This window comes from Scleropages formosus, chromosome 14 (assembly GCF_900964775.1).
Source record: "Scleropages formosus chromosome 14, fSclFor1.1, whole genome shotgun sequence".
In the NCBI taxonomy this organism is placed as follows: Eukaryota; Metazoa; Chordata; class Actinopteri; order Osteoglossiformes; family Osteoglossidae; genus Scleropages; species Scleropages formosus.
Genome location: NC_041819.1, coordinates 17,587,450 through 17,731,628, shown reverse-complemented (window position 1 = coordinate 17,731,628; position 144,179 = coordinate 17,587,450). Strand labels below are relative to the sequence as shown.

The window sequence follows — 144,179 nt, the reverse complement described above, 5'->3', positions numbered from 1 at the left end:
TATTCAGGAGGGATAGGGCAAGTATCACAGTGGGGGTCAGACGAATGGTCAAGTCGATTGGCAAAAGTTGTTGGAGGTAAGCGTTTGGAGACAGTCAAAAGGGATGAAGCAATAGGTTGTTAGCATGGGAGTTGTGGAGCTGGTTAGGGTAGCAAGGAGGAGAGGGTAAAGGAAGTGTTACAGCTGACTAGTGAGCACAGAGGGGATGGTTGTCTATAGCGAAATTCCACAACTGGAAGCTGGTGGTTTGGTGGCTTTCATACATCTCCTTCCACATTAGTATCAGGTATTCTCGTCTGGGGTGTGGTGGTGGGTGTGACAGGATATTGGCAATTGCACCTGTCTTCAAGAAGAAAAGCCAGATCTTTGAGAGACAAAAAGAGCAGAAATCTACTTTGGATGCTGCACTCCAAAACATCCAAAAATCTTTCAGTGATGTCTAGATCTGATGACTGGCGAAGCCATGGAAGGCATTTAACTTCATCCTGGTGTTCGGAATGCCCTCATCATTCTGGAATATGGGAACATCAGGAAGGAAGTGTTCGTATCATAAGGTGCACCTGGTCCTTTAAAATGGCCTCATAATTCGTGGCCATTATAGAACCATGCAGCGCAATCATCAGACCTAATGACTCCTACAGGATGACTGCCTATACCATTATAGATCTCCCCGCTATGTTTAACGGCTGGCAACAGTCATTGTGAATTGAAGGCATCCTATGGCTTTTGCCAAATGCAAACCCATCTGGATGTATGGAATAAGGTGAATGATGGCTCATCAGACCATATTCCGTTTTCTCTGTTTCTCAAGCCTCAAGGTTTTGTGCTCCTTAGACCAGGTTATGCATCTTTGTGCAACACCCTTGGGCACAATGAATGTTTATGAATGGTTGCCCTGCAAAAATTCCAGCTTTGTGAAGCTTTAGGCTATGTTTTTTGTTGAGGATGGGTCACCAAGTTGCTGATTCAATTCTTTGGTCATTTTTAAGGCTGTACTTTTGTGTCATTTAGCAGTTGCCCTGTGAACTAACCATATATCTATGTTGACCCCCTCATATTTAACATATTTTGTCATTAACATATGCTGTCATTATTTCCAAGAATATAATCCTTGACAATTAGACTTATTCGTAATTTTGCTGTTTTGTGACCAAAGCTGGATATCAACTATTTTCCCCCTTTTTGAGTTCAGTTAGTTGCCTCTTGAGGGTGGTGCAGTGGCTCAGTGGGTATGACCAGGTCCTGCTCCCTGGTGGGTCTGGGGTTCAAGTCCTGCTTGGGGTGCCTTGCAATGGATTGGCATCCTGTCCTGAGTGTGTCCCCTCCCCCTCCAGTCCTATGCCATGTGCTGCTGAGCTAGGCTCCAGCTTCCTTCAACCCTGCATGGGGCAAGTGGTTTCTGATTGTGTGTGTGTGTGGTCACCTCGTATTCCTTCGAAAACTTGCATTAATTGTCAGAGCTCTTTTTTTATAGGTTACACACTAATAATTGGAAGTCAGCTTACTATGACTCACCTTTGCATCTGCGTTTGTAATTGTGCTTTAGTTACTTCATAGTTAAATTCAACTTTCATGCTGTGTTTTGTTTTTTTACTTTGTTCGCCCAGTGTATACTTCTCTCCAAGATAATGAAAAGAAACCAAGCGGGCTACTGTTGTGTTGGTGTTTCTATGTCCGACACAAAATGTAAACTGGGAGATTTAAATTTATTATTCTGCATTGTGACACTGAAACACACACACATGAATACTCCAAAGAGGGAATTTGGTTGCAAAACGGTGTAGGTGTGAAACGAGTGACTTGTTTTTATCCATAGGTAATTTCTGCACAGTTCCATCATCTCCCAGTCGTCTATCCAGCAGCAGCCTTCTGGGGCCTTTTGGCAGTCTGAGGTTGGGGTCTGGGAGGTACCGTTTCGTTAAGATACCCACTGCTGAGCAACGTGCTGATTTCTCGCATTCACACACAGACAGACACACACACACACCTTTCTCATCTCACACCATCAGACTGACAATAAGGGATTCAGTTGCACATTATTATTATCATCATTATTATTTGCTGCTGCTGTTATTTCCACAGTAAATACCACTCTGCTTCATATTTCTTATAAAAAAAAAACATTTTTTTTTTAGCTCTAGATCTTTTTTTTCCTTTTGAATTGCTTGCAGTATTCAGTCTTACTTGTTTTAGTCTTTTTCTTGAAAATTAATTATTACCTATAATTTCTTACATTTTTAGTTGAAAAAATACGGAGTTAATTGTTCTCTTTGGGATTCAAATAATACTTGATTTGCCGGCATTTTTATCTTTCAAATTGATCAACATCTGAAGGACAAATTTCCAACATGTGGGTGAGAATTATAGTCCAGCTTCTCTCCTTCTGTTTATGTGCAGAAACTCACTTCAGTCCTGTTTCTGTGTTTCATTACTTTGATGAACCCCTATGGGGTTGTGTTGGCCTCTGTTGGACTTCTAAGAGTGTTTGGCCCGAGAAAATATATTTCATTACATGAGTAAAATAATTTTTAAAAAAGTTTAAACTGCAGGCTATACTTATCTCAGAAAAGTACATCAACAAAACACAGTTTGATGGGCTAGCTTTCATGAACATTTATAGACCAAGATAACACATCTGATGCTTGATTTCTGGAAGTTTCACAATGAAATTAACGCTTCAGTGAAGTTCATCAGATCAAAGATTACAGATTAGGTATGGATTAATTGCAGATTTGTGTGGAAAATGGAAATAAGGAACCTGAGGAGGTTTTTTGTTTTTTTTTAATGGGTGGGAGTGTTTGGCCAGTTTTCAAATCTATCCTCTGAGATGAAACTTAGTAAAAAATTATTTTGTATAAAAGTTGTAAATATGTGTTGCAGGGCACTGCCAAAGATTTCAGGTAATTTTTCTTTATCTTTATGATTATTTTGTTGAAAACTTTCTCAAAGACAACTTAATATGCAAGAAGAATTACAATGATTCACCAATTTGTACAATAGGGTACCAGAGCAATTCATGGTAAGTACTTTAACCAGCTAAAGGACCCAAATCTGAACCTAATGTGAACCTTTAGATGGCAAAGTGGTGACCTTACCTACTACACCACCAATTTTTCAAACTATTCCTGGGAATACTGAGTAGGTCAGTCTCTGAACAAGATGGCAGTCCACTGTAGGGTACTTTATATTTATTTGGCAGAAGTTTTTCTCTAAAGTGACTTCCAACAAACTCTATGTAGTGTCATCAGCCCACACACCTTATTTACCAAGGTGACTTACACTCCTAGATGCACTATTTACACTGGGTCACTTATCCATACGTCAGTGGAACACACTCTCTCTGTCACTCACAAACTATGGATGAACCTGAACAGCCTGCCCTTGGACTGTGGGAGGAAACCAGAACACCCAGATATGGGGAGAAGATGCAAACTCCACACAGACTGAACAAGGATCGAACCCATGTCCTTTCCCACCACACAGGCAATGTGAGACAGTAGCACTACTCATTGCGCCACCATACTTACCCACACACTGTGCAAAGTCAGAAGAAGAAGAAGAATCATCATCATCATCATCATCACCACCACCACCACTTTGAAAAAAAATGTTTGAATGGCAGGGGTTTGAACCAACATTTCTTGAAGGCCATAACTGCCTTTGCTGCTGCAAGGAAACTGCCCATGAAAATTTTTCAGAATAAAATAGTTTGCACCAATATTTTACCCGGAAAATGTGTTTTGAAATTTTTCTGGGTATCAGCGGACGCTCTTCACCATGTATCTTTCCACGTCGTGAAGTATAACGAGGAGTGGGCTGCCACCCCCGGGTGCTTCCAGGCATTTTGATTAAACAGCACTAGGCTCCCATCGCCACTTGTTAAGTGAGGACTAGTGAGGAGGACTCAACACGTAGGCGGTTCACAGGGCCAGCACGACAAACGTCAGGATGAATGTAGCAAAGACAGGCAGGCCCCCTTTCAGTGTTATTACTGTAGTTAAACATCATTATTTTATGATGTTTCATTTTCAATTTTCTGATGTCCTTAGTTAAAATAAGAAGTCATTCACTGTCTCACACACATTGCATCAGCGGAAGTAATTTGAAACATAGCAAATGTGGCCAGCTATCATGATTTTAGGTTTTGAAATATCTTGTCATATTCTGTCTTTTGGCCAACTGCAAATTGGAAAAAAAAGAAAAAAAAGTTTAGGGTTTGTCACATGTGGCAGATTTTCTCTCCTCTGGTACCCAATATATATTTTCTTTCTTTCTGGAAATATTGCACACAGAGTACATGAGCAAAGAAATATGTTAAACAGGCTAAGAAAAGCACACAAGAGCCTCTCATTAAAGATATGTTATGCCTCATTTGCAAAAAGTGAGTTGACTTTAAATTTGAACTGCATTAATTATGTAAAAAACATAAAGGTACTTGACCTGAAAGAGGTACTTGGTTGTAGTTCTGACTGCCTTCAGGCAGATGCTTTTAAAAATTTCAAGTAAAAAGAAAATAAGTTTTTAACTGAGCTCAGAGGTTTAAAATACCATTTTAACTGAAAGATGGGGTGAGGAAAAAGTGAAAGCTACAGCCTAAGTTTACTACCTTTTTGAATACATTTCTATTGGCAACAATTACAGTTATTAAAATATTTCATAGCTGCCAATCAGTGCTGAGCTGTGTGCAGTTTAAAAATACAAATGTGAAATAGGTAATTACACTTGCATACTTCATATGTCAAAGTACAGTAAGTGTGATCGGATTTAACGGTTTTCATGGGTATCATGAAAAGCAGCCCGTACCACTTCAATTAAATGTCAGAATGTAAAGAATATACTCCCTTTTGGGTTCGCTGACAGTATACAGTTTTAGCTACATTTTGTTAATCTAATTTTCTCAGTATGCTGCTGTGGTTCAAGTTAATAACAACTAAAATTAAAAAAAAAAAATAACTGAGGGGGAAACGTGTGATTATAAACCAGTTCATTAGCTGAACTCATTAAAGCACCATTCTTAAAATTTCAAATTTAAATTAAAGATTGATCAATTGATCTTCCTCTGTAACACCTGGCCTTTCTTTATATGGCAGTGAAATTTTCAGAAATGTTTTAACATGTTTTGGGTTTAAAATGTGCTGCTGCACTGAGAGGGGAAGTCAGCAAAAGAGTAGGACATGAATGCTCATGCAGAGATTGCAGGAGCTTTATAAACAGAAACTGCAATGCAAGGATTAAACCCTGAGAGTCAGGGACCACTTCACGATATGTGCTGATGTGCTGTATAACGTTGGGAACGGTTGTTGGGGCAAGCAAAGGTATGCAAAACCTCTGCAAAACATCATGAAAGGATGTATTATTACATCCTCCATCATAACATATACAGCCAGCTCTTGGTACAGTGACCTAGCAAAAGAATTTTATAATCAGATACACATATAAAGTGAAAAAAGTGTTATTATTGCACACTGGTTTAGAAATGCCTTTCTGCATTCGGTGAATTGCTGAGGACCATCCCTGGGAGCTGCATGGTGGCAGTGGAAGACAGAGCTTATTCAGGTTGCCAACCTAATCAAGTGGTTATGTAATAATGATGGCTCCAGGAGAGGGTCTCAACATTCTGCCAAAGCGTTCCATGCGCCCGGCCTCCTTGCCTCTCTCCATTGGCTTCCTGTAGCTGCCTGTATCAAGTTCAAGAGTCTGGTTACAGCCTACAGACCATCAGTGGATCCACTCCCCAATATCAACAAGACCTGGTCGCTCACTACACCCCATCCAGACTGCTATGCTCCTCCACCCATGGCTGCTTGGCGGTACCACTTTTGTTCTTATTCTATCTCTCACTCAGAACTGCTGAATCCCTAACAACATTCAATTTATCATCATTCTCACGTACGCTTGCAAGAACAGTGGTATTGGATTAATAGACTGTACTCCAGGAATTGCGTGTCTGCATCTGTAACCCTCCATCTGTCAATAAAAGCACTTTGTTTACTTTAAGTTCTACATTGCTTTGGAGAAAATGTTATGCCAAATGTTATGATATCTCTTTCCCCTTGACTGATGCACAGGATGCATTCCCACCTCTATGGTCCTCCAACCAATCACGATCATCTTCTCTGGCTCAACGATGACAGATGGATATCCTGTCCATTCCAGTCAGGGGCTGCAATATAGAGCAGCCAACAATGTCAGAATGGGGGGCTTAATTCAGCTCGCTAACCCTTTTAGTAGTTATCAGTCAACAAACAGATCAATAGTTGAGATTTCTGACTAATTTTTTTTAAAAAAGTGAATGTAGAAAATAAAATTTATTCAGTACTTTGCAAAAGTCTTAGGCACTTAGATGTTTCACAAAAATATTTGTTTTAGACGGTTATTCAATGTCTTCTGCATTAGTGTCAATGGAAAAGAGCATATTTTAGATTTTCAAGCATTCCTTTTGCAAAAAGTTACAGTATTTCAGTAAGAGTTTTGTATGTTGTCAAAGAAAGAAAGTACACACACTGTCTGAAATCACTTAGCCTAAACGGGGTCGCGGCAAACCTGAGCCTAACCCAACAACACAGGGCTCAAGGCTGGAGAGGGAGGGGACACACCCAGGACGGGACACCAGTCCGCCACAAGACACCCCCGCAGGACTCAAACCCCAGACCTGCCAGAGAGGGGGACCCGGCCAAACCCACTGTGACCCTGCTCGGGACAAGCTGCTGTTGACAATAGATGGTTACTAAGCTTTGTTGGAAGTTTTTTAATTAGGAGCATTATTTTTGGAAGCATTTTCATTTTACAGCTTTTTTCCCTAAGTGCCTAAAACTTTTGTACAGTATTGTATGTATATATATATATACGTTTTTTTTTTTTTCTAATTTTGGAATTTGTTTGTTTGTTTGTTTTTTTGTTTGTTTTAGACGGAAATATAACATGTCTAGTGTTTTTACGCAGCCTAACCAGTGAATGCATCAAGAAGTGTCCGTATAATTACACTTCAGTTAATTGTGGCAGGAGTAAAAGTAATTTTGCACTTATGAACTAAAAGTATGATAAATAGTGTTTCGGTCGCAGTCATGTTCATCTGCTAATGAGCCACCTATCCTCACCTTGAAATTCAACATTCATAGCTGTAATCTATTTGTCCTCTTCCTCCCCAGAAAATTTGGTATTGTTGTAAAGATTAAACTACTGATGTACAATGTCTGCATATAAAAAGAGAGTGTGACTCATTCAGTCTGTAGAGAGAAAACAATTGGTGTAAGTGGAGATGCAGTGCTTTTTCTCTGTTTTAACACATAATATTTATATCATATTTAACTCTGGGGGTGCGGTGGCGCAGTGGGTTAGACCACGGTCCTGCTTTCCGGTGGGTCTGGGGTTTGAGTCCCGCTGGGGGTGCCTTGCGACGGACTGGCGTCCCGTCCTGGGTGTGTCCCCTCCCCCTCTGGCCTTACGCCCTGAGTTGCCGGGTAGGCTCCGGTTCCCCGCGACCCTGTATGGGACAAGCGGTTCTGAAAAATGTGTGTGTGTATTTAACTCTAGGTTACATTGTGAGTAACTTTTTGCTTACTTAATCCCTTGGCTTTAACTTGTTAATACAGCAATTAATCGGCGTTTTGTCCATTTAAGCATTTTCAGAGTATAATTATCCTTCTAAATGGATGACATTAAAGTGATAAATCTCAACCGAGTTAATGAAGTGGATGGGTGTGATTATCATACACGCTTTGAAGTCACTGACAGGCATTGTTTTGTAGCATACACACTGCAATCTACATTTTGTTCATACACACAGTGTATCTGTGTGTTTGTTATTTATTTGTGTGTGCACTGCTGACATTTTGCATACACTTTACTTTATCTATAGATACATAGTGCATAGAATGTGACTTTTCTAGATGTGCTTTGTAGAAGTTTTCAAGTATAGAAGCAAAATTCAAACTTTGTTCATGGAACAATATTATCATTTTCCTTCATATAAATAGGGTGTTCAGTTTAAAACCTTAAACCATTTGGAAGTAAATGAAATACAGTGTAACAACATTATAGCTGCAAGGTCATGTCATTACGAAAGTAAATACTTTTTGTAGATAATCTTTTTTATTGTATGAGACAAATTTGAACGGAGGGGGCATTGTGTTCTGAAATATCTCCTGAAAGTTTAGTGTCACCTTGTGGTCAAGTAAAAAAGACAGTGAGAAGATAACAGATGATGGAAAAGTTTCAAAAATGGCTGGTGTTCCAACATCTAGAAAAATCTTGAACATCCTCAGAATAATAGCCTTACACTCCAGCAACTTTATTAAGCAGATACTTTAATCAAAAGAGTCCAATCCAAAGTTACACTTAATAACCTGGCTGGGAATTTTCTGAAGCTTTATTTAGTGAAGCACATTGCTCAGTGACACTGGAGTGGTTCACTTTCTAGGAACTGAATTAAATGCCTCTGAATGTATCTTAAACATAATTCTTTTTTTTATGTAGGTGGTGCAGCGGGATTGGCCGGGTCCCACTCTCTGGTGGGTCTGGGGTTCAAGTCCCGCTCGGGGTGCCTTGCGATGGACTGGCGTCCCGTCCTGGCTGTGTTCCCTCCCCCTCCAGCCTTACGCTGTCGGTTGCCAGGTTAGGCCCTGGCTCCCCGCAACCTTGTATGGGACAAGTGGTTCAGACAATGTGTGTGTGTTTGTGTGTGTGTGTGTGTGCATATATATATATATATATATATTAAAATTTGTTGAAGTTGAATACTGCCAAACATATTTAATAGTAAGGACTACTTTTTTTACTGCCTTTTCTCTAATCTTGCAGTTACAGCTGCTTTTCAGTTTTCGCTCAGTAATCTACAAGTTGGAAGCCGAAATCTCGTAGCGCCTCAGGTAACAATATTTCCTCCAAGGGACGGTTAAAGTAACTCTGGCAATGCCCACTGGTGGCGGTACCCGTGCCATCAACTGACCTTTAGGGAGCCTTTTCTCTTGCCTGCAGCAAGCAGTGTGACCCTCCCTCCTTCGACTAGCGCTCGACCTCCCGCATGGCGCCGTGTGACTCAGCGTGTGAGAAAATATTGACTTGGTGGGGGTGTCAGCTGGAGGAGCGCATGCCAGCTACCCTCTCCATGCTGGAAAAAATGAATATGAAGGATATAAAAATACAATGCAGAACTGGAAAATTACCGTGCTGGCATGATACACTGAGTATTGTGGAATCTAAAAGACTTTCGGTAACCCATTGTGACACTATGGAAGCCTTGCTGGGGGCATCAGGTAGCAGTCCGGTTGCCTCACTATTGTGTCGCTATCCAAAGACTCCCAGATAGAATCTTGGTAAAATTATCTGAACTCCTTCTGTAAAATATCCTGCTCTATAAAATGGGTAAACAATTACACTTATCTAATATGATAAGTTTCCATGAAGAAAGGTGTCAGCTCAACAAAGTCAATAATTTTTTAAAAAATTTTTTTGCAATGTCTACAACCACTCATCCCAAGTGGGGTTGCGGCAAACTGGAGTCTACCCGGCAACACTGGGTACATGACCAACGGGGCAGTGGGGGCGACACACACGCACCTTGTACGGGACGCCAGTCCACGACAAGGCACCCCAAGCAGGGCTCAAACCCCAGACCCGCCACACAGCAGGAACAGGCCAAAGCCGTGCTACTGCACACCCCAGGTCAGTAATAATAATAATAATAATAATAATGGACTAGCTGGAAAGGAGCCAAATTGTGAAGACAAACATAAATTTTCTTCACAATATGTGCCTCAAAATGAGGGCAGAAGTATTTGATCAGACATGGAGACTAGATACTTACTGACAGAGTCCATGTGATATTGCCATTTGTATGTGTGATAGGAGACCAGGTGGAGTGTTGGTCCTGTTGCCCTTAGGTTCTCAGTGTGTGTTTTTAGGTCGAAAAACAATCACTGCCTGACCAACAGAAGTTAAAAAAAAAATGAATAAAAAGCTGTGTGTGTAATTAAACTTCTAATAATAAATAATGAATATAGGATACACTATGAAAATGCCTTTAAATCTCATTTGGAACACTGGCAAGGTCTTTAATATTCTGAACAGATTCACTCATGTCACCAGTTTTCTTTTTGTTTTTTTTTTTTTTTTTGTTTTGGTCAAGCTCTTTTAGGCAGTTTTGTTCAAGTGTTCTAAGCTCAGATATTATACGGACTGTGAAGTGAATCAATGCAGAAGAGCAGAAGCTCGCCTCTGTGTCACATCAGCCTGCTTTGTTTCACCTGGAAAAACATGTCAGAAAAGGTGTATCTCTCTATTAATTACGTTTTCCGGGGCGACTGCTCATGCCGAGGCTTTGATCCCCACCATGGAGCCTGAGAGATGCCTACGTTTCCCTCCACTAAAGCACATATGGCACCTCTGTGCAGCCGATGGGACAGCGGCAGGGCTGTCAGGCTCCATTTCGTCCAATCGGGAGACGTCTCTTGGTCCCCGGGAGGCCGCTGGAAGGAGTCAACATCAAAGGGAGACAAAAAGGATTAGAACCTGTCTTGTTTTCCCTGCTGAATGCCAATCTGCTAAGGGGAGCTGGGAAGGATCACTCCTTCATTTGGGTGTGTGGATGTGTTAGGTCAGCTGTATCACACTCCTAAAAAACTCATTTACACTGGATGCTATCCTCAGTCTCTTTCTGCTTCACTATCATCGGTTTGCAGGATCCACTGTAGCACTTAATTGGCATGGATAAACCGCGGCGGTTATATCTTTATCATTATGAATCTAGAAATAAATGAATAAAAACATAAATCCATGAAGAAATAATGTTGAACTATATACATTTCTATTCGTTCATTCATTCATTGTGAGAAACCACTTTTTCAATGAAGGAGCACAGTGATCCAGAGTTTATCCTGGAAGCATAGGGTGTGAGAGAGGGTACACTCTGGGCCAGAAGCCGGTAAACTTCAGGTGCACTGCATTCCTAACTATGTATGCATACAATATATGTGTCACGTCTTGAGGTAACAAGGACACAGACGTGCGTTGCTGCGCATCCAAATGCAAATGATAAGGGTGATGATATACTCTGAAAAGCAGGGTGAATATACTTATGTACACTATGCAAAGAAAGAAAGAAAGAAAGAAAGAAAGAAAGAAAGAAAGAAAAAGAAAAAGTGAGATGAGACACATGAAGTGAAGGTATACACTGAGTGTTCTAGAGAAACTGACTGAATAAACAGAAATGTGACTTAGACCAGGCAGGGACACTGGACCAGGACAAGAGCATGGGAAACAGATGCAAATGGGGCTAGAGCGAAGGACTAGAACACAAATTCACTGTGAACAGGACTTCAGAAGTATTGTATGTGCATGAACACAGATCGAGAATTGCTAAGTAATCGCAAAGAAATGGAAATGCTGTAGAGAGCTGATCAGGAATCCGCAACTAGATGTTTGTCCGTCACTCCTTGATGGTGCTGTGGATTTAGTGTTTATTGGGTTTTGATGCGGCTGAGTGTCTCCGGGGTGACGCCCCCTGTGTTCATCCCGAGTCTGATTGTCAGAGGTTGTGACAATATGTAAGCAAATGTTCTGAAAAAAACACAAAGGGTTACTCAGTTCCATCCATCCATCCATCCATCCAACCATTTTCAATGACCACTTGTCCTGATCAGGGTCATGGTGGGCCAGAGCCTATCCTGAAATGACCAGGGGAGGTACCCCTGGAATGGATAGCAGTGCGATGCACAATTCAATTCTTTTTTTAAGTTCCACTTTTCATTGTCATAATTTTGTAAGTTTAATTTCACAGAGTCCCTAGCTCTAATCTTCTTTAAAATATCTAATAGATAATATAATAGTAACATGGCACAGTGCTTCAGTTCTTGGCCAGCTCCTTAACAATGTCACAAAGTTGCAGAGGGTTACTGCTTTGTTAATATCCCAGAAAAGTCAATGTGTGCTGCTGCTCTTCTGGCATCCAGCACATACTGATGGCACAAAAGGAGCTTTTATTAGCGCACAGCTTGGCTCCGCCCACCAGTGAGAATACAGCTCAGCTGTGCCCAGCATTCCAGTAGGCCTGAGGCCCCGCCCATTTCCCCCCAGCATCCAATAGGATTCTGACTTGCTCTCCTGATTAAAGAGGTAAGTCATTAGTTGTCTATATGCATTTCATATATTGATCCCATACATTTGACCTGAGTGGTGTACGTATGAGGGAAAAAAATCTATACAACACTGAAAACATGTTGGGAGGGTTTTCTGCAAAGTGTTCTAACTTCAGCTTGGAAATCTTTGACCTGCATCCACCTCAAGGGCAGGATAAAATTAAATCCTTGTTGCGACCAAAAAAAGCAAAGAAACGCGTGTTATTCCATAGTTCATGGTTCATGAGCATCAATGTTAACTGTTCATCAGGGCATGTCAACATTTTACAATTTAAGGAGCTCAAGGAAAATTATACAACGGAACTAAAATGAAAGCCAAGGAAAGCATTCTTGTGAAACGGATGTATAATGAGTAATTTATAAAAGGTCTTGGACTCCAGTATTTGTAAAGTGGAACGAGCCAACATTTAAAAAGCAACCACTAACACAACATTAGCGATGTGAATTATTAGAAATTAAACGTATCGCTCTTTTCCTATGGGTGAGCTCACGGTCGCTCAGCGTACAGCAAGGAGGCCTTGCTTCTCCCTGCAGGAGCCCAGATGGCATTAAGCTATCTTCTCTGCGTCAAAGATTATGACCATTTGTCACAAATCTGGCCCCTGCTTTCCTCTGTTCACGCCGCCACCCTTCTGCGCGCCTGACAACCTGTTAGTGTTCCTTTCCGGCAGTGCTTCACTTCTTCGCCAGTTTCTTGAAAATGTCATAAAATCTCCACAGGAATTCCAAGTCACTGATAGCAGAGCTGTGTGTACTGTCCAATGTGGATTTGAATTAAATCTGATTCCAAAAATGTCCAGACAAGTCATTGATAGGTAATGAGTTCTTATATATATATATATTTATATATATATATATATATATATATATATATATATATATATATATTGTAACGACCCACGTTAGTGATTTAATGTAAATAGTTGCATTGTGGGAAATCTGTAAATAATGTCTGTAACCGCTGGGGACACTTTGGGGGGAAATGGTGGGTTGACTGTGTTGGCAGAGAACCTGGGGGTGCTAGGCAGGCTGGCTATAAGCGCAGGTCCTGGAGAAAAGGGGGTCCTCGGACTGAGAGCATTGTTTCCCTTGTGCCGGTGTTTGAATAAATTGTTCGTTATGAATGCTGCCTCTGCGTCCCTCTTTGCCCCATCCAAACCCACGGCGCTGCGTGCCACTATATATATATATATATATATATATATATATATATACACAATAATATCTTTGGCTTTGCATACATAACTCATATAGACAGTATCACACTACTTATTCAAAACAACCTGAACTTCTCAGATTAAAAATGATTTTGTTTCAATTTTTTCAAGCTTTATTTTTGACAGGCTATGTATATATATATATACATATAATGATTTTCATGCAGTGATAGTGCTGGAGAAAAAATCAAAAGAACTCTCAAGATTATACTCATTGCAAACTGCCAGTAAATAAATAAATAAATAAAAAAATGTATAGAGGTTTAGCTCATCTGGATCCTTACATTTTCCACAGTCTCAGATGAGCAGCAATAATTGCATTAAGTTGAAACAGATTAATGATTTATGGGATATCAAAAACCTGACATGGGCTCCCTCATCCAGATGGCAAGGCGAGGTATATCAGTAGAGCACTAATTGTTCACAGTGCGCCTTCTCTTTTTACTACATAGGCATATTCGCTGCAACAACGAAACACGCTTCTGTCCAGATGGCAAAGCAAATATGTCAGCTATTGTGGAATTCTTAGACATATATCCATGTCAGGACTGTCAGGCAACTTGATATCTGCACCATTTCTAATGAAGACACAAAAAGGTAGAGTTTCAGTTAGTGAATACCAAATCCTGCTGACAGATGGTGGATCCAGTGAAGAATGTTAAAAAATAAAAGACAAAAAAGCAGCACACATTTTTTAACTCTGACATATTATTATTATTATTATTATTATTATTATTATTATTATTATTGTTACTGTCATTGGTGCTCTTGCTCTTGTCCACTAATGTTTAACAATTATTATACTAATTATTTAATTTAATTACTGTAAAGTTAATTTTTTATTTCGATAGTAAGCTACTTACAAATAACTACCCATTTATACAGCATGGGTGCATAAGTAATTTTCACAGTATCTATTCAGGGTCAGTTATATTGTTCATGGGTATTACAGTGGGACACAGAATTCAGACTGAATTTTTCCAAGTGTAAGTTGATGGCTCTAACCACTGTGCAACCAACTGTTGACCTTTGTAATTAACATTAATATTGGGAATTAGTTTTTAAGAATGTATACATTCTTGCATATTTAAGCGTAGAGGCTAACAGCACTTCATGAAAGCCAAGGTCCAGAACTAGTCAACACCAATAGCTGCAGATACAAAACACATAATTGAAGAAATGAACACTTGTGTATAATTCTTAATAATCATGACCGACTTTCATCACTGTTTAGTCTATGGAACAGTCAAAATAAATGAATATATAGAATTTTACACAAGTTCAGTTGCATGAGAAAAATTAATGATTGATTTGTTCTGGATGCTATGATATAAAACTATTTGGGAAGTGGCAAACTTGTGTAATTATTGCTTGGGAGGAACAGTTGTTTGACTTTCAAAAGGAACACATTGTCTGGGACTAAATCACAGGCTCTAGCTTCTGCTGCACTGCCTGCTGAGTGACATATCACACCATCCAGAGTTCATTAAGAGCACAGTAGCCCTGTTTGGTCCAGCACAGCCTCTCTGGCACCGAACCACCGTATGCTTTGGTCCTCATTCAAATCTGCAACTCGGATATTATACATGATGCAGACTGTGCATATTTTTGCGATATGAGGTTTTAATATTTCAGTAGTGTGTAGGTTTTAATATTTCACTGACATGGAAATGTATTGAATTTGATCCTGTGGGTCAGGAGAGCAATTTAAACATCCAAAGCTAAAAGAGGAAATGAAGGTATTCAGAAGTTACACTCTTTACTTGAAACTTTGAAGTAAACTATGGCAATATAAACCAAGACTTTGTCTGAACTAAGTCTACACACCACTTCTGGAAAAATGAAACGTTTCCAAATGCCAGATCAAGGCCTAGTTCTATTGTAAATACTGACACCTAGTGAAAAATATGTGAAACACACAATAATTCTGTCTTGGAGAAGGAAAGAAGGAATATACAGTACATATAACCAGTACAGACTAACAGCAATACACAAGTTCTGTTATGTCTCCATATCTCTTTGTCTCTTTCTCTCTCCATCTTTCTGTCCATAATATATATATATATATAGATTTTAGTCACAGGATCAAAGTGGGATACACCCCCAAGGGAGGTCGAGAATGACCAAGCTAAGATCCTCTGGGACTTCCAGATCCAGACTGACAAACTGGTAATGGCTAACCAACCAGACACGGTAGTGGTGGACAAACAGAGGAAGAAAGCCGTAGTGACAGATGTCGTCATCCCAAGCGATGGCAACATCAGAAAGAAAGAACGTGAGAAGCTGGAGAAATAGCAAGGACTGAGAGAGTAGCTAGAAAAGATGTGGAATGTGAAGGCAACAGTGGTCCCCGTGGTAATCGGAACACTTGGGGCCGTGACCCCTAAGCTGGGAGAGTGGCTCCAGCAGATCCCGGGAACAACATGGGAGATCTCTGTCCAGAAGAGCGCGGTCCTAGGAACAGCTAAGATACTGCGCAGAACACTCAAGCTCACAGGCCTCTGGTAGAGGACCCGAGCTTGAAGGAGTAAGACCGCCCGCAAAAAGGGGCGAGTGGGGAAATTTTTAATTTATATATATATATATATATATATATATATACACACACACACACACACACACACACACATTTTCAGAACCGCTTGTCCCTTACGGGGTCACGGGGAACCGGAGCCTACCCGGCAACACAGGGCACAAGGCTGGAGGGGGAGGGGACACACCCAGGATAGGACGCCAGTCCGTCGACAAAGGCAGTCATTTATTTTATTTTATTTTATTTTGCCTTTCTTTGCTTTTCTTTGCTTACTTTTTTGCATTTTTTTTTTTTTTAGCAATGTGTCCTACCATGTGGCACTTTGGGCATTCAGTACTACAGGAGAAAGCATCAAATGCACAATGCAAACAGTATATTTTGAGAATTCATCAATTAGCTCAATTAATTACAAAAGAAACAAAGAAAAAAACTTCCATAGCAAAAGAGTGCCTATGCTTCCAACTGCCCATGTAGTGTTTATACATAACAAAATATGTAGTTTTCTCTTGTTCGTGAAAATATTTTAGATATGCAGGAAATGTATGAATCATAGTTAAGATCAAGTAATTCTCAAAGAAGAATTCTGCACACATAATTAAAAGAACCCAGAGACCTTGGCAGGCAAAGCATGTTGGCAGGGGAACAGAATTCCATTGTATCAAACTGAGTGAATCTTGAATGTACCCCATTGAAAGGCTTCCATCAATTGATTTACATTTAAGACTTGCCATTAGAGTGGGAGGTTGGTGGAGGGGGAGAGAGAAGGTGCAAGAAGCATCAATAATAAACTTTTATTTTTTAATCAAGCTGTTCTCCTTTCGAGGTTTTGCTCATGAAGTTTAATTAAAAATATGGAATGAACCATGACTGCATTGTGCTTGAGTTTTAAAAGCGCATTTCCATTTTAATAATCACAAAACCCAGAAACCATAGAGAGAGAATAAGCCTGTCTTGCCTTTGAGTTAATATTAATGTTGTTGACTCTTATTTGTTGTGCATATGAAACTATTAGAAAAAAAAAAAAAAGAAAAAAAAAAGATTTCTGCTTGGAGAACTTAGTTGGTCATTCGCTTGTTACCAGTAGCTATCTTAAATCATCTTCAGCCAAAATAAAATAAAACAAAATGTATTTAATATTCGTGCACTGACACAATAGTTTTTATCAGCAGTTTTCAGTTAACTATTCAAAGTTTTTGATTGTCGTGTTGTGAGATACTGCCAGTGCACTTTGAGAATATTCAGCCATGGTAAATATTTTGAAAATAATATATTTGTCATTTCCTATTAATAAATTTTCAATTTCATTTTCTATGAATTTTAAATGTTTTTAATCCATCATTATCATCAAAATGAAACATCATATTCTGCTCTGCTGTAGATGGCACTCTTGTACCTCCTAACTCTGAGAAGTACTTGCAGTAAAATCTGTAATGAAAAGAAGAAGAAAAGAGTAAGTGGCCATAATAGTGCAACGTGTTAATAAACAGTAATATCTGCATTTTGTTTTTTTGGTAGTATTAAAATAAAATATATGTAATGCCACATAAAATGTTATGATACCGCAGTATTTTTGTGTCTTAGCAAGTAAATGGTTTCATTAAAGGAAGCTTTATGTTGCTTAATTAGATATTTTAAAAGACCTACAAAACATGAGATAATGGGAGAGAATGACAGCCTGTGCTGTTCCTTCGCTTTTCAACATCATTGATACTGAGCGCTCACATTTAAATCACTGCTCAGGGGCGCTTCCACCATAATTAATAACAGAGGAGGAGATTAATGGTAGCACTTCCAGTTAGATAACAGTGTCACAATCTTTTTAACGCCCCAGAGGTCTTGCAAACTCTTTGTACGGTAAGCCTTGACTAACTGGTCAAAGGTGAGGAAACCCTAACCCTGACCCCTAACTCCTAAACCTAAATCTAAGCCTAAACCTAAAGCCTACGCCTCAGCCTAAACTTAAACCTAAACCCGAAGCCTAAAACTAATCCTAAAGCCTAAACCTAAATTTAAACCTAAAGCTGATCCAGATTAAAGATAATGGAATTTACACTTGGAGTCAGGCTTTGGGTTTCTTAGCCCAACAAATCTACACTATGCTACCATTTGATCTTACAACGCACAATATGTGGTCTTTGTGTAGATGCAAAGCAGAAGATTAGTGTACATAGGTGACTTGTTGATGGCTTCTTAGATGCTGGGAAATTTTATGACAATACACTCGATGGGGAAGAAGCTGGAGCTGTTTTTGGACTAAATCTTACCTCGATGCACACTTTTGTGGAGGAACAAAGGTCTTGGTCTTACTGCTGTAGAGCTGCCCCACATGAGAAGTTCATAACAGGTCTGGAAGTATTCACTCACTTGACTGCTAAACAGGTTCCAAACAACTGGAGATTTTTGCTCGATGTATCTGCAAGCTGCACTGAAGAAAACTGACAGTTTGTGTGCTTATGCTCCAAACTGTTGTGCAGAGTGTCGATTTGTTCTGAAGAAGAGCCATGTGAGATGCTGCTGCCTACTTTAGTAATTTAGTTTTCCTTCTGAACAGCAAGTGGTGCATTTTTGTGCATTATATTTTGCGTTGGAGGTGCGTTGCTGCTGTTCATGGCGTTTCTGGTAAGTGCAGTTGTTTTGCTACCGCTTTTCCCCCCGGCGCGCATTCGTGTCGTGTAGCTGTGCAGGTTGATAGATACAATCGTTTGTGTGTTTGCGTAGCGTTGCGTGGCACTTTATTTTGTTTGTTAAGTAGTATTTAGTGGTTTGTTAAGACGGCTGTTCTCCAGATCATTTCTGTGTCCTGTAGCAGCAGTGGGCGTGACTCCGTGAGTTCGATTAATCACGTCTGGTTGGTTGTTTGTTTTGGTCGTCATTGTTGGTGTAGTTTTGGTTTCGATTAGGAAGTCATCTGGGTATCTGTAGCAGTAGCCCAGTTTAAATAGCAGCTGGTGACCCATAGTGCCAGCGGTTGCAGCAGCCTCTTGGTGCTAAGACTCGGGGTGCAAAGACAAGGGAGTCTACCTGTGGGAATCCACCGAGGAAGGCCACCGTTACAGTTGCCCTCAAGGGAATGTGCGTCCAACATGTCGACCATTAAAGTCTTCTACAGTAAGCGAGCCGTGCAATTTCGCCACCGCCGGAGGCCTGGGCGCTCTCGCTGCTACAGCAATCTGGTTTATCCTCACATGTCGAACCTTCCATCTTGCTTTACTTTCTCTATGGGTCTCTGGAAGTGCCAGTCTGCTGTGAGAAAAGTTGACTTCATACCAGTCTATGCCTTCCTTCTCTCACTGGACCTCCTGGCTCTAACTGAATCCTGGATCACCCCAGACAACTCAGCCACACCAGCAGCACTCTCTACTAACTACTCCTTCTCTCACACCTCTCGTTCCTCTGGCAGAGGTGGAGGCACAGGCCTGCTCATCTCTCCCCGGTGGGAATATTCTGTTCTCTCTCTTCACCTGCATGATCTGTCTTCCTTTGAATGGCATGCTGTCTCTATCACTGCCCCAATCACTCTTATTCTCGTTGTCCTTTATCGCTCTCCTGGCCCTCTTGGCCGCTTCTTGGATGACCTTGACATCTTGTTGAGCTCTCTGCCAAAGGACAACTCTCCGCTGATTCTCCTGGGTGACTTCAACCTGCATGTCGATGACATTCATGCAAGCGACCTTCTGCTGCTCCTACAGTCCTTTGATCTCTCTCTGTCCCAATCCCCTGCTACTCACAATACAGGCAACTGTCTTGATCTTGTACTTTCCCGCAACTGTGGCTGTCCCGTTCTCTCTGTCACACCGCTGCATGTCTCTGACCACTTTTTCATTTCCTTTCAACCCTCCCTCGCCACTAACTCTTTGTCTCTTCCTGCACCCGTTGTCACCTTTCACCGCAACTTAAAATCTCTCTCACCTTCACGCTTTGCCTCTGCTACTCTGGCCGCTCTCCCTTCTGCTCCACAATTCTCAGCTCTATCTACAGATGATGCTACTAACACTTTCCTCTCTGCCCTATCTTCCACCCTTGACTCTCTCTGCCCTCTGTCTTCAAAACCATCACACCCCATTGCTACCCCATGGCTGTCTGATACATTACGTGCTAACAGGTCCAAACTGCGGGCGGCAGAGCGAAGATGGCGTAAATCCAAAACTCCATCGGACCTGGATACTTATCAGTCACTCTTAGCTGCTTTTCAGTCCGCTGTCTCTTCAGCTAAAACCTCCTTCTTCCACAACAAAATACAGTCTGCGTCCAAAAAAACCGCACAGTCTCTTTGCCACCTTCTCATCCCTTCTGTGTCCCCTGCCACCTCCTCCTCCCTCTTCTCTTACAGCTGAAGACTTTGCTTTGTTTTTCAGAGGCAAAGTCAAAGCGATCACTGATAAATTCTCACCATCAACCTGCCCGGTTCACGCTGGACCTCCCTGCAAAGCTATCCTCTCTAACTTCAAGCCGCCCTCTGCCTCTGAAGTTGCCGACCTCCTGATATTGCGCAGAGCCACCACCTGCTCACTTGATCCAATCCCGTCATCACTCCTTCAGAACATTTCCCCGCAACTCTCCTCCTTCATCTCTTCTATCATCAGCTCCTCACTCTCCTCTGGCTGTTTCCCAGCTGCCTTCAAAACTGTTCTAATTTCACCTCTGTTAAAAAAAATCCTCCCTGGACCCCAATCTGGTTGAAAATTACAGACCGGTCTCTCTCCTCTCCTTCCTGTCCAAAACCCTTGAGCGGGCAGCCTGTGATCAACTGTCCAATTTCCTCACCTGGAACCATCTCCTTGATGGTTATCAGTCTGGTTTCAAACTTGGTCACTCCACTGAGACCGCCCTTCTGGCAGTATCTGACGCTCTCCAAGCTACTAGTGCTGCCTCCCTCTCCTCGGTCCTCATCCTCCTCAATCTGTCTGCAGCATTCGACACTGTCAATCTCTGGATTCTACTCTCCTCTCTTAACCAGGTTGGGATCAAAGGTGCGGCACTCAGACGGTTTGAGTCCTACCTCTCTGACAGATCTTATCAAGTGGTCTGGCGGAGCTCTCGTTCTTCTCCTCTGCCTCTCTCATCCGATGTCCTGCAGGGCTCAGTACTGGGTCCTCTTCTTTTCTCAATCTACACCTCCTCCCTCAGTCCGGTCATAGCCTCCCATGGATTCAAATACCACTGCTATGCTGATGATACCCAGTTCTTCCTTTCCTTTTCACCTGGAGTATCAGACATTTCCGCACACATTGCTGCCTGCCTGTCGGACATTTCTTCATGGATGTCTGATCACCACCTCCAACTCAATCTCTCCAAAACAGATTCTTTACCTCCCAGCTGGCCTGTCCTCCTGTCACGACTTTTCGATCAAACCGGACAACTCACTCATTTCACCTAGCTCCTTTGCTAAAAGTCTGGGAGTTACGATTGATGCAAGTCTGTCATTCTTTTAACATATTGTAGCCACAACCCGGTCATGCAGATACATCCTGCATAATATTCATATGACTTGTCCCTACCTCACTACTGACTCCACCCAACTACTTGTCCAGGCCATGGTGACTTCCCATCTGGACTACTGCAACTCTCTTCTGTGTGGCCTTCCTGCTAATGCCATCAAACCTCTGCAGCTTCTACAGAATGCTGCGCACGAGTCGTGTTTGATTTGCCAAAGCGCTCCCATGTACCTCCTCTACTCATCTCTTTGCACTGGCTTCCTATAGCTGCCCATATCAAATTCAAAACCCTGGTTACTGTGTACAAATACCTCAGTAGAACTGCCACTGGCTATTTACAGGACTTGATCAACCGGTACACCCCAGCCAGGCCCCTTCGCTCATCTACTTCTGCTCACTTGGTGGTCCCATGCACAAAAGGCAAAGCTCGGAGGTTCTCGGTTCTGGGTCCGTTGTGGTGGAATGACCTTCCCCTGTTACTCAGAACTGCAGAAACTCTGTGTGTTTTCAAGAAGGGTCTGAAAACCCACCTTTTCCAGATCCACTTTGCCCAAGATCTCTTCAGATCATCTATGGTGTAACTGCTCATGCATTCATAACTCCAGAAGCATCCCCAGATACAACCTTTATTCAGCCATTACTCTGCTATTGTACTGCTCATTTGTGCATCTAATAATACACACACATACACATTTTCAGAACCGCTTGTCCCATACGGGGTCGCGGGGAACCGGAGCCTAACCCGGCAACTCAGGGCATAAGGCTGGAGGGGGAGAGGACACACCCAGGACAGGACGCCAGTCCGTCGCAAGGCACCCCAAGCGGGACTCAAACCCCAGACCCACCGGAGAGCAGGACTGTGGTCCAACCCACTGCGCCACCACACCCCCTGCTATCTAATAATATTTAATTTAAAAAAAAATTGGTGGGAGGGTATCAGGATTTGCACCTGCTTCAACAATGAACCTCGGTGCAGCAAGTGGTAGGGAACAAACTAGCTTTGCTTGAGACTTTCATGTCTGCAGCTATGTCTCCGTCTCTTAATGTAATGCAGTTGTACTTTTGCTGAGATGTACGTCGCTTTGGACAAAAGCATCTGCTAAATGAATAAATGTAAACGTAAATGTAAATGTGGTGCAGTGCTGAAATCCGTCACGCTGCAATCCAAGGACTCACTACTGTGAGAGAATTCATGTCATTAAAATTGTTTCTATGATTGTGGAACACATCCACATAGACACTGTACCACAGAAATGATTATTTCATGAATTTAGTTGTTGTTGTTGTTATTGTTGCTGTTTCCAGCCTTTAAATGGCACAACTTTGAGAACCATAGAAAGGACATCCCTGTCAGAAAGAATCATCTTCTCAGACTTTTCCCATGTCAAGTCCCTCACTGTTATCTTTCACCATTCACTGTATCTGTAAACAATACAAACAAAACACAAGTTTCAAACACACCTTGACTTTGTCCTCCTCCCATAAGGAAAATGTGGTGTCTCAGAAAGATTTAAATTACTCAGTATTTCTATGTTTGTAGCTTATTCCTATAAGGACTTAAAAGACCCTGGTGTGAATCCTTCTCCTGCTGTAGTACCCCTGATCAAGTTACTTACCCTAAACTACTCTAGTAAATTTTATTCAGCTGTATAAACAGGTAAACAGCTGTCAGCACCTTAGTGTACAAAGTTAGCATTGCAAGTTGCTTTGAGAAATACAATAGCTGAACAAATTAATAAATAAAAATAGTGTCTGCTTGGCTAAAATCTGAAAAAAAAAAAAAATAAAGAAAATTACTGCACTGGCCACACCCAACACAAATAAGTATATTCAGTATTTGTCCAAACTGAGCTGAAGACCGATTAATTATAACTGACTTTGCTATTTTATCATCCAGCCTGAAGCCATATGTTTGAGACTCTTGGGTAAAGAGATGTACAGAGCATTCAACTGATGGTCGGGAGGTGTTGAGTTGGATCAGGATGCTGGGGAAATGTTAAGACAGACTGGGTAAGACCCAGATGAGTGGTCAAGGTGTCCTGGGAGTCCTGGGAAGAGGGCCCAGTGCATGATAAATGGACTTCCCTTCTCCAGAATAGCTTCTCCTGCTTCCAGGGTGAAGTTGAGCAGAAGTAGTCGGAACAGAGGCAGTTCAAGACCTCATTTGTGGAGGAGGCCAAAAGGAAGAACTGTGGTCAGACACCCCTAGGAGACCTTAGAATGATTGCATCCCCCTACCGGTCTGAGAGTGCTAGCAGATCCTACAGATGGAGCTGGGGACTGCTGCCACAGAACGGGAATTCTGGTCTGTCCTGCTCAGCCTTTTGTTTCCGCACCTCCATTGACTGTAAATGGTTTGGAAAATGGACAGATGGGCCTAAAGTGTACCAAGAGGGACATACAATCACTATCTATCTATCTATCTATCTATCTATCTATCTATCTATCTATGTATCTATCCATCCATCCATCCATCCATCCATCCATCCATCCATCCATCCACCTGGTATCCCTTCAGGAAATAACTGCCACTTTGATTGGGCATCAGGAAAGCTGGAGATGTCAGGGTGAAGCAGAGGGGCCACTTGATCAGTGTATGAGTGTATGATGGTGGTGATTATATACTGATGATTCATCAGAACAAGTACATAATAATAATAAAAAAAAACATCCCCCCACAGAGTTACTAGAAATGAGCTCAGGAATCCACAGAAAAACAACAGGCTCTTTATTAACTACCTACATGTTTTTTTGACAGCACTACTCTGCTTTACACATGTCTTTTGACAGCAGTTTAAACAAAGTTGCTTCAGACAGTACAAATAATCCCTAAGCATTACAGAGTCCCCTTAAGCCACTCCCAGCCCTCGTACTGCACCCAATGGTTAAGGGAGCTCCTCCTAGAACTCCCAGAATTCCCCTCGTGATGACTTGTGCATGAACAACGAAACAACCAATCAAAATGGAACACCAAACTACGTACAGAAATAGATATTAATCACAACTATTTACATGAGTTATTTAAGTTCCCCTCAGTGCCTTCACAGTAATAATAATAACACCGATTCATAGAATGGCTTCTTTTGACTTAAATTAACAAATTTGTTTCAAGAACAAATAAAATATATTGCAATCATGATTACTTAGTAAGCTCTTAAAATATGTCTGCTCTCCGCTGCCACCAAGCCACAGTACAAAACCTTATTAGAGATGAGTTATGGTGCAGTTTTCTATGGCATCCAGCAGGGAGCACTGTTCCACTTTACCCTAAAATAGTGTCTGCTGGTTGGTCAAACTCAGGTTGGCACCCAGGTGAGACCAAAGAGGAGCTGCCCTGTTCTGCCTATAGTTTAGCCAGACCAGTTGGAACATTATATATAAAGGCTGGATTGATTTTCACAAACATCACAAACTCTGTGTTTTTCTCGCACTCAAAAACTCATATTTGCAATAAAACGTTTGAGCTTTTAAAAGAGAAAAATGGCTAAGGTTTTCCTGCCAATCCTTCCTCTCTCCAATGACAACTGAGCAGGACGGCTAAACCAAATGCAATAAGCGGAAACCACAGCTGCAATTAGCTGGGCAGCATATTCTATAATTTCTCACTGCACCACCCCTGACTCTTCTGTTGGAAATGTGAAGAGTGTGTTACAGCGCACTCACCTCACATGCACAGTAAAGGGCACCTGGCTTCTCTTTGATTATTCAAAGTCAGTCTCACTGACGGCAAAGCACTGAATGAATCATCTAGCAGTCACACTGAACCCCAGGCAGTCCTTGCCGAACAGACAGAGACAGAGACAGACAGACAGACAGAGACAATGAGTTGTTCTCGCAGTGGTTTTGGTTCGAAGGGCCGCTTATGTAAAGAGCAAAGGCACATAACTTGTACGGACAGAGTGGAACATTTATGGTATAGAGATTGCGATTTAGGACTTGGAAACACTGCACCCTGAAAGTCAGGGTGTAGCAGGAGTGTGTGTGTGTGTGCGGAGCAGCAGTTTCCATGTATGCAGTTATTATGTAGAGAAGGAGTCAGAGTGTCCTGCAGGGTCTCCTGTGTGAGATTCCATTCAAGATCTGATTTGCAACCAAAGAGAAAATCAACAGCAACTGACAAGCAGCAGGTTGTGCAGGGGTTCGAGTCACTGCCTTTGAATTCGCTGGTCCCAGGTTCGAATCCCTGTTGCTCTTCTACGAGGTACTGACCCTGAGCTGATAAAGTTAAAAAAATGTATATAGATGGGTAAAAAATTGTAAGTAGCTTAATATAGAGGTTTAACATTCTTTGGTAATACAAAGAAAAATGTCAGATATGTGAATTTATAGTAATTCTACATCTAAAATAATTTGTCATCATGTAGTGCAGTGCTTAGAGCAGTTGCCTTATCATTCAAAGAGTTGCGTTCAAATCCTAACTTCTTGCTGCAGTACCCTTGATCAAAGTACTTACCCTGAAATGATGGAGTAAAAACTACCCAGCTGCATTAATGGGTAAGTCTTAGTAAGTAGCTAAGTGTCCAAACCTCACATTGTAAGTCACTTTGGTGGAAAGTATTAGTTAAATGACCAAATATCAATAACAATAAATAACCGAGTATTTAAAAGCCCCAGATTTCAGACATGTAAGGAATGAAAAGATTATCCCTTCAATAAGACACTGCACTACAATGCATAATATAGCCATCCAACTAATGACATCAAAAATAAAACAGTTAAAATGTTTTTTATTTGAAAATATCATTTCATATTTTTTGCTTTTATAAGGGGGAAGGGAGCAATTTTCTTTGTACTGTTCCAAAGAAGGGATTGAATATTTAGCTAGCAAGGAAGAAAGAAATGGGAAGAGTGTGCAGTTGAGGGGTCAGATAGACGCTGTGGGAGCTGCACTGGGGTAGCAGGCAGAAATGAACCATCTGAAGTCCTGAAGGAGCCATGAATATGAACGCTTAGCATTTCACATCCAGCTTTTTGAGAAATGGATGCAAGTTGGAATTGGTAGCAAGCGGTCGGTATCGAGGGAGAAGATCTGTTGAACTCCGGCGTTCTGGGTTCGAAGAGGTCAGCCAGGAGGGAAATGGAGCTGCGCAGAAGAACACTAGGGACTCGCTCCGCTCTCCGGTTTCTGTGAGGTTATTTGGAACTGGCCCAAGGGTCAGCATTGTGCTTTAAGATCCAAGTTGCATGACTTGAGTCTATATGAGATTCAAGTGGCCTGGATGAGGCATTAGAATCTAAATGAAAGTCAGCGAGAGGAGGGAAAGAAGCATAGAAGTCTTTTATGCTTTCTTTGTATTAGTTATACTAGTTATACAAAATACTTGTGACCAGCATATGTCCTTGTTAGACCTGCTTGTATAGAATTACGTAGCTTATAGTTTCATTAAATGGTCTAGGAAAGAGTGAAAAGGATTATATGTTCACTTGGTGGTAATATTTAAAGTGAATTTTTTAAAGACATACCTTGAAAAATTTTACTTAATTGCTTTTCATATAATACAGTATATAGTATATAGTATGTAGTATATATATATATATATACACACACACACACACACACACACACACACACACACACAGAGCTAATGATTCCTGTATGGCAAAAACAACAATTATTCAATTTCCTTCAATTGGAGTAGCAGGAATTTCTTTTCCTGTTCTGCTATTCAAAGACTTCTTCCTACACATGATCATTATTTCTGCAGAGCTATTTTCTGATTATGTCCAAAGTAAACATCACAAAAATACAAAGCTAAAAGCTGATATTCTGATGTGACACTCCAAGAGCCATGATTGTTTGTTGTCTGTGCAGAAAAAAAATATTAAAGTATTAAATCTGACACAGCAATGTCGGGGGCTTAGGTTTCCAGCACTGATTGCCATAACCTTCAATTAAAGTAGTGTGGGCTGGATGTGACTGCAATTTTTTTTCATTTATCTGTGTATTAATACATTTGTTACTTAAGCACATAGCCAGCAACTCCATGCAACATTATTATTATTATCTATACTCTAGGCAACTCTGACCCTGCATTGTACAAATGGTTGATGATAGCATATGGCGTTATTGATTTATTTGAGAGTTTTTTTATTTATCTACATTTACTCATTTAGCTGTCACTTTCTCCAAAGCAAAGAGGTCCAAAGGCACTAGCTATAACCTCTACGCTACCAGCTGTAGTCCAGTGTGTTCCTTTTATTACAGTACTTGTTGATTCACTTCGTACCTTTGGTTAAGGTAACAACTTAACTGCATTTTTTTCTCGAACACCTACCATATATAAATAAAAAGTACATAGTATGCAGTTAAAAAAGACAATAGACTGAAGCCCAGGTATCTTTGTTGGCAGTGCAGGATGTTGCCGAATATTCTCAGTTTAAGCAGCAGTCACACATAGTCTACATTTAGTGCGACACAGTGCAAACGGTTTATGCTTTTTCCAAAGGGCCAGGGTGGGCTTTCTCCAGCATCTAGGTCCGTGTTTTAGTTAGCAAGAAAACTGAAAAGTGCAGCACAGGAAGTGCAGTGCGGGAAGTGCAGAGCAGGAAGTGTGGTGCGGAATGTGCAGCACAGGAAGTGCGGTGCAGAATATGCAGCATAGAATGTGCAGTGCAGGAAGTGCAGTTCTGGATGTGCAACACAGGATGAGCAGTGTGGGAAGTGCAGCACAGGATGTGGAGCGCAGGAAGTGCAGAGCAGGAAGTGCAGCACAGGATGTGGAGCGCAGGAAGTGCAGAGCAGGAAGTGCAGCACACGATGTGCAGCGCAGGAAGTGCTGTGTCCGATTCGTCTCAAAGAACCTCTTGCTTTCGAAAGCCGCACGCTTGTGAGGCGTAAGGAGATTTTCAGGCCGCAACTTTGTGGCACTAGACAGCAGGCAGCGCATAAGGAGCGGCACCCGAGAGAAAACGGCACGGCATCCTCCCGGCGCGTCCGCTGTCCCGGGGACGACTGCGCTGTGAGATGATTAGGCAGGCCCGACGAAGGGGGCTAATTAACATCTGTCACTCAGCAGGCCGCGTTGCTGAGCTGCAGATGATGCCGCCGTGCCCCGCTGCTGAAGTTGCTGGCAATTATCAGCAGGCGCAGTGGAGGAGCCATTTAAAGGAAGCCCATTATTGTTGACACGGGGCTAACATTCACCCTCTTCTGTGCAGCAAGCCTTTATATATTTATATTTCCGTTGCTTAGGAGACATTTTCATCCTCGGCAACCACCAACCTGCAGCTTCTCATATTCCATAGTGGTATAAAACCCCCACATTTACACCAAAGTAGAGTTTGTATTAAATAATTCTGTATGTGTCATAAAGTGTTCACATTATTTGCTGCTTTAGAAATGTGCAGTGGCTTCGCTTTGAAGGGCCACTTATGTAAAGAGCAAAGGATGAGCATAACTTGCAAGGACAGAGCGGAACATTCGTGGAATACAAATTGTGATTCGGGACTCAGATAAACAAAATGTGGAGAGTCAATGTGTTCTATCAAGGTTCAGTAACAATTTACTGCTATATGTACTAGACGGTTATATATTCACTGTGTTCTGTTATTTCGGATTTTTACGGTTTTTCTATGACCTGTTAAAAATCGGTTTGATTTAATTAATTCTAGCACATTTATTCATTTAGCTGATGCTTTTCTCTAAAGTTACTTACAACCATTTACACAGCTCAGTATTGTTACTGGAGCAACTTTTTGGTGCTTTGCTCTAGAGCGCTACAGCTGGAGGTGAGAATCAAACATGCCACTTTTGGGTCCAAAGACAGCAGCTCGAACCACTATGCTACCAGCTGTCCAGACAGAACTACAACCTGTAACAGTTAATGCATGAAACATATTCGCGTTCAGTGGCATCTTACAATACCTCGTGTCATAAATTTGTATGAAATTTAACATATAAAAGATTTACATTCATTCATTTAGCAGAATTATTATTAATAATGAGAAATACTCATATTTATTTATAGTGATATAATGAGCTAAGCCAAAGTACTGTTTTTAGCTGGTTTATTGAATGAAAATATCAGGCACAGGATTTGTATCCAATTGTCGCTCACTTTGTCAGTTTCGACAGCCCTGGACTGTACCGTCTGGCCCTGAAAGCCATGAGAACGATGCTCCATCAAGTAAACCCAGTACAGTGGTCCCCAATTAAACTCTATGATTTTTTTGCGAGATACAATTAACTTTAAAATTACACTGGTTTGATAAGGTGGAAATTCCCTGTAGCACCTATCAGCAGAGCTCATAATGACTCCTTTATTCATTTCCCTGCGATTAAATAAGGGCTATGAGGCAATCCTGTAACTTCTGCCTGTCTTATTAACTCTGTCAGATAAAATGTTTCATTGCCCACCTGTTACGGCGTGTGAGAAATTGTGTTGCTAGAGGCAATTCCGACAAATAGAGTTCTCTGTGAGGTCCATTTATTGGCACACTGCAGATTCTTTGCACAGAGCCACAAAGGGGTTATGACAGTATACGTGTTTGCAAAACAAAGGAACTTTCATGTAACTTTAAGGAATTATGAGGTACAGCCAACAGATTGTTGCATGTAAATGTAATATGCATGTAAACTCATTTCTAAACTGAGCAACAGGTAGTTAGGATAACTTAACTTCACCTGAAGGCTGACACAGGTAAATACCTTTTTTACACCACTGACTATGTTATGAGGATAAAAGGATACATGAAAATAATATAAGCATATGTTTAATTGTGAAATATATAGACATATGGAACATTTTTCTTCCTATCCATTCCAGAAATGCATAAAAATATACCTGTGAAACAGTGCCAAAGATCACACCATATTATACATGTAAGAATGTTAATAAATTATACACTAGCATATAATATTCATTTCAGCATCTCCCAGTGGTTCACAATCTGTCTTTGAACATTGTCAGGTCAGACCTCAGGATGGAAAACTGAACTGCTTTAGTGTATCTTTCTGCCTTATAAAAAATTGGGTCAAAAACAATTTAAAAATACAGGTCTTGAAAGTTCTTTACAGTTAACAGTGTGTATTAAGACCGTGCATGACCAGGTATGCACTTATGTGCACAAAAATTAAAATCAAAAACTGTGAACTGAACCAACCCCTCTCTCGCCCATCCCTGGCACTGTAATATACAGTATATACAGTATAAAATCAGATGTGAAAATCATAATGATTCATTTTATTAGTTTCTTTTAAAATTTTGTACCATTCACACCTTTCAAGCAGCATTGTGTGTGTATGTGTGTGTCTATATATATGTATATATATATAAAAAAGCATACACACACAGAGATGAATTTTAGGTCATGGCTCAGAAGGGAATATATAGCGTTTGTTTTGTTGATCCTACAATCAGCAGCTTGAGGCATCAGTGAAACTGTACTTTATAACAAGCACAACACTGCCTTCATTGTATAGGCACGTGGGCTCCAACATGATTGCAGGGGCATGAAGAAAACAGCATTCCAGAAGCTCTGGAAATACAAATTTTTGTCTGGCTCATTTGATTTCTGAGCCGTGAACAGAGTGCATTTGTTTCATGTTTTAACACACAAAACAGATTCCCAAAAAAAGGGGCTGTTGTTTAAGGTGTACTGTTACGAGAGAACACTTATTATATATTTCTATAAAGTTATGTGGAAACATATTAAAATGTATGCAAATGGCATAAGCACATCAAGTACCTTTCATTAGAATAACATCTCAACATATGTAATTGAGGCCCTCAGCACAGAAGGTGTCTGGATTTTCACTTAGAAATCTTGAATAACGGAAACATCTGCCCCTTCTTCACCCTTGAAGATTCCTACTGTGATGGAGAAGACGGAATGTAATCTCAGCTATCATTTTAGCAAGCTGCTGGTCTGGCAAGGTCTGGCGAGTTTGGAACGAAGACTTGCTCAGTTACTGTCCCATTAGTTGCTTAAGAATCTGGACATATGATGCAATTAAGAGTACTGAGTATTTTTGCTCCCTACTGTTGGTGAAAGGTACACAGGGGCGCATGTCCTTGTGGATAATAACTCATCCATCCATCCATCCATCCATCCATCCATCACTACATACACTGTAGAGTCACTAGCCTGAGAGTCAAACCCACATATAAACTCACAGCTTCAAAGCTGTGGGGCACCAGTGGTACTTGCTATGCCACCATGGCACCCATGGCTAAAAACACATTTATTTTATATATCCTGTATCCAAAGAGCCCTTTAACTCCCAGCGGATCTCATCGCATCCTAACCCACGGTGGCTGGCAAGCAACAAAGTGTTGACGGTGTTACGGATTGCCCTGAGCTCAGGGAACACTGCCCAGACACTGCTATGTGTAATTACACCTTGGGCCAATACATTGATTCCCTGAAGCCTCCCAATTCTGTCAGGGCAAAACTCAGAGGGGTTGTACACTGCAGCATCAGCTTTGTCTGTAAGGAGAAGTTTTTTTTTTTTTTTTTTTTTTTTGTCAAGAACACCGTTTTCAAAGGATATTATTGCTGTGACCTCAAGATACTGAGAAAACAGCTGCTGAACACAATGGACCCTGGTTTATGTATACCAAGAAATATTTCTCAGCAGCTCTGCTCAAAATAGACCCAAAAAAGCCGGATACGTCTAAACAGAGGAAATAATAGTGCTTTGAAATGCATGACATCTTTGGGATATTCATAAAACATAATAATGCGTTATTTGAAATCTCTGCATAGCTCTTCATACTGCAAGTCATGAAAGCCTCAAAAATGTTTTCTTAATTCTCTTTACATGCTGTTATTTGATAGACTATATATATATATATATATATACACACACACACACACACACACACACACATATATATATATATATGCACATTTTTGTGTTTTAAAAAATTTCAGCCCATGTAATGGATGTTTAATGTAATAATAATAATAATAATAATAATAATAATAATAATAATGTGGCAGCAGGTGGCATAACGGTTATAGTCATTGCAGTCCCGCTGTTGTTCCCTTGACCACGGTACTGGCAATGAATGCTCCAAGAATACCTTTCTGTGTAAATGGTATTCTTGGGTAACTATTATACGTACCTCAGTAGCCAGAACAAAGTCTTCAGCTAAATAAAAAACATACGTAGTTGAATAGAGGTTCCGTATATAACATTGTTCAGATTTTATAATGAAATACTAAACTGATACCACTGATATTACTGAGAATCATCATACTTGTCCTCAGTACCAGGACCATTACCGCCACCACTACGACCATCATCATCATCATCATCATCATCATCATCATACAGTAAGTAACTTGCTCCAGAATTTACTACGTTTCAGTTGGCACAAGTGGCATCGCACAGTTCTAACTTGTAAAGTATCTTTATTCCTGATCATCAGTAAATGGGGAGTGTGTTTGGCAACAAGAAGACAGTGAGTGAAACCTTTACCTTTCTTCAAGCAATTAAAGCACACATCAAGGTCCTCCAAAGAAACCATCTTTATCTGAGATCACATCACACTGAACTGAACACAAAGGGGCAGAAGTCGTGGCTTGGACAACGGAGATTCATTCATTCATTCATTCATTCCGCAGTTTTTGCTCGTTGTCTTGGGGCGTAAAGGTATGCTTTAAACGCCTTGCCCCCCACGGGTCGGCCCTCGTGCTGCTGATCGCGTGCGTCTCTGAAGCTCCGCCTTCGGATGCTGGAGCGAGCGAGCGAGCGAGCGAGCGAGTGCGCGCGGTGAGGGAGGCGGGAGGCGGGAGGCGGGAGGCAGCGCAGCGGACACCGTGGAGCAGACAGCGGCAGCCCGGCGCAGCGCAGCGCAGCGGCTCCTCTCGCAGCCCCACCGCTGGAACCAGTAAAAAGCCACACAACATGGACTTATTCGAGTTTGACTTCTTCAGGGACTGGGAGCTCGATCAGCAGTGGTACGTTCACGTGCATATTTCGTGTTTATGTGCGCATATGAGCGCAGACCTCTTATAATCGGGAGTGCGCGCGTGCGGAGCTGGCCGCGCATCCAGGCAGCCCGGCGCGTCCGGCTCTCGCGTGCGGCTCGTGTTTCTGCGTGCTGGCGCGTGACAAGCCGGGACCGGGCGCGCGAGGCAGGTGGTGGTTCGGGGGCGGGGTTGGGGGGTGCGCTTTACCTTTTTCTTAGGGAATCCCGCGTGCGCGCGCTTCCTCGGTGGTGGGTTTCGGGGCCGCGGGGCAGCGGCTTTTGTTGCCTGTAAGAAGTTGGACTGGTGAGGTTTACTGTGGTACCGCATTAGATCATAGATGCGCTTTCCCGTTACCGCGTGTCATCATGATCGCCGGAACAGACCTGCACCAACTAGTTTACTGTGTTTACTGTGTTTAAAACACATTCTCTCATGGAATTTAGTGTGCTGCAACAATGTAACACATGTGCAGGTATGTACTTTTTCAAAGTGGAAAAGTGAGAAAGTAAGAAAAGCTCCATATGTAACTCAAGATGCACGGTAAGTATATACAGATATTATGTATATATAGTATCATAGTATGTGTATATAACCAATGATAGTTTAATTTTACAATAATCTTATCAGCAATGTGTTGCTCTGGGACATATGTATTACTTATTATTTACAATAAATTATTTTATTTTCCAACCAAAACAGCTCAATTGCCTATTGTTTTTTTTTTTTTTAATTTTTTTTTTTTTTGTGACTACATTGAACCAACAGGTACAAACTCCCTCATTAAATACAGCTTGAGACTGTTTGATGTAATACATCTTGATTTTTTTTTTTTTTTTTTGTTTTATAGGAGTAAAGAGCAGTTTGCAGGCCAGAAGGGGGTGTAGCAGTTAGGGATGTCACCTTCAAGTCTGGTGTTTCCCAGTTTAAATACGTTGTACATCGTTAGTGTAAGAATGTCCTGCCATGTCAATGGGTAAATCATTGTAAATTTCATTATCCATTAACTGTAAATTACCTCGGACAAAAGTATCAGGCAAATAAAAGGTTAAAGAATGATAAAGCACACATTTTGGCTTTTTTATGTGAAGGAAATTCAAAGATGGGTAACATGCTTATGTGTATTGTGCCTTCAGAGCAAAGCGTATTTCTTTCCTATCTTACATTTTAGTAACAGAGCTGTAATAGAAGCTGTCGGGTCAGGAACACAGTATGAAAGTTTGCTTTAGTGACTTTCCAGGTCTTTTGTCTTTGGAAATGAGGACTAATAGTCTGGGTCATCTGTACAGCAGCTCACCTGCTTATTACTCCTTTCTGTCTCTGTGTAATACCCTGCCTCCACACACACACACACACACACACACACACACACACACACACACACACACACACACACACACACACACACACACACACACACACACACACACACACACTCTTACTCCTCCCATTCTCTAAGATCAGTCATACTCGGTTGCTTTCTCTCTCCGTCTCTGTTACTCCCTGCTGTACCTTTCCATCTGACACTCCTCTGTTGTCTTAAACTCCTTACAGCCACCCCCCACCCCCCACCCCACCCCAGGTTTCACTGCTTTCGTCTGTCCCTTGTTCTTGGAGAAGGGTTGACTTTTGTTGTGATTTTGGAGTAGTGTTTTCAATCCATACTGCTGTTTTGATATAGAGGTTGTTCAGGTGACGCCTGCTAAAATTCCTGCTTGGCTTTACAAACATCTGTCTAACAACGTTAAATGTACTGCCAATAAGATGTAAAGAGTTATAAAATAATAATAAAAATGATAACATTCTGTTTTCGTCAGAAAATACTGTATTGCATATCAAGGTATGAATTCAGCATACACACACACACACACACACACACACATATATATATATATATATATATATATATATATATATACACAACTTAAATACATACACTCAGTACATATTTAAATACTCACTACATATATTCTTTATATGTTTTTTGGCCATGTGCCCATGTGTGGTGAGGCCAGCAGTACAGTACAACAACATTCTGACAAAAGGCATCAGAAATAAACAGTCATAAGTCTAGGGTAACGTCCAGAACAGAGAGTAAATTAAACACAGTAAACAGATCAAGAAAAAGGGAATGGAACCAACAGAATGTACAAACAAAGCACTCTGACCACACAGGATGAAGTCTTCCCCAGTGCCACAGCTGGTCCTTCCATCCGCTAGGGAAACAGAAGGCAGATGTGGCTAATTGTGGTAACAAGGGTCTCCAGACAGCAGGTCTGGGATGTGCAAGGCTGGCTGTGGGACGACATGCACCATCCCGTTCCACTGGCACATTCGCGTTAGTTTGATTGCAGTCTGCAGGAAATTTCCTTGCCTCCTCAAATTTCAAGGGAAAATTTGTGCTGAGCTCCTACAGTTAATTGTCTCCTGTCAACATTGTGTGCATTCTGTTCCGGTATCTATACAGTAAGAATGCGGACCAGCAAAATTACTTGGCACCATGCTACACCCATAACATACATTTTTAGGAAATTATGCATCTTATGTGCATAATTTCCTAAAAATGTATGGCAGTCGGTTATTATCAGTAGCCTGTAGTTACCTGTAGTTATTTAGTTAATTACCAGTAGTTATTACTTCAATAAATGTAAATGTAAATGTAAATATTATCTTAAATTAGACCTACACGGTCGAAGGTCTAAATACTGAAAGCACAAACGTTTTCGGTTCTGGTGTCAAAGTGATGGAATGAGCTCTCTCTATTACTCAGAACTGCTGAATCCCTCCCATCATTCAAGAAGGGTCTCACAACCCACCTGTTTAAGACTCACTTGTCCCCTGAAGTCCTATGTTCCTGATAAACATGTACTATGTTCATGTTTCTTTAAAGAATAAATTTAAAAAAAGAACTTTAAAAAAACTGAAAAAAAACCAAACTAATCTCTTTAACCAAACTAATTTTTCATTATACCTTGATTTGTAAAATATTGCAAAGCATATATTGTCATGCTTATTTTCAGTTTAATCTTTTATGCCTTAGTTTAACACCTGTAGTAGCAGAAAGAAAAATCTTTAGCTTGATATCTTAGCTTATATTAACATTTCATGTACCAGTGGGAGAAAATATAAAAAATACAGCAATACTTTACAGAATGGAGTTAATTAGTTTAGTAAAATCACCCCCTCAGCTGAATTCCAGTTGTTGTATGAGGAGGAGATGACAATTATTTCCTAAAGAGAAAAAAAAAAAAAAAAAACTGGTTCCTGCAGTAAAATTTGTTACAAATAACTGATAACATTGCAAAAAAAACCAGGTAATATTTGTAAAATGTTTATTATTTCAGTTTCTTTTTTAAGTATTATATTTTCATTCATACATTTATTTTAAATTACTTTTTGCCCAATCCAGAGATACGGAGGTGTACAAACTAATATTTCATCCCCATTGCTGCTATATAACCCATGAGAAATGTACCTGAATTGGTAAATAATTATAAGTAGCTTAACATATAAGTTGCTTTGGAGAAAAGTCTCAGCCAAATAAATAAACCACAATACCAGGAGCAAAAACAACAACAGTAATAACAGTAATAACAATAATAATAATAATAATAATAATAGTAAGGTAATTTAATCTGCTGTGTCAGTCAGTCAAGGGTTATGAGAGGCTGAATTTTTCATCTAGGAATATAAGTATGCCCTTCATACCCTCCACACAACGTCCTGCTTGTGCATTGTTTTGTTCTCTGGAGATCAGAACGTACAGCTTGGTGCCCTCTTGGCGCTCACTTCACAATTTACAGAAGACCAGGAGAGACTCATGGAATCTCAGTCTCATTTGTCGCTGCCATGACAAGACTACAATGACAGGCCCCAGGTCCGCACGTCGTCGCTTTCCATTCCCTCAAGGCCCCATCGCTGCGACACCAGGAGAGGCTCTGACCGTTCTGGGATGTTTTTGCCGGCACACGCCAGCCAAGGGTACCAACCTTCATGCTGTCGGCAACCGTGGTTTAAAAATTCGATCGCAGCAAGGGGGTTCACCTACTTTCTGCCTTCTGGACCAGCAATTAGCACGTTCACATGGAGCAGCGGAGTCCTTCACACTGTGCAGTCGTGACCTCTTTAGCGCTCACTCTTTCCTCCAGCAGCTGTCCAGTGCTGCAGCGCTCCTTTGTGAGGCCTCGCATGCTGGGCCTGTCTAAATGTGGCGTTTCCTTTGTACGCTCAGTGCGTGCTGGTTTTGTAGGGCAGGATGACATCGACTCATCCCTCTGGAGTCCAGCTGACAGAGGGCACGGTACAGGAGGACAAGCCTGCTGTTTGAAGAACCACCTGAGGGCCCAGCTCAGTGAAGCTATTACAGTAAAAGGAGCTTTGGAACTCTGCTCTGTAGACAGATTGGTGTCTTGGCTAAATTCAGCCATCAGGTTTGATAAATCCACATAGTTATTGCTCCATCCATCCATCCAAACATTGATCCATCCATCGATCCATTTCCAATAGCCACATGTGTAGCTCGGAGTCATTGTGGACCAGTGCCTGTCCCGCAAAGCATATGTTCTAAGGCAGGATATGTTTCCCAAACTCATCAAAGAAGACTTGCTGGTTGGTACAGGAAGTTCTGCACACTGTGTGAGAACTGCAAAGAACCATGGTAAATAGTGAAAAGTCTTTAAGTTAAGACTCAGGACCCATATATTTCAGTTGGCTTTGCAGCTTAAAACCTGGAGGCAATCTGGCTTCCCGGGAAGTGTACTCCCCGAGAGGGGGGAGATAGGACAGGGCTCAGGTCGGGCTCCTTGATTCTTCATCTAAACCTCTCTTTGGCACCCCTGCTGCTACAGGTAATAACCGACTGGCAATTACAGGAAAACTAATAATGCACACAGTAATTATTTGTCGTACATGGTGAAGAAAGCCTGTAAGAGGCCATGCTGGAGAGGTTTAAACTGGACTTGGCAAGTAGTGATCCTTGTCTCTTGTGCCCCTTCCATTTTTTATATGTGGCAATTATTGTGAGGACATGTTTGAAGGTTTTTTAATCTAGCTTAAATTTTACTTGCACGTGTTACTCAAAATGTGTCAAGATTTAATTTTTCCTATGTTTAATATTCCATCGACATATACTTTTTGTGAATTCTGTTAGTGGCGCCTTTTATTAATATTTTGTCAGTAATTCATACTGTGTTAGTTATTAGCTGGCACATTTTTGACATTTTGAGATTCCGCCACTTAGTTCAACAAAATGCGAAACCATGAATAAGGAGAAACGATGAAATCATTATAAGTGTAGGTTGAACTGATCTGTTATCTGGGAACAATATTGACTTTGTGCAGTGCGCCACTGATGGAGCCCGGATCATCATAGTAAAACAGTACTTTTAGGTTCTCTGGGCAGGGGAAATGGGCTCAATTATGGAAATAAATTGCTATAGCATGCAGAAGACTATATAACTGTTGATGTTTACATGGTTTCTACATATTTTGCAAAGAAACGGGGAATAAATACAGCACAGTCAACAGATATGTTTATTTAACACTTCCCTCCAAAGTGACTTAAAGTGTTAAGTTACTTACAATGAATTACCCATTTTTACAGTTGGTAATTTTTACTGAAGCAATTTAAGATAAGTACCTTCCTCAAGGGTGCTACACCTGGTTGGTGAAATTTGAACCTGTGACCTCTGGGTCTGACAGCAGCAGCTATAAACACTGCTTCCAGTTGCCCCCACATAGATAGATAGATAGATAGATAGATAGATAGATAGATAGATAGATAGATAGATCTGAATTGTATCTTTTACATTGAATTATAAAGTGTGAAGGGTGCCGTTCAAGCCCTGGTAATACACTCCATTTTTTGTCTCCAGCAGTTGGGCAAAAATAATGAATAATGCATTTTGGGAAGTCTTCTCACTATTAAGGAATGATGTTTACCTGCCAAAGAAAAGGAGTAACCCTGACATCACCTAGATAGTGTTACTGAAATTGAGACTTTTGGCAGAAACTGCAGGGTAACAATTATAAGACTGACACATTGTTTGTTATTTCTAGTAAAGTTTCAGAATGACACCATGGTGCATTTGGCAGGGATGGTCAATAAAGCTGTGGGGAAAAATGAAAAAAAAAACAACATTTCTCCGAGAAACATTGCCCAGTCATGGGGTGTGACTCCAGGTCTGCAGTGGAGAACGGAGGTCAAGGGTGTCATTAGACACTCAGGCAGACGTAAACAAGGCACCTCATCAACTTTCTACACCAGTAACTCTGTGTAAGATAATACGTACAATGGTTCTATTCAATGGCTCAATCAACTGTAACACATTAATAATATTAATTGACTTCTTCTAATAGCTGTACTGAATGGATCCACAAACTGCCCACCAATATATCTGTGATTGTCCTTAGAGAAATGTTCAAGAGCTCAAGCTGTCTGTTCCAAATATTGGAAATAAATAAATAAATAAAAAAATAAATAATAAAAACCTTGGAATGTGTGTACCTAATGCAGACTGACATTTTGCTTTATGTGAAAATGGCAAGTGTTTTTTCAGCCAGCCTTCTGTTATTTTCTGTTAGGAAATTGTATATTTTTCTGTAACACTTATAATTGCATTTTTATACCGTTCAACTTCAATTTTGCCTAAGGGGACATTTTCCCTGGGCTTAATCTTAGCTGAAGGCATATGTTAAAGTAGTACAGTGAAAGTTAAGGGTGATAACATTAAGTCTTCTCATTGTTAAACTTCTGGTTTTATTTTAATAATTTTTTGCCTTCCAGATGCTATATTTTAATATCATATTCATGTTTACCATGTTCTTTTTTTTTTTTTCCTTTCGTTTGTGTTCGAGCTCCCGAAAGCATTGTATCATATTGACTGCCTGGTAGAGTCTCAGCTCTCTCCTCCCTTCTAACAAAGTCTTTCTATAAGTATGAAAGTCCCATAGGGATTTTATTAAATAGCCTTCACATATGAGATGTAGCAGCATTTTGAATGACCCAAAATTGCAAAATGACCCCATGATACCATTTTGTCTTACTTTTTAATTTTTTTTTAGCTTGCCTGCAGTGCTATGGTGCAATTTCACAGGGTGTGAAAAGCACGCCTCTAGTAGCTCAACACTTGTGTTCCTGTTCTGCTGGCAGTGCTGCCAAAATGTGTAGTGTATTCCCTTTTTGGATTAGTGCTCTATTGATTTCCAGTTTCCGTTTATCCCTATTGTAATGTGACCAAGATTGATGTGACGGAGATACACATGAAGCTTTCCTCTATTGCCCGCCTGAGAGTGTGATGTTAATGAAGCCATTAGCACAATCCTAGCGAGTGAATAGTGAAATTACCATTTTTCCTCAGTGATTAGGTTGTAATCTGCCACCATCTGCCCATTCTTACTTCTCTCTCAGTTTCACGCTCTTTCCTTGCTGAGCTACTGCAGCTTTTCCTTTAAAAGCTTCATTAATTCATTAATAATCAAAAGCAGCTTAGCTTGAAAAAAGAGGAAATGTTCCTAATAATCTGTCTTCTGATTAATGCTCTTACATGGCTCAAAATGCATCTTTGAGTAGAGGATCGAACCGTGAGCCATTGCTGTGAAATGCTGCCTTTGACTTTTCTAAGGAGTCAAAGTCAATTTGGAGACAACAGGAACAGAAAGCAGCAGAAAGCGCATCTTCTGATCACACCGCTAACCTCAAATCGGCCTCTGCGTTTTGGAGCATTGCATTTGTTTCCCTTTTATTGTCCGCGAGTAATGTTTTTCATGGCTTAGTGGGACTGTATTTAAAAGATTACAAACAGAAAACAGCCCGCAGCGCTTGCAGTGTTTGCCGTTTGATGACTATGACTAATTTGGAACCATCTGAGTTAAAGAGATGAGCAATGCAGTGTCTTCTTAAATCCAGACCTGTTTTTTTTTTTTTTTTTTTTAAACTTTTTAATTTTTCTGCTGATGTGTATTTACTTGATTGACTTACACATGATTTGGAATACCTTTTGTGCACCAGGTCATGAATGTAGGAATAATCCATACATCCAGTCAGCTGTTGTATCATTCTGGTCTGTATGTATTATCCATAGGAGACAGGGACTTAATGTTTCAATCCATATCCATATTGGTCACATAAAAGACTTGGACTGTTAATTGAATGTGGATTGAGTACCTCTTATGTAATCTGCCTTTCATACTGTGCTATACCTTAAATGTCTTAACATGTTTTACATTGACCTGTGTCAGTTATAACGTGACTGTTAAGCAAATAGTCCAGGTCATGGTGGCAGGTTGTATACAGCCTGGTAAAGTGAAGGTTGCTGATGCCCTTGAGCAAGGTACTTAAACGTAATTACTTAAGTGTTCTGGGGAAGTACTCCACAGAATAATTATAAGTCACTTTGTATGAAAGTGTCATCTAATCAACGAAACCATAATAATGGATGTTTATGCAGCCAAGATGATGGTAATAGACATGCACTTAAAATCGTACTGAAATCCTGCTTGGAGTTGGAGGGCTTTACCAGTGGGCCTGATGCTGTAACCTCAGGCGCCACTCGTTAATGGAGCGTGCCCATTAAGACTTGCGCTCCTGCAGCTTGCGTGCAGGAAGGACAATGGATAACTGTGTACCTCCAGCGGCGTAACCGATGAGAATCGCATCCCCAAGCGGTTTCTCGGCTTCAGAAAATAATGCTTTGGATGGTTACCGATAGGAGGATAAGATGTGAAAAGATCTGTGCAGTTCTGATGAAATGTGTTCAGGCCACAGATGATGCTGAATAATAATAATAATAACAATAATAATAACAAATTAATTAATTTAAAAATCATGGCTTAAAGCCATCCAAGTCATGTAGTACTTCAGCAGTTACATAGAAAACTTTAAATCTAGGTTCAATTGAACTATCCACCAACATTAGCAGGAAAACGAGTGGCTCATTTAATTGCTTTAGGTTTTGCGGGTTTGATTGCTTTTTGTTTGTTTGTTTGTTTGTTTTTTCTTTGTATTCATTTTTGGTTGATTTGGTTACAGTTTTCCATTTCTGGATTTTGCAAACATGGATCTAAATAATGAAATTCCAGCAAATACATCCCCATACCTGGTCATCTATTGAACCCGACACGCCCCAGCATCCACCAGTATTTACGCAGCCAGATTACGCTACAAAACAGCTACACAAAGGAAAATGTATAAAGCTCTGCAGGGGGGCTACTGTAGAATGTACTCAACCTTTTTAAAATAGTTCACTTTCATCATTTTAATAATTTCAGGTTGACATTAAGCATGACATGCTCTAATGGCAAAGAGGGCAATTAAAAGTAATAGCCAATTAAATGGATTCCATGTTTGTTCTTCATAGCTTTACAAACTGAGTTTTAAGTAGAACACACTTTCTTCAAACTATATAATATCTAACAACAAAGTCTGCTTTTAACTGTTTTGGGTGCAAAAAGCTGCTGCTGATGCTTTAATTGATATTAAAGAAAATATTATTCTCACACTGGCTGATATCATATTTACTTTAGCTGTGGTTTTACTCTTTGTTGGGTTGTGTCCAAGACTATAGAAAAATATACGCTGTAATAAGATTATTTAGACCTCTTGAACATATTACTGTTTGGTTAACAGAACTTAGCAGCATTAAAATACATTATGCTGCCGTGCTCAATAAGGTCCTTTACAGATCCCAGCAGAGCCAGCTGTGAACAGAGTCACTTCAGATGTCAATGTGTGGAACTAAAGGACCAAATTATGTTGCAACTGGTGTATAAAGGATCGGCAGTGCCTCTCCACACAGACTCGTGAAAATATACGCAAAGTTAACCATGGGCTTCAAATATCAGAAAGGAAAGGTCGCCAGTGCTGACAGAAATGAGACACCAATGCTGGAATATGATGTGTCAGAATATGGTGTGTCCAGTTCTGGTGACAAGTATCTATGCAGATCTGATGGGGACTTTCAATGGGCAGTCAATGAATTCACTGCGATGTACGGCGACTGATCACAATTTTACTCTGGCTGATATCCTGCAGTGTACAGTCACATGTATGTATGTCTCTGAAAAACACAAAGGGAGGTGGTGTAAAATCCACTTTTATTGACTAGAACCGCAGCCAATCATGCACGATTTCTGCCACGGGAGGTCTGTTTGGGAACAGACTGTCCCAGACTAGAGGAGTTCATCTGGCTGGGAAAATTAGGCCCTGCAATTTGGGGATAACAGTGCAGTTCAGCAGCATAACTGAGTTGGCGAAGCAGAAAGGCTTTCACACAATGCGTTTTATATTCTCATATGGCCTGGAATGCACCGGAGCCTGAGTCAAACCAAGGAGTTGCCAGCAGTGTATCCCCTATCACTGCGGGCCCTCCTGCTGGTCCTGGTGCGGCAGATTAGGAAAAATTAAGAGAGCGTTCACGGTTCCTTGCAGCTCTGTCTGAAGCACTAGTACTGAAGCAAGGGATTCTCATTAATGTGCTTACCTCTGGGCTTGTGGCATGCAGCCCACTGGCTATAATCCCCATACTCCAACACCAACTCCCCACCTCTGCATAAATATATAATATATATATAGCTTGAGCATACATAGAGTGCGTTTTTGGGTGTGTGTGTGTGTACACTATATACATACTACAAAATGTATCTGACGACTTAGTCCAAGGCAATTTACATAGTTAGGTTTGTACACTAAGATACGTAAGATTATATACCGCTGGGTAGTTTCCACTGGAAATCCAAGGTATACACCTTGATCAAGAGTACAGTATAGCAGAAGCAGGGATTAAAAGCCAGCTCATCTGCATTCATTCATTTAGCAGGTGCTTTCCTCCAAAACAACATATACATTCAATTTTCAAGACTGTGGCCCAGAGCACTAGGGTACCTGCTGCTCCAGCAGTTCAAGAATTATACTGAATATTAATAATGCAACAAATTTTGTTGTATTCTTGGCTTTTTCTGTTCAAGATGCCAACAGTCTCCAAGTCTGGGATTGACTTGATGTATTGAGTATTGAGGAGATGAAGCAAAACAAAAAAAAATTGCAATGAGATTTTTATGGCCCACATGTGATGGATCAGATGCAGAGTTGTGGTCTATGTTCAGTGTTCATTGTTTATTGTGCATCTGTTAAAAAACAACATCACAAGTTAATGACCCTATGTCTTTTTATTATAGTTCTAAATATGGTTGTCTTGCTTCCATAAAGTTAGCATGTAAAAAGGAGGTTTGTTTGTGGATGTTGATCCTTCACAGTTTAAGTTAGCATTCCTCAGTCCGAGAAACATCAGAAGAAGAAGAAAAGGAAAATGGTGTTAAACTGATGTTTTTCAAACATTTCCTTTTATATGTGATCATTTCTCTGTAATGTTTCTTGCTGGAGCTTCTCTGATGTATCTGTTCTCTGGACATTTTGATAAAACAAAAGCATCATGATTTGTGATGGTGTACGATACCCTCGGTGGGATAATCAACAGGCTGTCTCCCTTCTTCAGACTAAACAGTCGTCCCCCGTTTCTGCCTCTGTGAGTCCATGCCAAGAGACGGCACCATTAGCCACTCACCACGGCAAGAATATCAGTAGCCGGACCAATTTTATTTGGATGTCACAAACGGCGCTGGACTTCCTGTCGACTCTTCTCGGTTAATCACACCATGCCAGTTGGAGTTCAATGGCCCCAAACATCACCATACCGTTGTTACATATGTGGAAAATCTGGCTGCCTGCCCCCTTCCAACACCCCCCCCCGATGGCCTGCAACACGTCACGCTTCCTCCTCCGACCCACTTAAGGCTGCTGAACTCTTCAACCCCTGTCCATTCTCCAAGAGGCTTCAAGAGGCTTTTAGTTGAAAGGGTGCCTCTCGACCTCGGTCAGACACGACACTCACCTGACGCCTTGCTATTGACCGCCATCAAAAATTGACAGAGAGTCTGTGCTCCTTTAGAACTTCACTGAATCATAAGCGTGTTCTTTTTTTTGGATAATGTGTGCAAAAAAAGGGATACATTTCATGTTTTGATGAATAGGGGGATGCAGTGCTGTAGTGGGTTGGACCGAGGCCTGCTCTCCAGTGGGTCTAGGGTTTGATTCCCGCTTGGGGTGCCTTGTGACGGACTGGTGTCCCATCCTGGGTGTGTCCACTCCCCCTCCAACCTTGCGCCCTGTGTTGCCGGGTTAGGCTCCGGCTCCCGGCGACCCCGTATGGGAAATGTGGTTCAGACGGTGTGTGTGTGTGTGTGTGTGTTTTGATGAATGAGGTAAAGGAATTGTTGGACTGTGTAAACAGATACCAGAAACAAATATCTTCAATTTTGAATATTCATCTTAGTCTGGACAGTCTAGCTGAATATTTTATATATTCTCAAACGCAGCAAAACTGGATTGTATTTCATAAATTAAAAATCTAATGGTGCAAAGATGCCACTCTTGAGTCATGCAGATTGAAGCATTTTCTGCTGTGTATTGATACCGCTGTGATTTTAGGTTATTCGTTATCAGATCTGCCACTGTTTTTACAGATTTTTTATATTTTTTCATTTTATATCACTTTAATAAATTAGATGTGCTGCTGACTAAATAGTTGCTATTACTTGCCATTGCATTTCTACAGATTCACATGACATCAAAAGAAAAAGGAATTATTAATATGTCATGCGGTTATCAATGAGCCAGCTAGTGGCCGTTTGTGATGCTGAAAAGGAAGGACTATGACCTTCTTTAAGTGTTCATTGCACTCCTTTATCTTCGACATTCAACTTGCAGGCAGGACAAAAGAAGCACAGAGACAGTGTTTTGGCAGCCTTTCTCCTGCAGCCACTAGACATTTGAATGTTTTGTTTCTCCTTATCCCTGCCTTTTGTTTATTATGATCAGTCTCTCCGGCCTGTCCTTTCTGGAGGGCAGCACTGTTTGGTAAGTCCTCATCTGGAGGCGGGAGGCATTCGATGAGTTTAACCTTTGGAATGTTGGCAGCGGTGTAATTGACGGCGGCTTTGTGCAGCGTCGGAACTCCGGCACGGTGCCTCTGTCCTCGGAGACCTCTCCTCCTCGACGCAAGGTCTGGGCCGTGAACGGGTTGCCATGGCAACCAGGGAAGAGCGAATGCGGCAGGAGACCGAAAATTGCTTCTTTTTTTTGATGGAGAGGCAAGCAGAGCAGTTAGAATTCTTACTAGTGCCCGTATGCTAATTGAAACAACCAGGGGCCATAGGCAACTCAGTGGTTTCTGTGCTGGAAAAGGCTGCTTCTTTGACCTGCTTCCTTTTGGAGTTCAAATACAGCTATCGTAAATCACTTTAGTACTGATATTTTTCCCCTTTTTCAAAGCTTATATATATATGTAAGCTTTACATCTTATTTATATCTAACTGAAGATGCACTACAACTTTCTATCTATCTATCTATCTATCTATCTATCTATCTATCTATCACAATTTAACATCCACCTTCTAATCATGCTCCCTTCCAGGAGGGAATTGGCTGAACAGTCATGAAAAATAATGGAATATCCAGAAGGGGTATTCAACTGAACCTAAGCTGAGTCACAGAAGTATCAAAAACATCACTGAATAACAAAAACTAGCAAACACAGCAATCTATAATAGGCTAAAAACTTATTAGAATTGGTATCACAGTGAAGACACATACAGATGAAAGCAATATTGGCAAACCAGTCAGCTAAATAGAAAAACAAAAGAGCATGCAGTATCAGTCATCTAGTTTGGAAATGTGCCCAAACCATTCAGACAGGAATGATTTGTCTTTTCTGCCTCTCTATTTCAGATTTATGCATTTCTACCCACAGCTGATGAAAACGCCTTTCTATCTTTTTTCCCAGCCTGGTGTCACTTTCTTTGCCTTTTTCAGCTGTTGTCCATTAGATCCTATTGAGAATCACTGAAGCTTTAACTCAAAGTGATATTCATCCCATAGACTTTAAAGGATCAGAGAGTTCAATGTGCGTTACCAGTGAAAACACCGATTAAACATGCTAGAAACTTGTTTTACTTCCAAGTCAGTAGTTTTAGTTCTGAGGTTTGGTTTAGGTTATCTTGCTGAAAAATGAAAGATGGTCAAACTGGATATATCCCCAAAGGAATGACATGCCACTGAAGTATGGTGGTTGAGATTTCCAGAGACTTAGAAAAGATCAGTAACTCTGTAGCCTGCAACGCAGCCCCACATCATAACACTGCCACCTCCACCTTCTTATTGCTGGACAATAAGAACTACACAGGCACAACTCATGCACTGACCCTCTTTGTGTCTTACGAATAGTCAACACTGGAGCTGAGATATTTCACATTTGTGCTTATAAGTCCATAATACTAACTTCTAATCCTCAAACTTTCAATTTCTGTAATTCTAGGTCCATGCAAATCTGGTTTCAAGAAGGTGTACACAAACTATTGAGTAGTAGTGTACACTGTGAGGACAGCGGTGCATAGATATCCTGCATATGTCTGCCCCAGTCTTTTGCACACATACTTCATGTTATATGACACCAATACCGTGCAAAGAACTGGACTGTTTTCTATTTACCTCTGTTTGTAACTAAATATTTCATTAGAGTGCTTACTACATGTCTCAGTCTCTGAACTGGCAGTGCTCCAGGGCCAATGTGTGCAACTGTTTTATTATAAATGTTGTTTTGCTTACAGGTTTTCAAGGTAGAATCTAAAATAGTTTGTCTTCTGTCAAAGACAGAAAAGACTTCTACACCTGTATTTGGTCCGTGTCACCCGTATGTCTATCCTAGTAGGAAGCTTAAAACCGAATTATCCAATTTGTTGAAGGACATAATTTACCTAAATAGCAACTGGTTATTTTTTAACTTAATGTAGCAGACATGGCACGTCAAAAGACATCTTTTTAAAGTTTCTTCTAGATTTTGATGTGTGGCGTCGACTGAGATGAAAGGCATCACTACATTGCTCTCCTCAACCCCTCACTGATGGCTCACTTTGGTGATTATCCCTTTACAGTCATTTACAGCTGCTGTGTCCTTCCTCACTAATCAGGCACTCTCATTCTATTTCCCCGGCTTGGATCAGAAGTCATTTCCCCACCTCTACTCATGTGGGCCTGTGGACTTGACTCCAGTTTATTTCAAAGCTTTCCAAAATGATGGTGTGTGGCTCTGTTTATGTTATAATGTGTGCCTAGTTTTGTTTAATGAGACTAGTTTTACCGAAGAACACTCAAAAGTTTCCTGTTCTGTTTAGCATACACTCACATTTAACTACTTTTTTTGTTGTTTTTAATCACACCTGCTTTAGAAAAGGTAATAAAGAATAGCAATCGCAACTTAAATACCCCATAATCAAAATTAAAATACAATGCTAATTTTTGACTGTTTGACTGAAAACTGAGGCATTTTGTCAATGTGTTTTATTATGAGTTGGGTATTAATATGTATTGCATCTGTAAATAGCCAACCCCTAACCCTAAGAAACATCTAACCCCAGCATTTATTTGTTTTATTGATTTTGCCAACTCCTTTCAAGCAACTTAAAATAATACATTATGCACAACTTGCCCATTGATACAGCTGGATAGTTTTTCTGGAGGAATTACAGCAAATAAGGCCTTTCCAAAGGTATTTTCCAAAGACGGCCACTATAATACCCCTCACCTCTGATCGTCCATTAGATAGATAGATAGATAGATAGATAGATAGATAGATAGATAGAATGGTTGCCTTTAATAATGAAAAAAATAATAACTCAACAGTAAAGGTCAGATCTTTTGGAAAATTGCCTTTTGTCTTATACATGATCCCCACTATGAGTTGGTTACCAATCAGGAGAATCGGCACATGCAGTGGCAATCTGAAGCAGATAATCAAATAAGGCTAATCTTGCACTTTTGCTCTGCCAATCTCCCAGCTGATACAATGATCATCATCTGCGGGGGTCCAAAATTCTGGCTTCAACCATTGATGATTACGATGAATTTTCAACCCACAAGAACACGACTTCAGCTAATTCACTGACTGATGTTCACCGCTTGTCCCCTTACCTATGTTGTTTCTTTCCTACAGAGCTCAATTTCACTTTTGCTTCTTTTCACCATACAGAGACTCACCCTGTTGTCATTTCATTTCTGTTTTTGTATTGTTTAATTGAAACCATCTGTGAGTGTTACAGTCCTCCTAAACTAGGACATTCTGCCTAAGTCTCAGTTTAAGTATCTGGCTGAACATCGGAGCACTTTGCCAGGCGGTTATCAGGGATGCAGCAGGAATCATATGCAGTATTTTGGTCAGCAATCTGCACTGTCTTGATCCTCTGATGATATGTCCAAAAATGTTTGCAAATGTCAGCACTAGGACAGGATACGGTAATGCAGCTAAGACTGGGAGCAGGTGCGGGGAACATGGTCGGAACGCAAACCAGCCTAAAAAATGGACAGTTTTTCATCCCTTATGAGCCTTTAAACGTAGGGTTGAGGAAGTCCATCCCTTTTATTATCATGAGCAAACACGCCTCAGTATATTACTACATGCCAAGGAACTGTACAGTTTAATCACAGTGGATTGTTGTTGTTGCACTGAAAAACCTTTCTAAGCACACAGCATGAGAAATGGCAGCAAGTCGTGGGCCTGGTTATTTATTCAGATGCAAGACTTCAGAAATGCGTGTCCCTGCTGGCGTAGCCATATTTTCCCTCAGTCCCTCACACTGGGAAAATAAATAATCAGCACCAGCAGTTGTGAAGATGGCCAGCAACTTGTTTCGCCTATTGGCTTTCCACAGACGTCGACGTTGTCTGTGTTCTGATGCTACAAATGTCTCCTGCCGCCGTGGACAGCCAGTGGAGACTGAAAAACTGGCTTTTTGTATTTAGGGGCAGAAAAACAAGGATATTGTGAAAGGATTGTTCATAGAGGTGATGCCTGGTGATCTGAAGAGTTCCTTGAAGCTATTATTTTATCATTTTGTTTATGTATTGTATACATACACAGTGGAGGGCGTGGTGGTGCAGTGGTGCAGTGGGTTGGACCGGGTCCTGCTTTCCCGTGGGTCTGGGGTTCGAGTCCCACTTGGGATGCCCTGCGATGGACTGGCGTCCCCTCCCCCTCCAGCCTTATTCCCTGAGTTGCCAGGTCAGGCTCTGGTTCCCCATGATCCCGTATGGGATGAGCAGTTCAGAAAGTGTGTGTATAGTATGTATATTCATTTAAAATTAAGTCCTCAGCATTGTCATCCATTCATTTTTATCAATTTAAGATTTGTACCTTATACTGAATTTTAAGAAACAGCACATGATGATAAGTACAAGGAGGCATACATTCTGCTGTCTGTCTTCTAGATTTATTCATTTAGCTGACACTTTTGAAAGTAAGGTATGAGCTTTACAGTCAGTCTATTTGCAACAATTTTTTCTGTTGAAAAATCTGTGTAATTTTTACCAGAGCAAATTAGGATGAATATGGTACTCAGGAGTAGGCAGGATTTGAACCCACACCCTTTGAATCCAGTAACTGCTATTCCAACCACTATACTACCAGCCCGCCCTTTTCTGTATTATACTCCTGTTGTTGTACCCTTGATCAGCTGTTACTCTGAATTGATACAGGACTACCCTGCAGTAGGGGTGTGGTGGCGCAGTGGGTTGGACCACAGTCCTGCTCTCTAGTGGGTCTGGGGTTCGAGTCCCACTTGGGGTGCCTTGCGACGGACTGGCGTCCTGTCCCGGGTGTGTCCCCTCCCCCTCCGGCCTTATGTCCTGTGTTACCGGGTAGGCTCCATGACCCCGTATGGGACAAGCGGTTCTGTAAATGTGTAAAACACAGAGCTGGAAATCTAACACTAGAAGCTGTTTTTTACAAAGGTGTCAGCTAAATAAAAAATAATAACAGAAATAGCATTGTAAGGTACCTCATATGAAATTTATAATCAACCAGGCAATAGCGGAGTAATAATATAATATGGGAAGAACACATGGCTTTATAGACCTGATTAAACGTTGTGATTTCCGGCAGAGAAAGCATTTTTGTTTGCACTGGACAAAAACCTGTGCACTGATATAACCTACTTCCTTAGTAGGGCCATCCAGTGCCCTCAGCCGTTGTCATGTTGTGTCTGACTTTGCTTTGATAACTGGTGTTCTCCACGGCAGCTGAAAAATACATTGACATTTAGATCTAAACGTACAGAGTAGACTCATACATAAACATAGCACATCGCAGGATGTCCTCTTGGAAATAAATAAAATAAGTGTGCTTGTCACTGATTTATGTGCTGCGATGTTTTGAAATGGTAATGATGATGTGTAACTGCCGTTTCATTAATGTTACATGGAGTAGCTGTTTTGCTGTTTCATCCATGCTGTATTCATTTACAAAGCCATCCAGATAAGGTTAAGTAAAATATTATGTAAATATATAGGCCAGCAAGTCCTGAACAGAAAGGTTCCCGCATATTTTCATCTTTGTCACACCTGATATTTCCATTTGCAACGCAGTGCTGGCTGCTTGATACACTCAAAGTTCTGAGTCACCTTCAGCAATATCCCATCTCAACTGGAATATTCAGCAAAATTTATTTTTGTGCCCAAGGATTAATTTGCATCACCAGCTAAGCAGTCATACCTTTACTGTTACAATCCGCCAGAAATATGTGTCAGGTAAAGCTTTTCTCTTGGGGGAAGGGGACTGGTTTGCTGATGAATTATTTTTACACAGCTTCCAATTATTTCCATTTATACAGCTGGATATTTTACTGGAGCAGTTCAAGGTTACTACAGCTCAGTCTCTTCTGGGACTTAAAGTACTAACCCTCAGGTTAATGCACGCCCTTTGGAGAAAAGCATCTTCCAGATGCATAACTGTTCACGTAATTGTGCATATCAATGATTACAGGTGTGTGTGGTTGCCTTCCAACAGAGCGGTGTCTTGTCCAGTGTGTAACCTGATTCACACTCTGTGCTCGCAGGATAGGCTCTGGACCACTGCAAAGGAAAAGAAATTACTGATAACGAAACAATGACTTTTGAGTCTAGTGCTAGCAAATTCACATGGAATTTTTCGGAAGTTTTCAGATTCAAGCTCCACATACACAAAAAACACAATTTTCAAAGCTGTTTTCTTTTCACACCCACAAGAACATAAAGCCTGTTAGACTCTGACAATTCATATGTCTTCCCAACATGAATGAAACAATGCAGAAAAAAGAGCTTAATAGAATGAATTTAACCTAAGATGACCTTTTCTGGAAGACAACCAAATATTTTATGTATTTATTTTTGTATCCTCGTAGCAGCATAGCATGCCCGTCTGTTCAGCAGCTCATTTAGTGGAAAATAATGAAGCGAGTTGCATGGTTATTAGAAAAAGCCACAACAGTAGCTGATTTCTCATTTAAATAGCAATTATCAGTTTTAAGCATCAGCTAATTAAAACTAAAGCTAAGCATTCAGCTCCTTGTAACAATTATTTCAGTAATTTAACATTTAAACGGCCTTCTTATCTCTTCTATGAAGGAAAGGGGTTTTTTTTTTCTTTCTGTTTAGTGTGCCGTACTGTAAGAATACAAGTAATAATTGAGAATAAGTGAAACTGCCATTTATACTTACATACAGTATATAGCTACATATACTTTATCTCCCACTTTAACAAACTTTCAGTGTAGTACTGTGTTCCGCTATGCAAAGTGGCTAAAGCCATAGACTTGGCATTCATGGGGTATTTGAGGTGTGACGCACCAATGCACCCTACTGTACCACTGGGCCACGTCTAGATTCTGAAGTACTATTGTAAAAGCAAAATGTACAAAAAAAAAAGAAAATAAATAAATAAATAAACAGAATACAGTGGATGTCCCTGTCTAAAAAGTCACCCCATGCTTTCCTTATGATAAATGGTTTTGTTTTAGCCTAAAGCCACCTCTATTATTTATGGATTTATTTATTTATTTTCTACTCTGGTCTGCCCCTTTTCATAGACCACCTACTTTGAACTCATTCTGTGTTGCCAGTTCACAGAGGCAGATGATACCCTTCAATTTGCCTGGACTGTTATTTCAGTGCCCCTTGCACAGCAGGTTGCAATAACTGATATCTTTCCATCAATGCTGTGAAGACCCCTATCTCACCCCACTTATCTTTTTCCATCTATGTTTCTTGTTCTTATTCCCTTTTTATTAAAGAAATGGCCTGTTTGTAGGAATGGCTCCTAAACCTGGCATCGATCCCTCCATCCAAATTTTTCTTATTAGTAAGATTCTGTTGATTAAATGCTTCATAAGAACTAAAATACTGGGATGTGAAGTACATAAGGTACATATGACAAACAAGCTCTTCATCTGCATTTTTTTCTGAAATCCGTTGTAAGCAATAGTTGATATTTCTGTACGAAGACAAAAAACGTTAAATTTTAACCTACGGAGTGAAAAATGTAAATATATCATTATCAAATAATTAATAAGGAAATGTAACCCGGTGCTATCTATCTATCTATCTATCTATCTATCTATCTATCTATCTATCTATCTATCTATCTTCAACAGAACAGCACTGTGTCACAACAAAGATACCGTTTCAGTATATTTAGATATTGCATTTTACAGGTTACAGTATTTGACAGGTGAGATTGTGTAATGCTGTGTAATACATTCCAGAAGGATATCCAAACATTTAAGAATTCTTTTTAATTCTCATGCAGATTGAATGTTAATTTTTCTACTGGAAGAAAATTAAACATTTCTATTATCCATATATTTACAGAGTGAACTTCGGGTGCTGACCATATCACTTAAATGCATTTCTTTCCTGAGTACAGAAGAGTATTTAGTCAGCATGAAAAAAAAGAATTTGGCTTGTGCTTTAACTAGAAAACCAAAGGGAGTAATCAAACTTTTTGCTAAGAGCTTTTGGAGTGGTTGTGCATGTTCTTCAGCTGTGTTTTTTTGATGCTGCTCTTTAATGGAAATATGATTTTCTTTGTGTGGTCCAAGATTTCCAAAAAAGTGTGAAATATGATAATATGGGAATTTCATAAAGGGACCACTAGAACCAGAAAACACACATGGTCACCCAATATAGCTTTGGAAACTTTTAACGTTACCATGCAATCATTTGACCCCTGAATACCATCAAGACTGGTGTCCATATATTTACAGATCCATGTTTAACCACTGACATTGATGTGGACTGAGGGCATCCATTGGCTTTTCAGCACTAAAAACCTGTCTAGTTATAGGAACCAGAGTAATAGAGAATCCTTCTGTCCTTGTTCTGTAACATTTTACTGCTGCTTAGAGCCCAAAGGTCTTGTTACTCAGGGTTATGCATTTTTGCACATTGACCTTAGACACGAGTTATTTCCAAACAGTAGCACTGCAACAAATATCGGATTTGTAAATGTCAAAACATTTAGTCTTGTTGATACTGGGTCTGAGAGGTATCTTTTCATTGGAATTTCTAGTAATTCACTGGGCTTTTGCAGTTACCCCTCTAAGAGTCCACCTTGGGTTAGAAGTAGAGATGGGGTTTGGGTTAGGGTTAGAGTTAGGAATAATGTTCAAGTTAAATTAGGGTGATGGTTAGGATAAGGATTATGGTTAGGGTTCACTTTGCCTGATGAAGTAATTCCGGGACTGCCCATTTGTCCATTTTAAAATTGACTCTGTTAGTTATTGCATGTTGTTTTAGAAGTTTACATATTCAAGGCCCCCATTATGAGCTGACATATTAGTCGTTCTTATGTTGCATACTATGGCTTAACTATGCGGAGCTACACTCCGGGTAGGTATGACTAAGTTCAAATATCGTGTCTATCGTTTTGCCGTCCATTTGTGCTATGGTTACTACTTTGCTGTTGAATACTGATCTAAGGTTGTGATTAAAGGCTTGTGTGGTGACACTTTGTTAAACAGCAATGACACAATTTTTCCAAGCCTGGAAATAAAAATGGCAGGCTTGTGACCTGAAGTTTGGTGGCACTCTGACACAGAGTGATTACTTACAGCACTACACTGCATGGAGTAAAATGTTTTTACTAGTACAGGATGTATCACTTAAATGATACACAGTATTATTTTTCAAAAATGAAAAGTATTATCCAGCGATATTTTATCTTCTGCCTCAGTTGAACATGTTGTTTTTTACATTAATTCTCATTTATTTGCCCTCCAGTATCAATGAGCATTTTATATCTAACATTTGCATTTGTCAGACTACATTAATTCAGTAATTGAAATCTTTAACTGCCCTCCTGAATGCTCTACCAGTTTTCTTTCTTCAGTTCAACCTTCATGGCATTTTGCCAGCTGACAGCAAGGTATTTAAGCACTAATCCAGCCATTTTATCTCTTGGGGTGAACATCTTTGCCCTGCTCCATGCCAGCTCTCTTCCATCAAAGACACCAGGGCTCCCCTCAAACCTTTTCGCATGGAAACGGTTCGGAAATTATGTTTAAGATGCCAGTCGTAAGCTGCTCCCTAAGGCCGTTCTTTGCCTGTGTTTGTGCACGCAGCCATTACGAGCAGGAGCGCAGCGTTCTCAAGAAGAAGGAGTGGGAAAGGAGGACGCAGGAAGTACCGCAGGACGAAGATCTGTTCTCCTTCGGGTTCAATCTGTTCGGGGAGCCGTACAAGGTAAGGGGTTAGGAAGGAAGGGGCATTACCTAGCAACAGCAGCTGTGATAGTGTGTGTGTGTGTGTGTGTGTGTGTGTGTGTGTGTGTGTGTGTGTGTGTGTGTGTTTTGAGGGGGGCTGTAAAATAAAGGCTGAGACGCACAGGATGGGGCACCATTTTCCATTTTTTTCAGCCCCCCCCATCTGCCGTCATCTCCTTCTGCAAATAATTTTCTTTCCGCTCTCTTGTCAACTGCTGGTACCTGTATAAAAAAAGAAAGTAGTTTAAGCCAGATGTTGTTTGTGGCTTCGGCTGCTCTGGGAGATTTCTGCACTCCAGGGGCACCTGTCAATCTTTAAGGCTCTGCTTTACAAAAGTGTTGCATTTATTTTAACCACTGACATAGACTTTATATTTAGTTCTACAGCACATTGAATACTTTTAAGGACCCCAGTATTCATGTGGAATTAGCATAAAGTGAGATATTTAAAAAAAAGATCTGTGGAAAAGTGTTGTGTCTAGCTATGTACAGATCTATATAATTGCAAACTTGTTTCTGCACATCATCTTATTACTATTATTATTACTATTGTTGTTGTTATAGGGTTCGCAGGTCTGATAAATTTACTTTGTGTTAAAACTATATACGTCAGAGGTGAAAAGTCTAATTTTCCATTTTGCGAAGCTAATTAGGGGCTTTTTCCGGCAACTGTGAGTATGTAGGAAATGTACATAAAGGTAACCTTGAAGACTGGCATGGAGAAATGTGTCCTGAAGCTTATTAAACATGTTTGAATATGGATAAACTCTGTCTGCCTCAGGCACCAACTGCTGATCTACACCTTATCATCCACGCTGCATATGGAGTTCAGTTGGACCAGTCTAATTTCTGGGCCCGCGTCTCCCAGAGTTCCATGTAATTTCTCCAGTAGATTACTAGCTAGTCTAATATACCGAGCCCGACAGCAGGCTTAAAATAAAATTCAACCATGCATTCTGTCAGCGGTGTATCTGACTCCACGGCTGAGAAGTGAAAAGCCAGAACGTGTTGTAAAAGTTGATAAACAAATCCAGGAATCCGAAGATGTGCCTGCAGAAATGTCATATTAGGATTTCTGAATATTCATGTTCAGTTGATATCTTGGAAATGTCGTGGGCCAGCTCACCAAGGGTTTTAAAATTTTGTTGTAATTATTATTCTTATTCTTATTAGTTTGTTTATTTGAATACACCCAATATTCTTTCTTTATTTTGAAAAAGGTACACCACAATTCTTCAGATTTTTTTTCAGATTTCACTCCTGAATTTAAATATATTTGAATATGTGAATTTTTAAACATTGTGATTGTCACAATGTGATTACCAACATAACTGTAATTTCAGTGTTATACAGTATATACATATACATATATATATATATATATATATTTCAAAGCTTTTTTAAGTAGGGTGTGTAAAAAGAATCTCTTAATTTAAAAAAGAAAAAAAAAAACCAAGTAATACCTTTGAAGCTCTAGTTAGCTGCTATTTTACTAATTAGCATAATATCCCCACAGATTCTTTTTCCTTTGCAACAACAAGATATGATCACTTATTGCTATTATTAATCATGATTTTCCAAATTGCCGAGACTTTTATGAAACATAATCTGCTATGTTGTAAAGATATTAGGATGAGTCAAAATCAGTAAAGAGAACTGCATCCCACTCTGTCCATTGTTGATTCGGTAATTTAATCAAGATCAAGTCACAGTCATTCACAGTCATGCACTTTTTGAAGGAGGCTCTTATAATGATGGCTTTTGAGCTTTTTAATTTAATATGCAGTTTCCTGTTGTATTTTTGAAAAGACCAAGTAATGAAATTTATAAGAAACTTACTGTTTCGGGCATAGATTTTCATTTTCTCTTTATCATAAAATCATAAGTCATTCTCCCAAGCAGATTTGTGCCATTTAAAAAAAAAGCAAAAACTCCATTCATGGTCCTGCAATATCTTTACTTCATTGAAGTTAATAACATAAAGAGTTTTATTAATGTCATCAATATAAAAAAAAAAAAAGCATATAATGCCGGATACTGAATCTCAAAAAATTCTCTTGTAAAAAATGAAACAAAAAACCTGTAGCAGTGGATTAAGTGATTCTTTCCCATTGTGGTATTTACTTTTTAGTCAGACATTGATGCAGTGGTTGGAGGTACAGTATCTTAAATCCAGAGGGGTACAGTTTTAGCAGTCTAGAGTAAGATGATGGCCTATAATTGTTGCAGTAGCTATTCAGAAAGTTTAATCATGACAGAAGTGTTAAAAGCTAAGCTGGGCTGGATAAGAGCATCTGCTAATCATAGGAATAATGTACTAATAATTTCCACCTGTATGTTGTCTGTCTGAAATTGGAAGAATGCACGTAGCCTTGGCGTCATGAAAATCTTTGCATTTTAAACTTTATGCTTAAAATAATTAAAAACATAAACCGATTTTTTTCGCAGTAAACAAAAAGGATATATTTTATGATTTTATACAAATAGCTGCAGTCACTGTAAAAGTGAAATAATGAATGTTTGTTTATGTTTTTCAGTAGAAATAAACATTTCATTTTGTGTATTGAGCAGTAAACAATCGCATTTACAGCATGCTGAGAGAACTAGTAGAAACTAGCATGAAATATTCCTTCAGGGTTAGTGTTCATTTTCTTCACTATTTTATTCTTGCCCAAAACATTTATCCTGGACATTTGTCTAGATTTAAAGTCTTTTTCACTGGCGTATATCCCCAAAGCACAGCAGGAGGGTGGATAGGAAGACATATCTCCTTCTTTCACCTGCATGACAGGCGAGCCCACAGCTAGGCACATCTGTCAAGGACTGAATGTGTCAATACTGAGAACTGCGTCCCAGTGCTGGCTGCGAGCGTGGGAATCAATGCCACACGGCCGGGGCCGTCCTGATCTTTGATAGAACCTGATAGATGGGTCTCTTTGGGAGAGGTGAGTGCGGATCCTTGGCAGGATGACCTTATTTTGGGTGGAGTCAGTTCCCTCCTGTCCAGGATCAATATGTGAAGGTCAATTAAATTGCCTGCTTTATATTTCTTTTTCACGCCTCAAATAAATTACATTCTCTTTAACTTGCTCCTGCCTTAACATTGATGCATTGGTGTCTGAAACAGTACTTACAAAATATGTCTTTTCTATATTAAACATATTGTATACAAAACAATATAGAAAAAAAAAAAAAAAACTATTATACGTATGATTTTTCTGTCCCCTTGTGACAGACAAACATCCTTACAGACGTAGCAGTCTGAGCACATTGTTTGTGGGATTTGGGATTTCATTCCAAAGCGGATGGATCATCATCATAATTACCCATGTGGTTTCATACTCCAAGGCATTCACTGTTGTTTGTGTGACTTTGTCAGACCAACTGAAGCAGCAGAACGCTAGACCAAATTTCATGAAATTTTCATGAAAAATGCATATTTACCATGGTGACAGTTCTGTTATGACAAGCTGATAATGTGTTGTGGCTTTAAAATTCACTGTAAAAAAATTATAATCAATACCAAATTGTCATTATTCTCCTCTTTGGATACCGTTTATCTTTTTATGATAATAATTTTCATATGTTCACTGTAACTGTTTATTTAAAAAAGTTGAAACATCATAAATTAATGTGCATAATATCTTTTGACTGTATTACATAACAAATTGAATAACAAAAATCTATAAATGAGTTGCTCTTTTCATACTTTCGACATCACCACTTGCATTGAACCATGTAGCTGACACTTTTTTCCAAAGCAGCTTAGAGTTTTAAGCTCCTCGCAATTATTTATCCATTTGTACAGATGGGCAGTTTTTTCTTTATCAGCTGAGGTTAAGTGCATCAGTTCAGGCTAAGGATACTACAACTGGAGGTGACATTCAAACATGTGACTCTTGAGACCAAAAGCAGCAGCTGACACCTCTACACTAATTATTACTGTATCTCTGAGTAATGAATGAATGAAATATCTTAAAACAAACTATGCAATACTCACTTTTAAGAAATATTCATGTTTCTTAAAGTCAGGGGAGAATTAGGTGAATAAATATAATTAAATGCACATAATTTTTCCTTAATGAAACTAGCATGATGGTGATGGTAAATTGCCCGTAGTGTGTGAATTGATGAGCGAGTGTGTACATGTGTGGCTGTTTCCTATCCAGGGTGTACTACCCCTCAGCTGCTTCCGAGATAGGCTGCAGTTCACTGGACAAGCGATTATTGAAATTGGATGAAATCCTATATTGTGCCCTAAACGCACACACGGAGTCTGGACTTCACACAAAAAATATGTCAAAATGCATAATACTTTCCATGATTTTTATTAGAGGTTTTTTATATATATATGATATTTATTAATTATTAATGTCACTAAGACAACAGTAATCTAAACAAAAATTTTAATGTATGTTGCTTTGGAGAAAAGTGTTTGCTAAACGAACAAATCTAAATGTTTTTCGTTTCAAAACTTTTTAAGTACGTTGCGTAAATAGAATGAATGTTTTTTTTTTTTTTTTCCATTTGATTAGTAGATTTTTTGTTTTCTTAAGAATGCAAGGGAAAGTTTTATTTGTGTGAAAAAAATGTGTAATTGTACACAGGAATGGCTTGGCTGTCATGTCTAAGGAAGGCCAAATGTAGGTGGCATTCTTGCCACATGGCTGAAATTGTTGGAATGTGCTGCCCCAGCGATCCTTTCTGTATGGCTGTAGAATGGCAATAAGTCTGCGGTAGACAGAGGAGAAAGACTTCACTGTAACACGTGCAGGGCATCCGTTCAGATACACCACACTGGAGAAAAACATCTTGAAAACAGTTAAGAGTTTAACTGTGTATTTTAAAATTCATTACAGGTAATCTGTATAAAGCCATTTATGTATTACACTGTTTTATATGAGTCAGTTTACATTCATTTAGTGAAAGCTTTTCACCAAAGCAACTTACAATATGAAGCTACTTACAGTTATTTACCCGTTTATACAGCTGGGTAATTTTACTGGAGCAATTTAGGGTAAGTACCTTGCTCAAGGGTGCTAGAGCTAGAGAGAGGATTTGAACCTGCAACCTTTGCGTATTGTGAAGCAATTCAAGTAAAATAGCTTAACAGTATGACAATGGGGTTGTTTGTATTCATGTTTATGAAGAGAGTATCTTATTTTAAAACCAACACTGTCTGTTAGTAACCATCGTTTATAGTGTCCCAGTTGCTTAGTCTGTTATTAGGCAGTTTGGTTTTAATCCTATTTATGGAGCTATGCAGTTAACAGCTACTGAATTTGGGATTAATGTATTCCATTTTTACTCTGCCAGACCTGAACTGTGATCTGACCTAACACACTCGGGGGTCTGTTGCACATGTGCTATTAGGTTGCTTCTGAAGCCCCTTGCTGAAGTCAGACCCCCCCCCCCCACCACTTAATGCTTGTCAAGCCGGTCGCCATATGATCGATGCCATTGGACCCTATTAAGTCAAAACAAGGTCCTTTCCCATTTAGTTTATACTTCCCTAAATTATTCTCCATCTGAAACACAACTGCTGAGTCAAGAAGAACTATGTTTTTTTTTTTTTTTTTTTTTTTCTTAACAAGACATGTTCCAAGAGGAATATTTGTCACTCCAACTGTGTTATCCATGGCTTCTAGTAAGAGGGACTGAACTATGTGAATATTAATTAATGCCATTTGAAACTGCACCCAGGACTATAAAATATTTCAAAGAAGGCTTTTTAACCACATCTGTCACTTTTTTCATTTATTTTGTACAGGATTCATTCAATATGAATGGTGTCCTGGAATTCAAGATGTATAAATACAAAATTTATTTACCCATTTATTTATACAAAAAAGGAACAGTTACAGATATTATTTACAACAATTATCAATTGTTGTAAAAAGTGAAAATGCGATAGGACTGGGAAAAGAATCGAGATCAGTGATACATGAAATTCACAAATGTTGCATAAACAGTTTTAAAAAATTAATTAATTTGCTTTATAAGTTATTTCATGTGATCTCATGTGTCTTGGGGTGCAGACAGGGAGATGTGGAGATGAGTACAGCTATCTGAGGAAAACCCGCTTGCCTGTTAAGAGCGCCAGAGCCCAAGACAGTTAAAAAAGTGTTTTTCAATTTTTATTCTATTTCTGTCTGAGGTCTGTCCAGCTCTGGGCTTACGTGTCCTCAGCACACACTCATGATTAGTGCTCCTTCTGCAGTTGTTCTGTTGTGGCTGTTGATGAGCCAGAGGCCTTTTTTTTTTTTTTTTTCTTGGAGATTAGTTTGTTAGTCACTTTCTTTCTTATGTCTTTGAAAGTGAGAAGAACTTCCTGTCTGAGGGTTGTTATTATTTATTTATTTATGTGTCTATTTATTTTTTTTATTTATTGTTAAGAACGTAAGGAAATTGCATATTGCCAATTTGTTCTTTCTAATTAGGTTTTGTGGAACTGCTGTCAAACCCGGCACAGCTTTGTGGTCTTCAGTAAGCCTTTTAGCCGGGTCTTTGCACCATCGCAGTGATTTATTCTTTTTCAAAAGCTGCAGGGTGTCGCGGGCATAAATAATACAATTCAATCTTAACAATTAATTTTATTGAAAAGGTCAACTGATATTACAAATCCTGGCTGATCACTCTCAGTACACAACAAAGAAAGAAGACATTGAATTAGAAAACAAACATACAGTTAAGACAGCATTGCTCCTGGTACACAGTAACTCAATTGTTTCGTTCTGAGAAAAAAAATGACAGGCCTGACTGCTGGTAAATGTTTAATGTCTAGCACTGCCCAAGGATGCAGTTTCAATATAATCATGTCAGATTTCACTTACGCATTTTATGAATGTGGAATATGCCACGTTTCTGCCCAGGTTTCAGTTTGAGATCTTTGTGAGCAGTATATATGGATATTCAGAAGCCCTAATATGTGCCCTTGGTGGGATGAACTCTGGAAAGTCAATACTTGCAACTGCAGCCTAACTTTGGGTTTACTGTTTGTAAGCCCGATAAATTCTGTCCAGGTGGTCACTCACCTGTTCGAGTGTTCTGTTAGGTACAGAAAACTATATTTGACCTTCAAAGCTGACATTTAATTTGGCCTATATCACTTTACATAAAAGCTGATAATCATATGATTCGATGGGATAGCTGTTTGAGGTATAGAAACATAATAATGTAAAAAAATACAAAAAAAAACAAACACTAAAAAAACCAAAAACAAATTCTAAAACACAGCTTTCAAAGTTCAATTTTTAAAGTAAGCAAATTGCTTCTCATGAAATTATTTTTTCATTTACCAGTTTACATTTACATTTATTTTTACATTTACAATTATTCATTTAGCAAACGCTTTTGTCCAAAGCGACGCATTTCGGCAAAAGTACAATTTGTGCATTACATTAAGAGAAAGAGGCACGGCTGCAGACATGTGACGCTCAAGTAAACCTACTTTGTTACCTTCCACTTGATGCGCCAATATTCATCACTCTAGTAGGTGCATAAAACGCAGGATAGATGAATCCCGATAACCTCCTACCAATTTTTTTTTTTTTTTTTTAATAATATAAGATACGCAAACAATCACATACAATGCCGAAGTAGCAACTGAATGAAGGCTTATCTGGGGATGCTCATGAAGTTACGTTGCATGAACATTTACACCGTGCATGAGCTGGAGAGATCTTGGGCGAAATAGATCCAGAAAAGGTGAGTTTTCAGACCCTTCTTGAATGTAGACAGAGTTTCTGCAGTTCTGAGTGGGAGGGGAAGGTCATTCCACTACAACGGAGCCAGAACTGAGAACTTCCGTGCTTTACCTTTCGTGCACGGGACCACCAAGCGAGTTTAGCTGACACTTTCATCAAAGTAAGCCACAATGTTAAGCTGCTTACAATTATTTACCAATTTATACAGCTGGACAATTTTATTTATTTACTTATTAATTTATTTCACTGGGGTCATTTGAGGTGAGTACCCTGCGCAAAGGCAGGATTCGAACCCGGGCCTTTGGAGTCAGAATGCAGCGGCCCCAGCTAATGACTCAAAATTATCATCAGTAACTCGAACTGGTGACTCAGAATGATTCTGCAGTGGCAGTGTAACTCTCCCTGCAGGGGTTAATAAAGTTCCTATCCCATCCTATCCTTACCGCTGTAAAAAAGTCACAATGTAGTATGTATCTTAAACATATAGACTAAAAAGCACATTACAAAGAAGAGAGATGCATTCTAAATGTTGCAGCTGTAACAGTCATAATACTAAAGAAGATTACTGTTTTTGGCATCAGTTGCATCCCTTTCACTTTAATGGGCATGTGTTGCATTAAACTATGAATCTTCCTCCTCCCACTTGTAATGATCTCCTGTTTATATGGCTAATGTGCTGCAGAAGAGGCTCTCGTAATGATTGTCCATTAGGATCATTTTCTCTGAAATAAACCTCCATGCAGCCATTAAAGTTTTATGAAGCACATTATGACTTTAACTATAAGAGCAAGTCACAAAATAAGACCAAGGGAGCATACATTAGCATGCCATTGTACGGCAATTTTAATTACTCCTTAAACATCTGAATTTGAGTCTTGCTGGTGTTATACTTTCTCTTATATGTCTTACCATTTGTTTGTATTTAATGTATTTTAATAATGGACATTTTTGTACTACACAGTGACTTTATTTTTTGACTTTCATTCTTCCAGACAAATAAGGGCGATGCCTTGGCCAACCGTGTGCAGAGCACCCTAGGGAACTATGATGAGATGAAGGAGCTCCTGACCAGTCACTCCAACCAGAGTCACTTGGTTGGCATCCCCAAAAGCCTGGTCCCACAAACCCCCATGGAAAAAGAGAGCCAGCCCAGATTTTTCCCAGAAGCGCAGAAGGGTGCTGTGGCCCCATCTCATCAATGTGGTGGCCCACCGGCAACCTCCATTCCAACTCCTCCTTCTTCATCCCTTTCCAGCTCCTCTCTGCTACACAGCCACCAGTTGGCTAAGATTCCCCGCTCCTCAGACTGGCTACGCATAGGGCCCAGCTCTGGAAGTTCCCAGCCAGGTTCAGGAGGAGGGGGTGCACCGTGTCGAAGGGGCAAGCATGGTGTCTCAGCTACTGAGCCATCCTACAGCCGGTATGAGGACCAGGCTGGGAGTCAAGGGCACTCCAGTCCAGCCTCTTCTCCTCCAAGATCCCGAAGGCATGCACAGGCCTCTAAGAGCCCTTCCAAGGAGAAGGCTCGCGTCACACCTCCCAAGGAGCAAGACATCTGTCCACAAGGCTCCAGCTCTCCTGTGGCCTCCACCTCCCTGGTCCCTGGGGTTGGCAACTTTCCCCATGGGATACATTGCAAGCCAGCTGCTGGCCAGCAGAAGCCCACTGCATACGTCAGGCCCATGGATGGCCCTGATCAGGTGACCAGCGATTCCCCGGAGCTCAAGCCCCACGTGGAACCGGGAGATGGGTTTGAGGGCTCCACAGCTGGGGGTCCAATGGACAGCAAGAGTGGAACTAGCAAAGGCAAGAGGAAGTTGCCCAGACTCATGCTGCCACAGTCTGGGGAGGTGGGTACATAATTTATATCCATGTCCAAGCCCATGGAAACATCTACAGACAAATACCACTGTGACCTCATTGACTTTCTTCTAATTTGCTGCATCTATATTAGGAGTTGATTAAGGAGTGAGCTGGCATAATGGACCTAGTTATTATTAATTATCAGGAACGCTCTGGCTTTCTCAGACTTCGGCTAATTAATTGTAGCAATTGCATAAGCTCATTCATCCTGAAATATACTCCCTCTGTGGCATCTCTGAGATAATAGACAAACATATGTCTCATAATACTGTAAAGGACAATAATGTGTATTTCTATGGAAATATGAACATTTATGAACATTTTTTAAAGATTTATTGGAATACTTTGGCTTCATCCACATAGATGAGGTTTGAGCATGAACCTGATTAATATAATTAAAATTTAAAAAAAATGCATAATTCCAAGAAAGCATTGCAATTCTTATGCATCATTGTTGCTCGTATGTTTTCTTACTGGTTGCCAGAAGTTTTTAAATGTTACCATGGTTTTGGTAGCCAAATAGCTTATATTTATCTATTTAAAAAGCATGAGCTTTTTGGTTGTTGAAGTAGTAATTGATTGGTTTCAATAGTTGCCAGTAGCACTGCTGTCTCAGTGGCATATTTACAAAAAAAAAAAAAAAAAAAAAAACTGTTCTTCTATAAATGTTTTAAAACCAGAAAATAAGATGTTCTTAATCCTCATCTTAACTCTCCATTCAGAAAAAGGCACGGTTTCTCAGCCTAGAGGCAATACGAAAATGTGACTCCTTTTAAATTAAATTAAATTGTTGCTGCCGCTTTTATTGTTTCCCTTAAACTGCGATTATACATTTTTAAACATTTTACTTTCGCTGCATATTTCAGCTCGGCAAAGATCATCGACACGATTATGCTTTTCATTTTGCTAGAAGGGAAGACACCACGGGCAGCTGTGTATGACTGTGCAGCTACTGCTGTATGATGTCCCTGGTGTGAGTGCTGTACTGGCTGCCTGTCAGTTGGGTACATGACAGATGTGATCAGTTAGACAAAAAGAGGGATGGTTGTCAGAACTCCATCACCTGGTGATGGATTGAAAACAACCCAACATGTCATTTGAGGCTGGTCTGCAGCACCTCACATGATGCCCATACATACGTGTGTGATGTGACATCATGTGAAGTGTTGCAGCAGACCAGCCTCAAATGGCATGCTGGGTCATTATTATTATTATTATTATTATTATTATTATTATTAATTAAGCGTAATTTCTGTCTGCATCCCCCCATTTACCATATCATTTTCCTATTACTTGCAGGCACATGTCAATCATTTTAAGATTACTTAATTACAAATGAATAATGTCTCCACAAAACTGAAGAGCAAAATATTTCATTTTTCAGCAGCATGTGTGCAGTATTAATACTGCCCTGAAGTTAGCGGGATGTGAGAAACGTGTTTTGTGATGATAAAGTCCTGTGCAAGATTACTCACAGTAGATTGCCGTAGCTCCCATATGCAGATGGTTAACATGTGGAAACAGCAATCATTACCAGTGGGATGTGGTTCTGCAGTAATACAAGGAACTGTGGCCGTGTATCAATCGGGAGTCGGAATTTAGCAGCGATTGATGACTCTAATGGAATCGTACAAGAGAGATGCTCAAGTACTCCCACCTGTCGGTCACAAAGCAGCATGTCACAGCCCAACTGTAAGTGCCGTCTACCTACCAAACTAGCGTTGACTCCCTGCATGAGGAAGGTGACTCAAGCCATAGGGTATATTTACTTTCTTAACTACTCACCCTAGAAATGCCACACACTGATTTTTACCCTCTGCAAAAGTGACTCACCCGCATTCTTGCAAAAAACAATAATAAATAAACCCATCATTAACTGTAAAGAAGCGTAACGTATGACAAGAAAAGCTGGCGCGTCACCAGTGTAGCATAGCTGGCAAACCAGCTGTCCTATTACTTTTCTTAATTGCGAAATGGATGGCAATTTAATTTTAAATTGCTGCATGCAGTGTCTGGAAACATATGGTTCGCCTGCACAATGCAGGCAAACATGTGTTAGGAATAATATAAAGAGGGAAAAACAGGAGAGGGATTAAATTGCCCTAAGCACACCCTTGGAGTGGTCAGCTCCTCTGAGGAAAGTGCCGTTGGTTCTTGTTGTTGTTGGAAGGGAGGAAGGGCGAGTTGGGGAACCCCTGTCGCTATTAGGCCCAAAAGGCTCACGACTCAGTTGAGAGTGGTTGAGGTTATGTAGGTGAGTCACTACTGCTGTTTCCTTTTTTTTTTTTTTTTTAAAGAAAATGTCTTTGAGGACAAGATTCTGTTTACCCTGCTTTTTCCGTAGCTGTAGGTGGCTTTAATAGTCTTAGGATGCGTTTTTTTTTTTTTTTTTTGGGTTTGTTACTGTTGGTCTGCTTGCATCGTGTTTTGAAGTGCTTGAAAATCCCAAATCCCTGCACATAAACATACTGGTGTGGGTCCTTTTTTATGACATCATGCTGCCACCATCGTGGATGGTTAGCTGATAGAGCCTCATTTTCCCTTCACACGGCAACCCTCCATTTCCAAGACCGTAACTTCCTTTTTTGGTATAATTGTTATCACATGTACTGTCAGAAACAATTTGCTTTGCAGTCAAATCCTGTAACGAATCTCCTTCGAATGAATCTACCCCCATACCCCCATGTGATCTGCATTCTGGGTTGAAGCGAGCGAGGCCTTCATCACACGGCTGTCTTTCCAGAAAATATTTTGTGAAATTATTTCAATACATACTGGTCCAGTGGGTCCTGAATCATTCTGTCATCACTGGGAGTATTGATCAGAGTTTTGGTTTTTGGTCTTTCTGCCCAACTTTTGTGCCCCATGCTATGAAACACTGACATTTACATAAATGTATTGATCATTCCAAAAGCAATTACTGCAGCAGTACACACCTGAGCTTTAACAAGCATGTAGTCCTGTTGTTAAACCTTTAAAAAGATTGCAGATATTCATACATAGAAGCACACACACACACATTTTCAGAACCGCTTGTCCCATACAGGGTCACGGGGAACCGGAGCCTACCCAGTAACACAGGGCGTAAGGCCGGAAGGGGAGGGGACACACCCAGGACGGGACGCCAGTCCGTCACAAGGCACCCCAAGCGGGACTCGAACCCCAGACCCACCGGAGAGCAGGACTGAGGCCCAACCCACTGCACCACCGCACCCCCCTCACATAGAAGCATAAATACGCATATGTATCCGTGTGTGTGTGTGTGTGCGCGTGTGTGTGTGTGTATACATTTACATTTATTTATTTAGCAGACACTTTCCTCCAAAGGGACTTCCAATGAACTCTATGTAGTGTTATCAGCCCACACATCTTATTCACCGTGGTGACTTACACTGCTAGATACACTACATACAGTGGCTCACTCATCCATGCATCAGTGGAACACACTCTCTCTGTCACTCACACACTATGGGTGTATATACAGATTTACATGTACACATATACATGTCAGCTGAATAGGTAAATACAAATTGTAGCAGTTACTGATAATGGATGTGTATTCGGGAGGTAATTACAAAGGGAGGTGCATTAGGGTGGATGCTTGGGGTGTGTTCCATCTGGTTTTAGAGTCTGCTGAAGGATTTGGATCTGCTGCTGATTGAGGTTGTTGAGGTGAGAAAGAAGTGGAGCCATTACGTGATTGACAGGTACCCGTGGGCGGGTTTCGATTCAAATTTTTTGCCAAAATTTTGTTTTTGCCCATCCTGTATATATATATATATTTTTCCTCCCTGAAAGGCAGTAAAATAACAAGTTTGATTAGGATATAAACTGACACATCTTCCCAGCTCTTCTGCAGTAATTACTAGCAATGTAGGACACTTGTGGGTTGCTTCACTTTCACTCTTTCGTCAAGTTTGTCTCACACAAGTATTTTCCCAGTTGCCCAAGGGTGCTCAAACTTTTGACTGGTACTTTATGTGTAAAATGCTGATGTATCTGACAGCATTGGAAAATCCAAGCCCTGAGTACTTGACATGTAGCTACTACTGCATATTGCACTCGTTCTGCATGGGAACATGTTGGGTAAAGCAGAAGCAGTAAAAGCAGTGTCTGTAAAATCAGTGTGAATATTAACATCCCCAAAGAGACGGATGGCCCCAGACTAGGAGCTGGAAGAGCACGCAACTCAGAGAGTCCTGATTAAAAATACAGAGCAGGCTGTGGGGGAGGTGGAACAATCAGCCAGGCTGCTGAACATGTTAAAAGCTAGGTATTTCAAAGAGGTGGTGTTTAGCAAGTCAATCTTTGTGACTCGGAGTCTGTAGCAGAAGCGCATTTCCATCTCTCCCACAATGTTACGTAGGCAGATGGAAGAAGCAGCAGTAGCAGCTGGGTTTTTTTTTTTTTTTTTAGGATTAACATTGCTGCCAAATTTCAGCAACTCAGAAGAGGTTGAGAATTATTTATCACATATATCAAAACTACTGTTACTGGAAATTTTGATGAGAACATGTTTCTTGTCGTGGCAACAAACGAACAGTGGATTATGGCATTGGCCATCTAGAGCAGCTGGAATATGAGGATGAAGGCTTAGCTGCAGTCAGACAAATTGTGTGCTTTTGGACAGAAAATAAAATTCACCTTTAACTGGATAGCCATGTCCTTACAGCGTGGGGCTATGATGATATTGCAGTTTTTATTGACAGCTAAGATACAGTGAATTGTATTTTCATTTCTCATTTTCTAAATTATTTTATTTTTTTATTTTCGGTGCACTAATACAGGAACTCTTTGTGACCTCTTGTGCAGCACTCTTAGCAATGTGTCTTAGATAAAAGAAACAACTTTATGATCTGCACCGTTTTCACTTTTGAGAACATTTTAAAAGCCTGTCCTGTATTGCCTGTGGAAGAAAGGCCTGTCTGCGAACTTAGAGTCTTTTTAAAATTCTCAGAACTGCTTTTTGCTATTAGATGTAATAGAAGAGAGGATAGATGGGATTCCTCAAAGAGCATGTGAAAAGCAGGCACTTCAGAAAAGCACTACAGCCTCCTTAAACTACAAAAAAAACTAAGATTTTTTTTTTTTTTTATTGAAATTTACAAGTACGCCAAGAGGAAGAAAGAATAGTTCTGCTCTTAAAATTCTGTTGAAATATTCAGTTTGTCGTATTTTTCATGCTCTTTTGAGAAAAATTTTTGGCCATTGGTTTCAATAAGAGGGACAGAATTTAGCTGTATTTCTGTTCACAGGTCTTTATGTTTGTATTAAAGGAACGATTTCTTTCACACAATAAGGGAAACGAGGGTATTATAATTATGAAACTGAACTACAGCCCAAATGCAGGTGCTTTGAAACAGACCTGAACAGCTTCTTCAATCTACACGTGTATTTCCCATCCACTCTTTGCGTGATGGACACGCAGAGGGGAGTCTTAACTGACTTTCTCGTTCACTGGGTTAAATGTTTATTTCGATATATTAATTTGTTCAAAACGTCTATATATAAGCTTATAACACAAACTGCAGTGTTACACTCGTTTTTCTCTTCCACTTATATAGGCCCTAAGGAAATGATGAAAGGAAGGCCTTGAAATTATTTTATACTTATACTAATTAGGATTAAATTATTTAACTGTTACTACTTCTGTAACCACTACTACTACTACTACTACTAATAATAATAATAATAATAATAATAATAATAAAGTTTTTAAATATTTGTTTCAAAATTATTTGCTACTTCTAGACTTTACTCGACTTTGGAATTATGGGACGAGTATCGTCCCATGCAGCCATGCCGTCTAGCAATAAAACTAAAGATCACTAGTCCAAAGAGTGCTATTTTTGTTTGTAAGATTCGGTGACTGCAGTTTTAAGTAGCCCTGGGCATGGCTCACGTGTGGAGTACATCTCGTTGTTAGAGGGCAGCTTCCTCCCTCTCAGCAAAGGAAAGACTTTCCTGGAAGAGCTGATTGCTCGGTGCTGCCAGCACTTACAATGTGACTCCCTGCCTTCCCAGCATCCCTGCACAGCCCACACCCCTATCCCTTGCCCCACCCCCCGCTGTTGTCCTGTGATCAGCATTAATACTGCTCCAAGTGAAAATGCTCTTTTTTTGTCCCAGGACCATCTTTTATTGAGTAACTAATTACATTTACATTTATTCATTTGCTCGATGCTTTTCTCCAAAGAGTCTTGCGATTCAGGGGACACAAAAAGTGCACTCAGCAACACACAAAGAGCTTCAAATACTGGCAGAAACCCCTCAAAAGCAGTGTTTGTTATGAGTTGCTGCTCAGTTAGTGCTTATTACAAATTTAACTGCTATTAAAGAGGGATTTACTAACAATAGCAAGAGGAACTTCATGGTGTCCGATGGAGATCTGGGTTCAAGTGCCTTCAAAAGAGGTGGGTTTGAGACCTGACATTAAGACTCTTATTCTATAGCCCTGAAGGAGTGGGAAGTTTGTTCTACTGTCCTGGGAACAGTGCAGGAAAAGGACATGTTTTCAGTTTGGGTAACCTTGTGAAGAAATGGTCAAATAGACCAAATTTAGAGCGATATTCTGTGACCTTTGTATGATCTGGCTGATTAATTATTATTGGAAGTTCAGAAAACAGATTTCTTGTAATGGCTTGTTGCAATGCTGTCATGGATTATAATAGTAATATTAGGGCAATCGTGAGCAGTAATTGTGCAAAGGCCGTTCAGCTGTCTTCACAGTCAAACAAGTTAAGAAGTACTTTATATGGGAAGAATGATCAGAAGCAACAAAGTGATTTGTGACACATGAGGTTCTAGGGAAATGTTGTGAGAAAGTGCTGTAAGTCAAATGTGTGCACATTCGTTTTTAGAGGTCTTCCAGAATGACAGGAGTCAAGGATCTATTTTTGTAAATGGAGGTAACTGTTTTGTTTTTATACTTTCTGTGGGAATAATTCTGTACGCTAAAGGTTCACTCTAGATTTATGGTTAAAATCCTGGGAAGGGCATGTGCTGGCATTGTTTCTCACCGATCTCGTCTAGTTTCTCTAAAGGTTTCTGAAGGTCAGGTCAAATCAAAAGGTTAAAGTCTTGTCATGAAAATAAAAATGAGTAACAAGTTCTATAAGGTGGTTAAAAAAAAAACATATGATTGCATTTAGTATTTTCTCCCATTTAAGCATGCTAGAGCAAATCCACACATGCACTATAGTGATGAAAACTGATAGCACTGAGTAATAGCACATTATTAGTACTATATATATACTAAAACTATACTGAGTAGGTTTAATTCAGTTTCATACTTAACAGGTCCTTCAAAAAAGCAGCATTTGCATGAAACAGTTTCTGAATGAACTTGTTTCCTGCCTCAGTCTGGCATACAAAGTAAAACATAATAACCACACAAGAAGGGAAGAATGACGTGAGTTTATATTACATACATATATGCATACATTCATATGTGTAATGGGGGTGCGGTGGCGCAGTGGGTTGGACCACGGTCCTGCTTTCCGGTGGGTCTGGGGTTCGAGTCCCGCTTGGGGTGCCTTGCGACGGACTGGCGTCCTGTCCTGGGTGTGTCCCCTCCCCCTCCGGCCTTACGCCCTGTGTTACTGGGTAGGCTCCGGTTCCCCGTGACCCCGTATGGGACAGGTGGTTCTGACAGTGTGTGTGTGTGTGTGTGTGTGTGTGTGTGTGTGTAGGTACATATAGGTACATATAATGTATACCTACATATATATACCTAGGTTATATATGACTAAAAAGCTTAATATGATGCTTTCTGCCTATAGAGCATTGTTCACAAGCTGGAGTTATAGACCAAACATTTTGGATTGAGATTGAATGGGAGAATGGAAATGGACTGATGTAGATGAGTCCAAGTGGATTAACAGAGAGATGAGAGAACAGTACCTCGTTCTGGAGGAAAAAAAAAAAGTTTTACTCGTCAGAAGTAACATCTGGCATCATTTGCATAATACCCATCAAACACAGTTTTCTAGGACAGCTTGTCAACCCATGATAAAAAAAAAAAAAAAAAAAAAACAAGTTGAAAGTGTGTTAGTACTGCCAAGTTGAAATAATTCACATATAATTGTAATTGCAGTAATTAAGAGAGATTTATTATAATATGTTTTCTGTAAAGTGCATTTTGCAATCATTATACAAGTCCCCAGCATTTTTATTTTACCGTAACAGTAATATTGCCTAAAAATGATCTAGAATTATGTGAATATAATTATATATTCAGTGTTACCCTCATGTTTTATGTGATCTATTATTGTTATTATTGAGGTAATTATTTTTGCTAATTATATTAATTGTACACTCTACAACTTCACCGAAACATCTTAAGTACAATAACACTGAATAAATTATTCTACAATGTAGAAAATTATTTAGTCTTGTATAACCACTCACACTGAGACACAAGCTATAAATAAAGACATGATGATCCTTCACCTTGATATGCTGTTCATATACCTTGTAACCTCACATCACTGTTGAGTTTGATCACACAAATTATGTGCCATATGATTTTTGTCTAAAAACCCTATGTATTTTTGCTTTAACTTGTTATTCGGCAGTACCATATCCAGATCATGTTCTGCCACAAAGTCAACACAGGTGGTCCCCGATTTACGATGCAGTTACGTTCCACGAAACCCATCATAAGTCAAAAATATCGTAAGTCGAAAATGCATTTAATACACCTAATACAGACATTTACATAACAGTAGTCCTACTAGTATTTGTCTCCAGGAGGAAGGCATCAGCATCTGCCTCCACCCTCTCCTTGGTCTGTCTCTTTTCCTCTGGAATAATTACCAAAGGGAGGCAGAGAAAAAATTGCTTGAGGCAGTATAAAACAATAGAGTATAATATAGCGTAATTCAATTGCATCTTAATGTTAGGTCTTAAGTGTTGCATATTTATTTCACATGCTAGGCACTACTGCAGGAATATCCATGGTGCTTTGTAATAAAGTACACCCCCTACGGTTTTTGCAAATATATCAAGCAGACCATGACTAGATATGCAAATTTAACACCTAGGTGGTAAAGCAGATCTATTACAGGCAGTTTAGACATACCAATGAAAATATGATGCAAAGGCTGCAGTACTAAATAGAAATACCTAAACCATGCAACAAAAAAACTATATTGTCTCATGAAGACGTGGTGATTTGCTTGATTATTTGTGTACAACGGGAAAAAGTTGTTTTGCATTTGCAGCATGTTCCATTTTTTCTTGAGAATACTGACTTTACCTGAGCATTTTAACTAAAGTCCCTGATATGAAGTTGAGTTTAGCTATTTTATCTGAATTGACCAATGAAAACTTATTTTTGAGAGTTTAAGTCAATAGAGTACAGACAGAATGGTCTTGATTTCAGTAAAATACATAAAATGTTGTTTTCTCTTCTATTGCCATACTCATTCTCATCTTCCTTTCTGTTCCTTGATTGTTAGTTTTTATTATAATCACAAATAATTACAGTTGACAGCTAGACGATTCATATTGTTTATAATGAGAGGAGTTCATACTGTTCTGTAGAACATCTCAGGGTTTTTAAAAAAGTAAAGGCAATTACAGCATTTGGACAAAAGGGGCGTAATGGCATGTTCTTCTGTTTTCCGTAGTTACAGTAAGATTTTTAGAGATCCAAGTTAATTTCAAGGCTCATGTCAGTTCTGAGACCTTGAGTTATTTAAACTTCTGTATAATAAAAAAAGAAAAAAAAACCTTGTGACATGCTGTGACACGTCTGCTCCTGCAGCGATCAGACGTGGAAAATTAAGATGTCATTTTAAAGCTTTTGTTAACCATTTTCCTAATAATACATGTGGATGTAAAAGGAAACCAACGTGGTTTGGGAACTCACACATTCTTTTTACCTGAAGCAGCAGTAGGATTTGAAGCACGTTTTCCCCAAATGATAAATTTTACTAGCTTCATTGGTGATGGGATTTTTTTCAGAGGTTTTATTATCTACTCATATATACGTGTGTGTGTATATATATATATATATATATATACACACACACATTTTCAGAACCGCTCGTCCCATATGGGGTCACGGGGCACCGGAGCCTACCCAGCAACTCAGGGCATAAGGCTAGAGGGGGAGGGGGCACACCAGTCCATCGCAAGGCACCCCAAGCGGGACTCGAACCCCAGACCCACCGGAGAGCAGGACTGTGGTCCAACCCACTGCGCCACCGCACCCCCCTATATATATATATATATATATATATATATATATATATATATATATATATATATATATATATATATATATATATATATATATATATATATATATATATATATATATATACACACACACACACACACACACACACACACACACACACACACACACACACACACACACACAAGTACAATGTCACAAGGTCATTATTTTCTCTCTCTGTCTTATATATATGCATGTATGTATATATATGTAATTTTGTGTACAGTTTATGTGTTTTACATATCTGCTGGAGTCAGCCTTTTTCTATGTCTATCTATCTTTATCTATATCTATCTATATATGCAGATGTAGAAAAAGCTGACTCCACTCCTTATGCAAAAAAACATAAACTATGTGTAAAATCCTCAAGGGTCTGTTTGATTACACGTAAAACAGAAGGTGTGGAGACTTACCATCAAAATAATTACTTTGATAACGCAATTAAGAGTTGCAGTTGTGCAAAAAAACCCACATGGACTTCAGCCCTGGAGGACCTGACGCTCCCAGCCCTGTTATGAATAATCATACCAACTCTAAATAGCGTTTTCAGACAGAATTTAACACAATAATTTTGAGAATTTTACATGGCCGTAGTTCTTTTTGAAAATAGTCCAACAAAGTTCATTTTTATGAGCCAAAAATTTCAGTTTCACTGTTCAGTCGATCAATCTACGGTTTAAAACAAGCTTGTATAAAACCCTCCACTGTTTTATTGTACTGCACTGGATTTTATACAGCAGTCCTGCACCTCACTCTGCAGACCTGAAAGCTTCCCTTGAAGTAACTGAGCAGTGAAGCCCAAAAGAGTTGAATCTGTTAGCATGTTCTCCACCGCTGGCAATTCAGAGCAGCGACTGCAGACAACCATCAGCATCCACAACATCAGTTCCATGACCCATAGGCAGCAAAAGGGTTTGCGTTCTGCTGTCAATGTGTGCTACGCATTCAGGCACAAACAGGCATGCTAATGAAGGCAAACAAACACAGTCGGGAAAATGAAAGACAAGGTCGTCCGTGATTAAGCCGGAGGAGATGGTTCCTTGTTTATAATGTCTATATAATGATTGTGCTCTGCGGGAAAGGACCATCATACATAGATCATATTCCACAAAGTAAACTCAGCTCCCACTGACCATGAGGTAAACCTAGATAGCAGGTGTTGATAACGCTGCTCAGATGCAGAACTTTGTTCAGTGTCCCAGCTAAGATGGAGAGGTGTGTGTATGTGCTTTTAGTAACATATTACAATTATTTTGACCTACTTGTACAGCTAGATAATTTCAGCTGGAACAATTCTTTCTAAATCTTTTGCTCAAGGCTTTCCCATGTTACAAAAGTTATTTCTTTTCTTGAGTTACTTTATCCACGTGGACAGCGGCAGCACATATTTGATTAAACAAGAACTGTTGTTGAAGCCTAAATTGCTTCTGGAAAAAAAATAAATAAATAAAGGTATAAATTTATAAAAAAATAAATTACTATCCTCCATGTACTTTTACGTTCATTGAAAGTGTCTGCTTATCGAATGAAACTATGAATAAATGCACTTGAAATGACAAAACCATTTCTCCACATCGCACACAGGGCTATTGCTGAAAGGGGTTAGGGTTTGATGTAATGCCCAATTAAAATTGTTATTGAAAAGTTACTTTAATAAAGAAATAATTTTATTTCTTTTAATCAGTCTTCAGTTTTAATTCAAGTCTCCTGTGCGTCTGGTTAGCCAGGAACTAACCATGAATTTTGATTAAAAACACTTTTCCATTAAAATTACTTTTTTTGTGTGTTACAGCCTTTAATGAAATTTAATACAGCTGCAGTCCCTGCCGAGCAAATTCATTGCCCCTCTTTTCCACATGACTAGTGCATAATGCCCGGTGGTAAATTTTCAAGGAGCCAACACCCCAAACCTTCAGACGATGATATTGAAAGAGAGCTATAATCACTACCAGTGAACCATGTGATTATAATAGAATATCGGCATTTCAAACATTAGCCCTCAGTTTAATGCAGACCTGTCCGGCATTTGCTATAGACTCCTTGCAAGTAAGACCTTGAAGGGTCCGGAGAATGCTACACATTTCCTGCTCTGCAAGTTTTTCGAGACCACTGCTGTGACCCCAAAATTTACTTAATTCATTTAAGAGACGATTTCCTCCAAAGCTACTTTCAATTATTACTATGTAGCATTCAGATGACATCTTTTAATCCAAGGTGATTAACAATTGCTAGGTACACTACCTACAGTGAGTCACTCATTTAAACTGTACACCAAAGCAACACACATTGTCTCTCTCACATTTTAAGCAAGTTATAGTCACCAATTTGCCTAACAAGTGAAAGAGTCACCTTCCTCACCTTCACTTGAAAACCTACTTGGTGAAGAAACAGGAAGCCGAAGTGTTGTTTGGATGGACTGTTCGGCACAATGGCGAATTCTTCAGGGAATGTGAGGTGTGATGCATAGAACCACTATATGAAATGAAAATAATGTTATGACATTGTCAGTGTATTGACTGTTTTACTGATAAATTTAATGTTACCTTGGTGAATGAAAAAATCAATTTCTATCAAAAACATGAAAAAGTATGGGTGTTTTAGCCCTTATGGCCATGATGTTTGACTTAGCATTTCCTTTGGCCTGGGAGGAGCGTTGCCAACATTAATCCAATATTTGGGAAGTAAGTATCAGACACTTCTCTTTAATTAATTGACTGACCTACCAAATACTCATAATTAATACAATCTTTGAGTATGCCCCTCACAGGAATGCATAAGCTTATAAAAGATATCCCAGACTTTCACTTCCCCTGATGGCAGTTCAGACCTCAATAGCCTTTTGTGTATTTCTTATTACAGAATACAGGCTTCGCTAATACTGGTCTAGAACAGGCATTTCTTGTCTCTTTTGCTTTTGTGTCTCCTTAACGATATGGCAAAGAGACACGGATTGAGCCGGGAGCAGATGAAGTGTGGAAATAACAAAGAAAAGGTGCCAAGCCTAATTTTTCAGTGAATATTAGTTTAAGCTGTCTCTGAACCCCTCGTTGCCAAAGGTGATGGCATTGTGGTGTCCCAACCGTCCAGCTGCATATGCTTGTCATAACATTTTGATGACATCCAGGGCCCTTCTCATGGCTCAAAGCAATGAAATAAGGACAAAAAAGGGACATCGGAAGATGTGGCTCAGTGTGTTATATCAAATCTTTCCTGTCCACCTCTTCCCTCCACTGAAAAAAGTGTGTTTATTTTTTTTCTTTTTCGTGTCTAAAAATTAGGCAATGGAAAAAAAAAACTTGAATTTATCTTTTGTTCAGTGCATACTTCTGTGTGTGTATACAGTATGTACTTTAATTGAATATACAGTGGATATACACACATATACTGTATATAGAGAGAGAAACCCTGCAATAACACACCCAACAATAACACAAATTTGTAAAATGAATTAATGAGACAAGTAATTGACTTCCTTGATCTGCTTTCAAAAGGTTCTATTAGTGTTATTAGCATTATTATTATTCGATTTGTATTATAAGTATTGATATATTTGTTACAGGCATGCCTTTTGTAATAATCTTCTATTTCCTTCAAGTCTAATAAATAAAAACAAATATAGGATTTTTTTTTCCTTTTTTTCATACAGTTATTGGAAGACTGATTGAAAAAAATACTGATTTTTCATTAACTTTGCAATAGTGTAACCCCACATTTGACACTATTACATTTTTTTTTTGCATACCATTTATCATGTTACTACAGGGTTTCACTAGGTTTCCTGATTTGCATGCGTGATATGTGTGTACACATGTATAGAGTTTTATAGAAATTCTACTCTGATTTCCCTTTATAGAGTCCTTTATTTCCCAGAAACAGTATTTCACATCTTACTAAGTAAATGAAAGTGATATTTATCATCTCAGTGCTTCTCATTAGCAACCAGTAGAGTTCAAGCGCCAGGTCGTCTCTGGATTTTTTGGTAGTCCATTATCTCTATCTCCATTTGAAGCAAAAAAAACGTCCGGCAGTTTATGTTGTTTGTTCTGTGACACTGGAGCTCCAGCTACAGAAGCATTTGTCCTGAGCCTACCTGAAAGGAGGCAGTTTCAATGTTTCAAGACCTAGAAAACAGTTATCAAGCTTTCCATGATTGCAGCTATTCTACATAATAACAGATACCGTTTTTGTATGTAATTACAGGTTTTTATGTCAGTGACTAAGTCCTGTGTCGATCGCATCATGCTGATGTCGGTACAAATCAAAGCCTACATGAAAACCTTCAAATCCACAAATTAATGTCCCCGATAATTTAAATTAGCAGCCTTGTTAATGTCACATGTTTGCAGCCAACATAATTACAACAGAGGGAAATTGCATTAGATGCATTTTCCACTGCTGAGAAAACACAACAACAATTAATTGCTCTGGAGACCCCTCCACACAACAACTACAAGAAGAGAGTCTGGTTGATGTATACGATGAAAAAAAGTGAGGCGACTGTATAATTCTATTCTTTTGCAAATGCTATAGTTTTATGACCTGACAGTGTATGTGGTCGAGATCAGGCAGCCCTTGGCAGTAATTGGCACCATCTGTAGCTGTCAAGGCATGCTCTAAGCCACTCTGGCTCTTCCAGCTCTGAAGCTGAGGCATTGCCAGCTGTGCCAGATTAGCCCACACTGATCCACTTGAGTACACTCGGTAGAGTCCGAGTGGCCCAATTGACAGGGTCTGGCACCGGGTCAAGGGAACCGTCTTTGCCCAAGCAGAGCCGCATCAAGTGGTGCTTGGTTAAAACGTTAAGGGTCACCTTCTGTGAAGGAACTCAGTCGATTGCACATGGCTCAGGGTAAAGTCTGTCTGTCTAGAAAGTAATTCCACTCAAACATCTCAGAGTCAATGGTTTAAAGAATAGTGGGTCATTCCACTGGCACAACACAGGGAGTTCAACTGAAGTCTAGTTGAGGATACGACACACCATTGCTTGCACAACAATCAGGATTAAATACTATCCATGTCTTAGCCCCTCAGAGGGGAGCGGCAGGCTTGGCCGGGTCCTGCTGTTTGCCAGTCTGGGGTTTGAGTCCTGCTTGGAGAGCCGTGCGACGGACTGGCGTCCCGTCCTGGGTGTGTCCCCTCCCCTTCGGCCTTGTGCTCTGTGTTGCCTGGTTAGGCTCCGGCTCGCTGTAACCCCACTCAGGACAAGTGGTTTTGGACGGTGTGTGTGTGTGTGTGTGCGCGTGTGTGTGCGCGTGTGTGTGCGCGTGTGTGTGTCTGTTAGGCCCTCAGCTTTCTTTAGGGTGTCTCAAACATGAAAATCAGTACTGTGCCTGCACATCTGCATCAGTTTATGACGAGGTTCAAATGTCTTTCAAACTTTCCTTGGAAATCCCACTTCTATTTATTTATTTAAATAATGCCTGTTATCCAGTTTTTACATCTCCCACTCTGATGTATGACACCGGTTCCTGGTTTGGAGGGGTCAACATAGGAACACAGAACCTCTGAAATGCACAGATTAACCATTTCCAAAGGCTGCCAACTTTGCTGGAGAATATAACACATTGGGAGGAGAGTGGTCTATGCTCAGGTCTTCCTGCAGCCAAGCTGAAATGGCGCTAAGGATATGCTTCAGTGTGAGCAAAGAGGGTGAGAACAAAACCAAACACCTCAGCCACCGAGAGGATCACGGGTCAGTTTGTGTTGCCTGAGCCTCCTCACCACAGATGGCTAGAGGGGCATGGCAGACATTGGGGGGCCCTGTGCTTAGCAGTTTTCACATGCTATGAGCTAGTCTGGGCTCGAATCAAAAGAGAACCTTGATCATAACACTCTTAATGTTCTGTCAACATTAAAACATAGTCGCATTCCAGAAGACCTGCCACTTAAACTCCCATCCTGTGAAAATTAAGGCACTGAAGTATTGTATTTGTGCCAAGAGAATAACCCTTGAGCGCATCTGTTCCTCTACACTGTAAAATAGTCTTTCTGAGCCTTTGGCTGCCTGAGCATGATTTTATATCTCAGAGAGTGATGTACAGGCATTTTGAGGGGGCTGCAAATGACCGTTGTGACAGAGAAGACCAAAAGGAAGGTCAGAGCTCTCATTATCTGTGGCCCAGGCCATCCACTGTCGTTCCACTGCCACCCTACACTCACGATGATGCACTGAGAGCCTGATTTGCATGCATGCCATACGTGTCACTGTGCGTGTCACAGGAAGGTAAACCCTTTTACTGCTTTCCCCCGGCCACCTCATGAATATTCATGGTGCTCACAGACAGCCCATAATTGGCTTCTAACTGCCAACAAATCAGCTCAGGGATGTGACCCCAGAGACTGCATCCCCTGCGGGTTTCCCTCTCAAAGTCATTCCACATCCTGTGCATATATAGCAATGTTTATCAACGCACTTTCCGCAGTTACGCATCTTTGGCAGAGGATAGTTTTGCTTTAATGATGCTTTCAGAATGCTTCAGATGCCTTAAAAACGTGTGTCGTTTTGAATGAACAAAAATGTACTGGCTAATCCCACGCATCTGTGAATTCCCCTGCAGCACATTATTTATTTCAAAGTACCATAGCTATTATTATTATTATTATTGTTATTATTATTAATATTATTATTATAACATTCAAGTACTTTTGTTTTAAAACTAAAGAGCGCGAAATACCTATGAAAATAGCCAATTTTATGGCATTGTTTAACTGAAACCTCTGTTTCTTGGTTTGCGTGGGGAGCGCAAATTATCTGTTATGTCGGTAAGACAGTAGTTGCTGCTGATCAGTGCTACTCTTTTTTCACTCTCATAAACACTATTAGCACTGTGGATGTGTTATGCAAAACTGTATTAATGATGGTGAAATATTGTTAAGTTTGAATGAGAGAAGCATCCAAACCTCTTCTCAGTGTTAAAAATAAAGGCCACCTGTTACAGACAAGAGATCCTTATTGCTTCCAAATAGTCTACCTCCCCTCCCCAAATACACCCACACACCCTCAATTTGTTAATGCAGATTGAGCTAATTAATTTCGCCAGAAAAGTAGTTCCTGGGCTGTTGCTGCAGGCGGGCTCAGAAAGCATGCTGAGTGATTAGCAGACCAAAATTAATACAGAATTTAAGCACCAGGTGATTGCCTATCTCCCTTCCAATAGCCTGTTTTCATGCCCGGGTGGGTCTTATTCCAACATGTCCATAGGGCCATTTATTCTTTTTTTCCTTCCTCGTGTGAACGATGTTGCACCTTACGTGGTAATCAGGCCCCTTTGTTCCAGCTCTCAGAGCTGGCGGGTGTGGAATTTGGATGGGCACACAGGGGGCCACATGAAGCCCCCCCATCTGGGCCTTGGGCCCAACTCTGTCTCTGAGACATGCGGTTCTTAACAGGCACACACTTGTGTTTATTTGCATCGGCTTTGCTTCCATCTCTCACTCACAGGCGTTCTCTGTGGGATGTGTATAAGAACCTTTTGTTTACACAAGCAGCAACAGCAAATAATAAAAAAGAACTTTTAAAAAATAATAATTCAACACTATTTGTACAAGTGATATATTAACTGCATTACTACTTGTAACATTTTACAATCATACAATAATAATTACAACATACTTATAAGTTATTGGTTTTGGCTTTGACTTGGAAAGGAATTACCCACACCGTGTTAATTCAAACAGATTACACTTACAGATGGAGATGTTAGTGATAGATGGTTGTTCAAGGTATCCGGTGAAAAGCAGATGGGGGTGAAATGATGACAGGGTATTGTAAATTGGAATTTAAATAGGGTTAGATATGTAGACAATTCACACAGGCGCAACAATCACTGAAAGCAAAAGTCTGATGGTGAACATTAATTAGAAGATTCCAAAAAAAAGAACAAAAAAGTCTTTTGGGAATTTAATTATTTCAAATCCATGATTACCAAATTGAAAATGAGTTTTGAGTACACTTTTTGTGTGTAAGAGAACGGATTTTGAAATCTCTGGAACAAGCATGACTGCAAATCACTGAACAAGGAGACAGGTTTATTTATTTTTAGTTTTTTATTTGTAATTGCAGAGCTGCAGAGAAATGCCTTGCGGCAAGGAAACATGTTTTATGATTATGGAGTAATGAAGGCTGTCGATTCAAACTGGTAACTGACAGCATGTTGGGATTCTGTCTGAGTCATATAATCCATCATATTAGTAAAGCTCTGATGGTGTTTATAACAGCAAGATAGTGTGTGCTTAACATGAATTTGTCAATTCCATTTACAGGTCAGGAGTTTCCAGTGGGGTGAATGATTATATCAAATGGTTCTGTAAAAAAATGACATAAAAATATTGATCCTTGTGTTTTTGTGCCATTTTTTTAATCTCTTTTCCATGTCCGCAATATTATTATTGTAAATGGCATTCAGGGAGTCAGTATAAGTAACTTCCTCACAGAAAACATTAGCACTTACATTATACCACTTCTGTATGATTTATGTTTCAGACTTGGAGAGCTAATCATTTGCAATGCATTGCAATGTCCATCTCATAGGCAGCAAGTAGCATAGTGGTTGTAGCTGTTGCCTTGCAACTGAAAATGCAGCGTGTGCATCCCTGGACCTGCCGTAGTACCCTTGGCATTGCACTTACCCTGAATTGCAGAAAAAAATAATAAATAAATAAAAAACCCGTATAACTGGGTATATAACAGTAGCTTACCGTGTAAGAACCGAACATTGTACTTTGCCTTGGACAAATCTGTCAGCTAACTCATACAGATGTTAGTATTTTCTTTGTCCTTTGATATACAAGATATTCCAGTGAAGGATAAAATAAAAGACCAAAGTGGAATTTCGCAAAATTCCTATAATTTTCTCAGGGAATGGTTTTGTGGTTTGGAAACAGAGAAGGAACTGAATGTTCTGACAATAGTGTTCCTCAGAGCCAATCTGGACCCAAAGCCCATCCGTTTTCTTGCGGTGATCTCATAAGCTCGATCGGTTCTGACAGCACAAAGAGATGCCTAATCAAAGCTTCTTTGGGAAAGAACTTTTTGCATGAGCTGCTTCTAGCAACAAAACACGCTCCATCATCAACATTTTCCTGCTTTTGCTTTAGCTCTTCAGTGTCAGGTTTAGCATTCAGTAACCTTTCTGTTTGAGGTGCTACAGAATTCAAAGCTTTTTTTTTCCCTGATCTCCTTGATTTATTGCTGAAAATGCATTGATTTAGTGAGCATTTGAAGGTCCCATCGTACTAATATATCAGGGCTTTAGGGGGTAGTGCTGAAGAACATGTCAGATTGGTCCCCTGGGATGTCTTGTTCGGTCTTGTTAAGCATCTCACTGGTCGCTCATTTCCTGGCTCTCCTCAGCACCAAGCATCAGTGAGCCAAGCCATCAACTAGTCACACGCTTTTAATGCAGAGCTGGCCAAACTTCACAAAGACCTAGTGACTGTGATGGGCACAAGTCTCCATAGTTAACACCACTACGATGACAGGACGCTACTTGTATGACATCACTAACTAGATGCAGCATAATAGGCTCACTGAGTCATTCTTTGTGATGCCGCAGAGAAATATTAATATAGCAGTATGAGTGGGGCGTTGTATTGCTGCCATGTTCTTTGTTATTGCAAAATCAATGATTCATAATCGGTGGAAAATTGCGATTGGGTTTATTATTTTTGTGCTCTCTTCCTTTATGTTACATTTTTCTTGGATAATGGCTTCTTCTAGGAATCAAAGCAACACTGTGAAAAAGTCAGCCTTGTTAAGTCCAGTTAAGGGTGTTATGTCATCCAGGCTGTGGGAATACATAAATGTATGCTTTGAATTATTTTTCTCTTACAGTTTCCATTTTCTTTACCTTTTACCATCACTTGTTGACCCAAAAAAATGAGAGATGCACAAGATCATATATGTATATAAATATATATATATGTGTGTGTGTGTATATATATATATATATATATATATATATATATACAAACACACACACTGCATATATATATTTTTTTTTTTTTCTTTGTCATCCTCAGGTCAGCTTGTCGAATGAAAATAGCTCCATTGAAGATATTTTAAGGGTGAGTCAGATCCCCTTCTTTTCCTAACTGTTAAGTTAAACCCTGTAATACCAATTGCTGCTATCTGCACACAGATCTCTGAAATGGAAAAAAAAAAAAATGCCAAAGGATTACAAATAAGCTTGTATTACCCTGTGATTTTAAGATTTCTGTAACTAAATAATGTTGTCAAGAAAGCTTTTCAAAGCAAGCAAAGCTAAAGCCGTACCTTTTTTAAAGACTCTATGACCATTTTTATGCCTGTCCAGTAGTGGGGCTCTCTGATTTCTGTTTAGATATTCACTGTGTGTTCTGAATACCACTTTTTGTTGTCATGTGTTAGTCTGATACAAAGGGGTCCGGAGCTCTATATCTGGACTTGTGTCTTTGGAGCAAATAAAAGAAGGCACATGGGTACAAACGTGATAAGCTGTGAAGTCTTCTCAGGGTGTCCCGGGTCGATCCTGCCGTGAGCCCAGGGGATTCTGTGAGTGACGCACATTACAGGGAGAAATTCCTGGTCATGCTCGGTGAAATATGTGGACCTGTCAAACATCAGAACCTGTAGGGAGGGAAATGATGTCAAACAGCAGCTGCAGGGGACGGTGACGTGTATCTGCCAAGAAGAATGAGCTGCGGTCGCTGTCTTTCACTTGCGAAGTGTAGGCACAGTCTTAGGCTTGTTGGCCTTCAGAGTTGTTATATCCTGTAGCTATTATGTGGTGAAAGTGTGATTGTTGCTCAGGGTCATGTCACCAGCCACTGTGAAATTCCTACTGCAGTAAAGTCTTGATTATCCAACATTGTTCAACATTCTGGAATTTCTGACATGCCTGAAATACCAATTGACTTCATCTACTTCAAGGTTCGTGCATTTGGACCCGTATGACCATTTGATGACAATCGCACAATGTAACGACGGGAAAACGACACTGACCAATTAACAATACCGTTGTTTGGTATGTGTCAGGTGCTAAAAACCATGGCAAGCAGAAAAAGAAAAAGTGGTTTTCATCTGATTACATGAAGCTTTAAAAAAGACTAGACAAAGGCGAGTCCATGCAAAGAATTGCATCCAGCCTAAAACAGGAAAACTAACTTTAACCACTAATTTCACTAAATAACTTTTGTGCTGAACATATTGTACAATCAATACAAGTAATGACAATATTGAGTGGAATAAGTTTTCATACTTGTATCAGATTGCCATGTCTCTTGTATCTCACACACAACATTTCCATATTACCCCATATTTTCGGTTATCCAACCTAGCCTTGGTCCCTTTTGTTAACTGAGACTTAACTGTACTCAGAACTGACTCACATTTAATGTTTATCTTTTCTTTTTTTTGTGATCAGCACCCTGAAACTAGATAGTTCAAATTACAGCAATCAAAACATTAAAGTTAATATTTTTATGATTAAAATATTATATTAAACATTAGTCCTCCATTTATCATCTGTTATTCTCATATTGTCCAAGAAACCAAATTCCTAATCTATGATAACACTCAGTATCAAGTTTTTGCATGCACTTGCTTTCATGCTTTCATAATTGAATTTTTATAACGGTTAACTATAGTGCACATCTTCCAGGTACGATTTCTTTAGCCATCTCAGGAAAGCCGCATTTTTGCGTCCCTTAAACACAAGCCAATGTCTAAAGACATCAGAAGATGCGAGTGAAAAGATCAATCAAAATGGCAGGATCTTGTGGTGACAAATGAGAAAAATAAAAAGGCAAGCCTTGGTGTGCGGAGTTGAAATGAGGTATCAGGACCTCTGCGGCCATCCTATGTCTTAAATGCCGGAGTAGGGACGCAGAAAGCCTTCTATGAGCCCTTCTGGGCTGAATTTGGCTGGCGCTGGAGTTCGCACACGCTACCCTTATCTGTCGTGCAGCAGCGCTGCTCTAGGCGAATGTCTGTGGACGAAGGCTCCTCTCCTTCGGTTGCCTTAGCGCTCAGTGATGTCGCCAGATTGTAAGCAGATCAGTGATGTTGCTCTTTACAGGAAATGACTCACTCCTGGCCCCCTCCACTCACTGCCATCCACACCCCGGGAAAACCAGAGCAGAGCAAGTTCCCCGTCCTCCCTAAGGTGAGTCCCCCTCACACTGTCCTACCATCTCAGGATACCTATACACAGCAAAAACAATGTGTAACAGCCTTTTTTTCCCATATTTCTCTGTTTTCCTCCTTTTCAATTTTTCAGTTGTCCCAATGGTGCTTTTCGGAAACTTACCACTCAACCTGTCCAATTTTGTCCCTTTATCTTTTGTCCAGTCATACGTTCCTAGGTTTGGTTATTTCTGTCCTATTCCTGTTCCATGGCACATGTTGCATAAGAGGCATATTGCATTCTTTGTAATATTTTTTGTGTATTTCCTAAATGTTGTGCACATGCTGAAAAAGGATTTGGTTTGAAACATTCCCATGTAATAATTTTATCTCAGTAAATACCTGTGCACCTTTGACTACTGCCCCACTGGGAAGGATTCAGCACTGAATTCAATACTTTTGCACCATTACTGTGAGCATGTTCTACCTTTTTTTTACAAGATTTTTGGTTCTACTTTGATGCATTTTCTATTCTCTCTGCCACTTGCTGTCTATATAATATACTCATAACAAATATCAGGCTAATAAAAACTTTTAAAATCAATACAATGACAAATATTACACAAGTACACTTTTAAAACTGCACAGATATGATATTTGAAAAATACTCGATGGCATGCCAGGGTGACAGAATACGGAATGTTACTCATGAATAGGGTTTAACCATTAACTGTCATCAGATGTCATTAGTCTCAGTGCATCTGCTGTGTGACTTTTGATGGCCACACAGCCCTTGTTAAATCCAAACCCTTCTTTAGGTTGAGTTATGTGAAAATGGGGAAAGACAAAAAGCAAAAGAAGAGGGTCAAAACACAAAGAGCTGAGCTTCAAGCTTTTATTTTCTTGCTTGTCACTCCTGTGCATGGTCTCCTGCTTTCAGTGTACATTCTCACCTTTATTTTCATTATTCTCTGTTTAAAAATTCCATTATGTATAATTTCAAGTCTAAACCCTCTAATTTCTGTCAGAGATGAACATGGATTGAATTCTACTGCTCGACCCGAATGACATTTTAGATAATAAGCAGTGTCCATAAATCCGTGGTTAATGGTGCCATCTTTTTTTTTTTTTTTATTTTAAATTTTAACAAAGACATCTCATTCTGCCCACATACTGGCACATGATTTGTATGTGTTGAATACCTGCATTAGTGGGCAATCATTAGTCTTTACGACTTCTGCAATATAACCTTCTTTCATAATTTCTTAATTTCATAATTTCTTTCTGAAAAGTGTAGTAGGACAAGAAAATACATCTTTATATTATATTTAATGTATTTTTTGTGTTTTTGTAGGAGTCACAACATTTAATCTCAGGATACAATGGACAAAGTAGGTCTACCTTTGTCTTTTTTCAGTCTCATGGTTCAGTACAGTCTGTCCAGGAATGCGTCCGTAAAAAATTTGAATTCTGAACTTTTCTGCAATGCTGCAAAGTAGCAATGTGTGTCTTTGGTTAAGCTACACACCCTAATATGGATATCAGAAATCACAGAATTTGTTGGGTGCTGCTTGTTGGAGGCCATGCTCTAGCATTCAATCCTCTTTTTTTCTAGAATGGTGCAATTTCCCAAGTAACAAGTCTGTGAACAAGTCCGTGCCACAGAAGTCGTGAGTATTCCTTTAAATGCTTCTCAATTAGCCTTGAAGGAAAAGTAGGCTATTGTTCCTTTGATTTGTCCACAGCTGTCCAAAGGTCCTTCTGCTCTTGATGCAAATGCACTTTACTGTTTATTGTCTACTGATTAACAGCAACATGGCTGAATAAATGGGAAAAAAAATAAGTAGCTATACATACTAATTTTACTTCTGAGAAACACATTAACAAAATAAATAATTATGAAAATTATGAAAATTATCTCTCAGAATTTATACATATGACTAAAGAAATTCAAAAGTACAAAGAGTTATTATTGAAAAATTCTTTTAAATTTATTAATACTATTATTATTATTGCTCTAAACATGTTTTGGGGGGTGCGGTGACGTAGCGGGTTTGGCCTGTTCCTGCTCTCTGCTGGGTCTGGGGTTCGAGTCCTGCTTGAGGTACCTTGTGACGGACCAGCATCCCATCCTGGGTGTGTCCCCTCCCCCTCCAGCCTTGCGCCCTGCGTTACCGGGTTAGGCTCCAGCTCATCGCAACTCCGCTCGGGACAAGCGGTTTCAGACAATGTGTGTGTAAACACGTTTTGATCTAAGTCCCAGAAAGCCTCCCTTAACGTTGATATTACCCATTTTAAAAACAGCTTCTGCTTCTATCTGTCATTGTGCATTTATGTATTATGACTGATTGCAGCACAGAAGTTCTGGCAGTATACATTAAACATGTTATTATTTTTACCTCACAAAACATTTGCATGTCTGCATAGATCACATTTTAATCATTCTGACTGTCATCTATGCATTGAAATAAGCAATTTAATTCAATGCCCTGAGTGCTTGCATTTCATACACAGTTCCACAACTTAATAATGACCTCTTTTGCTTTAACAGTGCTAAACTGCCACATTTGCTTGCAAGACAGAGGGACACTGTGCACCAAAACACAGGAATGGCATAATTCAGATGTACAGAAATCCCTCATTTAGGGGTGAAGAAGCCATTGCAGAACAATATGAGTGTTAATTGGTGAGAATGACAGTGCTTGGAAGGGAGCAGTGTAATAGTCCTTGCATTGCTCTAAATCACCTTTACTTGGAGGTTGTACCAGATGTTGCCAGGGGCCTCTGGGTAATGCACTCCCTCCATCTGATCCAAGCTGCTTCCATCTGGACCTGTCTCCCTCTTTCTCATCCCCCAATTCCCAGTCCATTGTAGCAGACAGGTCTGCTCTCGTCTAGAGCAATTTACAAGACACAAGATATTGCCGTGATAATACTGGCAGCTGGAGGAAAATAAATGATTTTTCAGGTCGTAAAACAAAAGAAAAAACTCACTCAATGGCCAGGTAAGGGTCGTTGTGGTCAGGAGCCTATCCTCGAGGCACATAGCACTAGGCTAGTCAGGATATACCCAGGATGAGATGCCATTCCATGGCAGACTAATTAATTTATTTCCCAAAACAAATGTTGAGTTAGATTTTAGCGCAATAATCTAAAGGAGTATATCTAATTATAAGAGTTCAAAGAGATTATATTTGGTTTTTCAATAAACAGTTAACTTTGGGTTCATGTTAAGGTTTCTAAACAGCAAGTCTTAATGAAAATTCTTATTTTTTTCCATGCTGGAAATCTGCATTAATACGAACTAGATCCCAGTGAATCTCCATGGTTTAATTCCATAATTTAATTACTATTACGTGTGCAGCTATTATTAGGGGTTAGAGTGCAACAGGAGTTCTAAGGCAGCTGGGCATCCTAAGGCCAGAGATACTGGTTTATTGTGTTTTTTTTTTTCTTTTTGTTTTCACATTTTCTTGTTTTACAAATTAAGCTTGTTTGTGCCGACTTGTTTTCCCTCCCCTCACTGGCTTGATACCTCAATTTGTGGGATCAAAAAAAAAACACACACAAACACTCATTGTCACACACAAAAGACGTGGGGAGACAGAAGGTAGGAACCAAGTGCAGTTTCTTTTATTTTATGTTAGCCGTTTGTGGCATGGGGGGGGCAAAATCCAAAGTTGTGGTCTGGGACAACATGGGTCACAAAGTGAAGGTGTGAAAGTCATCTTTGGGGCAAATCCAATCTCTTTATCAAATGTCCAGGAGGAGGTCAAACCAGAGGAGGCAGGGATCAGGAGTCTATGAGCAGAAGTCAGGAACAAATGCGAGTAGGGCAGTTGTATCTATGAGATTCCACAAGTTGGGAGGGATGGAACGGCCTCCTTTACACATGCTCCTAATTCCTGCCAGGTGCACTCTGCCAGGGTATGGTCCAGAGCATGACACTCATGGCATAGGCTTTGCATTGGACTGCATTACTTAGCTGTGCATCTGACAGAGTAAGGTATTTACATAGTTAAGTTGGACAGTCGGTAAATTTACTCCATTACAGAAGATTGCGAGCACTTCTGTTACGATAATTTACAGTCTGTGAGCGAGCAAAATTTGTACATTAAATTTGATTTGCAAGGTACATGCACTACAGTTATGAGAACCTTCTGAGAAAAAAAAAAATTATTTGAAAACAAACTGCAAACAGAGCGAAAGCCACATTAGCCCCCTTACAAGATCCTTCATCTAGAATTTATAAGTAACTTCTGTAGTTCCCACATGCCACATGCAAGGCTCATGTAAATGAGAGATTTATCTTTATGAAGGATTAAACAACATGATGTAGGAATTATTTTTGTTTGTATTAATTATTTTCGCACAAATCAGACTGTTGTAATAAGATCAAAAACAGCAGATTAACAAGGTTTTGAGAAAAAGAAAATCCTTTTCTTGTCATGAAAACCAGTATGAAACATGGGAGTTATATCTAAGTTTGGATAATCAACTGAAAATTTATCGTATTTGGGTGAAAAAAATTTAAGAACTTTTTAAAGATCAGGACTGTGCCACGTTTATTTTTTTTTATTTTCTATTGCTTTATGCCCCGCAAATATGCAACACCTCCAAGTAGATAAATGAAAATGTTTGAATGGATATTGGTTATTCGTAAGAAAATGTAGTCTTGATAAGCATTAGCTAAAGACCGTAACGCCTAAAAAAATAATGTGTGGCCTTATGGAGAGTGTGCGACAGACTCTCTCACTCGCCTTTCCCTTGGCTCCCTGCTGCTAGATCACAGGCTGCTTGCCGCGGGAAGGCCGCCATTGTTGCGCTGTCATGCTGTCGAGGCAGACGGCATGGAGACTCCAGTTAACAAAAGCCACTATTGCTGTCAAGCAAACACTCCGAAGAGCCTCACTTTAAATGGCACGTTGCCATTAATGGTGGTCTGTTTAAAAATAAACCCAGGATGTATGTAATAAAAGTGAGTAGCTATAGTGAACAGTAGCAGAGATGAACTGTGAGCATAATGTTGTTTTTTTCGCAACAAGGCAAACCTGCAATGCTGTCTTCATACAGCATCGTCAGTGTAAAATGGTATTAATTGTACAAAAATCAACACATGTTCATCTGTTTTCCGTAACTTCTCATAAAAACCGGGCTGATGTGATCCAGTTTCAATCCCAGGCATCATGCACCTGAAACATCACACAGACCCATCAAAAGGCCTCAATCGAACCCATAGCCTATAAAATTTAAACACATTATATATGTAACAATGCAGAGAATTAAAACCAGGTATCAAGACCAGATTTCAAAGCAGTAAACATTTTTTTATTGCTTATTTTTCTGAGAAGCGTTCAAGTTTGGGCCAGACTCTCAGGGGCTGTGTGCCAATCCACCAACGGCCCGATTCCCCAGGTTCTTGGAACCGTCAAGAAGCTGGCAAAGACTCTGTGTGTTTTTGGTGACTAGGCGATTACGGTAGAAATATGGGGAGTATGCCATGAGCAATTTTATAAAAACCGGTAGTGATATTTTATGGAACAACTATAGATTTATTTTAGTTGTTTCAAGATTTAATTAAATTACTTGCTTTGGATGACAAAAGATAGGCTTATCAATTTCTGAATGAATATAGTTTCTGTTGAGCTCCTTGTGGGTTAACGTTATATTTTGTGTGACAGAATGATATGCGCACAGACTACTTTTGATACTTCAGACATCATCCCTCTTCCTTTATCATTATAAAATTAAGACATATTAATTAATGAATAATAAATTGCCTAATTATTAGCTGACTAATTAATTGGTAAATAAATGTTTTGTCACTGATTCACACAGATACCCCGGGAAATGACAAAGAATAAATAATCTCAAACTAATTTAGTATTTTTCATCTTAATATTCAAAAATCTATTTGTTTGACTTTTTTTCTGATTGTATCCACTTTCCATATCACAGAGCACTGGATATGAAAAACACATAGTTCCTTGCTAGATGACAAACAACTCATTATCACCTTGGTATTCAGATTAAAGGTGATAACTAAATTTATTGGTGAAGTGTCCCTGATTCATTGTCATTTAGAGATATAATACAATGTTAAAATATTCATGAACTGCATGATCTTATAATAAAGCCAATTGATTAAGTGTAAATAGTGTAATTACTGACTTTGTGCTGACCTGTTTACAATAATGTGTCCCCCAAATGAATTACTATGCAGGGCAGCTAGGAAATCATTATTTCTTGTTATGAAGGTCATCTTCAAAGTGTCTCTCCCTGCTTTCACATTTAGTTAAGTTTATTTTTTAAAAAGTCAAAAGATTATATACTAATATAAACAGATATATTCATATACTTAATACTCATCCCTTGTTACTCCCAGGTAGTGAAATTGGGTTTTCTTTCATTATTATTATTATTATTATTATTATTATTATTATTATTATTGTTGTTGTTGGTGGTGGTGGTGTTTCTTTGTTTGTTCATTTATTTGCCTTTCAATAAGTCCTCCTATTCACCTTTTTAAATATTTTTTTTTTTTTTTGCCATAATGATTACTGTCCCCTTCCCCCTCCGGCCTTACGCCCTGTGTTACCGGGTAGGCTCCGGTTCCCCGCGACCCCGTGTGGGACAAGCGGTTCCAAGAGTGTGTGTGTGTGTGTGTGTGTGTGTGTGTGTGTGTGTGTGTGTGTGTGTGTGTGTGTGTGTGTGTGTGTGTGTGTGTGTGAGATTACTATTATCACTTATATCTCAAATGCAATGTTACTTAGCTACCACCACATTTAACTTAAAAGTGGTGGTAGCTAAGTAACATTGTGTTTCTGTTCAGTCCTGCTTTAATGTCACAATGCCTTAAAAGATTAAATCAGTAGTTATTATTTGTCTGATATCCGTGTTTGAACAAGTATTCTTTTAGCTTTCAATTTTCAAAATTGTGTTTGGTAATATTTCTATAAACAATGGAATTGTTGTGCTTTCCATTGTCATCATAATAGATATTACATTTAAAAAGAAGTCTATGTTCTTGCTTTTTGGTTTTCAGAGGAGGGAGAAAATTTTGTGTTTGGTCATGAGGTATACAGATGCTCTGTGTTCCCTGTGTTCCCACTTCACAATGCCTGAACTGAAAGGGAATGTCTAGAAGTAGGAAAAATGTAATATGTAATACTTTTTGTTTTTCCAGAAAAGATATGATGATTTTCACTGTTATTTTTGCCTCTTACAGCATGCTAGAGGATGACTTGAAACTCAGCAGTGATGAAGATGACATTGAACAGGTAATATTTTTTCATTTGTATACATGTGGGGGGAGACGGTTGCGGTGGCGCAGTGGTGCAGTGGGTCGGACCGGGTCCGGCTCTCCGGTGGGTCTGGGGTTTGAGTTCTGCTTGGGGTGCCTTGTGACGGACTGTCATCCCATCCTGGGTGTGTCCTCTCCCCTTCCAGCCTTGCACCCTGTGTTGCTGGGTTAGGCTCTGGCTTGCCGCAACCCCGCTCAGGACAAGTGCTTGTTGTTGATGGACGGATTGTATGCATGTATGTTCTGTGACTGGTGCTCCATGCAAGTTGTACCTGCCCTCAGCCTTGTACCCAATCCTTCTAGGATAGGCTCCAGTTCACCCTGGTCAAGTCAGTCAGTTATTGAAGTCAGATAGATAGATGAATAGAGGGACACATATACTCTACATTCCAAGAATAGTCAAGTACTGTTTTATCACTTGCATATTTTGGAATGTCGCTGAAATGTGTGAATAAAGATAAATTTTAATTTTTTCACCATGTGACACATCTCTAAGCATTACTCAAGGTCCTATCCTTGGTCCAACCCTTTTATTATTTTTATCTTATTTTCTTTAAGTAAAATGCATTCACGAGGCAACCCATTGCTTGGTCATGCGTCTGTTTTGTATGTTGACAATATAATATTTTAAAACTGTTTCCTGTGAGTTCCTTCCATGTAATCTCAGTCCCAGTATGTCTTTTTTCTTAACCACCAGAAAAATGGTTTATCATTCACCAGTGGTCTTACAACTGAGCAAATGTTTTTCTGAAAACATTAGAAGTAGTTGTAACAGGATAGTAGAGTATGGACACTCCATCGAGAGCCACATACATGATCATGTTGCTTAGCAACATTAGTATTCAAGAGAAAGCCCAGTGGACAGGGAGTGACAGCAGGAAACCGTTGACATATAATCTAAATGGTTTCATCCATTTTGCTGGCAAGGTGACTCCATAGATCAATGGCCATAGCAAAATGCTATAGCCATACTCTAGTGTCTTAACAGGACGGGTTGTATTGGCCACCAGGTTCACTGCTTCATACTTCATAGACAGAGTCTCTGCTCAGTTTTTCACACACAAAATAGACTGACATTTCTGCAAAAAGCAGAAAGCCTTCGAATTGTTTTTCCATCAAGTTTTTACTGTTAACGCTTGCAGTGTTACTCTTGCAACCCAGTCTAGCATCTAATGTGTCTGCTTATATAAAAAGCAAACTCCTTTAAAATGCGATGTAAAAACTTTTTTTTTTAAACGGAACTTGAATTGGAAACAGAGCTTCCCGAAAGCTAATTTGCAACTTTTACTCAGAATCTCGGATGTAGCAGGCAGCAAAGCAGCAATTAATATAGCGATGACAGTTGCAATGAATGTTGTCAATGTTTGAGAATACTGAAAGTGTTTTCTTTTAAAGTAATTTATGGGGGATTGTGTAATGGCCAGTTTCAAATAAATGCTTTTTTTTTTTTTTTTTTTGGAATGTAGCAGTAGTAGTGCTCCTTGTGTACTTGTGTGTCTATTTGAGTCAAACAGATTTTTATAATATAGCATCATTTTGAGTATGATGTTGTGCTTGTTTTTTCGTCATTTGTTTATATAAACAGAACATAAGCTACCAGTACAAATGGTGCAGTTGCACTGAATCTCATCAGTGTTGTTTTTAAATGATTGTTATAGCATCGAAGTAAGATACTACCATATCATTAACGATGGTTATATGGTTACAGATTGGGGACAAGACAAAGCCAAGAAGTACACCTCTCAGGTAGGTGATATATGGGTTTGCTGTAGGAAACTTTATGATACTATTAAATTCTTATGGTTTAATAAAACCTGCCAGTATCAAACATCACTTTTTTCATCTTTTTCTGCAATAATTTTGCTGTGATGATGATTATTGTTCTCACAGAGGTCATTGTCCCTTGGGTTGGCCTAATTATAGCATTGAAATTAAATTGTGTTATCTCAAAAGTCATGGAAATCAGAATTCAAGGCAGACTAGCAGTATAATTAACCATCTACACCGGTATTATTCTCACCACATTACTTTTTCCTCTTCTTTTTGCCTTCACTTTCTTCCAGATTGAATGTTAAATAAATAAAAAAAGATGCCACTCTATGATTAGCCAGCTTTGTGTTAGAACTTAAAATATATATTTTGAGTTAAGAGAGGAGTCCATTTTAAAGATTGGTTTTCAATTTCATGTTAATGAGTCTAAAATAAATTTTTTAGGCAGTTTTTATCACATGAAGAGCGGGGACTCTACATCCATAGCACTTTTACTCACACCTCACAAAAAGTAAGGTCAGAGTAGTATTAGGTTCATTTTCAACAAAAATTAAAAAACATAAATCTGTTAAACGTACAACAGAATTTTGAGAGAGAGCATTATTTGATTTTGAATACATAGTACATGTATTCAAATGTACATATTTACACACACATATATATATATATATATATATATATATCCCTAAATATTTTAATCAGGTTTTCTCATTTAGATTGTCTTTACTTAAGCTACCTTACAATGTCAGATGTATTGTACATGCTTAAAATGAATAACCTATTGATTCAGCTGGTTAACTTTGTACAATTCAGGCCAAGTATCTGACTCAAGGGTACTTTAGCAGGTGCTCAAAGTTGAACTTCAAAACCCTGCAAGGAGATGGATCTAAGCACTGTAGTACCTGCTGCCCCTACAATTTATATGTAATAGATGGACTGTTCTGGATCACAGCAAAATGCCTCTTACCCAGGAACCCCTAAGATTGAGGTGTGATGAGTCAGGCCCATGGGTGTCCTTCTGAGTGAAGCCCAGAGATAAAAATGTCTTTCAAGGTTTATGGGAACAATGCAATGCACAGAATTTTCTTCTTTGTACTCTGATGAGTCTTTTGGTTGAATTTCGCAATGATGTAGTGTTTGCAGTTGAATTATTACTTCTTTGTCTGTATATGATAAATTACTTATTAATCCTTACAAAGGACGGATGGAACCTGAATTTTGGAAATTTAGAAATTTGGCTGTTAGAACAGCAAAGCTGAAATAACAGTCAGTTCCAGCACCCTGAGACATTAGGGTCACCTCGTTTTTTCCCCATCTTTCTTTGTGATTTTATTGCGATGTCCACTGAGACACAGAGGTTTATTCATCTATTTATTTTTTTAGCCCTTTAGATTCCTGAATCTCATAAATTCTCTGTGATGGACCTGTTTCCTTGTTACACCACACCGCAATGTTCAATTGTGCACAATTTTGCAAATTCTGGGCACTTTGTGGGGTAACAGGATTTTCTCAGCTGAGCCCTTTGAGGTGGTATGAGCAGGCTTGGGGAAGTGACACAATTACCTGCTAACAAACAAAACTGCATTAATTAACACAGCATTTGCATTAATTAACACAACAAAATCACAGTGTCTGGGTGATAAATCGTTAAGGCATTCTAACCAGGGACTGAAAAAGATTTCGACTCTTGTGTGTAACCTATCACCATAAACATTACCCATTTAGTTTACTGAGATATATGTGATCACGCTCTTGCTTTAGATGCAGATAGCTTTTGGAGAGGGGCCACACATACATGTTCTCCGTCGTTTAAAGTGGCATTTGTGACTCCAGTGCTATTGACATCTGTTGAAGAGGAAGAGGAGAGGAATTCATTAACTGAAACTGATTTTAGCTGTATTACACTTTAGGGCTGCCTCAAGTTTGTTGTTAAATAGGATAGAAAGAGTGATTTGTTAGCACAGAAATGTGAATATTTAAAAACATTAGCAAATGTGATTTATAATATCATGATAACTATTAACTTATTAAAAAGCCTACAAAAGACTTCCCTTTGTTTGTTTTAGAACAGTGCTGGAAAATATCTGCTGTTTTGCATGCTCCCATATTGTCTAGTTTGGTACAGAGATGATATTCCAAATATTCTAGCATTAGCATCTTATTCATAACACATTGTACATTCTTCGCACTGTACGCTATTGACTTTGTTCACAGTTTGTGGTTCCAACGTGCAGAGAAAACACTGGCACATTACTCACTTCAAACTCGGCCATGAGCGCTCAAGCCAGGAAGTAAGTTAAGAAGTTAACTGTTGTCTGATTGATTTACTGGGCAGAGATGCAGCGGTACAACAAGAGCTTGTCTTTATGTCCTGAGCTGGAAATTCCTGCATGTGTGAAATGTGCTCAGCCCCTTCTTTTGGCATTTATGCTTGGAGTGAGAATTCCAGATACAGGGAGAGCAGCTTTCGCCCTCTCCTTCCATGGAATGAGATGTGGAACAATATGTTCTTTCCAAATGCTGAGATCATGGATGCCTGGAGAGACCATAGGAGAGTTTTTGTGATCCAAGCATGGTGGAAATTCAATGTAAAAACACAAGCCGAGTATCGTGGAAAGTGGTATTGTGAGGTCAATACTTGTTCACAGTTACTGATATATAATTGATCTAAGGGTGTAATGAGTGTAGCAACTAAACTGTTTGTTTTTGCTGATGTATCAATGGTACCAGCAGCCTCTACAACTTCCATAGACCCTCTGTCCAAAATGAAACATCCACTCTTACTGCTCCACAGGAAATACTACATTTATTTGTATTTATTCACTTAGCAGACACTTTTCTCTAAAGTGACTTACAATGAATACTATGTAGTGTTATCAGCCCATACACCTTATTTACCAAAGTGAGTTATACTGCTAGATACATTACATACAATGGCTCACTTATCAGTGGAACACACTCCCTCTGTCACTCACACACTATGGGTGAACCTGGACATGTCTTTGGACTGTGGGAGGAAACCAGAGCACCCAGAGAAAATCCATGCATGCATGGGGAGAACAAGCAAACTCCACACAGACTCAGCAGGGATCAAACCCACATCCTCTCACACCACCCAGGTGCTGCAAGACAGCAGCATTACTTGCTGTGCCACCATGCTGCCTGTCCCCTGCAGCTATGTTAGACAGTGACAGGTGACATATGACATATGAACTGTAAACTGTCCCTGTTATTTACATGAATTGGTGGTTATATTTTACCCAGAACACCTCAACGATATGACATTGCAACATGAATTTAGATGGCCTTAACATGCAAGGTGTGGTTCATAATGTCAGTGTCTTGAATTAAATACTGTAGTGCACTGGGTTTGGATGGGGCAAAGAAAGACACGCGGACACTGTTCAAACGTTTATTGGAACACCTTTACACAAAGAGAGGTATAGGTGTAAACACAAAGGAATAATGTTCTCAGTTCGAGGACTCCTTTTCCTGAAGGACCTCCACCTCAAGCCAGTCTTCCCAGCCTGCTTAATGCCTCTCAGACTTTCCTCTCTTCCTTTCATACTGGCCAACAGACACTCACCCCCTTATATTCCCCATGAGTCCTCACAGCAGTTGAACACTTAATTCACATTTTAACCACAATTCTCAGCTATTCACAATAAACCCATTTTCCCGCTCAAACATAACACTGCCCAGTAATGCGGGCCGTTACAATATGAAGCTCTCGAGAGATCTGATGCAAAATTGTATTCAGCTTGCCCAGAATCTGGTCACACCTTTTTAACTGATAAGTCCATCTTAGTCTATCCACTGAAATGTAAGTCAACTGTAGATTTTTTTTTTTTCTATATGTGTACATGACATGAGTTAACAGTCAAATTTAGGTGTGTGACATTTCTGTTGTGCGTATGACACATGTTGGTTTGTGTTCTTGTCTACATGGTTAAGATTATTTAGATGATGAACCTAGATGGTGTTTAGAAGAATCAGAGATGTCATGAGTGTGTAAACAGGCAGGTAATGAGCTTATCACTTGGTCCATTTTTCATGTTTAACCCAACAGTGGGGTCACTGCTGATTTCAGTCTTCTCACCCAACCAAGCAGCAAATGTGAAAGGAGCAGGAAGAAAGAATGACAGCTAATACATTTTAACATTTTTATTTGACATACAATTTTCTGTGCTATGGTTATTCCTCTTCCGCAGTCAACAGTTGAGCCAGCTTTGGGCAGAAAGATCTTAAGCTTTATTAATGATGGCAGCTAGAAAACTTGGCACAATTACACATTAATGGCTTAGTATGCAGTCAGTTACGCATGTCAGAGTAATATGCGTGAATGAAATAAATGTGTTCCTTTCATGTGAATTAGGAGCTGGGAGAGCAGTGTGAAGAGGTGTTACTCCTGCCCACACAGGCAGCCAGATATTAATTGCTTCAACTGTATGCGCAGTTAACCATGAAAGTCCCTATCCATTTCACGCATTTCGTGGTAAATGACTACATGTAACATGGTCTTTGGTGGCGCATTCCAGGGCCCGCCTGCCTTGTTTGAATCATGCCAGAAAATGATTGCAGCCCAGCAGGGTCTCCACTCGCTACTCTGTCTTGCTTCTTGCTAAAAACAGGTCAGGCGCCACCTGGTCAGGTCAGCAAGGTCACGTCCACACTGTTCTGATATTTAATTTTGATCTCGGAGCTAGAGAGTCATCCTACAATTCCCCAATGTGTCTGTTCTGACAGCGCGGCTGTACTGACGAATGAAGCTAGCGCTTTACAACAATTACGGGATGTCAAGATCTAAACGCGGTGGGGTTTCTCACAGTTCAGATTTTAGCCATCTGCCATCAAATCGGAACAGTGGGTTCCAGCCTGTCTGACCTTAATTGGTCTGCAATAGAAAGGGAAAAATAACATTCAAAGTTTTATTTACCCCCCACTAGCAAATTTCACAGTGAGTGTCAAAACACCATGGACATCATTTGCATATGTTACACTCTGAGCCGCAGCACCTTTGCGATGCACATTTGGTGCAAAGATCATGCAACTTTGAGTCCACTGAAGCTGCCGTTGGGACATTAGCATGTAAAATCAAATTTTAAAAAAGCTATTTGTGAGGTGGACAAGTGGTGGGAACAGGTGGAAGAAGATCATTCATGGCCCTGCTAATTTGTCTTGTACCTGGAAAATGAGACGTAAAGACCAGAACGTTGCATGCCAAAACACAATTTCCAAGCCTGATGATTTCTGTTAACTTACTGTCACCCTCTGTCCCAAACGACAAGAACCACATTCCTTGATGCTTGAATTGATGGTTAATTCAGAAGTCCGCACGAACAGGAGTGTCCACAGTTAGTGATGACTTATCAATGTGTACTGTAATGATTTAAACCTCATTTGTGCTGTATGCTCAGAAAGACCTTCAGTTATCATTTATTTACTGTGGAGCTGTGCTGTTGTCATTGACATGGATCAGAGAGATTAGTCGGTGGCTGAACAGTCAAAAGCCACTTCTGTTTAATGTCAAGCTCAATATGAAGTTGTGCAGCACAAGCTGGGCTTCACATGGGAGTGAATTATGCAAAGCAAATGAGCTGCACATGTAAAGAGTACCAGTTGCTCCTGTTAATAGTGTGAACTGTTGCCTCATAGTTGTGCTGTTTTTGACGAATATTTGTAAACAGATAAAATACTATTAGAGTGCAACTATACTACTACAATAATAGTTATTACAATAATAACTGAAGTAATATAGAAGTACAACTATGGTGCAACTGTTCATACTATTAATAGTGGCAACTGATACTTTTTACATGTGCAGCTTGTTTGTTTCGTATAATTTAAACTCGTGAGTTAATTTTAATAACAGGCAATGAGCAATTTTAATTTTTCATTTAAACCCCCCCCCATCTCAACAAGATTGCCTAACAGTGCATAACATAACATCTAGTGAAATGCACAGAAATCTCTTTTTATATATATATATATATATATATATATATATATATATATATATATAATTTTGGAGTCTAACATATATGTAACAGCTGTCATTGTGCGGTGCTGTAGGACATTTCCTTTACAAATGCCACCTTAGCAATGGTTTATGGGTTTTTGGGTCCCAAGAAATATTATTAAGGTATGTTAGGAGAAGCTGAAGAGCAGCGACATGATGGAAAGGAAAATAGATCAATAGCTGAAAGAGCTGAGCGGACAAAGGAATGAGGCACATGGAGCTGGGGGTGTTGGGGAGGGTGGTTTTGTGGCAGAAACCCAAGGATTTATCTGGTTTTGAGAGGAATGTGAGACGCGATTTATCTGGTTGCCATTAATCCATAAGTCAGGGATTTGGAGCCAGCAAGCCAGGAAACTGTGAGGGACTTGGCAACCAGCTGGCCCACACGATCATCTGGGACTTTTCAGTGTTTGGCATCAATGAAGATGTGACAGTTAGCCCCCCTCCCCCCCGACTACCTGCCCCTTAACTGCTGCGGAGCTACTAGCCCCATATCCAGGACTGGAAAACAAGCACAGCTGTACAATTCCAGTTGGAGACCTGTATGAGGATCAAGTTTGTGTAACTTTACCAGCAGGTGACTGGAAAGCACATTAAAAAGAGCAGCTCAAGACTGCTATGTTACATGGCAAGACAGGTCCAAGTTTGCTGTTTTGGTTATTACCCTGGATTTTGTCTATAATGCATTTTATTTCCGTCCATTAATTTTTCAGTGACTACTTGCATTACGACACACCCATCCACAGTGTATCCTGCCTTACATCCTATGCTTCTGAGGATAAACTCCAGACCACCATGACTATAAATTTAACAGGTTGTTACTGAAGATGGATGGATGGACGGATGGATGGATGGATGGATGGATGGATGGATGGATGGATCTAGTTCTTCCTGAAAAAAGTTATCTTTGCCAAGATGTATTACACTTCCTGTGCCACTAAAGTCTACATTGTATCACATCTCTATGCTAGTAGGGTGATGTCTGCCTGGTACAGAATCAGTACAGACATATAGGCACAGACACTCCGGCGCAGATGTATTGATACAGATACACTGGTACATTTGTGCCGGTGCACATCTGTCAATATAGGGGCATCAGTGTAGTTGCACTGATACAGGTACAATGGAACAGGTGTATTGATACACACACACTGGCGAAGATGAACTGTTACAGGTACTCAGGTATAGCCACACGTGCACTGCTACAAATGCATGGAGCACGGTTGCTGAGGAAGGATGGAGGGTCCTTTAAGCAGTACAGAATGTGGGGAAAGAGGAGTTTTTCAAAAAAAGGCAAAGAGAGTAAGACCTTAGGGATTTTCCTACGATGTGTGTGTGTTTGGGTGCTTAGGAATGCCTTTTCCTAAATGCACTAATTGAAATTTCCAAACATGAAAGGTCAAGTGAAGAAAGCCAGCTCTGACACTGCTGGCACTTTTGAACCCTGGCTCGATGTAATGTGAGCGGACACTGTTGGTTTGGAATGGTCAGAATAAATCAGCTAGGGAAAGAATTAACTAAGGAAGTGGTTTTGCTCGACATCATCACAAAGCTGTGTTTGGTTCAGAGTAGGACAACACAGCTGAACTGCAAGCCGCTAACGGGTGTCATACGAGGACACAGTAAAAGAACTCGCTCTTCAGTGCTGGCTAAGGGAGGGTTTAATTAAAACATTCTTAAGGGTTTCAAAATCCTAAGGGGCATCACTAATGTTTACATAAGTGGTACTTCAGCCCAAGTTTAGAAGGTACAAAGTGAGGGCATGGAGCAAAATTATCTGTAAATTTACACTGACAGCAGTTTCTTTACACAGAGGACTATACACGTCTGAAGTGAACTCGCTGGTTTTGCAGCTGAATTGGCAAAACTCAGATAATTTTCAACCGAGTTTCAGTGTCTTTTTCCTTTTCTCTATTTTTTTTTTTTTTTACTCTTTGCATTTATTTTTACTTAACATTGCCAAAGTTGGGGTTTTGTAGTGTTACAGTCATTGGCTTAGACTTAAAGGACCCACATTCAAATCCTTGCCTTTACTGCAGTACCATTGACTAAGATACTTACCACAAATTCCTTAGTGAAACAATACCCTGTAGTGTAAATGGGTAAATAATCACAAGTATCTTGTTGTACATTGTAAGCCACCTTGGACAAAGGTATTGGACAAGGTTAACAACCATTTCAATTTTATTATTATTATTATTATTATTATTATTATTATTATTATTATTATTATTATTGAATTAATTTAAGAAAATGTCTTTTAATTGTGTAACAGTACTGCCTTGTTACCAGTATATTTTTCTGCAACGACTTTTGCCTTGTGGTTCTTATGGTTCTCAGACTGACAAAGTAGTTTGACTTATAGTGCCTAATGAAAAACGATCTGAATTAGCATGCCCTGCGGCTAATGTAATTTTACCTGTATTAATATTCTCTTAGACAGACTGGTTGAGATGATGATTTATTGTACCTCAGCAAATCCCCGTTCATGTAATGAAGGGCAATGGCAAGCGCATCAGAACTGTAAAATAAGTTTGTCTCTGCTCAGTCCACCGCGCACCGATTTGAACTCAGTATCAACAATAAACTCAGTTTTCACAAGGTTGCATTTCAGTTAAACATAAATCATTAAAAATGTCCCAGCTGGTTTTGTTTTAATTTCAAGGCTGAACTTAGCAAGGGCAAAATACATTGACGGAATGTAACAAATCATACACAATTAGTGCTGTTGTAATATATGTCTATGTTGTTTTTTTAGTTACTACATGTTCTACTGTATTTGAGTGTTTTTCACACTCTAAATAATAATAATAATAATAATAATAATAATAATAATACAAATTCACATGATATAATGCATATGAGACTTTATAGTACATGTCAAATCCAATGCCATTATAATAAGTTATGTATGTCACATTATCTAAGGACACCTCTGTCCTGAGCACTGCCATCAATAACCTTTATGATGACATTTATGAGTGCTTCAAATGGCATTCTTTCAAAGAGTTAACAGTGAGAAATTCAAAATACCTTATCTCTGCTCATTTTCAAACGTGTTAAAACTCGAGCCAATTCATGTTTTCTCTCACAGCATAAAGCTGGATGTTGCAGGGAACAGGATTAGCGGATATGGCAGGGAACATGACATAAGATGTTCATTTGTGTTATGCACTGCAGTTAGGATGTTAAAAAAAATGTAAAAAAAAAATGTAAGACTCCTCAACCTTGCCATCATTACATGCTGGCTTTACATGTTTTACACTATGTAATTAATGTGTCATGTGAATCATGGCCATTTAATTTTACGAGTACCGTGGTGAGAATATTGTATATTAACTCCTACTCCTACTCTATAATGCAGTGTTTGCAATTCTTTACTTGTCCTTATGATCCTTTTATATCGATATCATGGCAATGGCATGAGCACGTCATAATACATATTATGACGAGTTGTGACATCTGTTATAACTTGTAAGGCTATTGTCCTTACCTGGTATGATGCAGGATAGAGTAGAATACAGAGCAGATCATACAGAAAATGTGCCATGTGGAAAATAATGTTTTATATTGCAATGCCGTATGTTGCATGTCGTGACACTTCTGATGTGGAACTGCTCCCATGCTGTTATGGACTGTCTCTGTACTTACTGCCTCAATTTCTGTACCAGGTTTTGGCAGCTGTCATGATCCCTCATGACATGCTTTATAACATGTTCATGACATTATCATGAAACCATCAATAAAAGAATTAACATGTTGCTTTTAAACTGAGAAGATTCCACCCTATCTAATTCCACTGACAGACAGAAGCCAAGAATTTAAATTGCATAAAACATGCATTCAATTAGTGACAAAAGAGGAACTGTTCAACATAAAGAATTCTGTTACCATAGAGAAGTGCTAGATGTCTATATGGATTTTTTTTCTCAGAGCTTTTTATTTTAATTACCATAATTTTTGTCACAAAGTAAAAACACAAAGATCCTTTTAATACACCAAAAAAGAACTGCCTGTTTAAGTAACCTGACTCCATACAATGTATTATGACCAAAATGTTTTTAATGGGTCCCAGTGAACGTCATAATATTACAGCGAGAGCCAGACAATTGATTGTCATTCAATAATATGGATATAATGATAATTGCAAGTATTATTGCCATGCAATAACAGTCCATCATCGACAATAAGGGTGAGATTTCAGTGGTGAAACAAGGGGTGGTACTTGATACTGCAACAGAGCAGCAATGCTCTGGTAATTGAGATTCATTAGTGCTACAGCGGCCTGGTCTCCAATGGGACAGGCTGCTGCATGGGGTCAGCCAGGCTTGCACTAATGTACCGCGGTGCAGTCACATGTGCGTCGTTGTCATGGGGCAAGGCGAGCGAGTGAGCTGGAGGTTGAGGAAAACCCAGCTGAAGGCTGCAACAGCGCTTGTGGCCTCCTTCCCAGACAATGAGACTAATCGGAGACGAGCTTGTTTGCTGTCATGAATACATGCTTTTTTATGTTTTTTTTTTGGCTCTGGGCTCAGCAAGTCCTATCTGTTGAAAGCTTTTCTGTGAACTACAAGGCTCCAAGGTCAGTTGCCTGTTCAATGTTCTGCAGACTTCGAATACACAAACCACTTGGGAAGGTCCTGCTTAAGAGGCCTGTGGAATTGAGTTCAATGACATTCATTGGCTCTTTGTATTCCTGCAGTCTTTTTATATTTATTCATTTAGCTGATACTTTTATCCCAAACAATTTACAGTTTTAAGCTACTTAAAATAATTTACCTATTTGTGCAGCTGGGAACTGCATTCATTGAGTTATTCTTAATGGTGCAATTTAGTATTAGTGCATTTTTAAATGGTACTATAGCATGACTCAAGCAGGCTTCTTCAAGTCAGAGGCAGTCGCTCTATCAACAAGACTATGTGCTCTTCTTGGTAAAAATAAGCTAACAATTTGAGCTCAGGCTTCATTCTACAACTGGCAAGAGCCATTGCTGGACTTCAAGTGTCATTCAGATGGATCACATGTCTTAAAAGCATATAGAGTCAAAAGAGTCAAATGTACAGAAAGCTGACCAAATCAATTTTGCAGAAAGAAACCCTGAACAATATACACATGATATTATGATTATTACAGTTGAAATTTATATAGACATCCATTCATACATATATGTGCATGTATTTATATCTATAGTGTATATGTATATACATAATACATTCAGTATCCAAGTATGCAAAGAATATGAATAACATTAAGGTATACTAACAGAAAGTTTTAAAGGCAAAGATAAAATCATTACATGTGCATCGCAAAACAGGAACTGAACAATGTCACAAAATGTAAATAAGAATATATAAGAATTTGTACATATTTATAGGTTTTTATCTGCCATTTTTTGGATTCAAAGCTCACATATAAATATGTTTTTCCTAGGCTTGTTGAAACTAAAAAAAGTGACTTTAGAGTGCTTAACAACTGGACTTTGGACAAATGATTGAAAGCAAAAGTGGTATTATGACAAAAACATTGCTTCTTAAGGAAAAAATTCTGAAAAAGCAGAAAAAAACAACTAACTTTCCTGCCATAAACACTTCTGCTAAATAACAATAATAAATTGGGAACTGCTGAGTCGCACTTATTTTTTGTCAAGATGGGTTTTTGCAGGTGGCCTTTTTAATACTCTTCTCAATTTGTGGGTGAAAAATACAAAGTGAAGAATACCTGTCAGGGGTCTGCCAGGAGAGGAATCCAATCCAGCGTGCCTGTACAGCTGCTGCCACCGAGGACCTCGGAGTGGATCGGAAAAATGCTGCGGTCCGCTTCTCATAATTGGTTTCCCTGCGACATGTAATAGTCGTCATTTTGACGCCTGCGGTTCAAAGGCTTCCAGCCAGCAAGGTCCTCTGGGGTTCTCTTTGAAAAATTGTGCCTACTCATGTTATGCCTTCCTGCACCATTTGCAAGGCCATTTCATAAATTAATATATTCACAGGTAATAGGCATGCTATTTTTCGTGTTCACAATTGTCTGCAGAGTAGGGGATTGTATAAAAATGAATTCATCAATTAAATTTTATCTTAACCTGTATGTTTTCATGTGCTTTCTAGTAAAGCATAGATGAGGATTATAAGTACAAATGGAAGCATCAATAGGCATAACATACGGAAGGCCTATAGCACAAAATAATGTACTTCTCTCACAAGAAACACACATTTGTTTTGAGTTGCTAATATGTTTCTTGCGTTTGAATTCTCTGCCTTCCAGATTTTCATGCTGTGAGTCACTCATTCTATGGTAGTTACAGAGCAAGCAGTTCATTGAAATTAATAAACAATGCCAAGGGGGCCCAGTTTTGATGCTGGAACAGTTATGCAAAGAGGAAAATGAGACACAGACACAGACACAGATGGGGGAATTTTCTGAGCATAACAAAATCATACACTGAATGGTGTTTTAGTAGATGGGGAACTGCTCTGTGCTGTGGTTTTTTTTACTCACAAAGCAGAATGCATTATGGATTAACCAAGGAATATTTATTTTACATATCCAAGAGCAACATATAAACATAAAACAAAGAAAACAAAAAAGAACAGTAAAGAAAAAAAATCTATATTTCAAAAATCATTTTCTGTGATTTTGTGTATAATTTACTTCAGTATTCTTCAGATGAAACTTTTTCCCCATAAGAAATAATATTTCCCATTTATGCAGATGCACTTTTCACTGACTCTATTCCTCCTTCAGGGAGTCAACGGCATCATCCACCCAAGAGAGCCAAACTGGCAACCTTCAGGTTACAAGATTATGTCCTTAACTGCAATGCAAGCTTCCACTGTGAGACGTGATTATGGCTGTCAGAAAAAGAATAAAAATAAAGGCCCCTTCCAAAAGATTAATTAAAAATGCAAATGCAATTTACTCACTCAGTAGATATCCTCAGATGATGCTCAACATTCACTTGCAGTTTAAGATTAATAAAACCCTGCGAGTGACACTTAATCTGCTATAAATTGTTTTATAGGGAATTAAAGTCAAAACCTTGTTGGGATCCCAGTGTAGACCTAATTTTCCTTTGGCAGTTGTTGAATTTATTTGTCATTAATTAAGGATTAAACTTTACTTATTAGTGAAATGGCAGCTCTGCCATTTGGTATTATATCCTGATATAATATTTAATATTTTAATCATAAGAAACAAACAAAAGGAAATTGAAACAACCTTCAGTCAACTAGTTCATGTTAATTTACTTAGCTCTCATCTTTCTCAACGGGCCATTAGCTGGCAGATTGTAAATCTTTAAATGCTTTGCCCAGCTGTATTTCATTAAGATTTCCCACCAACTTCAATCAAGTGCTTTCTGTTTCTTTCTCAAAAACCCCACCCTGCCTTTCAGAGTCCCTCTCTTTGAGTCCAAATCAATTAAACTGGACTGGGAAAGGGCTGACAGAGTCCTGTCCTCATCACAGTCTCAGTAACACTGACAAAGGCCTGCATTAATTCCTCTTTGACATATTTTTTAGAACAACTGAGAGCAGAAAAGGGATGGCAGAATATTATTATTTATTTATCTATTTGTCTGTTTTATGTTTGCTTGGTTGGTTTTTATTGGTTTTTGTTATGCAGTACAATATATCCTAAAATTCCAAAGTGTGTGTGTGTGTGTGTGCGTGCGTGCACAAATGCATTAAATAAAATTTATTTAATGTTGATTTAATAAATTAAACATGAAATTAAAATCTATTTATATAATTATTAATTAAATGTATGAGTGTTATTTTAGTTTCCTGCTTCTTCTGAAGTTGAGCTTAGGAGCAAAGATGTGTCTGTAACTTTAAATACATATTCATAGTCAATCCATACATCACTTGAAAGTTTGTTTGGGGCTTTGCTCATAGCATGGGGTTGAATATGCACTAAATTGTTTATTCTCGTCAATCTCAGATGCCATTAACCATCATCTTTGTGGAAACATGAATGCCCAGTGGTCTTCAAGGGCTGCTGTTTCCACTTGTGATATGTTCTTCAGTTAAATGGGAATTCTTTCTCTCTCTCTCTCTCTCTCTCTCTCTCTCTCTCTCTTTCTCTCTCTCTCTCTCTGAAGGGTTAAATGTTTTTTCAGGGAAGAATGCCTCTTTTCCTCACTCCTTCCACAGCTTTGGTTTGGAAGAGAATTTTTGTAATATATTGTCTACAACAATGTGCTACAATAACATTAATGATTTTCTGTGGTAGTGCACTTTATCATTTTATTTGCAGCTTTTGTGACGGGAGAAAGTGTGTTGTGTAAGGACTTCAGAACTGCAAGGACTGAGTGACCAAAGGCCAAGAGTCATCACTGAATATTAAAGCTGAAATATTAAATCTGCTGCTCCCCTGTGGCACCTCCTCATCCTGTCTGGTTCAGGGCTGAGGGCAAAGCTTCAGAGGCCACCCACTGTGACAGAACATGAGTGTCATTTTTCCCTCTGGGATGGACACACCACTACTTCTAGAGCTTCTTCTGGCATATCACTGAAAAACAGATAACCGTATTGTCATCCTATAGCTTAGTTATTGTGATGCTCAAAAATAGTCAGAAATGAATTGCTCTGATTTTGTAAAAAATCTTGATTGGTTACGGAATTAATAGCAAAATTATATTTACATTGCACCATGCATTAAGGCTAATTCCCATTATTAAGAATAACAAATTACTGTCCATATACAGCATTTTCATAGCACAGAAAAAGAATATTGCGGATGTACAAATCGCAGTTGTTGGAATCAGAAGATTTGAATTTGATGCATAATTCGTGCAAATGTTATTCTGAAATTCCACAAATGGTGTACCACAGTCCCATTTTTCTGTTTTTGCACTGTTAGCCTTCTGGGTCCCGCAAGTCGGCCTGGCGAGTCAGGTCGTGGCAGTGGTGCCTCAGGCAGCTCCAGCGAGTCGGAAAGCAGCTCGGAGTCAGACTCTGACAGCGAGAGCAGCTCCAGCGATAGCGAGGGTAACAGGCCGTCACGCGGTGCCACTCCTGAGGTAGGCAGCTTGTTCAACTCCTTCTTCTAGTCCTCGCTTTCCACCCCCTTTAGCTTTTCTACTGTCCACGAAATTGTCAAGTTGTGTGTTCTCATAAAGAGAGTCTGCTATTAAACTCTAAAGTTTACCGTTAGACTATGGAAGGCCACTTTCGGATTTTCCTGCATTGTGTACAGGTAGTCTTAACTTACAACCTTTCCTGACCCAGACTTACAGTCATCTATTATAAACCTTATTGTATTAGTTTCAAATTATGACATTTGGTCATAACATCTAATGATGACCACTCTGCACTATTTGCTCTACGATAACATTAGCTGACCACGCATCTGCAAGACACCCATATTGTTCATATTTATTTTCCTTATTTAGTGAATGGTTTATCAGCAATTACATGTTTATTTTAAGAACTGTTTTTTTTTTATTTTATTTATTTATTTATTTATTTATTTATTTATTTATCTACTGTTTTAAAATGGCTAGCAAGTGAAAATGTATTTTGGTGGTATTAAAAAGAAAAACAGATTTAGAAATTGAAGAGACAGTGCAGCATGAAAATAAAATGTACTGTATTTATGCTATTATTCTTGTTCTATATTAGTATTATTATAACACAAATGAAGCGTGGAATTAATGAAAAAATACAACAAAGCCCACTTATAAAACATAGCATTCATGCATCCTTCTTTTATTTATCCTTGTAGTTTATATCTTACAGTATAAGAGGAACTGCAACTTTACAACAAATTTAATTTATAATAAGGTCGTTGGAATGGGACTCTGATGTAAGTTGAGCCCTACAAGTATAAACATATGATGCGAGTGCTATACATGTCACCTAAAGTTTTACTCCTCTAATGATATTGAAGAAAGTCAGGATTTTATGATAATATATAATAGACATCAGATTTGCACCAATTTATATCTTCTTTAGCCCGAACCACCATCCACCAACAAGTGGCAGCTGGATAAATGGCTGAATAAAGTCAACCCCCACAGCAGGGCCCTCATCAACACCCAGCCTGAAAGCCACGGAATTACCGGTTCCCAAGCCAATGGTAGTCAAGGGCTCCAGGAGGATGTGCCCTGCAAGGGACAGCCGGGTGTGACTTTGGTCCAGCCCGATGCTGTAGAGAGGCCTTTGCTTAGTCCCATCCGGGAAAAGGCCAAGTTCAGAACTGGGCAGAAGACACCGGAGGGCAAGGCAACCAAGCTGAAATCCCCAGGCTTGGCAGACCTCGCTGCATCGATCAAGACAACAGGAAAGCGGCAACCTAAGAAGGTAACACCAGTACCAAATGTGGAAGAAGCTGACTGGATTAAATCCTACAGAACCAGTCCTTCTCCCAGGGAAAAGGAGCCGTCAGCCTCTGAGCAGCTAAAGCCACAGGGCAAAGGTGGCGGGGGCAGGATGGAACCGCGAAAGGAGCCTCGCTCTGTCACAGCAACCATCCTGACACAGGAGAAGAAGAAGCACCGTGGGCCTGGCAAGGTCACCCCTAAATCCAGAGAGTTCATTGAAACAGAGTCGTCCTCTTCTGAGTGCCACTCTGACCTGGAGGAGCAGGTCAAAGTGCCCCCGGGCTTCCAGGGAACGAGAAGCACTGTCATGGTTCAGACCACAGAGGGCAACAACAACAGTGCAAGCAGTCATGCCACTGCCAGCAATAGTAGCTCCATACTGGAACCCGGTGTAGATCTACTGGAGGGCACCCTGTTTTCCCCTGTACCCGAGATCAGGAACGAGCCACTCTCACCCCTAAGAGACTTAGAAGAAATTGCATCACTGTTGGTTAAAATAGAGCTAAATTTTTTGTCCCGGATCCCAGGAAAGGATCCTCTCGATCCTCCCGTTAGAAAAGCGGAGTTCCAGGAACCTGTTGCAAAGCATAACAAGCAGCCATCTACAGTGGCCACCTCATGTGAGAAACCTCCCAGCAAAGCCAAAAGGAAACACAAGGCAAGACCGCAGCTTTTGCCCTTTCTGTTACCCCATATGGTTATTTATTCTCACCCATATATCACTATCTCTCATAGATGTAATAAGATTGGGGTCATGGGGGTTGTATCCCCCTAATTTTCAATCAAGCTTGATTCATCCCCAGCCAAGTATTTATATATAACTCCTCTGCACACAGTTTTTAATACTTCTGGTCCCCCCAGTACCTGACAAGTTGTTATCCCACTGCTGTCATTGATTCAAAATGTATAACATGGAGTGAAAAATTAATGTAGAACCCACCCACCATCCCGCAGTTGGAGCATTCTGATGTAATCAGTGCAACCAAGAAGTGTCGGCTGGAGAAAGAGGCCTTGCTGCTCCCTCCATGTATATCCCCCATTTACAACCACAAGCTCACCAGCACCAAGGAGTAAGTGTCCAAGCCTTTCCTTTCTCCTGCTGTGTTTGTATGTAGAAAACCTTTCACAATGTCTGTAGGGGGAGCTGAACTGGCATTGCTTCTTCTCAGTCAAAATATTAGTCAGTACATAATCAGTGCTCTATACACTCCTGCAGAAGATATGAATAAAGTAATGACTATATTTCTTTGATTATAAAATAATTTTTGAATTATGGATGTTGGAGAATTTGGCTTGTTGACTGGAATTGGTATACATCTCCGTTGACTTGGCCTGGTGTGCTAATTATAAATTATTGATAAGTACGCCCGCTCTGTTTTCTATTACTGTGATCATCGGATCCTTTAGTTTCAAAGCATAAAAGTCTCGGTGCTAAAAATCACTCCCAGAAACAGCGCTTCATCATATCGTAAATGGAAATTTTTAGAATCACACCACAAGCTCTTTTGTAGTATTTGCAGACTTTGTGACTCACCCTGGATGCTGGGATGTGCCAAATAAATAATGGTTTTAATAATTTAAATCAAGACAACCGCCCGCTGCAGGCAGATTGGAAAGTCAAGTCACAGGGCCAGATGGAATTTTCTGGAAATTATTTACTGGCAAATTAAATAAATTTTGCCTCATGTTTTATTGAAAATTAGGAACATATAGTGGGGTACAGAGTATTAACTTGTACGTAGGACAATCTCGGTCTTGTTTAGTATTCTGTGTTATAGTGTATCCACAGACTTCTGGTATGGATCATTTGTCACTGCATGGATCCTACTTAGAAACAGCTGAAATGAAACATGTGAAACCTGTATATATATACAGTATAATGCTTTTTTCAAACTTTACATGAAATTAATTGCTGAATTTGAATTTGCAATATTTTGATTTAGCTTTTCATTTAAAATGCGGAATATTTGACGTTAAAGGAGAATAGAGCTTCCTATTATTGGAAAAGCAAGTCTTACATAATTCACTGAGAGTTAGATTCAAACCGTCAAGTAGCCCACTCAAAACACTCGATTAATGGGATTTATTTGATTGATTGCAGGCACTTTAAGTATAGCTGCAGGTGAGCACATTAGGCTCACCTCATTGATTAAATGTAACAGATTGTGTGTGTGTGTGTGTGTGTGTTCCTGTGTAATATTTTCTCTATGGCTGAAAAAAATGATGGAGTTAAACTGAGATTCTTCTTTTCTCCGAATAAAGGCTTGGGAATAAGGCTGTTTTGTTCCACTTTTTTTAATGTCAAGTTCCTTGAAGAAACAGACAAGGAAGAAAGAGGAAAAGAACCTCCCACCCACCTTGTCTCCGCCCTCCAATGAGTCTACACAGCAATACAGGACCAGCACAGTAGTCTCTTTAGGCCAGGACAGTGCAACAATGAGCATCAGTGCTTCAGTCGCCAGCTGCCCATCACCCCTCTCCTGTTCATCATCCTTGACATCATCGTCCACCTCCAAGCACCGCAAGGGGGACAGCAAATCAGTTCATAATTCTAAGACGAGCAATGTAAGGAAGATGGTTAAGCTATCAAACCATTTACATGCGTGTAATGTCTGATTTAACATTTAATGTCAAAACTGGAAACTAAGGAAACTGGGGCTAATGTGGTTTCCAGTTTTTGGAACACTGATACAAAGAGTAAGTGGTTTCTTCTGTCCATCTTTTTAGAGTTTAATTTTAATGGGTCTTGTAAATCTATTGCAACACAGTAGAACACTGTTCTAAAGCACTCAGTGGTCTTACCAGCTCTGATTATTTCTTGGCTGTGCTGATACCACCATTGCTAAATCAGCAGAAACTTTTCCAGAAAACTGATGTGTTGATTGTATTAAGATGCCTCTGTCATATGTATACAGTACATGTGTGAGTAAAAGTTTGTGAACCATTTGGACATATCTGGATTTCTGCATGAATGGCTCATATTGTAACCTGATCTTCATCTAAGGCATAATAATAAATAAAGGCAGCCCCATTTAACAAGCAACACAACATTTTACACTTCCGTATCTTTACAGACTACATATGTACAATATTTAGATAATATGCTGACAGTAGTGAAGACAGCATTAAGGAAGAGTTAATTTTCTGTTCTCATTTCTGACAGGAGCGAGATGATTGCAGCAAAGCTTCTGAAATCTTCCATGACAATGGTGTACAAGATCCTGATCACTGGCCTAACTCACAGCCAGCATCTGTGGAGGTCATGGAATGCAAGAGGCCCAAGCTCATCTTCGATGACATGTGTGTTCTCCTCTTACTTTATTTTTGATTAATGATGGGTAGAGAAAAGTTTAAAGCAACTCCATTCACTTCACTGACGCCTACACAACTATACATCTCCTCCAGTACATTTTGCACTGACTGGACTAATTGCTTTTATACAGATTCAAATTATGATTTTCATTTTTTATATAAATGTTTTGTGCCTATGGGGACGCGGTGGCGCAGTGGGTTGGACCGCAGTCCTGCTCTCCAGTGGGTCTGGGGTTCGAGTCCTGCTTGGGGTGCCTTGCGACGGACTGGCGTCCCGTCCTGGGTGTGTCCCCTCCCCTTCCGGCCTTACGCCCTGTGTTACCGGGTAGGCTCCGGTTCCCCGTGACCCTGTATGGGACAAGCGGTTCTGAAAATGTGTGTGTGTGTGTGTGTTTTGTGCCTGTATTCAAATTTGCTTTGGATAAGACTGCCAAATTAGTTATTCTGCTAATTAGGACAAAGGTTCTAACTGCTAACTAGAACAAAGGTACTTCTATTATTATTATAAACAACAATAAGAATAAGATTGCATCATATAATAATAATAATAATAATAATAATAATAATAATAGGGAGTCATGACATGCTTTTAATTATATTGGGCAATTACATGGTACTTTTTAATTACATGGTACCTATAGACCAACTTATCACCTATTTCTGTCTCGGAATGTTCTTTCTAGTGTGATTAATCACTTGATTAAATTGAAGAGACTAGTACTTTTCAGAGATTAACAACCATTTGTCTAATTTTAATAACTCGCTAATTAGAACAAAGGTGCTTCAAATCTTGGAGTGTATCAATAATTGATTGTGCCGTACCAGTTACTGATCACACAAAATTTTGCTGTGTGCTTTCAATGTGTTAGAAGTCATTAATTTCGTTAGGCAATTAAAATATGCGGCAATAGGAAATTTGCACTGCGCTGCAGTTTGGCAATTTGCTGTACAAGCAAATGAGTGATTACCATAAATTTAAATATGCATAAATTAAATTTGTTTCATTTTTGGACCATTTCTCTTGGGACCTGTTTTATCATGTTCATTTGATTCTTCCTGTCCATTTTTCCTTCTTCTCCACAGACATCACAACGCTGACTACTATATGATGGAAGCCAAGAAACTGAAGCACAAAGCAGATGCACTAGTAATCTCCATTTTATTCTTTATTTATTTTTTTACATATTGCAATAATTACAATTCATGTAATGATTAAGTGCCCTGCGCTGTGCTGTCTGTCTTGCTCTACCGCTGAAACTTTATTATTCTGCCCTGAGCACATTTTGCATATCTCAGTTTTTCTGTGCTTAGAATTAGTAGAAATAACTTACACGTACTTATCTGAAATATTAAAAATATGGAGTGAATTTCATAGATCGTTGAGAATAATGACATGCCGAAAACACTGAAGCCAAAGAAGGCCATTATCTTTAAGGAGCGCTACTCAGATCTCTTTTCGTTTGTGCATGGAGTGTGGCAAGAGTCATCACAGACGTCTGGCCTTCTCATAAATGCTTTTATCAGTGTTCTCAATGCAGAACACAGTGTGCCATTTATCCTCTAATAATTAGGCTACAGCAGATGTATTTGTCGAGATTTCCCTTCATGCAAAATGGCAGATATTTATAATAAATCTTAAACAGGAACACAAGCATGAATATGAGTCCTAATTAAATACTTAAATGATTAAATGTCAGCTTTAACAAGTAAGGATGGGTTCAACCTTGTCCTTCATTTACAGTCTGAAAGACATAAAGAGAAGTCACAAAATTAAATGTCATAAGTCTGAACACAAGTGATGCTTTTGTGTTGATGTACAGATCTCACAAAGATCTCATGACTCTTATAATTAACATATCAAAATGCATGTTCTTGTTATCACGATTCAATGCCTTGTTAAGAGTTCCTGTAATGCTAGTGTTGTATACATTTCCAGTGAACACTGCTCAAAATATAGAAAGTGACAAATTAACATCACACTTTAAAGTTGAAACTTCATCAAATAATTTGCAATCTAATTTTAAAATACTAAACATTTTTATTAAACAGTTTAAACCCAACCAAGTGAATCTTGTCTTTCATTGCTGCCTGATATGGACCTAAGTGTCATACAGACAAAATGTTGTCTTAATTAGGAATTTGTCATAGACAATTTTTTAAGCACAAATGCATTTGTCTTGTCTGTGAAAACAGAATATGAAAGCGTTGTGGTTTGCTATTAGATGCTATCGTAGTCTGAAATAAAAGAGATCATACTGTCCAACAAATACTCTGCATTCTCATACTGATGAATGTCTGAAATCGAAAACCCATCACTTCTCAGTCTTAATCGAAATGAAAGAGCTCCGAGTGCCACAGAACTGCTGAATCCCTTCAGTCTTCAAAAAGGGTCTCACAACTCATCCCCCGCAGACCAATTTCTTTCCTAATTACCTGATTAGTTTAGTAAATTAATCTCACAACATCTTCTGTGATTGTCTATGTATTTGTTATCTGAATCTAACTTCTACAGGCAGTTTCTCGAGTGATGTGTGCAAGCAAAATGGCAATATCAGACAAACATGCTGTGCTTTGATAATCATATCTGAAGCTCTTTGTCTGTTATTGAACGTACTTTTTACCACAAGTTGTGCCTGCCTTGGAGAAAATCAGCGGCTAAAGAATAATTGTAAATCCTCTTTTTCCATAATGTTATTTTGAAGATGGTCTCTCGAAGGCTGTGAAACAATGTTCACACATATTTTTTGGCTGCATTGTAAATCTAATAAAGTGTTATGTGCTTCACAGCTCGAGAAGTTCGGCAAAGCTCTTAATTACACAGACGGGGCGCTGTCGTTCATCGAATGCGGCAATGCGATGGAGCGGGACCCGCTGGAGGCCAAGTCTCCTTACACCATGTACTCCGAAACGGTGGAGCTCATCAGGTTAATGGTCTCGTTCCACCACCTCAATTCCCATTTTAACTCAACATCACATTCTAGCAGTTTTTCGATGAAAAGAGCAATTTTTGCATTGTGATTACTGACATACGCGTTTGCTTTTGAACTGAAATAAGCCCTCAATATGTAAATGTCGCCGAAGTTACAAGGACCTGGCTAGTGCTCTTGCCACTTAGCCATGTCAATGTGGCTGAAATAATGCAGCCAAGAAGTACCTCTTATATAGGCTGTAAGTGTACCATTCTTGAGCCTTGATTTTTCACCCTCATCACTGAATGCAAACATCATTATAGTTTTCCTTCGATCATGAGTCGTACCTCAGTATATAGTAAAGAGCACACGTTTAAAATGACAATGTACTTTGCCTGTACTGAAAGGTATGCGATGCGGTTAAAGAACTTCACCAGTCACACAGCCACTCTTGCGGAGAAGAAACTAGCTGTACTGTGGTAAGCTGTATTCGAACGATCCGCTTCACCGATGCTTTGTCCACATGTTGTTTTCTAAGCAAATGTGCTTATATGGTTTCTCCATGACACCTCTTCGCAATTGGTTGATTTGCTGTGCCAACGACTTTCATTTATCTTATTAATCACTGCAGATCCTGTTTCAGTAAAATTCTAGCTACTGTCTGTAAACATCCATTCTCTTTAGTCACTCAGGACAGGGAGCTTTGCAATAAGTTTTAGCTGAAAAAACCTAGACTAACCCAAGATTCATACTTGCGAATGCATTGGAGTAAGTCTGCATCAACACATTGTTTATACAGCAGCATTTGATGCTAAACCACTTGCCTTTTCTGAAATGCTTTTATACCTGCACTCAAATGTCACAGCAAAGAATGTGAATGGACATGCCAAATGGCAGCTGCTTTAACGCAGGTGTTTATCATGACTTTCACTTTACAAAAGGGGCTACATTACCATTCAAAAAAAAACATTGATGGGCAGCACTTTGTGTATAACCCTGGGATGGGCAATTATTTGAAATGCTCAGAAATTCATTGCACTGTTAACTACTGTAAAAAGCTTTGATAAATGCTTGTTTTTTCTTTTTTTTTTACCCCCCCAAAATGTGTCCTTTACTTCCTTGCAGCTATCGATGCTTATCGCTTCTGTACTTGAGAATGTTTCGGCTGAAAAAGGACCATGCTATTAAATATTCCCGAACTCTAATGGAGTATTTCAAGGTACACTATTTTGACTCTTTGAAGTTATGTTTTGTTATATTATTCGCAGGCAAAACATATTTATATGTGTACTGTACATTGAGATATATATCAAACCAGTGATGCACACAGAAAATTGGAATCATCTTGAAAAAGTCCACTCAGAGACACAGCCTCATTTTTTCTTTATTACTGAGAATGGTCAGCCACGTCTGAGGCTACAGAGGTTGTGAGTAACCGATCTCGACAATTCTGTAGGAAGTGTAAACCGCCTCTGGTGGATGAGGTTTCCACAGACATCCTTTGAATCCTGACAGCTAAGCCAATGTGGGGTGGGGGAAGGTTGGAGGTTAGGCAGCAGAGCAACGCAATGTTTACCCACAGGCTCTCGATACTGACAAGGCTTTGAGAGCCAAGCCTCCTTGCGCTGCCACCACAGCTGGGCCAATTTTCTTCTAGAAAGTTCATTGTCTATGAATTGTTTTGGTTTCTAAAATTTCCATTAAAATTACTAACCTCGAGTGATCATTACACCATTTAAAAACCCCGCTGTCATTTGTACTACTTTGGATCACTGCCGATATCAGCTATTTAATAAGCTTTTATGTTTCAGAACTCGGCAAAAAGTTCCCAAGCACCTTCACCCCGCGGGAGTAATGGGAAGTAAGTACAGAATTACATTTATTCATTTAGCTCACACTTTCTTTCAAATTGACATACAATTTAGAGCACACCAAGGTACATTTCAGGCAAAGAGTTATAGATGCGATGGACTGGTGTCCCATCCTGGGTGTGTCCCCTCTCCCTCCAGCCTTGCCCCCTGTTTTGCCAGGTTAGGCTCCGGCTTGCCGCAACCTCGCTCGGGACAAGAGGCTTCTTGCAGTTCAGCCAATAGCACCTTCTTTACCAGAGCACATTAAAAAGCAGCTGCATGTAGAATTGATGGAAATAAAAAGATAATTATGGTGTAAGTTTATGCAGCAGTTAGGAGATCGGAAGAGGAGTGGATCACTATTTTAATGATGGATGGGATTCAGTAGTTCTGAGGGAGAAAGGGAGCTCCACTTTAGCAAAACATTTTTAGTTACTTAAGCAAATCAGTAAGCGCCACTTAAATTACAGACTTAGCATGTTAGTCACCTGTCTCTGCATCTCTCATATTTTTCTCCTAAAACAAGGGAAAGAATAACAAAATGAATGTGTTCTTTACCTAATCAAGATCATTTTCAGACTCGTTCAACTATAGTTGTGATAACAATAAGTTGTGATGTCATTAAGCTTTGCCAAATTCTGTGATGAACCTTCTTTGAAGTCCAGGACAGAAAAAAGAAAGACAGAAAAACAGCTTCACTGATGAAAGGATATGAATTTGGGAAAACTGAAAATAAATCCATTCCAAGATATCCCAGGACAACTCATTTTGGTCTAGATCGGAAATGTACAGTTGTTTATTTTGGATAAGTGATCAACCTCTCAAGAATGCCTTAACTGCTGCCCTAGTATGTAGACTTAAAGTGCTCAGAATAACTCAGCCAAAAATGCATCATTCAAATAACATCACTTAACTATGGGCCACATTTAACAGTGAAGGGTGCTGCTAAATCATCTTTCATTGTCTACCCCATCGGCTGGAAGGATAATCGGCAATAAAATGCAAGTGGTCACCTTTTCAAGGTTATTTTCACCCCCCCCCATTTTTTGGCAGACAGCAATGTTGAGTTATTTTCATTTTTGTCCCTCCAAGGGATAGTTTATTTGAGTAGAATTTTATATCTCTCTTGCCCAAGAATGTTCAGCTATTGAGACAGAACATAATTTAATTTTGCATACACTTACATGACCTCAAATCAGATTGTTTTTCTTTTGTTTGACTAATATTTCCACCAGTGGCTCCTTGAAACCATGTGGCAGGAATTCTAATTATTTGCTCAAAAAAGGCTGCAGTTTCACCCTGAAACAACACACTGTTTTCATCACCTAAGCCAGAAGAAAAAAATTACTGACTTCATGTATAACTTCTCCAAAAGGATGTCTATCAATACACTATCCATACTGAAAAAGAGTAATACTGACTTACTCACACAAAAATAACACACTGTAAATGTAGATGTCTTGCTATTCTTCTAAGAAATGGTATTGTGGTGCACAGCACTGTAGGTTTGGATGGGGCAAAGAAGGATGCAAAGGCAATGTTCATCTTGAACATTTTATTGAACACCAGCACACAGGGAAATAATGCTCTTGGTCCAAGGACCCTGTTTTCTCCAGGATCTGCACCTCAAGCCAGCTAGCCAACCTTCCCACCCTCCTTAGTGCCCCCAGGTTCTCTCAAAACACTGCCAAACATAGTCACCCTATCATTTCTACCAGAAGTTCTCCCAGTGCTTGCACACTTACATTCCACATTTTTCCCATAATGCAACTATTTACAATAAACGTATTCCCTTCTCGAACACCAGGAACGTGGTCATTACAGTATACTTTTATGATGTATACATCTCAGTTAGGTGTTTGCCAGCATGGTTTACTGTTGCAGAAGTACAGGAACCCCATCCCCGACAAAATGTTCTTTGTCTACTCAAGACGATTTCCAGATATCCTCATTCATAACTGTGGTGAACATAAGCAGCGATGCCTTGAAACTTTTGACATAATTGCTCAGAAAGAAAGAAAGAAAAACTAGTCCCTATACTCATGAGAAACTATATATTTATAAGGTTGGTACATCCCAGTAAGATATTTGCCATCTTGCTTTCTTGCTGTAGAAGTGCAGGAACCCCATCCCCGGCATCCCCAAGCCCCTCCCCCGTGAGCTCCGTCTGCAGCGGCAGCGGTCCACCGGCAGCCCCTACCTCCTGCGGCAGCGTGACCATTCCCCAGCGCATCCACCATATGGCCGCCAGCCACGTGAACATCACCAGCAACATCCTGCGCAGCTATGAGCACTGGGACACGGCCGACAGACTGTCCCGGGAAAGTCACGGTGAGCAGGGACCTGTTCCACACAGTTAATGTCACAAAAGCAGATGTTTGTGGTGCATGGTGGTGCCAATGAAATATACAAATATTGAAATATGCCAGGTATGAATTTATTGGTATGGAGCAATGTTCACCAACTGTATAACATGCTAGGTTTGTTTTTTTTTTTTTTTATTCTTTTTTTAGTTTTGATTGTTGAAAATTCTTTTCAGGTGAGCCAAAGTTACATTTTGGACCTACACTTGTAAATGTATGCATTTCAGTAATAACACATATAAAACAGTTACATTACCAGGGTCAGATCATTTATTGCTACTTTATTTTTTTAATAAAGTCATTTAAGTTTATAAAATGAAATAGCTGCAGTACATTTGAAAATAATAACAAAAGGTGTATTTTAAACTTCAATAAAATTGCATACCTCTTATTGCATTTGCTGTGGATGTTTGCAATGCTGTTTATACATATATATATATATATATATATATATGAACAGATACTGAACAAATACTGAAAAATATCAGTTCCTGTTGTGCGGATCGTCACCGATAGTAAAATAGCTGATGTCACTCCCGAATTATATGTATTTATGAATTAAGATAATATATTCTCCAGAATAATAGCATTGGCCAGTAGATGAACAGGCACATAAAAATTGTCAAAAGGGTTTTTGAAGTTTTTTTTCTTTTTCAGTAACTTGAAATTTGCTGCATAAAAGGCGCTGATTGAAGGGGCAGAAAAGGATCCGTGGTGTGTTCAGCTGTGCTCTGATTTTTACTATTCACCATTAATGTGCTCATTTAGAGTTTATTGTGCGAAGCATTTGTTCAGGAAAGAAGCCAAAATTGACCAATCATGAAACAGTTCTTGGCAATAGTTGCAAAGTCTTGGCTTGCATTTATAAAAAACACTACAAAAGTACTTTGAATATTTTTATTAGATTAAGTACTTATTTTTATTCCATTTTATTATTCCACCACTCTTTTCCCACAGAGTTCTTTCAGGAGCTTAATTTAACAATGGAACCGTTGACCCAGCATAGCACCATGACAGAACTGGTCCGCTATGTGCGCCAAGGATTGCACTGGCTGCGGATAGAGGCTCACCTGTAATAGGCGGTTTCCGATTCGTCTCCGGACCCACCACTACCTCTAGCTTCATGCCGCCCGTTACGCTGAAAGTCCCGCACGCCCTCCTTATTGATGTGAGCTTCATCACTCCTCCAAAAGTTGTCTGCAATTTGCTTCTTTGCTCCTTTCACAGCTGCTGGGAGATGGGAAGCAAGCATCAAACCAGACCCCATTAGTTTAAAATACATGGATGTCTTCTTAAAACAGCCTATATTAGTGTGTTAATGCAAAAAGTTTTTTTTTTTTTTTTGTTTTTGATCATAGTTTTGCAGGGGGTATTTTACTTTTTATTTAATTATCATCAAAAAAGGAACTTATGCAATGTTTATTCATTTTTCTGGTCTAAAAAAACAAAAAACACCTTTGACTTAATTCAGTGATCCATTGTTTACAGATGAATGGATTACACAACCATGTAATTGTGCCTTTGCAGGCTGCAAGTTTAGCAAGTTTTTTTTTTTCTTTTTTTTTTTTTTGACATGATGGGTAACTTTGATGCTTCACACCAATTGGGGTTAGAGGGTTCACACTTCCAGGGTTCAGCTGTGGGTTCCAAATCCAGTTGTGTGGAGTTTGCATGTTCTCAGCACATTTGCTTGGTTTCCTCCAGGTAATCCAGTCTCTACAATCCAGAGCCATGTATTTTCTGTGAAATGGTGACTTTAAACATCCCTTAGTGTGTGAGGATGGATGGATGGATGGATGGATTTTTTTGGGGGTGATTGGTCATTAATCAATTTGTCATGGACCATTTTTCAACAATATATATCTGAAACACAACTATAATTAATAAAGAATGTATTTTCATTTTATTTAATTTGTTCATCATTTCAGTGTACAGTAAATGCCATTAAGCCACCAGTACCATCTTTCTTGGATCTTCAATTTTGAATCGACTTCTTACTTCACCATTACAGTATCTGTGGTGCTGATGTCTTTTTATTTATTTATTTAAATATTAAAATTTTGGCTTTATGCCTGCCCTGCAATTGCTCCAGTACTTTCACCTGCCTGTGTGCCTTGTTATGGCCCTGCGATGGACTGGCATCCCACTGGCAGGGTGCAGGACAGGGAGGTTTACAAGAAGTTTTGGTTCCCCCCATCCGCCCAACCTTGCGTCCAATGCTTCCAGGATAGGCTCCAGGTCGCTGCGACCTCACTCGGGACAATCGATTATTGAAATTGGTTAGGTGGTTGGTTGGAATTTTGGCTTTAGCTTTATTTCATTCTTACATTTTTCTTTAAACCTAGCTTCTTTTCATAGCATTTGTTTATGCATAAGGGGCATATTACTTCAGTATAGCATTATGCTTTCTGTTGCAATTTCGCAAATATCCTTGCAAATTTATACGGCGATATCTGTTTTTTCTGATAAAACAAGATTGCTATTGCCTAGCTTATGGTCAGTGCATGAGAGACATGAGACATGGCAAATATGAGTTGTAGAGACAATTTCATTAAGTACATAAAGAACTAATTTTTATGTTATGTATTGTTATATAAACACATTCCTACAGATAACACACTGTTGCAGAATGTGAATAAGAGGCATTAACAGGCGTGTACGATATGTGTGCTTGTGTCATTCATTTTCATTAAGATGTCAAAAGTGCCTCTTTGTTTTATGATTTGTTAGTCATTTTTTCTTCCCATGAATCTACAGCCATTTACTTACATAATTATAATTCACTAAGAACGACAGTTATTTGCTCTAATAACAGTAAGGCAAATATGCAATGAATTAACCCACATGATCTTCAAAAGCAAAGACTCTTACCGCATACTGAATTTGTTAATATATTGTTGTGTAATATTGCGACTAATAATAATGAAGAATATTCCAAAACATTATTATCCAAAGCTGAAAAGACCCAGCAACAATTACTTGAAACAATGGCTTTGCAACATCATGAATGTTTCCATTAACTAAGCACTGCTCATTAATTTGTGTATTTTCTTTTTAGAATATTATCATATATAACATAATTTCAATTCTGCCAGTGTTTTTCTGATATTTTTTTGCTGCAACTTAACAAAGTTATAATGGTCTGTTTATGCATGTGCCAAAAACACAAATGTTATGCATATTGATTTTATGCAAATAATCAAATTCCCCAATTCAGTCCAGAATTAACAACTGTCATCCCTTTTTTTAGGCTGAAATATGGAAATTTCAAGTGACTTTTTCACAGCTGTTCAGTTTTTCTGCCAGACACAAAGCATTCTGTAAGGGAAATGAGCACTCATTTGGCAGCAAGTTAGCCGCAGTTAACACTGGCTCTGTTTTGTTGCGCCTTTCCCAGATCCACCTATCACATCTGAATAAAAAATAATAAGCTTCCGTAGACACTGAGAAGGAAACCATGGAAGTGCTGTGACATTAATTGGCCAGCCATTATGGTTTTGCAATATTATGCATTTTAAATTAATGTAGAGTTCTATAAATTTGCCCCTATGTGAATGATGTGGTGCAGTGGCAGTGTGGGGTAGTGTTAGTGCCTCAGGGCTCGTTGGCTGTGGACTCATATGAGGGTTTTAAGCTCCATCATTTTGTGCTGAGTTGGCACAATCATTCCATGTTTATGTCAGTTTCCTCCTCCAGGTGTGTTTTAGGGGAACTAGTGACTCTAAATTGCCCCCAGTGTGTATATGCGTGAATGAATGTGTGTGATTGCTTTTTTTCGGGGTGGCATCATATGCAGAGTGTACCTTCCCTTCCATCCGATGCTTCTCTGACTCTGGACCACTACAACTCTGCATTCAACAGTTATTGATGAATGAATGATTGAAAGGTATGGTATGAGGTCAATGTACATACAGTATGTATATAATATTACGGATTTCTTAGAGCATACAGTATATAGAATCAGATTTCTCTACTGTTTTTCCAGTTTGGGTCACAGGACAGCAGTAACTACTCCAAATTAATACCCTTTTTTGTTGAACCAAGGTTCCTTTGACCAGAAACAATGTCTTTAATAACAAACAAAAATGTCTTTCCGGCATTGCATCCTTGTAAATATTTCTTTGGTTTTTGTACATAAAATTGTTATGCCTTTGATTGTATATTGTATAGCTGTAAGAGTCCATTTTCTATTGTTTTGAGTACAAAGACACATCCTTGCACAGTAAGCATTGTATTTGATTTGTATTTTTTGCTTATGGTACATTTATTTTATAATAAACCTGTGAAATGTATTGTACAAAAAAGTAAACTTTAAAGTTGTTTGTTAGTAAATGTTTAATGTCTCTCTAAAGATATGTGAATAAGTGTAATAGCTTCTGTTTAAAGGGGGAGGGTCATTGTATGCAAATTGGGGAATAAAAGAACACATTTTTATTAAATGTTTCTGTAAATTGGTGATACGTGTTATGAGTATTTTGTGCACAGTTGTAGAATACCACCTATAAAAACACTTATACTTGTACCAACTTTTTCAGATTCTAAAATGAAGTTCTGTGATTTATTTTGTGTGCCACCCACCAGAAGAAATTTAGACCCTTGATATGGATATCAAATTGAATGAGGCATTTATGTAAAGACATAGTGAAAGACATAATGAAACAAATAATTGCATTTATCAATACAGTTGAGGATAATGGGTGTGTAAATGTGTGTGCATGCATAATTTCTTAACATTTTTTTCTTTTCTTTTTTTTTAAACTGATTCAAAGCATTTAATTTTTTTCTTGGCAGCAGGCCTGTCCTCTGACAGCTGAGATTTATTGAGTTAATTGCCTGGAGTAACCATGCAATAAAAACATCTTAAAGATAAATTTCCATGGCACGGCACTCCATCAAAGTAATTTTTCAGCTGCTATGGCTAAATTTCTGCAGGTTATTTGTAAGGTAGACACATTTCATTAAGACCATTATTTAATCATTTTTGAGGGTGAATCTTTAAAGTAGACCTTAAAAATAAAAGCAGATAAACAGCAGACCTGGTCCAAGATCTGATATTTACTTAATTGATGTCTATCTGTGTATCCATTGTTCAAGGAAAAATTAAACACTTAAATGGATGGGAAAGTAATTCATCTACTTCAGGAAAACAAACTTTATGTCCAGCCTCATAATTTCCCCAAGCTTAAGATCTCTAGCGAAGTATATTATTTTGTGTCACTCAGCAGGATTGTGTTTTTGTTTTGGGGATAACAGTAATTTGCAATATTGAACATTTTGCATCATATTTAAATGTTTTTGACAGACAAAGAGTTTCAGTGGACACTGCTTCACAATGAATAAAAACAGCACAGTCTCTATTGTACTGGTACTCATTTCTGTGTAGACATTGAAAGTAGAGGTTCAGATTTGAGTAACAAGAAAAATACATCAGAATAGAGAGGGAATCGTGTTGCATATTAATAGCCAACATGTTTACTGTAAACAAAACAGCAACAAGTGCAATCAATGAAAGATTTCATTTCATACTAAGGAGTTTTTGATACAAGAACAAATATAGGCTATGAATAGTGTCAGACTTCGAAGACAGTGTGAATGCTAGGTATGCAATGCAATGGGGCAGCATGCACCTGTCAGCCAAAGGACTGGATTTAAATCCCAGTTCATGCTGTAGTACCCTTGAACAATGTACAAATTAACTGACCTGATAGACTATAAATCATTCACCCATATAAATTGGTAATAATAGTAAGTATCTTAATATAGTATACCAAGCAGTGCAAGTCACCTTGGACAAAGGCATTGACTAAATAATGGCTGATAACAGGACAAACACAGAGCAACCAGTGCATATGAACAATGTCAAACTTCTGCTTTGAGCACAATGCTCCCACTAGAGCAGTTTCATCTGCTCTCCACAGTGTCCACGTACTGATGTGAGAGCGGGGATTTTGCTCGGAAGGCACCGCCTGACCTCTGACAGAATGGGGAGGCCATCAGAAAGCACTGTCACCCCATAAGTGTGGGTCAGAGACTCTAGCGGCTAAAGCGTGTGACGGGGTCTTGCTAACTGCTGCGGAGGCCCTCACTGCCATCACGTCCAGCCAGTGAGACTGCAGCTGTGTGGTCGGAGGCCAAAGTTCATGGGTGGAAATTGTCAAAAAACCCATCCTAGGAAAAAGGTGGATGCTTAGTCTTCTTGCCGTTATATCAAATTTTAGTACATGTAGAATAAGGCATTTATTATATGATATTAATTTTCTTCAGCCTTCATGAAGCCTCTTATCATAAATTGTTTCCATTTTCATTGCAAGTAGCATAATGGTTTAAAGCTATCACTTTGGATCTGACACAGCTGGTAGCGTAGTGTTTTGGACTGCTCCCTTTGGACCCAGTGGTTATAGGTTCAAATCCCCTTTCCACCTCTAGTACTGTTAAGCAAGGTTCTTCCCTTAAATTGCTCCATTAAAATTACCCAGCTGTCTAAATGGGTACAAAACTGTTGGTAGCATAGCATTGTAAGTCACTTTGGAGAAAAGCATCAGCTAAATAAATGTAAAAAATAGTCACATCAACTCTTTGAAGTTGTTATACAACAGAAGCCCTGGAAATATCTGGCACTAATGAAAGGTGATGACAAAAAAGAATATCAGATGCGTCTGTTTTGTCTAAATGTCAACAGAGGAAATTGAGCTCATGCCGGAAGGATCAACAAAGATAAAACAAACCTGATCTTGTTGTCTGAATGCGAGGTCACTGGGTTGGTCTGATGCTCAAAAGTTTACATGCACGTTAGAGTAAACTTCAGGTCTAAGTAACAAATATTTAGAAATGCCTTTGCTAGAAAATTCATATGGTTTATGGTTCAGCCGTAAGTCAGATTCCCCAAAATCAAACAAATGAACTGCATTCTGTTACATATTAAAATACATTTAGTATGACATGACTTCTGGCATTGCTTCCTAGTATGATAACACTGCCAGGTTCCGTATTGCTGTTTTGTGATGCAAACCTTTTGTAGTTTCCTGGAAAACACTGCACAGGTCTACCCTTGAGGTTTCATCTATGAAAACTGTTTTTTACAAAAAGAAAAAGTGCACCGGTCTTTATTGTAACCTTCAAAAAGCTTGTGTCAGACAATCTGAAGTTGCTACAACTTCAGCCCAATTTATTCAAAATGAAAGTGAGAGATGAAAAAGAGAGGAATGGTTTTTAAAATTACCCCCCCCCCCCCCCGCCAAAAGTCCCCAGTAAATAAATCAATGTAATACTTGACCATCACCAATTTTGAGAAAGGAAACAGGTAGTTTATCAGCATCCCAGAAGAGAGACACAAAATACAGGTCAGAAATTACAAAGGAGAACATGAGCAGTGATCTATTTCGCTGATATGAGAGGCATTGTTCCTATGAAACAGACACAAAGGTACCTTGCACCTTGGACAAGATGTATGTGCATGTATGTGCATGTGTGTGTGTGTGTGTGAGAGAGAGAGAGAGAGAGAGAGAGAGAGAGAGAGAGAGAGAGAGATGGTGAATTTTCAGGTATGTTCAAGTCTTATTGGGTGATCTGTTGGTTGTAACAGATACCTACACAGTTACTTTTTTTTTAGTGGCATAAAATAATGAAGTTAACCACATAATTTTTGACAAAATTATTTATTTAATTTAAATGGAGATCTTGGGACGATGGATATAGCTGTGTGGTGTAAGTATCTTTTATCTGTATATATTTTTACTAATTCATTGTCCTGTTGTATTTACCCAGTTGCTTTGGGCATATATTTTATTTAATTTTACTTTATTTTACTGTGAGAAATATAAAATACAGTAACATTTAGTAATTTTGGGGGGGTATTTGGTGGCATTAAATGATTTTTTTTTAATTTCAAATTACTGTTTCACAGCTTTCCTATGATTTTAATTAAAAAAACAGTCTTTTGCCCATATTTTTTGCCCATATTTTATGTCTCACATAGCAGCTATTAAATATTCTATCATTTTCTTTAATATTTAAAGAGCAACACACCAATCAGAAGTTCATAAGATACTAAATCTGCATCATTAACAACTGAGAAGTATATTTAAAAGACTGCGCTCTCAGCAGAGACATGTGCATGTAAAAATAATTGAATAATTAGCATTGTCAATCACTGTACATCTTGCATGAATGAGCCGGTAGAGCTAGTGGTAACTGGGGAATATTTTAATAGCTTTTATTAATCTGCCAAAATACTGCAGGGAGACGATTATACGACCACCACTTGTAGAACAGAATGAGATGAGAGGGTTGTTTTTGCATGGCTGAAGAGAAGTGCACATCTGATTCAACACAGCAAGGCAAAGTGCCATCAAAAATTGTGATGGCCTGTGATGGCCAATAGCAGCAGCTAAGTACTGAAAAGACAAAGTTTATTATGTAATTGTGTCTATTTCAATTATACTATCCAGGTGTAGGGTGAAACATGAAGCGATAGCAAGCCTAAACAGCATGAAATATGTTCAGACACTAATGTTTGTACGAGTTTGTTTGATCTGATTTTTGATTTTTGCTTACAAAAAATGCGCATCGGCTCTGAGTTAAGGTTATCAGATCAACTTCTTACTGCAAATTTATAGTACTATTAAGATGTTTGGAGCCAGGCCTGGGGGTAGTGTTCCTAGGCGAGCGCCTGGTGGCCGGGAAGCCCACGTAGCCCGGCCAGGCTCAACCCAAAAAGGCATCGTGGGGGGGCCATGTGGGCCCACCACCTGCAAGGTCCAGCATGGGGGTCCTGTGCTATGTATACCTGGCAGCAGGAGGGGGCGGGGTGGCGCATGGCGTCACGGCCCCTCGGGACGAAAACTGGCTTTGGTACGTAGAATGTCACCTCACTTCGGGGGAAGGAGCCGGAACTGGTGCAGGAGGTTGAGAAATACCAACTAGATATCGTTGGGCTCACCTCCACTCACAGTGTTAGCTCTGGAACCAAACTCCTCGATAAGGGGTGGTCCCTCTCCTACTCAGGAGTTGCACGAGGTGAGAGGCGCCGGGCAGGTGTGGGGATACTCACAAGCCCCCGGCTGGCTGCCATACAGTTGGAGTTTGCCCCGGTGGACGAGAGGGTCACCTCAATGCGACTTAGGGTCGCAGAGAGGAAAACTTTGACTGTTATGTGTGCTTATGCACCAAACAGCAGTTCAGAGTATTTGGCCTTCTTGGAGAAGGTGGGAGGGGTTCTGGACAGGGCCCCACCTACAGACTCCATAGTCCTGCTGGGGGACTTCAACGCTCACGTTGGCAATGACTGGGAAATCTGGCGGGGGGTGACTGGGAAGAACGGCCTGCCCAATCTAAACCCGAATGGTGAAATGTTATTGGACTTATGTGCTAGTCATGGTTTGTCCATAACAAACACCATGTTCGAACACAAGGATGCTCATAAGTGTACTTGGTACCAGAGCTCCTTGGGCCAAAAGTCAATGATCGACTTTGCAGTAATTTCTTCTGACTTGAGGCCACATGTTCTGGACACTCGGGTGAAGAGAGGTGCTGAGCTGTCAACTGATCACCATCTAGTGATGAGTTGGATCAGATGGCGGGGAAAACTGATGGACAAACCCGGCAGGCCCAGGCGTTTAATGAGGGTGTGCTAGGAACGACTGTCAGAGGACCTTGTCCAGAATGATTTTAACTCACACCTCCGGGAGAGCTTCTCCCATGTCCCGGAGGAGGTAGGGGACATAGAGTCTGAATGGACCCTGTTCAAAACCTCCATTGTGAAGCAGCCAGGCACAGCCGTGGCCAAAAGCTTGTTGGTGCCAGCCAGGGCGGCAACCCGAGAACCCGCTGGTGGACACCAGTGGTGAAGGAAGCCATCAAGCTGAAGAAGGAGGCCTTTAGGGCCTGGTTGGCTCTGGGGACTCCTGACTCAGCAGACAGGTACCGACAGGCGAAAAGGGCAGCAGCGGCTGTGGTTGCAGAAGCAAAATCTCTGGCAAGGGAGGAGATTGAAGAGGCCATGGAAAACGACTATCGGTAGGCTTCAAAGAGGTTCTGGAGAACCATCCGGCAGCTCAGAAGGGTTCGGAGGAGTTTTGCTCAGGCTGTATTTAGCAGGAGTGGAGAAACTCTGACCTCTGATGAGGACATTGTCGGGAGGTGGAAGGAGCACTTTGAAGAACTCTTAAACCCGAGTGATATGCCTCCCTTACAGGAGTCAGGGCCAGAGGCTTTCGGGCTGTCAGAGTCCATTTCCCTGGTGGAAGTCACTGAGGTAGTTGGTAAGCTCCACAGTGGCAAAGCACCGGGGGTGGATGAGATCTGCCTGGAAATGCTTAAGGCTCTGGATGTTACAGGGCTGTCATGGTTGACACGCCTCTGCAATGTTGCATGGACCTTGGGGACAGTGCCCTTGGATTTGCAAACTGGGGTGGTGGTCCCTATCTTTAAGAAAGGGGACTGGAGATTATGTGCTAACTATCGGGGCATCACACTTCCCAGCCTCCCTGGGAAAGTCTATGCCCGGGTGCTGGAGAGGAGGCTCCGGCCGATAGTTAAGCCTCAGATTGAAGAGGAACAATGCGGATTCCGCCCTGGCTGTGGAACAGTGGACCAGCTTTTTACCCTCTCACAGATCACTGAAGGGGCATGGGAATTTGCTAATCCAGCCTACATGTGTTTTGTGGACTTGGAGAAGGCCTATGACCGTGTTCCCTGGGAAATTCTGTGGGACCTGCTTCAGGAGTATGGGGTACCGGGGCCACAACTGCAGACCATTCGGTCCTTGTACATATGGAGCGAAAGCTGTGTCCGCATACTCGGCATTAAGTGAGGCCTGTTCAGTGTGGGTGTTGGACTCTGCCAAGGTTGTGCCTTGTCTCCAAGCCTGTTTGTGGTTTTCATGGACAAGATATCAAGGCGCAGTCGAGATCAGGAGGGCATTCGGTGTGGGAGTCAGAAGGTGACGTCTCTGCTTTTTGCAGATGATGTTGTCCTTTTGGCACGTCACATGGCTGCCTCCAGCATGCCCTGGAACGGTTTGCAGCCGAGTGTGAAGCGGTGGGGATGAGGATCAGCACCTCAAAGTCTGAGTCCATGGTTCTCTCACAGAAAAGGATGGTATGCCCCCTCCAGGTAAGGGGAGAGTTTTTGCCCCAGGTGGAGGAATTCAAGTATCTTGGGGTCTTGTTCACGAGTGAGGGAAGAAGGGAGCATGAGATCGGCCACAGACTGGGAGCAGCGGCAGCAGTAATGCGATCGCTGTACTGGACTGTAGTGGTGAAGGCGGAGCTGAGCCATAAGGCGAAGCTCTCCATTTACTGGTCAATCTACGTCCCTACCCTCACCTATGGTCATCAACTCTGGGTGATGACCGAAAGAATAAGATCGCGGATACAAGCAGCCGAAATGAGTTTTCTCTGCAGGGTGCTGGGACTCACTCTCCGTTACAGGGTGAGGAGTTTGGACATCCGGGAGGAGCCGCTACTCCTTCACATTGAGAGGAGCCAGTTGAGGTGGTTTGGGCATCTGATAAGGATGCCCCCTGGGCACCTCCCTTTGGAGGTATACCAGGCACGGCCAACTGGGATGGGGCCCCGAGGTCAGCCCAGGACCCGCTGGAGGGAGAATATCTCATAGTTGGCCTGGGAGTGGCTGGGGATCCCCCAGGTTGAGCTGGAGGAAGTTGCAGGGGACAGGGGTGGCTGGGCCTCTCTGCTCTCCCTGCTGCCACCGCAACCCTTTTAGGACAAGAGGGACAGAAGATGGATGGATGGATGGATGGATGGATGGATGGATGGAGTAATTTGGTGGTAAGGAGTTCTAAGTAGGGGGGGTGCAGTGGCACAGCGTCACAGCGGCGCAGCAGGTTTGGCTGGGTCCTGCTTTCTGGTGGGTCTGGGGTTCAAGCCCTGCTTGGGGTGCCTTGCTACAGAGTGGCATCCAGTCCTGGGTGTGCCCCCTCCCCTTCCAGCCCTGCACCCTGTGTTGCCGGGTTCGGCTCTGGTTTGTCGCGACACTGCTTGGGACAAGTGGTTTCATACTGTGTGTGAGTTCTGAGTACATTTGGATCACAAACATATGCCCTTTATGAAAGCTTGGACAGCATAAAAAATATATATATATACAAGTAAGAGTGGCACAGTTGTATACTGTGTCATGCTGGTGCCACACATCTCCTAGGCTCTGGGTTTAACCTGTCTCAGTGTGTGCAAAGTTTACATGTTCTCTCCATGTTCATGTAGATCTGCACTGGGTACTCCAGTTTCCCCCGACAGTCAAAGACATGTGTCTAAGCTAAGCTGGTGACTTCAAAGTATCTGTAGTGTGTGAGTGACTGTGTGTGCATGGCTCCTCTGCGATGGCCTGGCGTCCCATTCAGGTTGTACTCTGCAGAGGAGGGTAGCCACTGGTACTTGGACCCCAAGAACTTTGTTTTATACTCTCTTCTGGAGTTGGAGTTTTTTCTGTTTTCCTCTCCTCAGCAGCCAGTTCATACCCAAATAGTTAGCTAAAACTACTCTTACTCTCTGTTGTATTCTTTGTTGTATCCTGACCTTTGTTCAGCGCTCTATAAAAAATTTTTTTAATTGAACTGAACTGAGCTGATGGGGGGCGTGGTGGCGCAGTGGGTTGGACCGGGTCCTGCTCTCTAGTGGGTCTGGGGTTTGAGTCCCGCTCGGGGTGCCTTGCGACGGACTGGCGTCCTGTCCTGGGTGTGTCCCCTCCCCCTGTCTGCCTTACGCCCTGTGTTGCCGGGTAGGCTCCGGTTCCCTGTGACCCCGTATGGGACAAGCGGTTCTGAAAATGTGTGTGTGTGTGTGTGTGTGTGTGTGTGTGTGTGTGTGTGTGTGTGTGTGTGTGTGTGTGTGCAACTGAGCTGAACATGCTTTGAGGATAGGTTCCAGAGCATCATAAATCTGCACTGGACAATCAGTTACTGGAAATAAATAAATTTCATATATATATATATGCATGCAAGGTGCAGAGTCAACCCTGACCCACACTGACCACTCGTGTGGTTTTCAAGGGAAGTCAAGGAAGGAACAGAGGCGGGTTGTCAGGTGCTTCCTCTGCATGTTGGGGGAGGCAAACACAGGGAGAAGCATGGAGCTGCTACGCACACCAAGCAGGAGTCAAACCCCAGAGCCACCACAAAGTGAGGCACTGGTCAAACCCATCGCTCTGTCACTCCTATATATATTGTAATGTCCCGCGGTACTGTGAGTTCAAGCAAGGAATGCATTTATTGTAAATAGTTGCATTATGGGAAAAATGTGAATAAAGTGTGCAACCACTGGGGGAGCTTATGGGCAAAATAAAGGGGTAACCATGTTTGCTAGTGAGCAGAGTGAAAGCTTAGGGGTACTAAGCAGGTTGGTTTGAAGTGTAGCTGGTTGAGGAAATGGTGTTCTCATACTAAGAGCATTATTTCTTTGTGTGCTGCTGTTCTAATGAAACATTCACATTGAACACTGTCTGTGCACTTTTCTTCACTGCATTCAAACCCAGAGTACTATCTGCTGTAATATTAAACTTTAAAATTAGTATGTCTGTATATATAGCAATGAACAGAAAATTTCCATAGCTACAAAACATACTGAACCAGACTTTTGTTTATCTGCAAAGCATCCAAATGAAGAAACATCAGAATTAATTGGGACCAAAGATAGTCCCCTTAAGGACAGTCACTAATCCCATGTATTTATTTTGCAAGTGGGTTTCATTATTTGTAAGACTTCAACAAAAACCAGTGTTTTCAAAAACCATATGCTCCTCACTGATCAGATGCAGCCTTTAGTTTTTTTTTTTTTTTTAAAAAAAAAAAAAAGCTCAGCTCAGAATTGCCAGAGAAGGGAAAAAGGATAGAATTCTTTGAATTCACAAAGAAAGATGTTCTGTCTAGGAGCTCTCTTGGTTTCCTCATGTCAGTCATGGTGATTCATGAGGCAGGCAGCTTGCCGTCCACACATCCAGAGGCAGAGCTGTTTCTCAGAAACACCTGGCTGGTTTCTCCCTTCTGGCTTTCTTCCTCTTTGCCAACATAACAGGCATGCAGTAGACAGCTTAATCTCAAGAGAAAAGAGTTAAGATCTTTCCAGCTTAAAGTCTAAATTATTTACATTTCCAAATGGTATATATATAAACATAAAATATATTACATAGTTAATCTCTTTAAACAATGGATTGAAAGCTATGATCTTAAAAAAAAATCAGCTTGTTGGCCAAAAAAGGCAAAAGCCTTGTATTTTGCCAGTGCTTATCTCTAAATTATGTGAGCTTGGAGGTACAAAAATGCAAACAGTTTATGGTTTTTCATCAGAAGAGGTTACTACAGAACAGTGGAGAGTCTGATAAGAGGGTGAAAACAGAGGAGGGGATCAAACTATCCACTCTCAGTTTATGAATCTTTATCAAAACATGATTCATAACACTAAATTAAGCCCTGTTATATTTTTAGAATCAGTATTAAAATGAAATTTTCAAAGGTCAAATGTGACTGAAAGTAAATCAGCCAGGAAATGGATGAAAGGATAAGTACTCATGCTGTGATTATGATTATTATTATTATTTATTTACAAAATAAATCCTAAATTTGTTGCTGTTTATTCTCTTCAAATACATTAAGATGATGCTTTTCTTAAAACATTGCTTAATATGAAAACTTTGTACGTGTGACAAATATGCAGCTAAGCAACTATGACGTAATGGTGGGTTGTGAAATACATTGGGTATATTGTGATATAGTGCATTATATAAAGGCTGTCTGTTGAAAGAAGTTTTTACCTTGCCTCTACACTGGTAACTAAAGTGTGCTGTCTTCACATCCAATTAATTTCCTCTCTCTGTTTTTGTCTTTTATTGTCCGTTAGTAAGAGGGTTGCTTTGTCAGAAAGGCATCTAACTGCAACTGACAGCCCTTAACCTCTGACCAGTTTAAATTGATTCTCTATTCACCCTAGGTCACTCGCAGCTGGTTAATAAAGACGTGTCATAATTAAGAAGTTACAGTACGGCTTTCTGCTGTGAGCTGGATTTTTAATTAGCATGTCACATTTGCAAAGTAGCCCTCGTGCCTGGACTGGGGGTTACTAAGAAGGGTGCTGTTCACATTAGCGCACAGAGATAAAAGACAGTCCGCTATCTTAGAGAATACATTTCCTTCTTCTTGCTCATTTTCGATGTGATTAATAATGAACGGGTAGTATGAGTCTGCTGCTGCTGGAATGACTGGCAGGCCTACTTTTCCTGGAAGCCCGCACTATTACCAGTGCAAAGGTGCTGGCGCACGACCGAAACCAAATGGAAGAGAGAACGATGTGGAATTTGCATGGCCCGAAGCCATGTTTCTGACAAAATGACGAATCCGTTTGTGTCACACAGTGCGAGGGAGGGAGAGCTGAGAAGATTCGTGTTCCCTGTGGATCCAAAGAGCCTTCCCCACTCCCCAGGCAGGTGAAATGATTTCTACAGAATGGCTGTAAGTTTCCAGCACACTTTATGTTTTATGTACATTGCAGGTAAGATCTGTTGTTGTTTGTCTTGGATGCAGTATTGCTTGTTGCCATGTACCCTCCTAGATGATGAAGGAACAAACGTTTCGCTACTTGATATGTTTTAATGTATTTTATTGCCTTTATTATATTATGGTGCTCTCACCTCACAGCTCTAGGGCTAAGAGGTAAAATCTAGCCCTAGCAGTTTGGAATACGTTTGCATATTCTTCCCATGTTTTCCGATTTCCACCCTTTCCCACGCATGGTCCAAAGACATAGGTTCAGGTGATTTTGAGAGAGTAAAATACAAGTGGAAAAAAATGAATGAATGAATGAATGAATGAATGAATGAATGAATGAATGAATGAATGAGTGAATGAATGAATGTTGCTACTTCAAGAGTGAGATGTAAGAATATTTTTAGCATAAAAATATCACATTGAATTTTTTTAACCAAAAACATTGCAGGAGTTTAATATTTCACAAGGTAAAACTACCCCAGTTGGCATCAAGCCCAGATCCCTTGTAAAGCACAAAAACAGAGGAGAATCAACCGCATTATAAATACTATGAAAAAATACTGTTATATCTTTCCATTGCTCTAGCACCTGGGAGATGATGAGCCATTAAATAAATGTGAAACACCATTAAAAAAGATAGTAATTCCTTTTACAAACACATAGGCACAAGGCCATGTGATCTGCATCATACACATTAAAATATCCATTTTCACTCTCCAAACATCTCTCTTATGTCCATTTACAATTCGAAGTTCCAAAACCTGAAGCACAGAGCTAGTCCCCTCCTGCTGTGACAATGTGCCCTGGACATTAAGGGGACAAGTAAAAATCAGCATTCAAACTGGGCTTTCTATCTCAAGAACTGTTTCCTTTAAACTGTAGGAAAGAAAAGGCCAGGTGATGTAATTCACTCAAGATGAAGATAACTTGTCTGCAGCTCGGCCCACGTCAGAGAAGGTTTTTTTTTTTTGTACCTCAAAGCGAGACGGAGAGCAGCACACCCACGACGATTTTCTTGAATTATTCATGGACTTCGTACAGTGATGATGCTGCATTGTTTTGTGAAGGCTGAGATCCACCAGGAAAACAAAGGATTGCTTTACATGCACACTCACTTTGTACTAATTAATTGGAAGGCAACCTCTGAAATCAGATGGCAGTGATCTGGATACGACCTGCTCTGAGATCCCGTGCACTGCTTTCATTAATCTGAAACATCTGTACAAAGTTACCATGACACTTTCTGTCCATGAACCTGCAGAGAAAAAATTGCATTCACATTAGTTATTATAAGAAACTACAAGAAAAATAAAAATATTAGAACATAGGTCCTATGACAATTCTTAGTTTTCCACAAACTAAAATTAACTAATTACTTTAAAACACACTTCTGATTAAAACACAACTAAGACAGCTGAACTAGGGGAGCTGGTAGCGTAGTGGTTAGTACTGCTGCCTTTGGCTCTGAATATTGCAAGTTTGAGTTTCACCTGTGGCAGGAATACCCTACAACAAGATGCTTAGCCTAAAGAAATAGCTCCTGTTTAAAAAAAGAAAAATGCTTACCTGAACAAAGGGGTAAATAGTTGTGAGTTCCTTTGGAGAAAAGTGGTAGTTGAATGAACTTGTAAAATAAAGCAGACATTTCTAACTCTTTTCCAGTTGATAAGAAATTCGCATTATTCTGAAATTGCAAGATGTATGAGAAGTGTAACATGTTGCACTACATTAAATCACAGTGCATATCGTATTGTAGCTAAACCTCTTCTTGGCACAATCAAGCATGACGTGTAACTAAATATGTGTCGCGGTACAATACTTTAAATCCTTTAAAGAAGTTTCAAGTATTTTTTAATGTCATAGTATGGTGGAATATGTGAAATTGAAAAATCGATTCTAAAAATCAGTATATTTTTAACAAATAACACTGGATAAGCCTCTTCAAACACCCAATAATGGAATAATTGTATAAAGCTTTTTTGTTTGTTTGTTTGTTTTACAATTGTTAGGCTATTTGTGTCAGTACTGGCTTTCATATACTACATAACTTTTACAGTAACAAGTACCCTCAATGGAACATTTCCAATAAATGAATAAATGAGCCAACAAACAAACAAATAAATAATGGCAAGAATCAGAAAAGCTCGGTTTGTGACGCAGCAAGTAAATTAATGTAATTTTACTGATGGTGACTTTACAACTGCAACTAGGAAGCTCTAAAAATCTTTATATGTTATCTTTGATGCATCCAGCACAAAAAATCATAAATTGTACTTGTGCAGCAACTGCAAAATAATGTAGAGATATGTAAGATGTTATCATAAGAAATGTTACTGTAATTGTCTGGGGTAAACAGAGGCCAACAGCCATGACAGAAGCAGACACCCTGAGCTTTAAAATCTAAAATTACCTCTCCTACAACTGTTTCATAATTCAAAGAGATTCTAAGGGGGTCTTAATTCAGAATTCTTATTATTGTCGCTCCCAGTGTATTTTCAGCACAGAGGTGGCATTCTCCCATCTAACTCCATCTCCCAGAGGTTGCTGCCATCCGTGTTTTACATTCGCACCGCTTCGCTGGCTGTGGGAAACGGCCCGACTGGGGAAGGCATTAACAGATGGGCTGGTGTGCTTGGAGACAGCAGCCCGTCAGAGCAGATGGCAGCGGGAAGGGCAGGTAGCTCAAGACCCACACCGAACAGGGAAGGGAATGTGACAACAGTGCGGCGGAGCTCAGCATTCTGGGAGGCGAGCCACAGGCAGCGTATGTTCAGCGCTGTGCTTTCTTACACTCGCCCCTTGCTGTGTTGTGGTCTTCGAAAAAATATAGAAATTTTTAATACATATGTACATAAAAAAGATAAAAAATTTGGCAAATACTTAGTACCATTGTATCCAACTGGCTACAAGTCATCAGACAACTCGTTAAAGTGGTTTTCTACAAGCACCAAGAATTGACATTTGTTCATTTAGCTGAAGCTTTTCTGCAAAGGGATTTAAAATGATAAGATACATATAATTATTTACCCATTTGTATAGCTGGATATTTTTTTTTTTTTTCTGGAACAGCTCAGGTTGAGTACCCTGCTCAAAGGTACAGCAGCAGAAGGTGGGATTCAAACTTGCAACCTCCAAGACCTACCATATACCCGTTTTCCAATGCCAATACACTTTGTATTCTAATATGTTTGTAAAATATTTAGCAAATGTGACTCCTTTTGACTGTAATTATTTTTAGAGATATTAGATGATAATTCCAAATGTAGTCGTCTTCACTTTCATTTTAAGGTCATAAGAACGGTCTTTGAGTCCCTATAACATTTCCTGTTGCATGAATCATATGTACAGATGACAGATGAAGAACACTGATATTTTATGCACATGTCAAAACACAAACAAATTTACCATATTTTGTTGGAAGAAAAATTGAAACAGGACGAAATGGCAGGGGATGTTAGATGTCATAATGATCTGAGGTGCTTTCGACATGAAAGTAGGCCTCATTCAGCACTGGCACATTATTGTGACACCTTACCAAGTTAATGAAGATTCGTGTTCCCGACTCAAAACATATCATGCCATGAGGGGGTTTAAGTCCAAGTTGAATTTATTACAAAGCCCTTAGGTATTGTTCAGCTTTGTAGCTACTAAACGCCAGTCAGAAGCTGTGGGGGGCCATCAGAAAGAATTACTGTGGTGTGTATGTGCGCCGCGTGGTTGAGGAGACAGGACAGAGGGTTTCCCAGCTCACCACGGCAGATGGAGGAATTGTGGGACGGGCCACCATTACCTTGGACACTCAGCAATCACACTGAGTGCCAGATCAGTGAGACGGCCATGAATGGACTGCACCTGTCCGTCTGCATGTGTGAAAACTTGGAGCGAGGATAATGCATTTCCCCCACCTTTACCATGTTCCACCACAAGGTAGATACAGCACTAGTGAAAAGGTTGAGCATACCTGTTTGAAGCTAGTTTTTTTCTCATAAACAAGTCGATGAAGAAATAAAGCACTATGTCTTCCCAGCTCTTCTGCAGCGGTTCCCAAAGATGTGGGACACGTGTGTAACTTTGCTTTCACTCTTCTGTCCAGTTCCTCTTACCCAAGTATTGCCCATGTTGTCAAGCTGTGCTCACACTTTTGACTGGTAATGTGTTCAGAGGTCAGAGTTTATTAATATTTTGCCTATTTTCACACATGCAGCGACTTTCCCATAATTTACCCACTTTGCCGTGCATTGCTGCAGGTCCCCAAGTTTGAATGACTGGCACACAGAATGTGTGAACAGTTTGTTTAGCTTCCTCTGTGCAACATGGTCTTTTGCTCAAGGCTAAGAAAACAAACTAAAATTTGGTTTTATATTGGATAAATCTATCCACTCACCCATCCATCCCCCCATTTTCAATAGGCACTTGGCCAGTGCAGGGTTGCTGTGTCCAGAGCCCACCCCAGAAACATATGGCTTGAGGCAGGGTACACCTTGGATGAGATGACAGTCCATTGCAGGGAAATCACACGCCTACACACACAACAGGCAATTCAGAGTCACCAATCTACCTGAAATACCAACATGTTTTCAGATTGTCCGAGGAAACCAGAGCACCCTGTGGAAACCCACATGAAAATAGGGACAACGTGCAAACCCCATACAGCTGCATTTGAACCGAGATTCAAACCCAGAAAGACCGAGAGCTGTGAGGTGCCAGCTCTACCCGCTGCACCACCTTGCCATCCCTAGACAAAACCTTATTGGTAAAGTACATATTTCTTATCATGTATTTTTACACATTTTGGAATTGGCTGATTTTGCTATACAGAAGGAATGCACAGCGCAACCCACACAGCTGATGGGGATTTCAGTCGGTCAGACCAGGCCATGGGGTGCCAGTAAAATTCTGCCTCAGCGAGAGCAATTAAAATATCAGATTCAGTCGCCCCACGGATCCATCTCCAACTGGCCTGACCTTGCTTTCAGGCAGCACTGAACAAGGCAGCGGAATTTTCCAGCCCAGCTGGCAGCGAAGCCCGTCTGCTGCAGCTGAATGCATTCGCAGTCCCAGCGGACAC

At 39.8% G+C, this 144,179-nt stretch overlaps 1 protein-coding gene across 1 annotated transcript; it reads left to right on the top strand.

The window, feature by feature from the left end:
- The first annotated feature begins 33,089 nt into the window (after positions 1-33,089).
- Positions 33,090-124,915, top strand: LOC108931053 (AF4/FMR2 family member 2-like). Its single transcript, XM_018746640.2, has 21 exons — positions 33,090-33,226; positions 55,712-55,832; positions 64,551-65,408; positions 85,688-85,732; positions 87,724-87,810; positions 89,125-89,161; positions 89,386-89,440; positions 94,999-95,050; positions 96,782-96,819; positions 111,723-111,882; positions 112,817-113,842; positions 114,139-114,254; positions 115,491-115,749; positions 116,348-116,484; positions 117,580-117,643; positions 119,284-119,420; positions 119,813-119,884; positions 120,531-120,624; positions 121,217-121,266; positions 123,369-123,586; positions 124,576-124,915. The coding sequence occupies exons 1-21, from the start codon at positions 33,174-33,176 to the stop codon at positions 124,692-124,694; spliced, it is 3,798 nt and encodes a 1,265-aa protein (XP_018602156.1). The 5' UTR covers positions 33,090-33,173; the 3' UTR covers positions 124,695-124,915.
- Positions 124,916-144,179: the final 19,264 nt, after the last annotated feature.

Coding starts and splice junctions, on each gene's coding strand:
- LOC108931053 (XM_018746640.2), top strand. CDS start 33,174: ATGGACTTATTCGAGTTTGACTTCTTCAGGGACTGGGAGCTCGATCAG. Junction 89,162..89,385: donor CTCAGGATACAATGGACAAA/GTAGGTCTACCT, acceptor CTTTTTTTCTAG/AATGGTGCAATTTCCCAAGT. Junction 115,750..116,347: donor ATAATTCTAAGACGAGCAAT/GTAAGGAAGATG, acceptor CATTTCTGACAG/GAGCGAGATGATTGCAGCAA.